Source organism: Leptosomus discolor, chromosome 23, assembly GCF_034619465.1.
Source record: "Leptosomus discolor isolate bLepDis1 chromosome 23, bLepDis1.hap2, whole genome shotgun sequence".
In the NCBI taxonomy this organism is placed as follows: Eukaryota; Metazoa; Chordata; class Aves; order Leptosomiformes; family Leptosomidae; genus Leptosomus; species Leptosomus discolor.
Window position 1 is genome coordinate 7,302,581 of NC_141413.1, and position 138,175 is coordinate 7,440,755.

At 53.9% G+C, this 138,175-nt stretch overlaps 7 protein-coding genes across 9 annotated transcripts; 3 read left to right on the plus strand and 4 right to left on the minus strand.

The window, feature by feature from the left end:
• Positions 1–58,262: 58,262 nt before the first annotated feature.
• Positions 58,263–61,830, plus strand: LZTS1 (leucine zipper tumor suppressor 1). The gene is made up of 3 exons (XM_009953029.2): positions 58,263–58,613; positions 59,047–59,868; positions 61,165–61,830. Exons 1-3 carry the CDS (start codon positions 58,263–58,265, stop codon positions 61,828–61,830), a joined length of 1,839 nt encoding a protein of 612 aa, XP_009951331.2.
• A 7,579-nt stretch (positions 61,831–69,409) lies between these two features.
• On the minus strand, positions 69,410–79,179 carry ATP6V1B2 (ATPase H+ transporting V1 subunit B2). The gene is made up of 14 exons (XM_086477296.1): positions 79,071–79,179; positions 76,302–76,357; positions 75,451–75,549; positions 74,711–74,804; positions 74,537–74,614; positions 73,879–74,018; positions 73,643–73,744; positions 73,162–73,259; positions 72,785–72,908; positions 72,202–72,352; positions 71,735–71,817; positions 71,539–71,643; positions 71,202–71,331; positions 69,410–71,084 (listed from the first exon to the last, which is right to left on the minus strand). The coding sequence occupies exons 1-14, from the start codon at positions 79,177–79,179 to the stop codon at positions 70,942–70,944; spliced, it is 1,512 nt and encodes a 503-aa protein (XP_086333422.1). The 3' UTR covers positions 69,410–70,941.
• Positions 79,180–84,909: 5,730 nt separating this feature from the next.
• Positions 84,910–92,224, plus strand: SLC18A1 (solute carrier family 18 member A1). Its single transcript, XM_009953832.2, has 15 exons — positions 84,910–85,033; positions 85,269–85,632; positions 86,293–86,351; positions 86,618–86,701; positions 86,985–87,077; positions 87,393–87,482; positions 88,439–88,482; positions 88,621–88,681; positions 88,809–88,904; positions 90,709–90,787; positions 90,912–90,963; positions 91,164–91,227; positions 91,331–91,450; positions 91,658–91,791; positions 92,111–92,224. The coding sequence occupies exons 1-15, from the start codon at positions 84,910–84,912 to the stop codon at positions 92,222–92,224; spliced, it is 1,578 nt and encodes a 525-aa protein (XP_009952134.2).
• A 2,620-nt stretch (positions 92,225–94,844) lies between these two features.
• MAK16 (MAK16 homolog) lies at positions 94,845–98,124 on the plus strand. Of its 2 annotated transcripts, XM_086477294.1 has the most exons (10): positions 94,845–94,888; positions 95,151–95,200; positions 95,363–95,472; positions 95,599–95,663; positions 95,800–95,951; positions 96,231–96,285; positions 96,370–96,444; positions 96,807–96,923; positions 97,154–97,210; positions 97,482–98,124. In XM_086477294.1, exons 1-10 carry the CDS (start codon positions 94,874–94,876, stop codon positions 97,668–97,670), a joined length of 885 nt encoding a protein of 294 aa, XP_086333420.1. In that variant the 5' UTR covers positions 94,845–94,873; the 3' UTR covers positions 97,671–98,124. The 2 variants fall into 2 exon arrangements, with proteins under 2 accessions (XP_086333420.1, XP_086333419.1); XM_086477293.1 differs by having other exon boundaries at positions 97,154–97,514.
• Positions 98,083–101,720, minus strand: TTI2 (TELO2 interacting protein 2). Of its 2 annotated transcripts, XM_086477292.1 has the most exons (8): positions 101,677–101,720; positions 101,068–101,577; positions 100,603–100,789; positions 100,031–100,123; positions 99,460–99,644; positions 99,235–99,378; positions 98,507–98,669; positions 98,083–98,220 (listed from the first exon to the last, which is right to left on the minus strand). In XM_086477292.1, the coding sequence occupies exons 1-8, from the start codon at positions 101,718–101,720 to the stop codon at positions 98,140–98,142; spliced, it is 1,407 nt and encodes a 468-aa protein (XP_086333418.1). In that variant the 3' UTR covers positions 98,083–98,139. The 2 variants fall into 2 exon arrangements, with proteins under 2 accessions (XP_086333418.1, XP_009956169.2); XM_009957867.2 differs by having other exon boundaries at positions 101,068–101,720.
• A 1,191-nt stretch (positions 101,721–102,911) lies between these two features.
• RNF122 (ring finger protein 122) lies at positions 102,912–110,578 on the minus strand. The gene is made up of 6 exons (XM_086477231.1): positions 110,554–110,578; positions 105,102–105,258; positions 104,139–104,184; positions 103,519–103,560; positions 103,111–103,193; positions 102,912–103,026 (listed from the first exon to the last, which is right to left on the minus strand). Exons 1-6 carry the CDS (start codon positions 110,576–110,578, stop codon positions 102,912–102,914), a joined length of 468 nt encoding a protein of 155 aa, XP_086333357.1.
• Positions 110,579–113,386: 2,808 nt separating this feature from the next.
• On the minus strand, positions 113,387–118,602 carry DUSP26 (dual specificity phosphatase 26). Its single transcript, XM_086477164.1, has 4 exons — positions 118,583–118,602; positions 114,652–114,924; positions 114,054–114,262; positions 113,387–113,586 (listed from the first exon to the last, which is right to left on the minus strand). The coding sequence occupies exons 2-4, from the start codon at positions 114,828–114,830 to the stop codon at positions 113,387–113,389; spliced, it is 588 nt and encodes a 195-aa protein (XP_086333290.1). The 5' UTR covers positions 114,831–114,924; positions 118,583–118,602.
• Positions 118,603–138,175: the final 19,573 nt, after the last annotated feature.

The window sequence follows — 138,175 nt, forward strand, 5'->3', positions numbered from 1 at the left end:
GCTGATCAGTGTACTCCAAGGCAAGATCCTGCAGGGAAACACGGACACTTGGGAAGGCGAGGGGGCTCTTTCACGAAGCGCTCATCATCTCCCCACAGCACGGGTGGCTGCTTTTGGAGATCTTAAAAGACCTGGAGCAGAATATCTCCGCTCCGCGCCAATTTGGAGGTGCAACTCATGGACCACACGCCAGACCGTGCCACCATCCCTGTGCCACTATCACCCCATCCTTTCCCTGCCTTGATATTGCAACGGGAAGGCGGGCGCTGGTTCGCGCAGCACCCCAGGCTTTATCATCCAAATGCTGTTTGTCCCCGTCCTTCTCCCATCGCATCTGCCTGCTGCCTCTCACGTTTGCTTTGCATTCCCTGCGCCGCCCAGTGAGATAAGCCTCTTAGATATTTATGTGTTTATCACAGATGGCCTTGGTTTCAGAAACTAACCACGCTGCAGTCAGAAGGAATGTATTAATAATTATATAGCACAACATGATAATCGCTGCCAAAGCAGTCTGAAGAAAGTCTTTTGTCTCTCCTCTTCTGGTGAGGCAGTTATGTCACCAGCGACTGGGAAAGTCAACAAGTGTCAAGTATGGTGGTTAATTCCTGAGCCAATAGCATTTATTAAAATTGCTAATGAATCTAATAATTAAAACACATAAATATAAGTTACCTCGGGTATTAAATCTAATTATTGGGCCAGCAAAAAAATCAATTTTTGTGCATATGCATAATAATGCATGGGCAAAGTTAATTAGAAATGTCCAGATCAATATTTGAATAATTCTTAACTAGTGGAACCCCAGTCTGGAGAGCAGGTCTAGACGCTGTGAATAAGTTATATTTCAGAAATGAATGCCTTATCCTAATGGAGTTTATCCTAGTAAATTAATAATACTCCAGTAAATCTGCAAAATAAATGACAAACCTGTTTGCCTGAACATTGCCCTCAGGGAAATCATTAATATCCTTTGTCAGCAACCTCCGAGGTCAGAGCCGAAGCTCCAGCTCGCAGCCAGCTCCCGAGCGGCCTCGCTCCATGGGGAGGCACTCGGACACGAGGCAGAGAGCAGAGATGGAGCACGCAGGGCTCTGCCCCTCGCTCCTGCCCTTCCGCACGGTGGGCAGCTGTCGGGCAGCGCTCCGGCTGAACCCCAACCTTCCCACAAGACCGAGCCCCCACCAGCGCTGCCCCGTCCCCCCGGGCTTCTGCAGCCCGGGTGAAGCTCATCCCACCTCCGGCAGCATCCACCAGCGGCATCGCCCTACTGGTCTTGGAAATAGGACCTCGATGACGGTCCAAGAGCTGTGCTGGGGTAAATCAGTGAAGCGGTGCTGATTGATGCTGTCTCAGCTCCCAGTCCCAACAACGGCATTAAATTCGGCAGCACTGACTCTCACGGAGCTCTCCCAGCCCAAGAAGAAAGCCTCGGCTATTTTTTTTAAAGGTAGCTCCTCTGCTTTGCAAAGAGCGGGAAGGATCCAGAGCCTTGTCCCAATGCTCAGGGAGGGCTTGGGGGGTGGCAGAGCTGGGGGAACATGGCAGCTCTGGGGGGGATTTTATCACCCCCTCTCCCATCCCTGATGGAACACAGCGTCCACCCACGCACCCCCTCCGCTGGCTCCTCTCGCCAGCGCAGAGGTGGTTAAAGAGGAGAAGGGAAAGAGGGAAAAAAGCACAAGTGTTTTGTTTCGCCTGGAGATGATGCTGCACGGCTTGTTTTAACACGGTGCTAACAGGAGCCTCCACCTTTTCCCTCGCCATCGCCCTGGCACGCTCTCCCTTTGATTATTCATCTCAGCTGAAAGGAGATAAAACAGATGTAATATGGCGCAGAACTCCAACACACATCTTAAATCATCTTGTCTCGACGCGGCTCCTTGGCACGCGTGCGAGCTGTGCTCGTCGAGAACCTGGCTGAACTGTTTCGGTGCACATGAGTGATTTGATTGCTGGGTTTCTCCAGCGTGCTTCTGGCACGGGCAGAGATGATGAAGGGAAAGTTATTCAGTCATGGGTGAAATCATGATGGGTAAATCTCTCCTCTGAATTACAGTGGGGTAAATCCATTGAAGGGTAACTCAATTGAGATCAATGGCCTAAATTTTTGCTTTCCTTTACTCCAAAGAAAGGACCGTGTAATATTTTTGAAGTCACAGGTAATACCTCTGATTTTCACAGCTGACAGGCAAATCTGATCCACCCTGTTTCCAATCTTTTACATGATGTTTTTTGTGAAACCAGTACTTCAGCGAGATTATTTTGCGTGAAACTGTCTTCTGCCATCTCCCCTAGCCTCCGCGTTTAAACCAACGCTGCAGCCCAGTGTTGGAGCCCTGGCTCTCCCAAGTGAGCACAAGGCAAACCCGCTGCACGCACGCTGGGTGGTCTGTTGAGGGATCGCACGAGCCCCAGCCGCCACATGAGCACCCCTGTGCTGAAACGCCCAACTGCGATGGCAAAGGGGATCACAGGAGCCCGTCCCCTGCCTCGCAAGGACTTTCTGCCTTACAACCTTGGTGGAAAGGGAGCTGTGGAAAGACTGTCGAAGGAAAAGGTCATCTCTGCCTTCCCCGAGAGACGGCCACCCAGGGCACGGCTTCCGCAGCTATGCAAAAAATCAGCGCCTGGTTCATTTATAAATGATTTATAAAGGCGAAATCACCGCTTCACAGACGTGCCAAGCATGTTGGAGGCACAACGCCCAGCGTGTGTGGCACATAGCTAGGAGGACAGAGGTTGTCACGCCTCAGTCTACAGTGGCAAAGGAAAAAAAGGCCTAGAGACTGCAAAGCAGCAGTTTATTGAGCTGTTGGGCTGTCTAGCAATTAACTGTCCATTTATTAAAACATCTATTCGTCATTTATTTACTCTCCACGTGCTCTTTATAAATCTGGTCTTAGCAAAGTGCAACTAGGTCTTAACAGAGCTGCACCACTGTGGAGAGGATGCAGAGCACATCGCCGTCAGCGATCTGCTCAGGTCCTACAGATCTTTTCTATCTCTTTGTGCGAGTTTCCCTGTCTCTGTTTGTTTCTGTCTCTCTTTAACTCTCCTGGGATAACACCATCTTTCAATCTACTCTGACACATTCGTTTCCTGAGGGCAATTTAAACTGAGAATGATTCCCTGATTGCTCACTTCTCCTCCTCCTCTCTTATTCTGCAGGGGTTTTTTTGAAGGATCATAAAATAACATGTTTAGAAATAATTGCATGATAGGGATGTTTTCTTGCCATGTGAGCATTGCTCATTTCCTCTCCAGACAGTATATTCTCAGCACATTTTCGGGGAAGGTTTTCCCCGATGGCAATAGCAGGCTGGGCAGAGCTTTGGCATGGAGTGCCTGATGGGAGCCCTGTCGGGCCGTCAAGGAGCAATGCGGTTGCTGCTCCATACCCAAAGGAAAGGTCCCACAGCCCAGCCAGGGCAGGATGGGCAGGGATAGAGATTTGGGATCAGATTTGAGCCAGTGTCAGGCCCCAAACATCCCAAACCCAAAGGACTTCCCGGCAGGAGCTGGGATAGGCAGCTCTGCCCGCACTGGGCTCCAGCTCAGATGCCGACGGCGGGTGGCCAGACCCAACATGCTCCCAAATTAAACGGGATTTCTGGAGGTGACGGAGACACCAACCTCTCCCGGGCTGGCAGACCCTGCTCACTTCACCACAACATCAATTCTACTCAAGAGCTCAAGAGTGTTTCTATTTAGTTGGAAATTTATATGTATTAGATTATACATTGCAAGTGCAAATAAATTCCATGTATTACCCAAAAGCCATTTGATTTAGTCCTCAATAACGAGCAGGTGTACTTTAAAGCAATACATACTGCGAGAAACAAGAATTATGAACAGGTCTGTGGTTTTCCCTTTTCCTTTTTTAACCTTTTACAGGCCACCCAGATACCATCATCTCCTAATAAATACGCCCCCTGACACAGCCATCATGTAACTCATTATGGCATCCACAGCGCACGAATTATGTGGATAAGGTTCATGTAACTACAAAGATATTTATGGCAGGCCACGCTGTTTCTTCAGAAAATATTGATTTGTTAACAACTGAATGACTGCGTGGCTATCAACTCAGAGCGGTCGATCGTGCACCCTGGCATTGACAAAAGAAGGGGGTTATTTTTTACATTTCTGCATCTATTTTATTTGGAAACCGCAGAGGCGTGAGTGGAAGGAAGAGCACGTGCAGGCAGAAGTGCTCGGTCGCTCCTGGGGCTGCAAAGCCTGAGCCTGGACCTCTCCGTTGCTTCAACAGCCATGCAGGGACTGATTATTTTTGCTCCTTTAATCTGCCGTAGATCAGGAACAACCGTCCCCAGTCGGGACGGGAACGGTGTTCACTGGGAAAGGTGGAGGCAGTCGCACCATCTCAGTCATTAGAGCATCTCTGATTTACACGGCAGCAGGGCTCATCCTTTCCCTCCCCTTGCTGCAGCCCACACGCAATAACCTTGCAGAGGGCAATGCCATTATCCCGGATTTATGCAGCCATAGCAGAGGGGAGAATCTGTCCCACCTGGGATTTTTTCAGAGGTGGGGAGAGACAAGGGATCGTAGCGCCATCTCAGGGCTTTTTAACCGCTAAAATAGGGTTTGCAGTTCATTATTCTGGTGTTAAGGCCGCAGATAAAAGTGCAGGCAGCCATGGTGGGTTTTTTTTTTCTCTCTCTTTTAAAGAAATACAACTTTCTTCTTTTATTGATTGCTTGCTTTTCATTTTATATCCTTTTCCCTTGCCTGAAATGAGAAAAATGAGTCCCCGCCACAGGCTCTAAACTTTATACTCCCTCACTATCTTCTCCCTTATCTAATGCCAAGCCAGCAAGCAGAGGCGAGAGCATGCAGGGTAGTGCCGAAGATTATGCCATAAAACCTAGAGATAAGGGCAGGGACCAGCCTGGGGGGACGGGGAGGTACCTGCCTCCCTCCTCCGCCTCCCTCCCCTTCAAAGTGAGACTTTCAATCAAACCCTTAGCGCTGTGAATTTCTTTCCTTAAAATTTGATAACAAGGACCATGTTTTCCTTTGGAGATTGGGCTGTAATAACGCCGGGTGGGGGGGAAGCATACCCAGGGTTTGGGAAGAGTAACAGCATCGTGATTGATCCTGGTCCACAGGACTGCGTTGCATGACTGTATTTCTTGGCTGGCCAGCATAATCCAGCCGAGAGATCATAAATGTCTCCAGCAGACATCACAGTCTGCTTATTGATCTCTATTTGTTGTTCTTCTCAAATATAATTGCTTGCCTTGATTAAAGCTTTTCATGCCTAAGTGTGCCAGGAGAGGAAGGCAATCAGCATGCAAAGCGTCGCCTCGCGGCCGCGGGCACTAACACCACCAGGTGCCCCGCTCCCCTGGGAAACACAGGGTTTGGGGCTGGGAGCAGGAGGGAGAGGACGTCCTCAGCGGGAGGACAGCAGAAGGACATCGAGTGGGATTAGCTCAGCCCTGGTATTTACCTCTCGGTACTCGGCATTAGAGATAACAGCTGATGCCTGATGTGCTAAACGCGGGCCTGATCCTGCATGTCCTTTTTCACCCACGTAATCCTTGCTCACAGCTTGATGCTTGCAAAGACGTGGTGGGAACCATGGGCATGGAGGGGACAAGAGGAATTGTCACTGCTGCGGCATCACCAGAGCAGGGCCGGGCTCGCAGGGTGCTGGTGCTGTGTAAATCCAGAGAGTACAGACTGTGTGGATTTAGGTGGATTGGCTTAGGATAACGTTTCTCACGACTCTCTGCCGGTGGGTCACCCCGATGTGTACCTGCACCAGGCTCGATGCCCCGGCTGCGCACCCGAGGCAGCACACCCACGGCCTCGCTGACTTTGAGCCTATCGAGCTAATTAAAACCTTTCATCTCAGCACGGATGCTACTTAAGAAATGTCAAAGGCGGCAGGCCCAGCCCCTAAGAGAGGAGGAAAGCAATTGAAAGGGGAAAGAGCAGTCAGGCTAAACAGCAACAAGACGCAGGAGTTTGAACCACGCAGGAGCGTTTCAACAGCACCGAAACCCAGAGCCAACCACAGGTGACACAGGGAAGGGGAGTCTAAAGAAAAAAACAGCCAAAGCCACGCAAAAAATTAGTGACAAATGTGCCTGGGAGGGGAAAAAAAGGCATTCAGTGTGTCTACTGACCTGCCAGAGAATAAAGCAAGCAGCTGAAAACATATTTCCAATAAGGAGAGAGAAAATATTGGGACTACTGTGTTTCAAGAGGAGAGGAGGGAGAGGGCGATGGCAGCTGCACAGAGCGAGGAACGAGCCGGGCACGGACACGGTGCTTCTCCCTGCCAGCTCCAGCAGCCTCCTGCTAGTGAGGCAGCAAGTGTGCTGCTCTTGAAAGGGGGAAAACAATAAAAGGAGTAGAAGAAAATTCTGCACGGCCCCCTGCTTGTCCCTGACACCCAAGGCTGTCGTCTTTGACGCCAGGAAACTCGTTGCTGGAGGGAAGCGTGGGAGAGCAGAGTTCACCAAGGGATGGCTGTACATATGTATGTGCGTACACACGCATGATCTCGCTATCTGTTGCATCTGAAAAAAAAAAAACGTGTTTCCTTTATTCTTGCAAAGGCTTTGATATATCAAGCCACTCATTACATCAGCTGGAGAAGAAGCTGTCCCCAGGGCGAACCGCTCCGTACCTGCCCTTGGGGTTCCTCACACCTTCCCCCGACCTCACCCACCCGTGCACGGTGCAAGGCCCTGCCAGGGCAAGACACAACCCCGGGGCAGCAGCCGGGGAGCCGAGGCCCCGGCACTTTCCGGAAAGCTGCTGCTGGCTGTGCCGGCGCCGCGGCGCAGTTTAGCATTGCCATCTAGCGGGGTCCCCGCCAGCCCAGCCGCCTCTCCATCCCCCTCATCGCTTATGATTATTTACAGTGATGCCTCAGAAATCCTATACATCATCTCGAACCCACCCTCTGCGCTGTTTCTATCCATCCTCCACAGCCCGAGAAAGGAGCTGTTTGCTGGAAGAGGGACAGATCCAGCAACGCCTGTGCTAAATCCCCTTTCTGGCCGTGCAGCCCCCCTCTAAGCAGCCCTGGGGAGATGCTGTCCCTTGTCACAGCTGTAAACGTTGGAAGCAACGCGTTGGAAGCAATCCCTCAGATGGTTTTTGTTCTTTCCATCCCTACAGTCTCCACAAAGCGTTTTCTACTCAAATATCTCCCTTTCAATTAAGGGGAAGATGGCAAAGGCGAAGCTTTGCCCCGGGCTGGCCAGCCAGCAGCGATGGATCCGCACAGTTTAGCTGCCCTCCGCCGGGCAGAGCAGACAGACACCTTTGGTTTGCACGAAAAAAAAACGTCAGCGCTGAGCTGAACTCCAGGCAGCGAGACACAAACTTCCTTCCCCAGAGCACCGAGGGCTCGTTTCAAAGGGCGTTTGCACTTGGATGACAGTGCCCCTATGCACAAGGGCCAGATCCTGCTACAGACGAGGCGCTGAGGTTCAGAGCAAGGGGAGCGACTTGTCCAAGAGCACTAGAGACGCGAGGCCGCACCTTGCAGCCCCCAGCGCCCCGGCACAAAGCCGCTCGCACCCACCAAACACCCACAGCAGACGCCGCAGCGCAGCCGAGCACCCCTGCGGGGGACAGGGCTGAGACGCCACCTCCTCAAATCCCAGTGCCCGGGTCTGAGTAGATATTATTTCCCCCCACAACCCCCCATAATTCTGTGTAGATAAACAGCATTTCTTCCCAGAGCTGGTAAGAGCCAAGCGCAGCCTGGACAGACACTGGGCACCCAAGGAAACTGCTTGTGATGAGCAATAAATGTTTTAGCAAACAACAAGCTCAGGAAGAAAGGCGGCGCACAGTGCAGGAGAGTTCTCTGCTTGCCATCCAGCTCTCTCTAAATGATTCATGCCCCTCCCTGCCTATTCCAGGAAGACCCAATTACCAACATTTTCTTCTGGCCGTTGAGATTTTTGAAACTTTTTGTTGGGAGGAGGAGAGGAGGAGGCTGCCTTTGCCCGGCACTTAGTGCCTCACGTCCCCGAGGCCAGAGAGAGCTGCAAAGCTCCTGGTTCAGCTTGGAGAGGGCAGAGCTGAGGCTCTGGGGGTACCAGATCCCCCTGGGCCAGGTTTGGGCCAGGGCAAGGGGTGGCAGATCCCTGTCCCAGACCAGCTTTGCCAGAGCCAGACGTAGTGCAGCTGTAATACAACGGCAATGTCAGCAGCATTCGGAATTGAAGTTTTCCAAATGTGTGCTTAATTTGGAATTAATGGGATGATTTCTTTTCCACACTGCATTAATTGAAAGGAAAAAAATGATTATTAAACACAGATTCTCTGGGCTTTGACAACTAGGTACTAAATATCCATCCAGCACATGGCTGCTAATTCCCAATAAATATGTTTCTTTCAATAACCAGCTGGTTTTAATTTAGCAAACAAATAGCTGTCTGGTAAAATTTGAATTAATTCGTGTTTGGAGACCTTAATGGAAAATAGCAGTTGTGTCAGCCCTCACCTCTGGCCTGCACAACCTCCCCAGCCCGGTGCAGCGGGAATGTGGAGCTGGGTGCTGGTAGGGAAAAGCAAAACCATGTGGGTGCCCCCGAGCCCATCCCTCACAGCTACTGGTGTGTGATGACCAGCGCACGGCTGGGAGTAACGGAGCACTTCTTGGGTGCTCCGAAAAACCCAGTTGCTCATGCCATGTCACCTCTTCCCCTCATCCCTGGCTGCTCCGAACGTCAGGCAACACCACTAACAAGTTATCGCTTTGTTTGCGCACCACCTTCCCCGCTCGGGATGCCACGCAACAGCGTTAACTAGAAAGGAACAGAAAAGCAAACCAGACGCAAGTTATATCCCAAACCTGACTTTTCCAGGAGCAGCCTGTGCCGTTTCTGGGGTTATTTGCCAAGAAATACGACCTGGAGAAGTGGACCGAGGGAAACAGCCATCCAGGCAGCCTGTTGCAGCGGGGACAGCAAGGACCACCGCTGCCCTGCCGCCATCCCTCTCCCGGCCCTGGGAAATTTACTTCCAGCCTTAAGAAAAGCAGCAATAAAGTGGCCCCATCAATTGAGCGGCTCTTTAGCGAACGGAGGGAAAGTGGCCCAAATTACCCCCGGCGGGAAGCTCGGCGCTCCAGCCTCCATCCACGGCGCAATCACGCTGCCACCGAACCACGGCCTTCGTCTTCCATTAACGACCCCGCCGCGAGCAGCAGGCGCTGGCGGCTGCCGCGCTGTGCCTCTGGGTTATTGTTTTGAATTCGAGTCATTACCACAAATTACGGCGCTTAGTTCCTTTCGTCCACCCGTCGATGCCTGTGGTCGCTCAGGTGCCTCCCTTCAGGCTTTATATTTGGGGAAAAAAAAAGATGAATGGCACAAGATGCAGCCCTGCCGTGCAGCGCCCATCCCAGCCTGGGGATGCTCTGCAGACCTGCGTGGGAGTGACACCCCTAAAACCTGAGCAGGTGACAGCTCTGGCGACACTGCCTGCATCCAAACAAACCTCCTTCGTCCCTGAGCGCCAGGAGAACCAACGGCACAGTCGGGGTGATTTACACCTTCTCCTTCAAGTCAAGGATCTCTAAGCACTCTCCAAGTAATTCTTTGACTTACCCACAGTTTCTCCAATATGTTTTTCTGACACAGCCAGAACAACAGTTATATCAAGCCCCTATAATGCACTTTTCACACTCCCTGTGCATCAGATCCCTGGAGATGCGGCTGCAAGTCCAAGCCCTGACACGTCAGCAGCTCTCACAGTGCTTAACAGGGCAGGGGGAAATGAAAAAAAAAACACAACCAAAACCACTTCCATGAGCAAGAAACCACCTGGCCCTGAAGTTCAAGCCTAGAGCTACTGTGTGATGCCCTAGGGATTGGGCAGCACCGCCAGCAGAAGCAGCGTGAAGCACGTTTGGCCTCAGAAGATATTCACGCCTCTTTTTAAAAGCAGAAGAGTCCCCCAACTGAAGGGGACGGCAGTAATTCTTTATAGCCCTTTGGCTAATGGTTTGGCTTCATCTCTGGAGCTGAACCAGCAGTGAAATGAAGGGAGGAATGAGGAGTCAGCGGCTGAACACAGCCATCGCCTCCCAGCCTCTCCTCCCCGCTCCAGCACTGCGCAGGATCTGGGGATTAAACGAGCACATGAAAGACCTTGCCAGACACCATGCAAAACTGTTTAATCAGAAAATTGCCTCTTGACCAGTGCGAGACTTTCCAGCTGCCATGGAGATCCCTGTCTTTGTGAAAGGGTTGCAGCAGGGCAGAGTTAAATATCTCTTTATTAAATCCGAGTGTCAGGGATACAGCGCCAGCCTGTTTGCTTATTGCAGAGAACAAGCTGTGACCCCGAAAGGTCCAGAAGCTGCGACACGGAGCCGAGAATGAATTGCAGACACTTCAAAGAGGAGCAGTGATGAGATGTAAGGTCAGCCTGCCTCCCCCACCGCCTCCTCCCCACGGCTGCCGCCCTCTTTCGGCCCTTTCCTCCTGCGCCCTGAACTCCCACGGGTGCAAATGGAAAGGGTCCGAGCCAGGCCACATCGTCGGGGCTGATGCACCCGAACAGCATTGGTCAGCTGCAAAGTCACCAGGGATGCTGCCTCCCCCCCAGCCCGATGCAGACCCTATTCCCCATGCGGAAAAAAAAAAAAAAAAAAAAAAAAAAAAAAAGAAGTCCGGTAACAGCATCGCTCTTAGATCCCAAGAAAAAGCAGAAAAGATTGATGCTGATGTCTCGGGGAAAAAAATAGCATTTCCTCTCCATTTTCTAGGGAAGAACTGATTACATCTGACGATGTACACCAACGCCAGCCAACACACACCTCTCCCCAGGTACGCGCAGACACACGCTCGGCTGCTGGAAGTGCTCCCAGTTGACAGATTGGGCTGTTTGGCCACAATAATTCCTGTATCCACAGCATAGCAAATTTTGAAAACCTGATATCTGGGAGAGGACCCCAGACTTTAATTATATCTTATTTCACAGCTGCAGTCGATTCCTGGTACAGCTTAATAAACAGGTTGCATGAGCCGTAAATGCATTTTGTTAATTTTCCTTGGGAAAATTGAGTTTTTACTACCATTTTGGTAGAAATGGTTATCACAACAATTACAACAAATTGGTGAGAAATTGAAGACATCTGCAGCAAAAAAAAAAAACCACCAACTTTAGGACAGAAGGACGTCAGTCACTCTGGGCAAGTCCAAAATGGGCTTTTCAGCAGAGGTAGATGCCCTGCTGGGTTGTTTTTTTCCTGCCACACTAAACATCGTGGGAAAAAGTCTTTCAGAATGGGAGCATTTGAGAGGAGTTTGACTTAAGTGTATGTACATCAGAACTTTTCTTTCCATTTGGGTGGATTTACAGTCATGCAACCAGGTAATTATTTAGAATAGGAAGGGGGGGAAAAAACCCCTGAAGGGGGTGAAGATGCATCTGTATTAGAAATACTGGATTGAGACAAAAACATGGGTTTAATTCCTACTTATTTGACTCTGGACAGAGCCTTGGCCAAAAAAAATTTAAAAAATATTCAGATACACTCCAAGTTAGGCGCTGACTTATCTTTCTGTAAAACAGATGAGTTTTTCTTGCCTGGAAGATTTAGGGCTCCTGGCGTGCACGTACTGCACGTAAGCTCCACAAGGCCTTCCCAGGAATTAGCCTAAGCTTTATTATAACAAAAGGAATAAAAATAATTGCTTGGCCCCTCTTGAAGCCCTCATTCTGGACCAGCTCAGTAGTTTTATAAATTGTATTTCAACCAGCTTTTCATCAGAATGATGTTTAAAAAAAACCCACTCAATTCTACACCAATACACTTAACTCTTTTTTGTTTTTAACTGAAAAAAAATGTTGTTTCAATACATTGCCCACAGTATCAGGGATTTTCCACAACTCTTGTTTCACCATCTGGTGAGCCCTGTCACTGCCCATATTTACAAGAGCTGGAGGAAGGTCCCATTGGCACCACTTGGGGGCCGCAGGCACTTTGGGGCTCACCATAGCATCCCACACCCCTGCCCGCTCCCCCGGCCAGCACAGCACCTCCTCGCTGCCCCACGAGCCCCTCCTCTCCCCCAGCTCTGGTTCGGCTCATTAGTGGATCCTTATTTCAATGAATTCCCCATGAATGGGATTCAAACAAACTTCAGCAGCGAAGGCTCGGAGTGATCAAAACAAATCAGCCAAGACATGAAAGAAGAAAGGTTGAAGCAGAGGTGTGCTGGTACAGCAGTGATTTTCATGCTTTTATTCTTCTCTTTTCCCCCCCCCCCTCCACTTCCTCTCCATCATTTCTTATGAGATGATTAAGTTCAGTCAGAAGTAACATTGTGATTTTGATGGCTAAGAGATCTGAGGTGTTCGGCTGTCAGGAGACGCTCTGCATTTAGCATCTGCGATAACTCACACACACCGCGACGTGACGCTGCTTTGCATACACCAGCGCCCCCAAAAAACCCCCACCAAACGCTTGTCAAACAAGAGATGCAGGCAGCACGGTGGATAAAGGCAGAAGACTAAGGGTGAACCTTACCCAGAGCAAAAATACACAGGGAGAAGCTGAAGCGTGAATTTGCATCTGTTTAAGTGATACCATGACACCAGGATTTCCTCGGGAAAGAGGCAGAAACAAAGAGAACCAAGGATGAGATGCTGACTCAGAGCCCCACCAGGAGCACTAAGCAGCCGCTGAAGCCCCAGGTGCTGCTGGTCCAGCCCCACACGTGGAGGCTTCTCTGTTCAGCTCCGCTCCTTGCACTGATCCTGCCGCTACCGTGCAAGAGAACAGGAGAACTTGCAGCCCTGGGCACAGGAGATCGTGCACCCGCAGCCACAGGAGACGCGATCCCAAGTTTTCAGAGTTTGTGGGTGAGCAAAATACTCCGTGTGAATATCGTGCAATAACATCCCCAACAAGCAGAGCTGGGAACAGGCTCTGCCGAGCAGCAATTGCCTTCAGAAAATTTACTTTATGGGAAGGAGGCCAATGTGTTGGAGCTACAGGTAAGGAATTGACCTTTCTTGGGTATGAATTTAATGCTGAAAAGAGTCCAGACAGTCCATATAACATTTTTTCTGGCACCCAAACCTTTCACCAACAATTTAAACCCCAGGAAGAGACTCTGAACACATTCCTACCGAGAGGAAAGGCCTTTACTACCACTGCTGCTTTGTTTCCTTGAACAAACCAAGATAGACCCACGGAAGCGTTTTGTGCAAGGAGCTCTGCTGGGATAGAAAAGCGGCTTAAAAGAAGAATTTGCACCCTCTGCCAGCATGAACATCCCCATGTACATCTTAAGCACAGCCCAAGCGTGATGCTCGAATCCTTCCCTCTGCACAACTCAGAAGTCCGAAGGGCCTCTCATCACAGGGGGTGGCGCATCGCAGCTGCAGGAGCGAGTTTTATGGACCCGTCTCCTTCAGATGCCATCCTGTTCATTGCTAAAATGGTCCTCGGCGCTTCGATGAAAGCGGCTTTTGGTCACTTAATGGGGCGGGAGCAGAACAAGCGCCTGCGAAGGCGGAGGACATCTGACACGCTGCCTCTCACACCTGTAATTTAGCATAATTGGCCACGGCCTTCATTGTTCCGCTATGAAAATGAAAACTCATTAACGTGGCCATAAAAAGAGAAGGGGAGGGAGAAAATAAAAGAAAATGAAAAGACTTTTAGCAGAGGATGGCTTAGCGCTTTCAGGGGAGATTGGCACCTCGGCACGCTGCTCCAGTAAGTACTGGGCTAATTTCACCGCGGTACGGAGGGAGTGATGGATGGAGGTAGTTACGAGCACCATGACAGCAATAAGGAAGATGATACATGCCAATGCTCGGAGAGCTCCACCTGCACATCTTGATCCTCCACTGCTGCTCTCCCTCTCCCAGACGTGAGAGATGGGGAAAGCACCGTGGGAAAGCCTCCGCGCCCCCGGCAAACGTCACCCTGCCGGCTTTACTCCACTCTGTGAAGCAGGGTAGGAAACAGGTACCTAAAGGCCTTAATTCCGCCCCTCTTATAAACCACATGATGGTATTAATCTGCTGTGAAGTATCAGCATCTCAGCAGGGTCAAAGCTGGGCAAGCCGCTGCTGGGGTTATTTAACACATCGGCACCACGGAGCTCATCCCGGAGGAGACGCTGGATCCCGGTTGTGGCAGGAGGGCGCACGGGGCCGGCCAGCGGGGCAGCCCGAGGAAAGCGAGGCAGGTTTTGGGGGGGTTTTCTCCCCAGGTTTGGGACGGGGGTGCTGGCCAAGCTCAGCGAGGGCGCAAGGCTCAGCAGAGCGAAGGAAGCTGCAACTGCAGACACAGGCACTGGCAGAGGGATGCGGGGGACAGAGGAATGTTGCTTGCTGTTCTTTGGGTATGAATCTGCTGATCCTACCCTTCGTTTAATCTCCCTCCTCTCCCCAAGATGTGCAATACTCTCAGTCTCTGATCAGGACTAAGAATAAAACAAGCTGAATGTCAAACCACTCCGGACAAAAAATAATAAACAGTAATAATGCTTTGCAGCCTCGCTGCCTTGGCACTGGTTCATCCTTGGTGGCTTTTGAAGAAGACTCAGTCATTTCATCTCTCCATCCAATCTGGCACTAAACATAAACTGCCATTTTCCTACAGGTTCTCAGGTACAAAGCAGCAAGAGTGCTTTGTAATTTGTTTGAAAGAAAGAAGTTATTTTCTTTTTAATCCCCTAAACAGCATTTTTCCCTTCTGCAATGTGCCAAATCTCTGGGATTTTTCTTTTTTTTTTAATTTTAGAAAAGAAATTAATGCACAGAATAAAACACTGCCACACAACAAAGCAGAGAGGGTTTGTTTGTCCTCAGCAAAGGAACTGAGATGACAGACAGACAGTCTTCTACTGCAGGTACAGACCAGATTCGCACTTCTTTGTCTTTTGTCTTTGATGCTTCAAATTAAAATGAGGTGGAAGTCTGTAATTAAAAAAAAAAGCCTGAGAACCACTTGGCTTTTTGCATTCATCTGATACTTCAGCCATCATGCCTCAGGATTTAACCCTTTAAAGGATATCTCCCCAGCAATAGGTGTTGCCTGCAAATATTCATAACTGGAGGGGAAGCGAGATTCATGCTACGTGTCTGACATTTCCCTGCAGGACAAGGATTGTGCTTGAGCTGGGGACCAGAGGGAAAAGGGACCCTACCCTGCAGGGAAACCCAGATCCTTGCAACTTCATGTCAAGAGGAGGTTGGAGCAGAAGACTGAAGGTCGGGTATTTGCCTCCCTCCCCTTCTCCACCCCGTGCACCCCCCCAGCCTCCATGCCCTGCAACTTCTTGCTTCCTAAAATCATTCTTCATCTCATTTTTCACCCAGGGTATAAACACAGCCCTTCTCTTCGCCGGGGAATGTGCCTCGTGCGCAGAGTCAGGGAGGCTGAGGACTCTTTGGGCTCTATTTATGGCTCTGCAAATGATTCACTGAGCGACCTCGAGGACAGTCCTTCCCTCCGGAATGAGTCAAATCCTGTACAGGCTCACAAGTGCATCTGCCATCATCCTGAGTGCACTTATCCTGCGCCCGCGCCGGTGTAAATATGAAGAGAACTTGGTTCTCCTCTTCAATGCCACCCCCTTACCCTGCTATAAAGTGTGACTCATACTGGCAATTCTCCCAGTGGAAGGTTGTAAGGCTAAATTAATGTGTGCAGAGCGCTTTGAGATGCTGAAAATTGTTTTATGAATGCAGGGTATTAATAATATTAGTGTAGTTACCATAGAAGAGGAAGGTGATTTAGTGCTATTTGTGTCTGAGAATTGCCATGCACAAAAATGATGCAATTACTGTAATGAAGGGGGGAGACACACACACTATCCAAGATTTATTCATAGCAAATGGTGGCGAGGTGTCCTCACAAACTACCTCCTCGTGGTCCCCGATGCATACCAGTGTCCCCGACACCACAGCAGTGCCAGGAGACCCCACCAGAGCCCAAAGCCCCACGAGGTCGAGTGCTGCACAGGCACTGGTAAGGGAGAAGCTGCTACACAGAGCTGCTAAAAGGCAGTCGCAGGGGAAGAGTGAGCGCTGTACTGTGTTTCAGCAGCACCCTGCTCCCCATGTCCTTCCCAAGACTATTGAGCCAGGATAAACACAGGCATGATCACTCCCAGCCCCAAGCATCACCTCTGCTCCTGGTCACTGTCCTCGACATCTCTCCAAGAGGTTTCAGAAACGCTCTGGTGAACAGATAGGGGTACAGAAAGCTGCCGATTTGGGTCAATCCCCAGGAAGAATTTCACCAAGAGGTCAAACCACACAGAGACTGCAGGTCTGGTGGGTGCCCGCACCCTGGGGCGATGCGCAGCACTGCTTCAGGAGGGACCCGGGTGCAGGACCAGCTACAGCTCCACAGCTGCTTACAGGGAAAACGCACCAGCAAGGACCCCCAAACCGCACAGCTCCCATTAAAGCACCTCCGGCTTGCAGGAACAACTACTAAAGGCTAATCCTAAAATGAAAAATCAACCCACACTGCAAAAATAGGAAATGGCTTTCCGACCACAAAAACCTCAGCATCTTGCTGGAAGTTGGAGCAAAGCACCGGGATGAATCAGCTGGGGAAGTTTGCCCATCAATAACCGATAGCAAAAGAAAATTAAGCCACAAGATCTGTCTCCTGTTAGCCAGATGCTTCAGCCCATGGCCTGGGGACTGTACAGCAGCGAGAGGAAATGCGAGCACAAATCATATCACAGGGGAGCAGAGAGCCATTATTTATCAAAGCAGAGTGAACAAATACATTTGCATCCATTAATAGCTCCATGATCAATTACTGATAAGAACAAACTGCTCCATTCTTCTTGATCACTGGAAGCTCAGTTCTAATTTGGTCTATGGCATATTTCAGCTAACGAAGCCAACCAAATATGAATCAATCCACCCGGGGAAATAATAATGCCTGAACTTAGAGTGGAAAAGAAATAAGCCTCCTCTTCTCAATATGCTAAATTGATCATCTGTCAGATTCAAGGAGGTCCACTGGAGTTAAGGGGATATGGCAACATCTCCTGATACCTAATGGTAGCAGAGAAACAGCCTCTTTCTTAATTATCTCCTGTGGGAAGACAAAAGAAAACAGTGCTGTGGTAAACACTTAAAAACTGCACGCATTAATTTATGCCGGCTGCTGCCTTTGTATTTTGGAACAAGTTGGACTTTTTTTTTTTTTTTCTAATTGCTTGATGAAATGTCCCATCAATCCTGTCAACACAAATAACGCCACTACATAATGGATGCCCACATGCCACCCAAACAGCGGGACTGCTAATTAGAGACCACAAACAGATGCAAAGGTGCAGGGGGAGAGCGGTGAGCAAGAGGGGACCTCTCCTCCACCCACCCCCGGCTCCCCACGCCGGAAAGGAGACGGGCTGGTGCCAAACCGCGCTTGTCACCGCAGCGTCTGGTGCCGATCAGGCACTTGGCAGCATTTCCTCCAGACCCTCCCCAGCTTCCCCACGGACCCAGTTTTAGACCAACGACGGGACTGGATGTCCTGCCAGAAAGACAGATGTCGGCGCGGTGCTCTCCCGCCCCCTCCCCAGCTCAGCGGGGACGCCGGGCGTGGGACACCCACAAGACTTGTCCCCAGCTGCAACCAGCCATGTCGCAGCTCAGAGCTGAGCTCTGCGCAGCGGAATGTGGCCTGATCCCAGCCACAAACCTCACTGCCCAGTGGGGCTCATGATGACTGAAAAAAAGAGGGGGAAAAAAATGGATGTAAAGAGAAGTAGGATATCATCATGAAACTCAACAAGCTTTCTGGGTATGTTTCAGTTCCGTGCTGCTTTTGAGCACCTCCAACCGAAAGAGGATAATTCATTAACTCGCTGTCTGTATGGTTGGATTATTCCTTATTATTTTGGCTGCATTGCTGCAGCTAATTTTTGGCAGCGAGAACGTACAGGTTTATTGCTTCTTGAAAAAAGCTAGACCAAAGCATTCTCCTTGGAAGCAGCACCAATAATTGATTTGTCATTATTAGGGAGATAATTTACTTAAATGCAATAGCAGGCCCCTGCTGAATATAGGGCCAGCTAATTCCAGCCTCGGATGAGCGCCGCCTGGTAAGATTAGCGTGGACTCATGGGGTGCTCAGGCCCTGGATGTGCTCAGACCAACAGGGACTGCTGGGGAAAGGTGGAAGCCTCAGACCAAAAGGGTGTTGTGTAATAAATGCTGGTACAAAATGTCTTAAAAGTAAGCCTGGAGCGCAGCGGGGCTGGTTCACCCCCTCCTCCCTCTTCATCCCCTGGGGCACGGCTGGAGGGCCCCTTCCTTGCAGCTGAGCACCCGTGCTCCTTCCAACACACTGAACCCCAAACGAGAGCAACCCAAACCCAACGGGTTTTGCGCAGTTTCGCTCGACACCGGTTTTGCCGCCTCCTGGTGCGCCCAGGACCGTGCAGCTGGTGGTGAGCACCCGTATCCACGTGCTCAGAAGGGCAGCGTTTGCCCATCGATGCCCTCATGTACCACAACCATCCAAAGGCAGCCCACGGCGAGGGCCCTGCCTCCGCCCGAGGCGAACTTTCCTCCGTCCGTCTCTTCCGAAAGCCCACTGCAGCCAACCAGACAAATCCTGAACGCAGAAAGGGCTGCGCTGGGAGAAGGCAGCCGGCGATCGGGGTGGCCTGCAGCAAGCTGCGCTCATTAGAAACAGCAGCAGCAGCCGCCGTCCTTACCTGTGCATCATGCTGTCACCCAGAGAGGAGCCCACGGACTCGCACGTGCACGTAACAAAGATGTTGTTTAGCAGCTTGTCAGCAGCTGTAAATTGGCCGAGGAGCGGAGCCGCTCGCGTTCTCCACGGGGCTTGAACTGAGAATTAAACAGTGGCAGCAACTGCTGCTGCTGCCTGATGGAGCAGATCGATTCTCTCCCTCCCTCCTTTTCCCCAACATCTTCCCCAGCCCGGATTCATCACAGAGTTGGCCACGCAGGGCAACATTAGCCAGACAGTCCTTCAGGACCAGCAGGAAAAGACAGCGAGAGATCAGGGCAATTAACCTGAAAGGCCCCCGGAGAACAGAGAAAGAAGATTGGGGTAAAATTCAGGATCTGAGCCCTCCATCTGTCCGCATGCTGCTCTAATTGATCTGGGAGTCAATCAAACCGGCAACAGCTTTTACTCGGCTAGTCTGAACTCTGTGCAAAGCAAACAAATACAGGGCAAAAGGGCAGAAGGGAATCCTCCAGCATCTCTGCCCATCACAGATGAAAGGTCTGACACGGGTAACAAATCAATCGGCAGAAAAGGGAGGCAGGGCAGGACAGCGAGGCATCCCACACCAATCACCGGCTGATTGGGTGGTATGTTGAGACCAGGCTCATAACGATGGAGGAATTCAGACATCTCTGCACCTGACCCAACAAGAAGCATCCAAGTACACAGGCAGTGCCCAGCACTACCTCTCGGTGATTAAACACCTTCATAAGTGACCCAGCAGGTCTGGAGCTGCTGTCTCTGGGATCGGGGCGGGGGGACGGGACACAGACTTGCTGGGCCATGGGTTTTAGTCATCCCCTGACAGCCTCTGTTGTAGCCATACCCCTTCACCCTCTTTCCAGCCAGCTCTGACGGCTATTTCCTGGGCCAAAAAGTAATTAGGAGGAATGGTTTGTAAAGGCGAGCCATCAATAACCCACCTTAAAACAGTGACGCGTGGGAACCAGGCAGTCCATCACAAGGCAGTGACGGATCACCTGGCCAGCAGACCACAGAGAGAGGAGTCCTCTGGCACATTAATCATCCCCAATCCCAGGATAACCCTGGGGACCTTGCCAAACATTAGCAACACTTGCCTTCATCCCTGCCTTTTGCTTCTTCTCCACCCCTTGCTTTTTTTTTCCCCCCTCATCCTTAATTTCCCCTTTCCTCGCCTCCCCCGCACAGCAGCCCGGCGATGTCTCCCCAGCCCCTTTGGTGAGCCGCAGCAACAGCTACAGGTGAGAAGAGCCGGGGATGCTGCCCGCAGCCCCGCGATTTCCACATCCTTCAGGTGCCCCGGCGCTCACCCCAGCAGTTGCTCAGCGCATTATCCGGAGCAATGAACATCGTACACAGCCTCACCCTGACAGCACCGAGCTCAAACCGCACAGATCCACCGCCGCCCTCCCACCCTTCCCCGTCCCACACACGTGCTGTTACAGCCCCGGACTCTGCAAACGCAGCAGGCTGTGCCCCGTCCCACACTCATGCTCTTTCTGCAGGGGCAGTTGCCTGCCAGTGCCCCTCTGCCGGGAGACGCTGCCCTTCCCCAGAGCCCCCCCTCCCAGAGCCAGCAGCCTCACTGCGTACAGAAGCGTAATTAGTTTGGTGTATTTGCCTTTTGCACAGCAATGTCTGTTTTGCATGGGCGAGGGGAAAGGAGGCAAGCAGTAAACATCGTCTTTATTTTAGAAGGAAGAAAAACATTAAAAGCCTCTGCACTGCCCTTTCCAAAGCCCTCTGGCTTTCTGATTTCTCCTCAGAAGACAATTCTGTTATTGCAACCAGCTCCGGGGAGCTGTTTTGTTCTTGTGAGTGGTGCCCATGCAGAGAAATTACGTTTCTCCTGAAGAGCTCTTACGTGCATAGAGATGCTCTGTCAATGCCCAGCCTGGATGATTAAGCCCAGGCTTCGGCTCTCCCATTCAGCCTGAGATGGTCTGCGGAGGTGTCTGCTCTCCCCCTGCTTCAGGGAACAGAAAGCACAAGACGGAGACACTTCCCTCCTTGTTTTCTTCTCCTCTGTATGGAAAGGTCAGCTCCAGCCCTGCCAAAATTGTGCAAGGCTGCCAGGAGACTGCTGAACCCAGCTGCTGACAGGAGACGGGGTTGGAGGAATGAGGCTGCATCCATCTTTCATAAAAGAAGCTGTTTTGCCACCATGCCCTCTCGCTGGGCATGGAAAAAAAAACCCATGCAGCTGGATAATGACCTGCTGATGATGTTTCCCAATTTAAGTGTCTTTCAATGCATCCCCAGGCACCAGCTGGAGTCAGAGGGGGGCGAAAGCTTCAGAATATCCTTGTCTACAAGTACTGTTTGTGCCTGCACATCTCTGGATCAGAGGGGCTGCTTTCTAGGGACAGGGACAGATGTTCAGGCAGAAAGCAGCTGTCTGCACATGCTACCTCTGCCCAGATGTTCACCAGCCCCCTCTGGCAAGGGGCCAGCCCAAAAACCAGGATGCAACCGTGCCTTGCTGCCTGGTGCACCCCCACATCACCACTGCATCCCCCATCCCTGCGGGGAGCCTCCTTTCTTGCCTTACACAGGACTCGGTCTCAAGCCTGGGAACCTCTAATCAGGGACGATCGTTATAATGACCGTGGGTTATTACAAGATGAAAGGTTATGCTAAAAAACCGTAATGGCCATGGCTGTGCCCTCTGTGTATATCCACCACTCCTGTAACCGTAGCAGCACACAGAGCCTCCAACCTCATGGGGAAACATCAGATTTAGAGCTTCTGCTGGGGCTAATTCCTTCCCAGAGGAAACATGTGCCTTGCTGAAAATAAACATCCCCACCAGCAGCAGATATAAGCCTGTATTCTGCAATGCGATTCCTATCAGCTTTAATCTTATCCCTCAGGCTTACCACGTACCCTCCACGTGTGCCTCCTTGTCATCAGAGACGGTGTCTGCAAACGCTGCTGTGCAGCTCTGCCTTGGCTTTTCCGTGGGTACCTCAGCACCAAGAAGGTTTTTGGGGAGGCTGCAAGCCCCAAGTCACGGGCTGGATCAGGTACCAGGTGATGGCTTATGCCCTGGGATAAACCCTGGGACTCTGGAAGAGTTTGAAGTGACGAGAAGTTCACACCGTCTCAGCTGGTGGATGCTCTCTTGCTCTGGGCTGCGCTCCCAACGTGGGCACTGGGAACGTCTTGTTTTACCACCACCGGTTGACAAAGATTAGACAGTATTCAAGGGGATAATTTGGCAGAGCAAGTCTTTGAAGCCCAGATTAGTACCAATGGGTTATCTCCTCTCAGTTCTTAGGGCTGGGATGAGAGGAACAATTAGATCATTAGCGATCCTCTCTAATTGTGCCGTGATGAAAGGAGTAATCAGTGCCTGATGCCTCCTCTGCACCAGCCGCAGGGGACAGGCTGCTCTCTGCTCAGATCTTTGCCTCCCTGGAGCACAGACCAGCTTTGTTGTACGGAGCAACAAACCTCTCTGCAGCAGCTACTCTGCCCCCAGATTTCAGCATGCAGAGGCACAGGCTGGTGCAACTCCTCTGCCTGTTTCCTTCAGCCTAGAGGAGGTAAAGCAACTCTTCATCTCCATCCCAGGAGGAATTTCCAAAGCAAAGAATTTGAGGAAGAAACTGTGTCTTCTGTTGTTGCTACAACATTTGGTACCAATCTTCTCTCTTTCAGGTGCTCCAGAGATTGATTTTGCATCATCTGTCTCTCACTCAGGTTTCTGGCCCGATAATATCACAGCACAGACTACAGAACGGTTACGGCAGCACCGGTGTGTGCTCGATAGGAAACACCATTAGGGAGCGGGATGTGTGACAGCTGCTGCCAGACACCGAGAGCATCTCTAAAAGCAAAGTGGTGGCAAGGTAGAAGCTCTAACAAGGCTTAGGGCAATATAGAACTTCCATGTGCCTCTCACTTAAACGGCTGTTTGGCTGAGCTACAGAGACAGTGCTGTCCGTCTGTGCCACACCAGGAGGGACGGGCACGGGCTGGAAACGCAGCAAAGCACCTCAAGCAGACACTCAGCTCCTCTGGCTCTTTGCTCTCCTCCCTGCTTTGGGAAGCAGGGGCTGAATGGGCAGAATCGTAGAAGTCTAAGCAAGGGTAAGTGTGTCGGGCAGCTAAAGATGACATCTAAACGGAGAATGGGGGCGGGGGGGGGTGTAAAAATCTGTTATTGCAACTCAGTTCTCAGGACCGCCCCGGTGATGCTCCTCAGTGAGGCAGGAGCAGTGGTCCCTGGCCACAGCTGTCAGCAAAGACATCACCCAAAGAAATCACAGACATCTAAACCACCTGACAGTCCCACATCCAAACCGGCACTCTGAGCACGTCTGAAACGGAGCCAAGATTCACCGGGCAAATACAACCCTCGTTCGCAAAGCCTTCCCAAATCCCACCGTCCTCGAGCAGGGCGCTCCTGGATTGAGGGAAGGATGGGAGGCAGAGTCCTAAAGTCTGGCTGGAGAAGGGATTTTCACCGCTTAAGTCCATCCCGGTCCATGCAGCTCTGAGTGAGCTGGCAGATTTCCACCTCAGCGGCTTCAAGTGTATTTTCAGAGGGAGACAGCCCTCATCCTTTTGCATGACTGACTCCTGCCATCTAGTGCTACTCGCGGCCCCGGTTCCCCACAAACCCCGGCTGCGCAGCCTGCGGCGAGGCCGAAGGCCAAGTGCGAAAACTCACCCGGAACCGGGGGAAATGGCTCTTCCCAATGGGTCACGACACGGGTCAGGGCTTTGGGGCAAAAAATCTGAGAAAAGCCCAAAGGAGGTCAGACGGGAGAGCAAAGGTCAGAGGAAGAGGGTCTCAGCGATGCTGTAAGGGGGGGATGGAAACAAGGGCTCTTCTCAGACAGCTGCTCCTCCGTCCCCAGCACAGCTTGAAGGCAGAGGCTACACCGACCTGCGAAACCAGCCTGGGTGACCTCCTGGCAAGCGAGTTTGATGCACACATGCCGAGGAAAGCCAGGCGCCAGCAGCCCCAGGCAGGCTGCCCTGCTGCCCTTGGAATTAAGAGCCCTCACAGGAGGCTGGGGCCAGGGTGGTTGGACTAGATGATCCCCAGAGGTCCCTTCCAGCCCCTGCCATTCCGTGATTCTGCGAAATGCTCCCACCCGGCACCACTGCTGGGTGCCTTTGCAAGCTTAGGCTCGCACGGGCACGGCTCTGGCGTTGCAGGTGGGGGCGCAGACGGGACCAGCCGCAGCCCTTGTCCGGCTCGCGTCTTTGAGCCGCGCAGCTCTGCTTGCCTCTCCCCATTCACCCCCAACCCACACACAACCCCTTTCTGCATAACCGGGCAAATCCATCAGTCATTCAGCTGCCTGTGCGTCACCTGGACCAAGAGGTTTGTGCTGGCGAGCCATGCTTGCAGGGCTGGGGGCGTCTCACACCCCCTGCACCCCACTAACTCCCCAGCTGCGATGCTCCCAGCTCTCAGGGCTGGTCACCTCCATCCCAGCATCCCTCCCCACCACCGACACCCTGGCAGAGCCTTTCTCCAAGTGCTCTCGCTATGATAAGCGGAACTATTAGGCAAATTTGTTATTGACTGTTTCATATTAGACTACTTTTTTTGTACTTTCACGGCAACACAACTAATAAAAATCCATTTTATCTTTCTGGATTTATGGGTTCGTAAAGCTGTTTTCGTGTACCTCAGGGAATCAGGGAATTAGAGCTGTATTAAACATCTCCAGTGAAAATGCCACTCAGGTGAAAAGGGGGAGGGAAAGGGGGGGAATTCAAGGGCAAGGAATGAGTAGAAGCAAACTTGGCAAAAAATATGGTTTTAATATATTATCTAAAGAATAAAAACCTCATAAAAAGTTATCATCAGGCAGGAGGAATTCATAATACCACTGCTTGTGAATTCTGCCTGGAAACTTCCTCCATGATGAGAGTCGTTAAGTAAAAATGAGATACCTATGCACAGCCTACCTGGACCGAGAGGGAAGGAAGGAAGGAAGGAAAAGGCCAGGGGGAAACGGTCATCAACACGAATCACTCCTCCCTCCACCAAGTAACTAACGTATATCAGAAGCAGGAGATATTTCCAGCCACAGCAGGAAATATTTCCCATGCAGCAGGAGGGTGTTTTGGGGATGCAGGTTTGCATTGCTCACAGTGGGGCTGGAAGGACGACAGTGGGAGCAGAGAGGAGGGATGACCTTGCACATCAATGACAGATATCTTTGGGTATCACCAGGTATTACCCATAGCTACGGTTTATTTGAAGTCTGCATGCAGTCTTATCTCTGAAGTCTTGTCTTGTACCTGAGATAATTTTATTGAAGATCATAATCTCATTCCAAATGCTTGAGACTTTTAGTTAAAAATGTCAAAATGAAACACAACCTTTGAGGAAGTTAATTTTGTTACAGAGTCATCCTTTCAATAAGCAATCACTTTAACTGGAAAGTCATCAATACCGAGTTATCTGCACAAAGCCTTTGATCTCAGCCAAACTACTCTTCCACTCCAGTTAAAGCATTTCAAGCCTTGTCACTGCAGCTGGTGATCTAATCACAAATCCAGAGGAGTTAGTCAGGAGTTAGCACAGTATGAGAGCAGAAGCCTCAGTGCTCACTTACAAAGTGCTTTAGGATCCCTTACCAGCAGAGTTAAGCTATTAAGTTCTACTTTTCAATGAGTTTACTCAAAAGGAGTAAATCAGTATTTTTTTCCACCCGCTTATATCCATCATTTCCAGGCCTGAATCTCTCTGGTGACACGGTCCCGCTCTCCCTTATGAGTTGCCCCCACCCTGCCCTGCGGGTCACCCCCGGAGCAGAGATTAGCCCCTGCATTTTGATGCTACGTTTTCTCTTCCCTTTCCTTTGGCAAAGAGCCTTTGGAGAAGTTTGCCCACAATAAACACACACTTGATTTAGAAACGCCCCTCTCGAGACATCTGAAGAGAGGGGTATATATCGCTGTAATTAATCCTCCGAGGGCACTAATGGCCCAGGCAGCGCTGCTGGCGTAAGTCAGTTGCTGCTAAACAGCTTGTGTTATCTAAGGAACAAACACGTTTCACACCCAGTAAACATCCCTGGTGACGAGTGCCGCTAAACAGACCGTAAATCTGCTCCTGCCTCCCCGCGCAGATGTGGACGGGCACACGGGAGCGCTCCCCAGAGCAGCCCTCCTTCCCACAGCCCGCCTCTGGAACCAGACCTGGCATTTTTCCCCAGCGATCCACCCACAGAGGGGGTCATTTTGCTGCCAGCTCCTTAGGGCAGGATCCCACCTCCACGGGCCAGTCTCAGTTGCAGGCTGCTTGGCCCCGACACACTGATAATCGCACATAAAATCCCTGCTCCACGGTCATCTCCACTTCAGCACAGATGTCCCCAGTGGCTGAAGCAGTTTGGTTCCGTACAGCAACATATTTTTTCCCCAAACTCATACCTAGCCAGAAACAAGCATCATTTTACTTCAGCATCCCTGGATTCAGACTCCCTGAGGCTGCAAATGCCTCTGCTTTGGTGCCAGGATATTTTCCCAGCCATCAGCAGTGATTTGAGCCGAGCTCCAGCCCGGGTTTCTCGAACACTGCCTGCCTTTACACATCTGCAGGCACAGCTGGGTGCTTGCAGAGATTTCCAGAGTTGAGCTAAGGCTCAGCAGGCCCTTTACAAACCCCAGCCGGCCGCCTGCCTTTGGCTTCACCTGAGAAAAGCATCATCCCTGCACGACAAAAGCTGTCCCCACGAGCTGCAGGACACAGCGGGATCAGCAGCCCCGCCGTGTGCTGTGATCTCCCTGGGAGCCGCCGCTCCCGAGCCTGGAGAAAACTCCCTCCTCCTGTCTCTTTGAGACAGATCAAAAAAAGACCATATTATACTTAAAACCCATGATATAATAATAACAAGCTCTGTGATGATGAAAAGAGAAAACAATAATATGAAATACCAGGTGAAAAATATTCTGTCTTAGCTTGGTTTATATTACTTATGTTTATGACAGAACTATCATACCAGCCACAATAAGACGAACAGTAGGATAGATCAGTAAATATTATCTTCCTCCTGCAGAAAGAGAGAACACAGGTCCCAGAGGCGTTTAAGCAGTTTGCCAAGCCCCAAAAGTGACAAAATCTAATACAGGCTCTGCGAGAAGAGGTTCCCAGAGCCCCCCACTCTACCCAGCTCCCCCACACCATGCACGGTTACAGCTCTGCCTTTTAGAGCGTAAGAAATACAGGCTCAAGCAGTGGGTTGCAACAGCCATTTACTTCGCTGCTGTCAAGTATTATTGTTATTATTATTATGTATTTTTTTCATTTACCTACTCTCTAACCACAAAGTCTTTGTCTGGCTCACCTGCAAGAACCAGAGGGTGCAAAGCAAGGAGTCTTCCTCCATTGCTTCCAGGGGGGAACATGTGCTTACATACCCTTGTTAAAGCTGATCCCAAGCTCTTTAGGTCAGAAATTGCGTCTTCTTGCGTTAGGCACAGCTTTGCCCCGCTGGATTGTTGCGAGGGCAAATTCAAAGTGGCACGAGGCTCCGTGGTACCGAGTACCGCCCGAGCCCCGAGAGGGATCCCACCTCTCCCTGACGCAGGGAAGAGCCGAGCGCATTTCGGAGACCGCGGGGAGGGGAGCGGCTGTGGCAGCTGCACTGGAGCAACTGCGTTAAGTTAAGGGAGAGTTTGTCAGCTGCTGGAAGCAGGGGTCTTCTTGCACACACAGTGCAGTGTTTTACACCAAGAGCCCAACTCCGGTGTGTCAGTTATACACACGTATAAATGGACAGAAAGCACAGGGGATTAAAAATCCCTCGGGTATTGATTTGCACATTTCAGGCCATAAAAACCATCTGGGATGGTTTCACATGCTGGTGAGAGGCAGACAAATGTCAAATGCAGTGAGAAAGATTGGGCTATGCAAATGGTTTTCGCCAACTATAGGCAATCAGCCACGTCGCTGCTCACGCCACAGTTCTGCTCAACTTCCTAAATAGTTTTCGTGAGTCTCATTTTCTTCCTGCAATTACCTTTTCTTTCTAACAATCAGATACTTGCAGACAATCATCCAGAGGGGAAAAGTTATATTAAATGTGGGAACGTAATAAAAAAAATTTCCTGCCAAAATATTACATTACCTTTCAGATATGTACAATACCACCGAGAAAATTTTGAATTCAGCAATGCACACGTTCCAGGACTATAGAAAAATCACATTTTGCTCTCCAGATTACCAGGGTATCACCAGATAGAAACCCTTAGTGTGTATGTACTAATTTATAGCCCAATTACCTCAGTAATATTTTTCTCTGGACACACACATTTAACAGTTTCAGAAGTCTTAAAGTCATACACAGTTACAATTACATTCAGTAGAGACACGATTCTGCTTAGGGATTTTGGTGGTGACATGCACTTTAAGTACAACTCTTAAATGTTTTCTCACCAGATGGAATTTCTCTGCACTGCCAGGTAGGAGGGTTTTACTGATCGTTACTTTAAGTAACACCAAACCCATCTGAAACAACGGGCTGAATCCCTCGCTCTTGTAAAACACGCTTCAGTTCATGCCCGTCCGTCCCCCTCTGCCTCGGCGACACGACTCAGCTCGCCCCGAGCACGCACCTGAGCCTCGGCTGCCTTCGCTGCAGTGAACGCCCCGACCTACAGCCTCCCCTTGGCCCCACGTTTCCCCTGGCCACCTCTTTTGGGAGATGCTTTCCCTGCCGCCTTCCCTGGGTTTTAATCCTTTCCTAAGCAGGCCAGTGAACGCTTCCGCTATTGACTTTTAATCATGGGCCTTGAAAGCTTTATGTGAGCATTAAACCTCTGTTGGTGCTAATAAAACCACGGAGCTGGAAATATTTGCCATTGGGAGGGTGGCTACAGGGAGGAGGAGAGGGGGACAGCAGGGGAGACCCAAGGGACAGGGCTCTGAAGGGAAGATAAAGACAATGGAAACTTCGCGGGTTGGTTTTCTGCACCTGGCAGGGAACTCGCCTGCAGTTTTCAGGAGATGGAAGGACTTCTGCCCCTGGGAGTTTCCTCTGTCAGATTCACAGGCAGCAGTGGAGGCTCTGCCAGTTGCTCCTGGATTAAAAGCGCCGCTGTTGCCCCCTGGAGATGCTTGAACATCTCTGTTTAGGAACAGTCTCCCTCAATGTCACAACCCCTCCCTTCCTCTGCTTCAAAAGAGAGGGACCAGGTGGCTGATTTTCACCAAACCTGGGCGATTTCTCCCTTTCAGAGGACAGCTGCCCACCGGCATCTCCCACTGACTGCTGGTGCCCTTCCGTTTTCCTACAGAAACTCTTCTCCCTGGTTCAGTTACCTTTCCCAAAACCTGCCAGGCGCCGATGCTCCCTTCCCTCCGTGCTCTTCGGCAGGGTAAGGCTCTCAAACTGCAACTGCAACCTTCACCCCAAGATTTCAGCGTGTCTAACAAGTGAAGGGGATGGCCAGCACTGTGCAGAAAAGCCATCCCAGGGACTACAAAGGCAAAGCCTCCTCCAGCCACCGAGCAGAGCTCCTCCTCGCGCGGCTGTAGTAGCAGCTACCGCCAGACAGGGCTCCCGAGCACAGCCCCAGCAGAAGAACCCGAGCTTCGTTACGACGTGCCGCTCTCCAACTAAGTACTTGCCTGAATGTTGATGGGGATTGGAGAGGGGTAGGAGCACCTGGGCTGCAATATTTAGATATTAATATGAAAAACGCCTTACTGATAACTTTTTCTCATTATTTCCACGTTACTGTAATTTCATGCAAACTTCTCCTTTCCAACACTGCTCCTGACTGCCGCTACAGTTGTTCCGAGCTGGATCTGGCCCCCAGCAATGCTAATAATGGCTTCCGGATCATGTTTATTCATTTTGTGTTTCACTCACAGTACTTCATGTGACTTATGTATCCCCCGAAGCTCATATTTCTATTTGAATTGCAGGGCAAGTAGTGGGTTTTAACATTCTGACTGCACACACACTCTCCTTTCCCTCAAAATGAAAGATCATTTGAGCTTTGAATTGCATTAGCATGACATTTTTCTACTAAATTACCCTGGCTGCACTCAGTCTGAAAAGAAACAAACCCCTCTTAACTTTGTGCAGGTTATGCGGATGTCTAAACACCGGGAGAGGAGGGGAGGGGAGAGGTCTGCAGCACTGCTTGGCATCCTCACCCCAGGAGAGGCAAGGTCCATCTGTGAGTGCTCCGGATCTGAGCCAGGATCTACCTGATCCCTTTCCAGGACAGACTTGGGGCACCGAGGTCTGCACATCCGTCACTGACTCAGCAGCACCAGCTCCGTGCAGCTGGGACGGCTTCGCATCTGCCTCTGCGAGGACAACACACCAACGTCTGCAGCCCACCCGCCCACCCCTGCCCTTGCACACCCCACATCCCTCCTCCCGGCCACTGCAGGACCGCGGATGTAAGAAACACCAACGTTTTGAGACTCTGCTTTCAGTGCCCACCCCACAGTCTGCATCTCTTTGGTGGTAAAAAACATCCCCCCTCCCTGCTTTGGGAGACTTTCATGTTGCAGGACACCAGATCCCACCCAGATGCGGGGGGGGGGGGGGGGGGAGTTAGTCATTTTTTTGGTGTTGTTTTGTTGCTGTTTGAGGTTGTTTGGTTTGGTTTTTTTTTTTAAGACAATCACGTGGTATCAACAGGTGACAAAAGTTTTAGGCCTGGAGAAACATTTCGACTGCCTGTGGCATCACAGCTTCCCCCTCAACTCACAGCCTGGTTTGTCCCCTTCTTCACCCAACCTCATCAGCAGTTTGATTCAAGTGACTCACGCACTTGACCACCACATTTTATGTTACGAGCCACTTTTCCGCGCCCAGACTGGCTCCTCTCAGGATGAATCTCCTGGCTCTGTAGACCTCTGCCTCTCACATTTACAGGCAATGCATTTCCATCTGAAGAGGAATTTAAAAACTATTAGTCAGGGAACACAGCAGATAGTAACTATAGCAATGCATCAATCACAGCATGATAATTACACACCACCGGGTTGCCTGTAAAAGCTGGTCTACCTGGCAGAAAATGGCAGTAATCAGCCTATTGGCAGCAGACAATACAGCATCATTTGTAATTCTTATGGCTGCATGTTCTTCGTTTCACAGGGGCTGGATGCTAATCAATGAGTTGCCATGGTTACCTGACATCCCTGGCCATCAATACACAATGAGATGCAAGGAAATTAGAGGGGCTTTTAGTCACCACTGCTGGGGACGACTAGTTGGGGGACCTGGCTGGCTTTAACCTGCCCTCCACACCATGCCCACAGCTTGGAAGCTCTGAGCTTGAGCAGATGGTTTGAACTCTGCTCTTGGCTTCTCTTCGGTGACCAAAGTGATGCAGCCAGCAGAAACCAACTCTGTTCTGAGCACCACAGCCACCTCCCAGCCCTGTGCACTCAAGAGGTTCCCTAGAAGGGGATGGGGGGTGGCAGAGCTGCCGTGCATCTCCCTGGAAAGATGAGGGGCATCTCCTAACAGGGAGCAAGGCCCAGTCTCTAGCCCGTGAGCCAACCATGCAGACACAGCAAACAAAGACTGAGGCTGGAAAACGGAGGAACAGGTGGTCACACCACATTGCCAAGGTCACACAAGGAACCCGCAGCAGAACACAGCACAGGCTGCCCAGTGAAACAGGCAGAGGCTCCCCACGGTGACCGCCAGCCCGTAGGCTCGGCCAAGGTCAGAGAGCAAAACTTGCCCCAGTGTCAGAGGTGTTTCATCCTTGTCAAACCTGCCTACCCAGGAGTAGCAAGGGTTTTTTTGCTAATAACCTAATTGCTTTAATAAGCATCAGTATTAAAAAAAGAAAATTACATTTGATGTTTGCAAGATTTAAGTCTAGTTATGAATCGATTTCCTAGATTGTTCTTACTGAAGTAATTTAATTCCCTATTGCATGCTGGAATCGTCTGGGAAACCATGAGAGTTTCTCTTCGGGGGTTTCAGGGAGCCATGGCTCTGGGGACCCAGCACACGAGAGGTGCCCAGGGCACTGCTGGCCGTGCAGTGGCAGGGCAAGGAGATCACGGGCCCCAGGCTTCTCAGCAAGCTCCAGGGAACGACCTCCTCTGGTGCAGCAGCTCAACCCTTTCTAATTGAAGGGCCGTATAAGCTTTTTCAAGAAAGCCTCTCAACAGCAGCTAGCCTTTTCTAAAACCATCCAAGGATTATCATCTGCAGCATTGCCTTTGTGTTTCGTTTATAACCACATAAAAGGTAGGCTGAACCTTGAATGCTCATTCTGTTTGTCTCCATTCCCTCTTTGCTTGAATGCACAGGCACATCCACAACGATTTAAAAGATAAACATCCACAGGGATTTAACAGACCAACCACGCCAAGTTTCACGGGTGAAATGAGAGAGCAGGACAGAAAAGGCACCGAGGCGCAGCCCAACTGCTGATTACAGGAGGACACAGGTTTTAGGACCAGCAGTTCCTGGCCCAGCACTGGGAGAGTGCAAAGACCAACGTCCAGAGCAGATTGCAGGAGGAAAAAGATGAAGTATTTTTAATTACACTCTGGTTTTAGGATTGAGCCTCCCCCTTTCTGTGCCATCACTTCTCAGCTAGTGTGGAGGACGAGATCCAAGGAGTTGCTTGCCACCAGTAGGCAGGAGATAACCAGACAGCAAAGCCCAGCACAGGGTGTTGCTGCTTTATAATCATCCAGTCCAAACTATTCACATGCAAAATGCATGAGCTCCATCTATTAGCGGTGCCGTTCTCAGGTGGCTCTCAGCAGGCCCCTTGGCATGGAACGAGGTTTGTTGATGTGAAATAACACACACTGTAAACACATTTTAGTATGCATGAAGAGTAGGACCAAAACCACTCAAGGACAAGGCCAGGACAGGAGGAGGAGGCTGGCCAGGCCTCCCCAGCCAGCAGATACTCAACCAACTCATCTCCATTCCACCTCTTTCCAGGTATCTGCTCGCCCCTTGAGAGGCTGTGGACATCAAGGCCCTCCCTTTCCCCTGGCTTAAACAGAACCACTCAGCTGCCGAGTGGTTCAAAATGGGACCGTTCCCCCCGCTACAGCAGGAACATTCCCGTGGGAACAGAGGTCCCAGATCCTCCAAACCCTACAAAAACCACCGAGCAAAATGGAAAGGTGCCGCCAGCGCAGTCATTCACACAGGATCTCGGCACCAGCCCTGTTCCTCTTCACCCACCGCACAGCCTGCTCCTTCATTCCTTGCCCAGGACCACTTGTGCCCCGTTCCCCCTCAGCTGCCCCCCAGGGAACACCGCTGTGGGGCTGCCCCAGCACCCTTCCCCAGGGTGGACCCCTGTACGTTTGGAAAGAGCCCGATCCCTCACACATTTGGAGGGGGAAACTACTTCTCCCTTGGCCTTCTGGCTTTGTTTAATTGCTGTTCTTTTAGAGTGGGAATTAAAACAAGGGAAAGCGTCAGGGACACTTGCAAACAGCACCAGCAGCCTCTTGTGGGCAAGGCAAGTCCTACAGCTGCGAGCAGGCGAGCCCGGACCCTGGGCTGCAGGTACTTGTGCAAGTTGTCTCATCGCTCGCCCGGGCAGGGAAACACTTGGGTAAGGAGATGCAGCACGATCGAGCCCTCCGCTCTCCCTCTTTCACTCTATAAAAGTAAAGCAAAACGCTTATCCACGGGTAGGATGCTGGCGGTGATGCTCACCTCTGGAATCCTGCCTCAATAAACCCTTTAAGGCCAAACTCACCGCCTGCACGATGCCTCTGCTCAGTGCTCACGTCCAACAGCACTAACCAGGAATCGCATATAAAAGACACTACATTAGAAGGGCTTCACCTGACAAAATTACTTTGTGACTAAGCGATTAAATCAGCTTTTTCTACCTAGTGCACTCTCTGGGCTGAGTGCCGGCTTCAAGTCACACTCTGCATAGATAAGCCAGACCTTATCTTGTCAGCAATCCTGCTTTCTCCCCCAGTGTCTCCCACTCAGGCACGGCACAGGCATGATTTTATCTCACAGTACACAACAAGGACCACTCAGACCAGATGCCACTCAGCTCGCGTCAGGCTAACCTGGGATTTACTTAGAACACTGCCTTTAATCTGCCTCCGCTTAACAAACACAGTATAGATACAGGAGATAGCACACAAGTACGTTGAGGACTTGAACAAGAAAGGGGAAAATAATTTGCCCAAGACCATCCAAACCCAAAGAACTGTGCCAAAGCCAGCAGCATAATCCTCTCAGCTCACAGCAAGCACAAAGTTGCTAAATCCCACTCCTTTCCCAGCAAAATCCTGTCTGTCCCCACCTCTACAACCCTGCATAATCATCTTTTCAGCTTCCTAACACAGCTTTTTAAGTAAGATGGACCCTCACAAGAGGATTCAAATTCCCCCACACCTCCAAAAGGTGGAGAACACCAGGCGACAGGCCGGATTGCAGACTGCAACACGGCTGCTCCACGTCTCCCTTCCCCTTGCTCTGGAGAGCAGCCAGGAAAAGGGTTTGCATCTCTCTTTCTGCTCTATTTTTCCCTCTGGGCTGTTAATCCCTAACTGGAGAACACCACCCACGCGCTCAGGTGGCTCCGTGGCTGGGGACAGCTCTGTCCTGCCACAGGAGGAACAACCGCAAAGCACACGGTCCTGCCCCCGCCTGCTTTAACCCGGCCAGGGAACCACCAGAGCAAAGGCACAGACCGCCCGAGCACATGCACACCTACCTCTGCCTCCGCTCCCCAGCTCCTCGCCTTCCCACCTGCAGCCGAACCCTCTGTGCTCCCCAGGAGCCCTTTTATGAGCTTCATCCCACCCACCTGCACCACCCTCAGGTGCTCCCCAGATGCCAGGCGGTGCCCTCTGCTCCCAATTAACCGTCTCAGTTCTCTTATGGGGTCCCTGCACCCTCATGGCTCTGCTTGTGCGGGCGCTCCCCATCTCCCAAGAAAGCAGCTCTTACACACCTGAGCCTCCTGCCCTGGGTTGAGAGGCCCATTGCTGCTGTGATTGCTGGGGGGGGGGGCTCTTGGGGAGAAAAAAAGGCATTTCCATACAAGCTCTTGGGCCTGGGGGCTGTTACCTGGACACCGTTAACCTCAATAGATGTGCAAATTTGGGGGGGGGTGGGGGGTGGTGGTGTCTGTGTTGGGACTGAGCTGAGACAGGAGCCTGCAGAGCTGCTAACTTGGGTGCTTGGCCCTGAGGATGGGGAAGGTGTCAAGTCTCCTGCCTCCCCTGACCAGGCTTAGCTTAAATCAACTCAAAACCGGTTTAAACTACTCGGGAGAAAAAGGAGAGAAGAATAGCTGCTTCGGGTTCTGCCCTGATTTAGTGAAACCAGTTCGTATCTGTGTTTATGCAGACCCTGCTTCAGTAAATCCCTGGATTACTGCTTGTGTTTGTAAGTGATTTAAGTTGATTTAAGAGATTCGAATTTGCAACAGTGTAGCCAAATCGGTATTTCACACCAGGGCAAAATAAATAAACAAATCGTGGAGAAGAGCTCTCAGACCCCACTAAAACTGATTTCCCACGCGCTGCTTCCCGCTCCTCCCCAAAGGAAACAGGGGAGGCTCTGCACCGAGCTGCGCCGCATCCCCCAAACTGTCCCCCTGGGGCCTTTTAACCCAGTTTAAACATCCTGTATTTGAGTTGGGATAAAACCTCGTTGCCAAATCTCTCCTTTCAGCTCAGCGGCGGATGCTCCCTGTTCCACGGGGCTGTTTTCTATCTGGTTGCAGGGGATACACCACGAGCATTTCATCCCGCACAGAGAACTGCAGTTAACTGATGCCCCAAAAGTGCCATGAGCCCCCCCAGGAGATTTGGCAAAGGCAGGATGTGGGGTCCAGCCGTGGGAGCATTCAAGGGGGTTTTGCGTGCACCAAATTAACAGATCACCGCTTCCACTTGCATGATGACTGCGATTGCCTCGTCTCTGCTCAGGTCTGAGGACTCCTGAACCGTGACTGCGCTGGAGCAGAGACAAGGGCTGAGTCATGATTTTCAAAATAACCCACTTCCCTAAAAATACTTCCTGGCACCCTTTCGCAGCCTCCTGCCCTGAACAAACACCCTGCGGTTCCCTCCAGCGCGCGGTGAAACAACCCACACATCCTCCAGCCCAACCCAAAACTCAGCCTGGGCCTCATCAGAGCATCGTTTTTGGGAAGGGGTCCCCGCAGCAGCTGTGTCCAGCGCCATCCCTCTCCCCATGGCAGTGCAGCTCTCATAGCCCAGCCCAGCGGGGTCCCCCCAGCCCAGAACCCCCCCAAGGCTGCCAGGTGCCCCTGGCTCCATTCATCCTCCCACCAAGACACTGACATCTCCGCAGGGGACGGGTCCACCGAGCCCTGACCGGCCACTCCCGCTGCTCTAATTGCATATCTGCAAGGCGCAGAGCTGCCGTAACCACAGCCCTGGCGCGCTACAAAAGCCCATCAAGAAACCTATGTGATCATTATGCAAAGGACTCGCTCCTTTATGGGGCTTGGATTACAGTTTATAATACACGAAGCTAAACTGCAAAGTGCATTTAGCTTTTATGGGTGCCATAAACATGAGCGGCAGCGTGCCTGGGAAAGAGCGGCCGGGCCAGGCGGCAGCACGAGGGGCATCGTGTCCCTGTGGGGATGCGGAGCAACCACCACCGAGTGAACGCAAAAAAGGCGATCTTACGGCAGCAGCATCCCCCTCCTGCACCCCCAGCTCAGCCCCAGTCCCCAGGGCACCGTGAAAGCAGCTGGCCCACGTGCAGAGGAAAGGAGCAGGAGGAGGAGAAGGAGAGATGCTTCTGTGTCTTTTTTTTTGCGCGGGGATACTCCCTGGCACACGGTTCGTATGTGCCCAGGAGGCTGGGGAACCCCTGAGCTACAGAGGAGGGTGGTGGTGGCCGTCAGACGAGCCAAATGCTCACCCGCTTGGCTGCAAATCTCATCTTTTATTGTGGTAATTGCCAACGCTTCCACCACCGTGAAAATCAAATTACTCTGTGCAGAGATAAGGCCAAGGCCCAGCCCCACACCAGGGAGGAAGGGTTTGGGGGGAAAGGAGCCGTATGGAAGCTTTTTATCACAGGGATGCAGAGGAGAAAGGGATGGGAAATACAAGGAGACCAGCTGGGGATTTAGGTGAACTTTTGCAGCCTGCAGAGCGGGGCATTGCTGGTCGGGAAAAGGAAGAGCGCCTGACCAGTGGAAGGGCATAATCAGGTTTTTTCCTTGCCTTTGCTCAAGCTCTTTCCCCTCCATTTCCTCCAAGAGAAACACTGTCACCCTCAGCCCGGTCTGAACCGCAGGCTGCATTTCTCCCTCCTCCCTGAGCCAGGGCACCTTTGGGGTCTGGAGTGCAGAGTGGGATGGGTTTGGGCTCCAGGACACAAGTTGGGGCTGCATTGGCAGAGTAAGGAAAAGCATCTGTCAGCACCCTGCTTCTTTCTACTGTTTTTAAGTCACAAAAACTTCCAGCTCTCTGGCGGCGCAGCGTCAATCCCCAAAACCACGCGAGCTGGCCCCACCAGCCCCCACCTTGCACTGTTTGTGGAGCTCTGCACACCTCTGGAACTGGCTGCACTTCAGGCCTGGAAGGATTTCATAAATATTTAAGCAAAATGCTTTCAGCATGATGCATGTACACTGTGTGCTACTTACACCGAGCTCCGAAACTGAAATATATAGAGGTAACGGTGTGGGTACCATATCCACAGATGCACTCTGCCACCGGTCTGTCCCCGGCTGGGTTAATGATGGCTCCTTTGCCCTGGCCACCGATGGGGAATTTTTAATTTGACCAGCCCCTTGGAAAAGCAGGCACATATGTCTGCTCATGGAGAAATCAGCTGGCTGCTGACATGAGTTGCTCAATGATTCCCCGTGGGAGAGTCATCTCTGGCGAAAGGGATTTGAAAACACGACCCGGGTGCTCCACATGCGGCTGCTCGACATCCCGACCCCCCGTGGCTGCCCCTTCCCGATGTCCTCCCTCAGCACAACCAGGCTGTCAGCCGTCTCCCTCGCTGCACAGCAGGATCCCAAACATCCAAAGGGAGAAGAGGAGAAGAGTCTCCGCTGTCCCAGCACCGCGTGCAGCCGGTGCACCCTGTGTGGTGCTGTCACCCATGGGTGCACCCCCCCCCACGGCACAGCCCGCTCCCCAGCTCCAGTGAGCGGTGAGCCTGAGAGCAGCCCCTCATGCTGCCCCTCCATTACCCTCTCCTGGGATGTCCTGGCCTGGAACACCTCCACCTTCAGGGACCCATGGCAAAGGGAGACGGGAGGGAGCCCAGCCCTTGGTGGCTGCGTGGGATCCAGCTCCCTTCAAAGCCCTCAGCACGGCAGCTTTTCCCGACAGCCCTGACAGCAGGAGCATCTTGGCCTGATCAGAGGGAAACTTTGCTCTGGAAGGGAGGAGAAGAGCCCCAAAAGCTTTGCTCTGAAGGGTGCTGTAACCACATTTCCCTCCTCAAAGATCCAGGATGAATTATTTAGACCTGTAGTGCAGCAGCTCTGCTGAATTATTTAGGGGGATTTGGATTTGTAAACCAATGAAGCAGAAGCAAACTGAGCTGAGCAGCACATTGAACACTCCCAAGAGAAAGCCGGGCCCTTTTTCCTCTTCTTTTTCCCCTGGTAAGCAGCAGAAAAACAGCCCACACAATACTCGGGGTGAGTCCTGGGAGCGAGGCAGGCAGAGTCAGACAAACTGCTTTTTCCAGCAGAATATTTTTTGCTGCCCAACTGGTTACCAGCGTGTGTGCAGGGCTGGGAGATAAGCATTGCATAATCCGGTGAGTAATGCCGAGGAGGAGGGGAAGAGCAGGAGGAAAAGGCTGCAAGAGGGAAAACCTCTGCTCCTCTCTACGTGGCGAGAAACCCCGCCGGAGCTCTGGGGTCGGGACGGCACAGGGGCTTGGGGTATTTCAGCTTTGCAGTTGATTTCTGTTTCTGCCCCCAGATGTAATGCCCGGCTCCAGCTCCTGCCTGCAGTTTGGGATTACCCGCTCGCTCTCCCCACTGAGATACCATCCATCGGCTCCCTCCGCAAATCATAAGCAGGGTTTGGAGCGCACAATGCTCTAAAAGATAATGTATCTGAGGGTCTGTGTACGTTTGCCTTTTGTCTTGAATGCCCCGAGGAGGCAAATTTTCCAGCTTCTCTTTCTGGCCCTGAGGACTAGAAACTGTGTTTACTATCAGAGCTCCTGTAATGAAATGACGCCAGGCTGATGCTTTAGAAGAATCCCCGGTTGCATGAGACCTGGCCTAGACAAGCAAGACTTTGTGGTGTGACAGGGATGTCCAGCTAACAGATACCCAGATTAGCATCGCAGATCAATACCGAGAACCACGCGGCAACTGTTTGATCGCCGTTTTGCAACTCCGCCGGGCAGAGGAAGCTGCTTTGTTTAACTGCGAAAGCAAACTTTGCTCTGAGGCTCTGGGGACGTAGTCTGGGCTTGTCTCTATTTTAGCGTCAAGCAAAGGAAGAGGCTGAAGAGCTACCAAGGAGCTGAGATGTGCTCTTATCATTAATTTTAATGGGAAAGGAGTGGATGAGTCCCAGAAGCGGGAGAGGAAATTTCAGCCTGCCTTTATAAGCTCGGATGTGGTACGCTTTTCTCATGACCTTTTGGGGCTTTTTGCTGCTCAGCTGGCTGGGATTGAAACCAGGGCTGCCGGCCACTTCTTGGGGCTCCAGGAAAGGGGGCTGAGAGCAAAGCCCAGTCCAAGTAAGCTTGAACTGACCAAGTGGAAGTCTGCTGCCACGTGGAGCTTACTTTTCATTCCAGTTTCGGCTGGCTTTATTTTACCTAAAATCATGTGTGCATGCCACGCTGCTTCGCTTAAAGCCTGTCAGGAAGGGCACGGTCAGAGGGGATTAGCTGAATGGATTCTCCCTTCCACCTCAAACCAAGAAATATCCCCAGCCCTGGCTGGCAATCCCTTTGTGCAGCACAACGAGGACAATATCACGGGCACGTCAGGGATATCAGCTGGTGGCTCGGCCACAGCGGGGCTGAGCTGATTAATATGCATCCCCCCCTGCACGACAGCCTTGCAAAGCTTAGAGGAAAGCCCCCACGACACATAAGCAGCCACCACCAGCGTCGGCCGAGATCCTCCTTGGCCACAGACGTAAACTCCTCTCTCGCTATCTCGCAGATCGCTACCGTAGCATTTACCCACCGACGGGATGGCTAAGCCGGCTCCTTTTCTGCGCTGCCAGCTAGCCCGCGTGAGCGCCCACATGTCCCTGCAGCTCCACCGCAATTATGCTGAGCAGGTTCACAGGCTAATTGTCATTTGTAATCCACCTGCCCAGCCGAAATGATCAAAGACCGAACGCTCCTTCTTCTCTGCTGCATTTCATCTCCAAATCCCCGGGCAGGGCCGAGCACAGCGCTTCCCTGCAGCGGAGCGTGCGCTTAGGATTTGCTAAGGAGCAGGTTTTCGGGAGGGACAGGGGCTGATGCTCCCCAGCACTCGGCAATGCCAAGGGCATACCCCAGCCCTGAAGTCCCAAGTCCCCGCTCTGGCACCTACAGCAAGGCTCAGGCTTTGGGCAGCCCCCCCAGCAGTGCTCTCACATGCGAGCTCAGCCACAGGCGGCTTTACCTGCTGCTGCTTTCTCCCTGCTTGGCAGGGAAATACCTGACCATGTAGTTTTGGGAAGCACAGCAGGGCATATGCAGGCAGAGAACTTCTGTCCCCCACACTGGGCTGGCCGTGACCCCCCTCCTGTGCTGGGGCACAGCCTGGTCGCTTCCCTGCTCCGCCAGCACTTCCCAGCTTGGCTTCACATCCAGTGCCTGTATTGCTATTTAAAATTCACGTGGAAAACCAAAGGTACTATTTATTACACTGGCAACCTCATCCTGTTCCTCCAGGTACCATCTCAGCCCTCCAACCCTCCGGAGCATTTTGTGGGTTCATTTCCTTTTCCCAGGCTTGCCTCACTCTTCCAATATTGCTTCATAGCTCTGTAGGGGAAAAAGTCATTAAATACACCTACTTCTTGCTTTTATCACTGACCTTATTATCTTGAAATACCCTTACAGAGCAGTAAATTAGTATGAAATAAGTTATATCCAATTTCAATGGATTTGTAAATAACGTGTAAGCAAAAAAATTAAAAAGAGGAAAAAATCCTGTCTTTGTCATTTCTGCTTATCCTTTATCCCAAAATATAAGGGAGAAGGGACTCCTATTCAATCTATCCATGCAAATCCACTTAGGGCTGTAGCCAGGATGACTACGCGACGTGATTAAGAAAGACTAGTACCAAGTGGAAGGGATCAGGGACTGACTCACTCACCCACTACCTGCGCTGGTCCTGGCGCTGCCAGCAGCAGCCAGAGGTGCCAGACTCGAGCGAGGCGGGTGAGCATCTCATCCACTCTCTGCCCAAACCTCCCACAGGGAAAGAAGTCACTGGCATTTCATCGCCTCTTTGCAGTGAGGGTGCAAAAAGTGGATTAGCTTCGATTTTTTTTTTCAGTTGGATTTTGCTGGAGGAATTCTTAATCTCTCTGTTAGCGAGGGGCATGTTTGCAGGGAGGTCTTTCACCAGGGCTCAGCTCCCAGCGTCGGGCAAACGCAAGCTCCACGCTGAGCTGGTAGGACAGCCCCCCCGGGATGCAGGTGGGCACCTGCCCGAGCACCCCACAGACAGACTGGGGCTGGGCAACCCCCCCCCCCCCCCCGTGCTCCCCGATAACCCGAATCCCCACGAGGGCCCTTTACTATTACTTTCCAGGGCTCCCTTGCCCTGGGAAAGCTTCCAGGTGACTCGAGGAGGTGAGGCAACACCACGTAGTCAGACTTGTTCGCGGGGGCGAGGACACGGCAGACGGGGCGAGTGCTGACATGAACGGGATGGATGAGCCGGGGAGGATGAGTTTCGGCCTGGGAAGAGCCTCTCCAGCACGAGGCCGATGGGATGGCGATGCGGGCTGGGGGACAGTGGGCCCCCCCCCGGAGCCAAGGGACAGCCAAGGGACAGCCAAGGGCCACAGTGTGTGCCACCCTGTCCCTCCCATGATGGTTGAACTCCTGGCTGCAAAATCTGCCCAAGTCTGGACGATTCCTGAAAAGCTGCAGATACAACCGCTGGCCCATCTGGTACAAATAACTTCTTGGCTTTGCTGCCTTGTTTTGTTATGACTTACTGTAGAAACATGCAGCTCTGCTCGACTGAAAATGAATCATAATTTCTTTTGTGCCTTTTCCCCTTGAGTGAAATCCGGACAAACCATTGCTCTGTGCTCACACGACCACACCTTCTTCTTCTTCCTCTCCTTCTGCTGCTTCTTCTTCTCCTCCTCCTCCTCCTTTTCTCCTCTCCTCCTTCTTCTTCTTTTTCTTCTTTTTCTTCTTCTTCTTCTTCCTCTCTTCAATTTTACATCCTAAAATAGCAAATTCCAGCTGACTGCTTTCAAGGCAACGAGGCACCGCAGGATTGTGGGAGCGTTGCTCAAATCAGCAGAGAAACCAACTAAGCTGCCAGGAAACAATATTAAAAAAAGCAGGGGGGTGGATCTCGTCCGCCGAGCACCAGCTCCATAAATCAAAGCCCTGCGGTTTGTGCAGAGCTAAAACCTCGCTTCTCCCGTGCTCCACCCCAGCGTAACTATTTTTGCCCGGTGTCAAATGCCCTGATAGTGGGAGTCGAGGGCTGGGATCTGGGCACACACCGGCGGAAGGCAGGGCAGCAGCAGACCTCGCTGCTCCGCTTCGCACCGCCTGCCTCTTCGCAGGGCGCCGGCCCGGCTCCCGCAGCGGCAGCAAAGCAAACCCCGGCGCCGAGCCCCAGCCGCTCTCCTCGAGCTGTGCCAAAGGCTGGCAACCGCGGCGTGACCGTCCGCGGGACACGAGCCCGTTCCCAGGGGGGGTCCCACTGGCTGGTGGGTGCGCAGACCAGTTTGAGACTGGTTTAGTCCCTGAGGACCTGCAGACCTCTCGTTCCTGGGAGTCCTGCTGGGCCCACCTGCCTCTCCCTGCGCTGCTGCTGGGGCTCTGTGTGTGCGCCCCAATGCTGTTCCCACGCTGACTTTGGGAATGGCCGCAGCTCCCCTGGCCAGCCACCCGCTGGGATGGGCCAGCTCACACCAGGGCTCCCATCTCCCCTTCCCTGCTCCACCTCGGCACTGAGAATCGCAGGAGCCAACGCGGGGCTTTGGGGAGCCGCCGGCATCTCCCCGGCATGGCACAGGGGTGTGCCGGAGCCGGGGGGGATCCTCCCTCGCTGCATACCTGACCGGGACACAGCCACGCAGCACCGAGCACGGGGCAAGTCCAGATGTGCTGCCAGCCACCCAGCGAATTCCTGCGCGCTGCGTCAGCTGTCGATGGCAAACAGGCCTGCTCAGGGCGCGCAGGCAGGAAACCTGCCTCCGTGTAGGAAGAGATTAACGACTAGGTGAGGAAGAAGGAGGCAAACAGATTCCCCCAGGGGCAGACGTACAGGGAAGGAAGGGATGTGGGAACATAACTGCACCTCCAACCCAGCTCCAGCCTACCAGGGAGCAGCGGGACGCACCGAGCGCTGCTCGGTGCTTGGGAAGTCACAGTGCGTGTGGATACCCGCTCGGCTTCCTCCTGATACCAGAAAAATCACATCTGCACGAGCAGGATGGGCCTTACCTCTGGGCAAGCACAGCCTGCTTGGGCTACAGAAATTGGTACCAGGGCCCCAGCCTGTATTCCTTCAGGAAGGTGATTTGGCAGACATGCTCAGGGGTTTTTCTTTAGAGCATCCCTCCCCACTGTTCAGCACTAAAGGTGAGGCCAGGACGGAGTCAGGAGGCTGGTGACCCCCACGTCTGTACCTTGGCATGGCAATTCCCAGCCCCACAGGTTGTCCTCAGCCCGTGCAGCCCTCAGTCTGCTGCTTTGGGGACGTTTGCGGTCCCTGAAGGTAGGGCTGTGCACAGAGCAAACTCCTGCCAGGCTTGACGGCGCTGGGGCCGGGCTGACAGCAGCCACCACGCACGCACGCTGCTGCGGCTCAGCTCCCCCTTGTCCTGCGTTTGCCTTTCCGCCCGATCAACGTCCGCCACACGGGCGCTTGCAGCCGAGGGGGTGGCTCGTTGGCGAAGCCAAAGCCATTTAACCGAGGAGCACCAGCCCGAGCAAGGCGAGGCTCCTCGGCTGACGCCTGGCAGCGCGGCTGGCTCTGCACCCTTGCGGCAGGAGCAGGGCTGCAGGGACCGTGCCTCAGTTTCCCCAGCTGCACTGAGGACGGCTCTGGCCACGGCCCCACCGATTCGTTTTCCCCGTGGTCAGAGGCCTGGGGAAGGTGTCCTTATTGCTGCCGTGAGGACTAGTTGTGGCATGAGCGAGACACACCCCGGCCCAGCCCGGTGTTCATCCCAAACGCGGGATATTGGAGTCTCCACTTCAAGTCCCTGCTCCGAATCAAGCCAAACAGGAACTTCAGCCCAGACCTTTCCCGGCCGGGCGAGCTCCCTCGCTGCTGGCTCCTTTCCCCGGGCTCTCGGCTCTTTTCCCAAACCGCTTTCCAAGGCGCCAGCCTGAATCCCAGTGCCGGGCGGGAACGGGGTTCCCAAATCCAGCCGCTTTTCACCCAAAGCACCTCTCCCTTCTTCCTCTCCTTTTACCAGCTGCCCCGGAGCGAGCAAAGGACCCCCCCCCACACCCCCCACACCCCCACCCCCCCCTTCCCAACCCAGCGGGCCGGCACACAAAGGCCGGGGGCTGCGCCGGGGCGGGCCGATGCGCGGGCGCGGGGCTCCAGGCTCCTCCTCCGCCGCCGCCGCCGCCGCCGCGCCGGGGATGCTGCTGCCGGGGACGCACCGGGAGCCCCGCGGAGCGCCGCGCCGCCGCGCAGAGCAGGCAGCGGCCACCCGAGGTGGGCGAAGCCCCGCGGTTGGGGACGGGGGGACGGGGGGGGGGAGCACTGCGGGCCAGCGGGGTGCTGCTACTCGGGCAGAAGGGGGTCGGGGGGTGGGAGTGGGGGGGGAGTGGGGCGTAGGGGGTGGGGGGGGGGTGGGGGGGGGGGGTGTTGCGACCGGAGCGCGTCGCTTTGGGGTTGAGCGGCACAGCGGGCACCGGGGATGCCCAGCGCAGCAGCAGCAGCAGCGTTCCCGGCCTGACCTTGCGGGGGGGACAAGGCGCAGGGTTCGGGCACAAAGGGTCTGGGAGCCGCTGCCCGAGCCCGCGGGGTCGGAGCTGCCCAGGAGAGCGGCTTCAACCGAGCGCGTACCCCCCCCCCCCCCCCCGGGCTGCACATCCCTCTGCCAGGTCGGAGCCGCCAGCGGCTCCCGCAGGGCTCAGCTCCGTCTTTTCACTTCCCTCTGAAGTCTGGAAAAGTTATTTTCAAGGCAGCGAGAAAATTCTGCGTGTTCAGCACCTCGGGTCAGGCTGCTTCTGGTTACACAGTCCCCAAACTCTCCGGGAAGAGAAAGAAAGGAGCGGATGCCTTTGGTTTGGTGTCATCGGCGTCGAGCCATCCTCGGGAAAGGGGCTGCCTGCCCAGGGTAGAAATTATCTGCCGGTAGTGGCTGTGTGCGTGTGGTAGGATGGGCAGCGAGCGGGTGGGTGGGAGAGGATTAGCCAGCAGGGAGGCTGTGGCTTGCCTGGGCATCGGGTCCCGAATTGTGTCTGGATGCGGGTATCGTTGGGTGTGAGCGAGCAGCCAGGTATGGCTGGAAGTGTCGTAGCCTCCCCTTGGGTGCAGGGACCAGGCAGGGCCGTCGATGCTTTCCTCGGCGTGGGCGTGCGCTGTGCAGGCTGCAGGATCTGTGCCTGGTTTTGCACACAGGTAAAGGCGTGGGCGGGAGGTCACTGCTGACCGGAGGATGCACAGCCTCTCCGGGGTGCCCGCCCAGGTCCTGGAAAGCCAGGGATTAACCTCTGCCTTTATAAAAGCAATGCTGGAGCGTTGCCGTGGCAGAAGTCAGCTCTGGGCTGTCACTTCTCACCCCGCTGGCATTCAGTGCCAGATCTGCACAGCCCGGCAGCTGCCAGCTCCGGTGGGGATCGAGCGCGGGTCCCAGGCTCAGTGCACAGCGCTCCCTTCTCTGCTCAGCCAGGTGAGGAGTTCGCACCTTGCTGTCTCCAAAGGGGCTGGATGCCTGCTTGGGCTCTGCAGAGAGCACCTTGCTTTTTTCTCGTGGTTCAGGAGTATTTGGCCACGGGTGCTGGTTCCCAGTGGTGTGCCAGGAGGGTCTCACACACAGAAGTTGGCCCAGGATTGTGGGGGAGCCCTGATAGCTCCCACACAGACACCACAGCCCTGATTCCCCCGCATGGCTGTGCCCATTCAGCCCTCAATCCCAGCTGAATCTCTGCTATGAACCCCTTTCTCTCCAAGGAGTTTGCATTTGGTTTCCCACTGTCCCCTTCTGCTGACACCCCCCTGACCCCCGGTGTCAGCCTCTTCCAGCAGTGCCAAGCCCTGGGCACCTCCTCAGCCAAGGGTACCCCCGCAGAGCAGTGCTGAGGGGGTTTCTCTTTCTCTCTCTCTCCTGTGTTCACAAGTGAGCTGAGGCCTGTGAACTCCTTACACATGTGACTCGGTGTGCTCACCGCAGAGGGACCAGCACCTGACCCATTTTCCCGAGCAGGCTTGCATTTCCACCGCAGTTACCGTGGCTGCCCAAATTCCTCCCGAGAGCTTGTTTTCCTCGCTGAAGGCTGCAGCAAGCGGAATACGAGCAGGAAATAGAGTCCTCGCGAGTCTCCACTATCTGTCCTCCCGATAGCATCACTCCAGACACTGATTAACCTCCCTTTGAAATCATTGCCAGGGCACAGCCTGCCCGGCTGCTCCTCGCCTGGCCCCAGCCTCCCACACCAGCCTGCAGTCACGGCCATGCACCGTCGCACACCGTCTCCGCGAGCCCCTCCGTGTTGCGCCGCACCGACCTGCCCAGCTCACACCTACGCCCGCAGCCGCGCTTTTCCGAGGGTCTGCAGAGCCCTCCCTCAGCCATTCTGCCGTATCACCCGTGCAATTAATCACCAGGGCCATTAATCAGTGGGACAAAGAATTGTAAGTGCAAAATCATCGGGGCAATCAGTGGTGGGGGCAATTAATGGCAGCTGCAAAAGTGCACTCAAGAACACAATCGCACGCTACGGGGGATGCTCTCAGCTCCCTGCCAGGCCTTCAGCCGCAGCCTCATGACACACACGCGCGCTCGAGGGTCTGCGCTCGCCGCCGTGGCAGCTCCCTCACCCTCGGAGCCCCCAGCTGTGCTGGTGCCCCTCCTGCTCCCCGGGTGACCCCCTCCTCTTGGCACCGCAGGCTGCTAAATTGGTCTTGAGTCGTTCTTTTCCACCCACCCCTTAGTCACTCTTCCCTGGCAGCGAGCTGTGGGAGGCAAATGAATGTGAAACTCGGGCAGGAAAATGAGATTTCAAGAAAAGCCGTCGCCCCGAAGCGGGCGTAGAGACTTCCAGGGCAGGCTTCCCGTGCCGAGGATGCGTGGGGCAGACCCCCCACCCCAGGCTTGGGCAGAGGGGTCGTGAGAAAGGAGGAAGCCCGGCCCTTGCAGATGCTCCGCTGCAGAGCGGGGCCAGGCAGAGCCAGGGATGCTGCCCCAGCGAGCTGCTGCTGCTGCTCTCCCGTCCCGCGCCTCCCGCAGCCCTTGCTGTGACGATCTCCTCAGCCCTAAATCAGTATTTTTCCCCTCTTTGAAAGCCTCTATTTTGCTGCGGGCAGGTACAGTCACGCTCAGCACACGCTGGGGTGAGGCATCCGCGGCATGCAGAGAGGTGGGCAGCCGCGGAGCAGCCGCTCTCAGTGCAACAGGGAGCAAAACCCAGTCGAGGGCTGGGGCGCGTTACCTGCTTTCCTTGAGACCGTTCAAAAACCCGTCCCCGTCTCCGACAGCGAGAGCTGAGCTCCAGCCTCGCTCCCCGGGACACTCGGTCACCCACAGTCATCATCCCGGCACAGCTCGGAGCCCGTGGTGCAAGGTGCTGCGTGGACAAGTGTGAAAAGATAGTATCACTGCAGCCATTCCAGGAAACTGGTGCTATAATTGCTCCTCAAAGCGGCACAGATTGGCAGAGACAGGATCGTGGCCCCGTGCTGCTCGATAACGGAGCCATGCGGGCTGCCCATGCCCTGCACCCCGAGGCGTGGGACCTTGATCCCCCAGCGCTTAGAAAAAGCTCAGCACTGATGGGAAACGTGGAGGCATTATTTTTTTTCCCTAGTCCCCCCAAAACCACTGACTTGAGTGTGTGTTTATAAATGTTTCTTTCTCATGGGAGGTCTTAAAAATCGGCCCCCCCTTCCCCCTAATTTATTTGATGTTTGGTTTACCAGCTGCCCTTGGGTTTGCTGGCGTGGTTTTTTCGAGGAGGTCTAAGGCTGCGCAGAAAGCTGCTCCGTGGAAGGGGCAGGATGCAGGGAGGCGGCACGGAGCAGCCGGGTCGGGGAGAGCAGCGGTGAAGGCGTGCGGCTGGGAGTGGGCAGGACCTAAGTGGACCGTTGCCATTAGGGATTAGTTAAAAATAGCAGGGAATGTACAAAGATTCGCCACGTGGGTCACGAAGCCTTTCGTGCACAGATCGTTCGCTACTAGCGGGGTTTTGGGCTTGCTCCCTCCGTTAAGAAAAGCCCCCCCTTGGGCAGGAGGGCTAGAACAAACTGGTTTTGGGAAGCCCTGAATGCGCACACACGTGGCCGTTACCTGGTTTTGGACAGCAAACTCTGGGGGAAGGGGGACGCGCCGTTGCACAAGCGGTGCTGGGATTCCTCCAGAGCTGCGGGAGCTTTGGGGTTGCTTTGCAACTGGGTCCTCTGGACAGCAGCGTTCCGGTTCAGACCTTCCTCTTCCTCACACACAGGAGTTTTCCTCCAGAGCTAAAAGGAGGCCTCCATTTACCAGGCCCCTGTGAAAGGCAGCTCCTTCCAGCAGAGGGTAGCAATGCATGTTCGCGCTCTCCTCCTTCGAGTGGGAGGATTTTCAATCACTTGTTAAAGAGCCTCATCTCCTGAGCCTCTGGCTTTTGGGGAGCCCAGCATCTCTCCCCCGTAGGGTGCTGGCAGTGCTCAGGTCTGAGAGCCGGAGAGGCTGCAGCTGGGTGCCTGCCTCCCTCTTGTTGGAAGCGAAGAAGCCTCCAAAAGGTCCATCTTAACTCGCCACGGGGCCATTTGCCATCAGTGGCGTTTTCGCAGAGAAGTTGGTCGAGGTTTCCCAGCTGCAGCAGGGGATGCAGTTGGCCACTTGCCTTATCGCCTAAGCAAAGGCAACGATGTCAGAGGTTCTAGCTCAGAATACGAGCTGGAAGGAACATTTAGGTATCTAATTGCCTTTTAGCAATTAAATCAGAACTGTCTCAACAGACATGCTCCTCTGAAAAGCAAGTGCCTGTGTTTATTTTTTTTAAACAATTAAATGACATCTCTATAAGCCAGTTATGGATGATCTCCTTTAAAGGTTAATTGAATATTCCTTGCAACTTTGATGTACATTTCTCTTTTGAGAGAATTGCTCTGTTTGGCAGCCAGGCATTAAAGGGGTGGTTTTCACAACGGGCCAAGTTTGGGGGAAAAAAAAAAAAAAGAGGAGGAGGAAAATAGGAAGCAAGAGCTGAATTTGCCTTTTCTTTTTTTTTTTCTTTTTCTTCTGCGGCTGCTGCACTGAAGCCTGGTTGAGCAGAGGAGGGACAGGGACATGTAACACTCTGGCAAGCAAGTGAGGAAGTTAAAGGATGAGAAGACAGTGGCAGTGTAGCAGATGCTTTTCGCAGCAAGGACTGAGGTTGGCTGTTCATCAACGTGCAGAAGTTGCCTTTTCTCAGCTCCAACTTGGCTGCGCATCACGCAGGGTACAAAAATACCCAACATTTAGACAAACCACAGCATAACTGGTACCACAAACAAGGAAGGACAGCGCAGAAATAATGTACAGCTTCATTTTGGAGCTTAGGTGTTGTGAAGTCAAGCATAGACTTGACATGGAGAAGTTTAGTTTGCTGGAAGTTCTTTAGGTCCTACCTCAGAGAAATTCTTCCTCTGACACTGCTTAGGACAGAGCTTGAGAGTTTTCAGCCGCTGCCAGGGTCAGTTATTTCCCCTCCTGTTTCTTAGGGAAGCAGCCGAAGCTTCCCACTGCAGCAGGCAGTTCCCAGCCTGTGGCTTCAGGAGTGTGTCCCAAGAGAACCAGCCCTGTCTCAGCCTCTGGCTGCTCGTGTCCTCAGCTACCTGGGCATCACCAGTGAGAAAAGAGCACGGGAGAGCAGACAGTGGGTCTGTGCACCCCGACAGTGCTCATGTGGCATGTGAACCCAACGAGGCTGAGAGAGAAGCAGCACAGATTTGCTTCATGATCCCCAGATACACCAAGGAGGTGCCAGAAGGCTAGAAGAGGTGAAGGACCAGAGAGGAGCCTCCTAAGGGCTTACATGGCAGCCAGGGAAGGTGGGCTGGGCAGCAGGAGCATGGGAGGCAAGGCCGGCCGTGCTCCTGGCTGCTTTTCAACCGCTTGGGAGAGGAGGAGGGACAATGAAAGGCAAGAAGACTGCAAACAGAGCCCTGTCTCCATGGCAGCCTGCAGCTCCACTTCTAAATTTTCCCTGTACATGAAGAGGATGCTTCTCCCCTATATGCTCTTGGGGGAGTTTTGCAGCACAACGAGCCTTGGTCCAGGTATTTCCTGGTGGCTGGTGAGGGACCGGCTTGTGGAAGAAACCCTTGGTGTTACCACCTTGTCAGAACCCGGGGGAAGTGGGCTCGCTGTCCCGCGTTACTGCTTTATCCGTAATTAGGGGGACAGAGAAAGGCACGTGCAAAGCTGTGGAAGCGGAAAGCTGGGAGGAAAAGTATTTAGGGCTCATCTCAAGTTACACGAAGTTCTTGCTATTTTTAGCTGGACAGGCAAGCCTTTTCCATCAATTAGACCCCAGAGAAAGCGCGTGGGAGACGTGTAGGACACCCAACCTCACCGGCCCGGCTGCTGGCAGGGGCTGCGGCTCTGCCGATGGGCGCCGGGCACAGACCTCACTGCGTCGGTGCTGCCCAGGCAGGAATTGAAGGACAGCATCTCTGCGACTTCCCGACCAGGCTCGGAGGCACCTGCAAGAGGCACGGAGATGCTGAGCTGCCTAGCACAAGCCAGCCCCTTGCAACCAGTGTTTTTGGAGGCCCTCCCCTCCCCCCTGCTCCCCCCCCCCTGCTCGCACCCTGGCAGATTGTGTTTTACAGGGTCGGAAATAGATGCGCGAGAAGGGGCCTCGCAGATCCCAAGTGAAAGCCGTGCTCAGCTGTCACCCACCCCGGCACCAGCTGCCAGCCCCAGACGGTTCCCAAAATAACTAACCCGTGGCGGGGATGCTGGGCCCCCTCGCCCTCCTCCGAGGGAAGGAGCGGTCGTTTTGCCCCTGCCAGCCTCGCGGGGACAAGCCGCCTCGGGTGGTACCTTCTGCGAGGTCCTCCCTGGGAGCGGGAGCCCCCTCTCCCCGAGAGCGTCCCCGGGTTGCAAAAACCCCTCACCGAAACTTGCCCCGTTATCAGAGGGGTCCTGCGAGAAGCCGGCGGAGACTGAGCGGGTGCCGTGGCACGGCAGGGTCTCGGCACTGACCCGGCTGTTGCCCACGGTGCCCGTCGTGGAGGGGCGTGAATTCACCAGTCTGGAGGTGGTGGCTGTTCCCCAGCGCTGGCGTTGGCGCTCAGGTGTCCCCAGACCTGCGAAAGACAAAAGCAGGGACCGGAGCGTTTCTGAGTTTCCAATTAGCAGGGCTTTAATTGCAGTATTAGTTGCTCATTAATGGGAAAAGCCAGATGCTGTTAGGAATCAAGTAAGCTGAAAAGATCTTTCTCTCCACCCCAGGAATATTTAACTATGTCTCATACAAACATTTCCTTTGTACCGGGAACATGACTGATACGACTCGTGTGGGTGCCGTGCTCGGCTGTTGAATCACTGATGAGCTCCGAAATCCGTGTGATGTGAGGCTGCTGGCAGGAGCGGGGATGAAGCTGTGAGGAGGTCTGGGTATTCCTGGGTGGCGCAGGTGGGGTTTCTTCACACATGGTCGAGCGAAGGGTGGGAGCCGGAGGGTCCTGGAGTTGCATTTAACCTAAAACAGAGTGAGAAAGCATTTGGGCTGTGGTGCGAGCGGGGAGCTGGGGCTGTCACGGGTTGGACTGAGGGTTACTTGCAGAAATATACAGCATCAGGAGCATAAAGAACAGCTGTAGACCAAGCCACGGTGGTAATAACATGGAGGATCAGGCTCCCAGAGCAGGGCAGGGATATTCCCACAATGCTCTGCTGTTGCTGTGCTTGCATCCAGCAAGGACAGGGCATCGTATGGGGCCAGCTCCTCTTGGGAACAAGCCCTCCCCGAGGTCAGACAGCGTACAGGGACAGCAGGAGGGAGGCTGGGACCGTCTCAAGCCCAGCTCATGATAAAGCTGTTTGGATTTACTCACATAGGAAACTGTTTAATACAAACTGCAGCTGCGCGGGGGAGAGCCGGGGCGTTTCGGCACCAGCAATCCCTTGTCGCCCTGTGCCCAGAACCCGCGGGCTGGCTCGGCAAACAGCCCCGGCTCCCCCCGGCTGGGCACGAGCAGCCTCACAGGCTGGCCAGGGAGCATCAGCTTCCCGGCACAGCCGCCTTCTAACGGCCCCAGTCCTCTCCCAACAGCTCGCTTTGCTCATCTCCTGGCTTTCCTGGGGGCTGTAACTCCCCACAGGCTGCCAGGGCAAACGCCAGCTTTTCCTGGGAATAAACGGCTGCTGGCTAAGGCTGCAGCCTTTCAGCCACCAGCAACAAGGTTTGTCTCGCTTCTAAGTCCCTCCTGGGCTAGGGAGACAGAAAGAATAATACATCACTTTTTCTAGCCCACGTATTTGCTGGTGCCGTTAGTTTGTGCTCAGGCTAACTGTCCAGTAAGCATTTGCTGGAGAGAAAGCACGGGGCTCTGCAGAAACGCAGACGTTGAAAGTCACAGGGCTTTGCTGACTTACACCAATTTTCTGTGGGTTGAGCAATCGTCCCCGGGCAGGGACAGGAGCCTCTCCCCGCTCAGCCAGGGCTCCCGCACTGGGAAGCGCTGCCATCTCCCCACGGAGGGAGGGACCAGACGGTATGGAAGCAGGCACAGCACAGCGGGTGTTGAGCCGATATCCTGTAGAGCTCGCTCTGCCAATATGATTCATTGTTAACTTGAGAAATTCCACTTACTCTAGCTCTGGCTTCCCTAAACATAGCTCAAGCCAGTCGCCTCGGTGCTGCCTACATCATCGCATGGATGATTTGGCCCAGCTCTCCCATTACAGCCACTTGTTGACTCGTCCCCAGTCAGGATTGGTGCCTTGGTTGCTCAATGGGTGAAAAAGAGAGGTGTACCCAGCTCCTTCAAGCCCTCTCCAAAGCTGACGCTGAATTCAGTGTTGATTTTTGGCTTTTCCAGCAGGGCTGGCAGGAGGAAGGGTGGTGTAAGTGACCTTGACCCGAGCTGCCCTCCCACAGGACCTGGGTGCAAGGCGGCAGCGCGCTCGGGGCTGCCGATGGGCTTCCAAACGGATGCAGCTTGCCTTTTGTCACCCTTTTTCCCCGTTGAGCCGTTGCACCTTCACCTCCCGGGCCTGCGGCGGGATCGCCGGTCGTGGCGTAAGAGCCCAGCTGCCGGGGGACACCGGCAGAGACGCGGCACGGTCTGCGACTGCTGCGCTGGCATGAAGCCCACCCGAATCCTTGCCAAACCCACTGCTGGCTCCTCTAACAAGCGCCAGCCAGTGGGTGTGAATTCTCTTAGTGTTCATTGAAATAACATTAAGTGTGATGGACTCCTGGGCTATTAGAGTGGATGTAACATGTAATTGAGGCTGGTTATTCTTCATCTGGAGTGTCCCCCTTCACTAATGGCAAATCAGGGCAGAACACATGGTGCGCGCTTTGTGAATCCCGGACTCAATTCACTCCCTGCCTCCGATCAGAATGATCCCAATGAATGTCAATGAATGAGCGGGGGACAATGAATTAGAGTGAATGAAAGCCTTGTAATGGGGCCCTTCGCCGGCACCGAGCCACAATTGAACACCACAAGGACGGCGTCTGCCTGGGCGGTGTTTGAATTCATCCCCATTAGCACCATTAGGGTGAAGATTACAGGGTGGGGGCAAGGTCGGCTCTGCTGATGGGGCTCTCCAAGCCCTACTGCTGCCATTTCTTTGGAGACCAAAATGAGCAGGTTTCGGCAAGCCTGGCTCCAGCTGGACACGGGGAGAGCGGGCTGAGCTCGTATGTCTGAGCAGAGACAGGCAGATGCTCAGGCAACCCGAGGTGGGTCCGTCTCTCCAACCTGGTGTTTCTTAGTATGTAGGGTTGGGGGTCCAGAAATCAGAACCTGATTTTGATTGCAGATCCCAAATCCAGCTCAGTGGGATTGTTGCACTCCAAGTTTTGGTATAATCCATTCTCTTCATTAAAACAGAAGTCAGATGCTCCAGGTAGCACTGGCATGGCTTTTCGCCATGGAAATGCCCACATTTTCCCCTGGGGCCACATTCCTGGTGCCTCGAAGACCCAAATCACCAAGTAAAACAGGGGCACATCACCTGGCAGCGCTTGAGAGAAAGAGGAAGGAGGCTGCTCCTGGATCCAGGCTCTTGGCAGCTGCTGCTGCTGCTGCTGCTTCTGTATTATCTGTGCATCTCCCAACAAACACCCAAATGTGTGGGTGCATCTGCACAGGAATGATGAATAATAATTCAAGAGGGAAAAAGAGTAGGCGAGAGAGTGCAGGGGAGAAGGAAGCTTTGGCATACCGAGGGGAGAAGAACAGGATCAGCAGGGAAGGAGTAACACTGTGAAGCCTGGAAGGAAACGAAGGCTCTTCCCGAGCTGACCTGTCTGGGGAAGGCAGCGAGAAAGCAACTGCCTGTGAAAACTCTGCAGGGAAGAGGGAAAGGCTTCAAAGAAACTGTGCTGCAAGGAGATAAGATTAAATTCCTGCAGCCCATTCAGAAAGGAGGCAATGGGGAGAGAGTCAGTCTCCCACGTGCGATTGCAGGGTAGGCATGACTGACACGAATGTGAGATGCCATTCATTTTTTCCCCTCTGCTTCTGCAAAAGCAAGAGTGGGCGCATCCACGTGTTCAGCCCCTGATCCCAGTGGGTTTAGCTCACGCTGCCCAGGTGTTTACTGGGGGTCCGTCCCACGGGCGACCGCCACCAGGCCCCCCACGCCTCCCAGCTCACTGCTCCACCTCAATGGGTTTTGTTAACAGCCCCTCGAAGGGTCGCAGAGCGCAGCGTCGCCCCAGGAGCCCGCCCGACGCGGGGCTCGTGCCGTCGCCCCGGCCCCCTCCCCGCCACAGCGCCGACAAAAGAGCTTTGAAGGGCTCATTTGCTGGAGGCGGCAGAGCGAGAGGGAAAGGCTTGTGTCTTTTCTGGCTTTCTGTCCTCGTTAATTGGTGAGTGACGGCGCAAATCACGCTTCAAAGCAATCACATGGAGCACTGAGAGCCTGGCGAGGCCGGGAGCTGAGCCGGGGAGGGCTGCAGCGGTCGGCTTCAGGGCCAGAGACGGGCTGGTGCGGTGGCATCGCCTTTGCACGCTGGCAGGCCCCCACGGACACCGTGCACCCCACAAACATCCAGCCCCGATACACCCACGAGCTTCTCCAGGCTGCCTGCGCCGCTCGCCACGGTGTGAGCTCCCCGCTTGTGCCTGCAGCCGCGGTTCCGCACAGCCCATCACCAGCCGCCCTCCCCGCGCCTGCACGGACTGGGGCACCCACCGTTGCCAGGGCACTTTCAGACCCCGCACTCTCAATATCACTTACGTTTTTCTTTGTTTTTTTTTTCCCCCCACCTCCCCTTTTACGCTTTGCAATATGCACAACCCAACTGAACTGCGGCTGTCACCAAGCATGCAAAACCCCTTAAAATATACATATATACGTGCATCTAAATATATATGTATGCACATAACGACTAGTTTTTGTTTGGCTCAGCAAACCGATCTGGCTCCCTGTAGAGCCGCACGGTCACGAGATTTGACGCAGGAGAAGGCGTAAGCGTGTGCCATGGAACAAGGAAATCTGGTCCCCCCTTTTGGAGGTGCCCCAAAGCTGGAGCAGAAGCCTGTGCCCTCTGCTCGCTGGATGCGCTCCCAGCTGCGCCGTCTCCAGAGCCTTTCTCTTTCTGCTAACGCCGTGCCTGAACGCCAACTCCTCCACGGCTTTCAAAGTGTTCATTTTTAAACCGAAAGAGGGAAGAATAAGAAAAAGGCATGCCCAGCCCTCTCAGGCATGTGTAGGAGGCCTGGGATTGATTGAAACACCTCCTGCCAAGAGGCTGGAAAGTCCCGGCTCTCCCTCCCCCCCATTTCTCCTGTCTTCTGCAGGCACCCAAAAAACCAAGGGCTCCTCTGTCCACGGGGCCTGGTGCTCTGGCCACGGCAACAGCGAGCCTGGCACCCCCCGAGCAGCAGGTCCATGCACCCCGTGCTGCTCCAGGTTTTAAGCTCCCCGACACCTCTGCCATAGATGTGTGTAAATACACCGGCTGCTTTCCCCTCCCCGCTCGCTCTCACGTGTTGAGCGCTGTCTCCAGGCGGCTCTTGCGATAGTTGGCAGCTTTGCTGCTGTGACATTCCCTTTTCTCTTCTGCGGGCACAGACACACCAGCGCGGTGTCGGGAACACACGCTGGCAGAGCAGCCTCCTGTGCCAATTATCCCGTTCCCTGCAGCGATTCCTCCCCCTCCGCGCACATTATGCCTCTTACCCTGTAAAAATGAATGAAGGCGCTGTCATCGGTGACTTTCAGTATATCAGCATCCAGGCAGCAGTTCAGACCTTGGTTCTTACTTACTTCTCTTAATCTCCCAAAAATGGATTTAGGGATTAAAGCGGATATTCTGTCTTTCTGGGACTTTTCTTTGACACTTAATCAATCTGGGTCCTCAGGGCACAGAGAAAAAGGAAACAAATAAAGCTGAGGGATGAGCGCAGCTTCGTGTTCCCCTGTTGAGGGTGCAGGGGAGCCTGCACCGGAGCAGGCGTAAGGCAGGACATAGCAAAGAACGGGAAAAACACAGGAGCAATTCTCTAGACGTTGAGGATGAGACAGTGAGGATGCCCTGGCACACGGTGCCTGCACCCCCTCCACCACCCAACCCTCTCACGCTGCCAGGGGACGTTTTACCCCCGGGACGCCTGCTGGGGCGGTGGGAGCCTGGCATGTGGCAGCTCCAGAGAAGAGCCAGATCGCCCAGCGCCGGCATGACCGAGAGCGGGAGCTTTGAGCTGTTCTGCATGCAGCAGAGAGCAGAAACGTTTCCTCTCTCATCATCCCGTGCAAACAGCACTTAGCTCATTTTGATTATGCACTAACTTCTGCCTACGAGCAGCTCTTCCCCTTTCTCCCCACCTCACCCTTTAATTATCTAGATGGAAGGTGCATCTCCATTATAGCCCTGATGTTGGGAGCCAAGCGTCGCAAAGGCCACCAGGAGCCAGGATTTTATTTCATATTTCCCCCCCTGCCGTAGCAAAGACAACTAATGCACAGCTCCGCATACCGCTGAACCGTAATCACAACACTCAGCGCACACAAAACACCTCTTGTCTTCTGAAGTGCAGCGCAGACATTAGGCATAATTAAGCCTCCCAGCATCCCTTTTCAGGTAGGTTAAGAGGAGCACTGAAAATTGGAGAGAAATCAGGCAGCGACAGGCTGATGCGGGAAAGGTTGCGACTGCAGCTCGCAGCGCCGAGCGCGGCTGTCAGGAGGCGGGATCCATCCGGCACGGAACAAGCGGGAGGTGCAGGCGCTTGTTGAAATTAGTGCCTATTAGGCACCTAAAAATCACTACAAATTGCTTTTCCTCTTTATTTTTAGAGACTCCATGTCTCGTAACCCTCCTGGCCTCATCCAGGTGCACCGTACCCAGCAGCTCCCGCTGAGCGCGGGGCAGGATGCGCCTGACCAGGCGGGAGCTGTGCCACGGTGGGTGCCAGCCAGCCTGGGGGACACAGGCAGCTCGTGGGAGGCTCCTGGAGCCATCCCCAGGTGCGGGGAAAAGCCCTGCTCTCCCCTGCCTTCCTCCTCTGCCACCCTCCTTCACGTGGGGCTTCTGCAGAGGGATGGGAAGAGCAGCCCTGGGCATCCCTCTGCCAGCATCCCTCTGCCTTTGCACGCACCCAGGGACTGCCTGGCTCATCTGCACACACCCCCCCCAGCCCAACACGTGCTGACCCAGCCCCAGACACACACGTGGGGAAACGTGCAACACGCGTGCACGTTGCAAAAGCCCTTTCACGCGCTGACGCCAGCTGGTGCCCAAACGTGCAGGGCAAGGCGTGTGCTTACACACCCCCATCGCCAGAAACCGCCCCGCTCCTACCGATGCCCAGACCACGGGCGCAGCGTCGCACCCGCAACCCCGAGCCGCTTTTCCTCACCCTGCTCTCTGCTCTCTCTGCTCCCCCTCCCCAGGCTCGCAGCTCCCAGGCGCAGCGAGGTCTTTGCTATGATTGCGGCAGCAGCCGTCTCTTCCCGCTGCCCGGACCCCTCGCCACACGGTTCAGCTGGGCTCCGCTCCCCCCGCTGCATGCCCCCCGCCCGGGAGCAGCATGGGCAGCGTCAGTAGCCTCATCTCCGGCCACAGCTTCCACAGCAAGCACTGCCGAGCCTCCCAGTACAAGCTCCGCAAGTCGTCCCACCTGAAAAAGCTCAACAGGTACTCGGACGGGCTGCTCCGCTTCGGCTTCTCCCAGGACTCCGGTCACAAGTCTGGCTCCAAAAGCAGCAAGAATGAGGACTTCTTTTACATCAAGGTCAGCCAGAAATCGCATGGCCCCCACCGACCGGACTATACCTCGCTTGCCGGCGGGGAGCTGGGCAGCCAAGCCGGGACGAGCGCCATGGACTTCGGGACGCCCACGCCGCAGAAGCTGATGCCCTTTCCCAGTCAGCTGGAAGTGGTTAGTAGGGGAGACGGTGGCTCCAGAAGTGTGTGTGTGTGGGGGGGGTGTCCCATTGGACCCCGTCTGCCCTCGAAGCGGGCACAGGTCCCACTGCAGGGTTGGTCCTGGTCCTGGTCCAGGAGAATGCCCAGAGAAAATAGTTTGTGCCAAGGAATTGGGGGGAGAGGGGCAGCAGGGAGGTGCTGAGGGCACCCTGCCACCCTCTGCTGTGAGGGATTGGGATCAGCAACGCGATCCGCATCCTTTCATTTCCAAACATGCCGTTTGCCTCCCAAGAGCGGCTCTTTTAGCCACCAGCATCCTCCCAAGCTTTTGATGGAGACCCGAGCTATCCCCACCATGGGGGTCTCATCTTTGGGGGCAGAAGGGGTGGGGGAGAAGTGACGACACGGTGTCGGTCTGTGCTGACGGGCTCTGCTCTTCTCCCCAGGGCGCGGAGAAGCCGGCCGCACGACCGACTGCCTTCAAGCCGGTGCTGCCCCGGTCCGGCACCATCCTCCACTCCTCCCCAGAGAACGGGGGTCACCTCTCCCAGCAGCTGCACCCCCCAGACAAAGCCAAGGAGCAGGAGCTGAAGCCGGTGCTGTGCTCGGGGGGTCTGTCCGACTCCGGCAGGAACTCCATGTCCAGCCTCCCCACGCACAGCACCAGCAGCAGCTACCAGCTCGACCCCCTCGTCACGCCCATGGGACCCATCAGCCGCTTCGGGGGCTCGGCCCACAACATCTTGCAGTGTGCCATCATCCAGGACAGCAACATGATGAGCCTCAAGGCCATGTCCTTCTCCGATGGGGGCAACAAGATCCTCAACCCTGGCAAAGTCCCCCACCACCATGCCGCCGAGAAGACCACTTGCATCCGTTCACCCATCTCCACAGATGAGTCCACCATTCAGGAGCTGGAGCAGAAGCTGCTCGAGAGGGAAGGAGAGCTGCAGGAGCTTCAGTTGAGCTTCGAGGAGAAGGAGGTCAGCTCCTGCCAGGTTTACGAAGAGAAGCAGCGGCGCTGCAAGGAAGAGCTGGAGGGCCTCAAGCAGAAATGCAACAGCAAGCTCAAGCAAACCTCGCAGAAAACCCAGCGGACGCAGCAGGTCCTTCATCTCCAGGTGTTTCAGCTGCAGCAGGAGAAGAAGCAGCTCCGGGAGGAGCTGGAGAACCTCATGAAAGAGCAAAACTTGCTGGAGACCAAGCTGAGGTCCTACGAGAAGGAGAAGACCAGCTTCGCCCCAGCGCTGGAAGAGACCCAGTGGGAGGTAAGTGGCGCTGGAGCACCGAGAGAGATCTCGGGCTGCCAATGCCGAAAGCAAAGCGTGTGCGTGGAAGGCAACAGCTCCAGCACCAGCAATAAACCACGCAGGGCTTCTCCCTTTCCATACCTGCATCCAGCAGCACCACGGAGGGTCTGAGCAGAGCAGGTGGTGCACAGGCTAAGCCCAGGCTGTAGGAGATGGATATTAAACCTGAGGAGAGCCCTGGTCTGTCGCACGGAGGCTCTGCACGTTATAATTGAGGGACTCACTGCCCCTCTTAAACCCTCAGCACTTCACATCATAGAAGGAAACAACTACTGCATAAAACCCCAGTCATTAAAATAACTTCATGCTTCCAACCTCCAGCGCAGGGTTTTTCAGGCTGCCTGCCCCAAAGGAGCAGTAAAGCTGCCTTCCCACGCGTAAATAGGAACTACTTACACTTGCCACGGTCATTTATTAGGGAGTAATAAAACCTTCCACTCTCTCCTTAAGCTTAATTTTCTCACTGATTGGGTATCGCTGAACAAGGACCATTAAACTGCTGAAAATTCAGAAGCGAGCCTGCTCACCCGCCTGAAAAACATCCACGGCTGTCATTCCGCTGCGGCCGTACAGGGAGAGGCACAGCTGTGGCCCCGTGTCCTTCAAGGAGCGTGGTGTTCACCTCCGCTCCCTCGCATGCAAGGATTTCTCAGGCCGCTTTCAGTATCTTTATTTTATTTGCACTGTTGAGCCACCTCTCCGAACCGGCAGCCGCAGGGTCCCACCAAGCGCCGACCCCCCAAGGGCTGTCTCTGGGAGAGGCCGTGCCAGCCCTGCTTTAGGCTCCAGCGGGATGCTCCAGTGGGATTTACAGGCTTTGCTCCCCGCTGCAGTTCTGCGGGGTGCAGGTGGGTGCCTGCCTGCGGAACAAGCTCAGCGAGTTTAACTGACCGCGTGAGCCGGCGGCAGTGGGTTCAGCGAACGTGTTGGACAGGGTATGGAGACTTGAGCGCTTCCCTGACACCCTCCGTTTCCACACCTCAGCTGAGGGGCGTCAGCTCCTTAAATCCTCCCGTCTGTTCGCTAGCAGCCCTCCGTGTCGTGCATGGAGAGCGTGGGGGCCCCTCCAGACCCCCTGAGAGCGTGGGGCATTGCTCCCTGTGCTGGAGCATCGCCCTGCATGGGATTTCATGGCTGGGGTCTCCATGTGCCAAACCCCAGCTGTGCCCAGCACGGCTTGCACGGGGTACCGCGGGTGCTGTGGGCCTTCTCCGAGGCGCCACGCTAACTCAGGTGCTGCGTCCCTCCGCACAGGTATGCCAGAAGTCAGGGGAGATCTCCCTCCTGAAGCAGCAGTTGAAGGAGTCTCAGACGGAGCTCAACACCAAGACCACCGAGATCCTCAGCCTGAAGGCTCAGCTGAAGGAAGTGAGGCTGAAGATGGAAGGGCTGGAGATGAAGACCCAGGACCTGGAGGGCTCCCTGCGCACCAAAGCCATGGAGCTGGAGGTGTGCGAGAACGAGCTCCAGCGCAAGAAGAACGAGTCCGAGCTGCTGAGGGAGAAGGTGAACCTGCTGGAGCAGGAGATCGTGGACCTGCGGACAGAGCTCGCCATCCTCAAGGAGCAGCTGAGCGAAGCCCGGGAGGTGGCCAGACCCTGCGCCGTGGTGGATGATGCTCAAGCCCTGCAGGGAGAGGTAGAGAGGCTGCGGGCAGAGCTGAAGGCTGAGCGGGACAACAACGAGCAGATGACCTCCGGCTTCCAGCACGAGCGGCAGACATGGAGGGAGGAGAAGGAGAAGGTGATTCACTACCAGAAGCAGCTGCAGCAGAGCTACCTGCACATGTACAAGAGGAACCAGAACCTGGAGAAGATGCTTCAGCAGCTCGCCGCAGGGGAAGATGGCAAGGAGCCCATCGAGCTGGACATACCCGGCGCTGACGTCCCCTACGAGGACATCATCGCCACCGAGATCTGAGCCAGGTTTGCCTTCTCCTCCTCGCAGCTCGGGGGCGGGCACCTCTTCCAGGCGAGAAGCGCTGCCCCGCAGCTCGGCCCGCGCCTTGTACAGTTCAGATGAGCCATGTATTTATTAGCGGAGCTGGTGGCCTGGCCAGCTCGCCAGCCCTTCTCCCCTCGTGCCCCACCGCAGCCGTGCCCTCCGCCGCCTGTCGTGTTACAGAGGTGAACAAGCAACTCGTGCCAATGGTGATGTGCCAGCAGCTCCCCCTCACCCCCGCTGCCGCCTCGGCAGCATCCCTTCTGCCCCGCTGTAGGACTGGGAAGCCGGCGATGGGGGCAACCAGGGAACAGGACTTCAAAAAATCTTCTGTCGGATAGTGAGATGATGCGAAACTCCCAGGGGATGCTCTGCTCCAGGCTCGGAGGGATCCCACGACCGCGCAGCTCTGGGGCCGGGGGCACCACAGCCCTTCCAGCCGTCTTCAAGAGGAATCGGCCACAGCACGTTGCCAGCCCGCGGCCTGGAGGAAGCACCGCGCTGCTCTCACACCTCCTTAACCTTCCTCCAGGACCAAGGAGCTGCCTCCGGCGCGGGCTGCGCATCCCCTTCTCCCACTTCGGCTGCCGTAGTGCCTCAGGAAGGACCCTGCCCACACGCACATGCCCCCCACCTCGTTGCAGCCAGCACCCCCACCAAAATCTCCTTTCACTAACGAGCACAGCCCACCCGCACCCGTCCCTTGACCACAGCTGCACCGGCACATCCCTCCTCCCCGGACCTGCGCAGCCGTGGCGAGCCCAGCGTTCCCCGCTGGGATGGGCAAGGACTCGGTGTCCCTCTTCTCCAGCTGCCAGGCAGGCAACTGGATTTAAGAATTAACAGAAATTTCCAAGCCACAGTCTGACACAAGGAATCCAGGGGGAAATAGGTTGTGTTTGCCCCACAACCCCACGTGCTCTCACTTGCTCGCTGCGACCATCCCTCCCGGGACCCCTGGCTGCCTTATATCCTCCCGTGCCCTTATGTCAATGGGATCCCATCAACAGGAGCTGGTTAAAAAAACCCTAAACCAACAACTTTCATTTTGTTTTCTACCCCAGCTCTTAAAATTTCCTCCTGCCGCCAGTGAGCGGGTAACAAGGTTCCGCTACTGTCCTCCCGCAGCTCGGCACGGGCCGGGAGGGAGTCAGCCAGCATCCAGCTTGCCAGAGTGGAGGTCCCCAGCCGGGACCACTTTTTGCTAGTGCAATGGTGGTTTTTCTGCAATACGGTTGCTGACCCACTAGCGAGCTGGGCGCCAGCCCAGGAAGCCCCATCCCAGGGTTGCAGGGGGGTCTTGCACGATCCCAGGCCGCGAATTCGGCCAAGGGCTCAAAGCTGCAAAGCACAAGCAGCAAAATTGAGCACCCCTCACCCCTCTCCAGCCAGCCTGCAAAGGTGACACACGGAAACCAGTCTGTGCCTTCTGCACCTGCCCCCGAGCACCCCCCAACACGCCGCCCCGGCGCATCCCGGCCGGTCCCGGTGCTGCCACACAGCACAAGCCAATCCTTTGCCGTGGTCCGCTGGAGAAAAGCCAACCTCAAATCCCAGTTCCAGCCCCGTGGCTGTAGGTCAGGGCCACGTCCCGTCAGCCAGCCTTTGCCCAGACCTGCTGAAGGATGTTTGGGAGAGCTGAAAGACCAGGGACGAAGGATGGCACCTGGCACCGCCCTGGCTCGCGAGACCAGAAGGGATTTTCTGCATCATCCAAGCCACAGCCCTGCACCAAGGGCTCTGCACCCCCTCCGCACCCCGCGTTGGAGCCAGAGCACGGCGACCGGGAGCTTCCCACTGCCGAACACGCGGGGTGCCGAGGGGAGCCGAGCCCTCCCCGGCTACCCCGTCCCGCAGCCCCCAGCGAGGCGATGCCCAGCCCCGTCCCTGCTGCCCCATCCCTCGTCCCCGTCGCCCCAGCCCCGTGTCCTCCCCAGCCAGCGCTGTATGATGTGATCGCCCGGAGGCATCGACGTGCTGCCTTTGCACAACGCTGTGTGTGACCGTCCGCATCGCAGGTGTGTCGCTCCCGGTGTGCCACGGCCGCCCTGCCCCGCTCTGCGGCTGGCCGGGCTCGGCCTGTACATATAATTATTTTTCTGCAGGTTTTTTGGATGTTATTTCTGGTGACCGATGTAAACTACTGGTAATTTTATGTTTTTATTTATAAATAAATTTTTTAAAACTTATTTAGCCTCTCCGAGTGCCTGGCTTGGCAGCGTGCGGAGGATTTTCACCAGGGCAGCGCTTTGCCGTGTGCCTCTCCGGGGCACATCACCCCCCCCCCCTCAAGCCACAACCCATTTATCGCAGCACACCGAGGTCCCCTTTGGGGACATCCTTCCACCTGGCCCTGTTTGTTCCCAGCCCCGCCAGCGAGCAGCGTTATCTCCGCTGTGCAGCTGGGATAACCCATGCATGGAAAAGCGGCAACTTGCCTGCGGCGAACGCGGGGCGGGGGGGAGGGGGGCCCGGAGAGGAGATAATCTGCCCGGCCCTGCTCCCAGCCCGTGCCCCCACGGGCTTTGCCCTCCTGCTCTGCCCCAGAGACCGATTTTCATCCCGACCCCACGCAGCCCAAACCCCCAGCCCCCAGGGGTGGGCAGGTCCATCTCCTGGGGAGAGCCAGAGAAGACCATTACAGAGGGAGAGCGACAGTGGAAAGGCCTTAATGAAGCCAAGGACGTGTTTTGACTATTTAAGGTGTTTTCCTCCAAAACCCCATCAACTCGGAGCCTATTTCCACTGCACGGACCTGGTGGTTTTGCTGGTCTAAATAGCATGGGGGGGGGAGGTAAAGGGGGAGGTTGGGGGCCACAAAATAGGGGGAACCACTCAAATTGTGGAAACACTATTCACCCTGACTCATCCAGCTGTTTCCAAGGGGCACTCTCCCCACCGCAGTGCAGGGCATGGGGGGCCCAAGCCCCAAACAAGCTGCTCTGTGCCCCTCGAAAGGGCACCCGGCTCCCGCCGACGCTTTCCAGGGAAACCTTGGCTTCGCTCACGCTGCCTGAGGCGTGAGGGAAGTTTATTTTTAGAGCCTTTGAAAACTGCTGAGGAGGAAGGAGATAGAAAACCACGCGTGAGGACTCTCTTTCTCCCGAGCGGCACCTTCTGTTACAAATCGCCTCCGACCATCACCTGCCCCGGCTGCGGGGTGCTGCTGGCTCAGCCGAGCCCTTCCCAGGTCTGTCCACGTCTCCATGTCAGGGGAGCAGGGAGGAGGAGAGCCCTGAGCCGGCTCCCAAGTTACCCCTGTCCTGCAGAAGTCGCAACCAAATCGCAGATGCTGCAGTGCAGCAAAGCAGAGACTTACCAGGGCTCAGCAGCAGCAGTCAGGGCAGGTCTGGAGACAAGTGCAGCACCTCCGAGGGCACACACAGAGTAAGGACAGCTTCTTGGTAGTGCCCAGGACACCGGGAAGCCAAAACCCCAGCTCTGAACACCCTGGGCTGCTCCTTCCATTAAACCAGGTGAGGGTCCCACCCCTCTTCCAGCAAACCCTTCATGAAGCTGCTGACTAGTAAAAGCTGTGTCCTCCCCACGGGTAGGGCCCAGAGCATCCTCTCCCTCAGGCAGCAGCAGGAATCAGGTGGTGGGACCCCCCCCCGGCCCTTGTAGGGCCATTACACCAGCAGAGGCAGCTCCTGTGTTAGGGTGCTGTGAGCATCAAAAGGATGCACTGGTCTGGTGAAAGGTGTCCCTGCCCACGGCAGCGGGGCTGGGACTAGGGGAGCTTTATGGTCCCTTCCAACGCAAACCATTCTAGGACTCTGCAAAAGGTGAGCAGGGGAGGACAGCCACGGCCCGGGCAGCCCAGCACCTGCTGCAACTCCACTGCTTCATGCCCAAGAGCGGACACGTTCAGGAAGGATCAGAACACGGGGGTAAAGCCATTCCCTCGTGATACCCCGTGCTTCCTCTGTGGCAGGTTGAACATGAATGGGACGGCATGGGTGCGTGCCGGGGCTCCTGGGCTGAGGAAAGGTCTGAGCACGAGGGGCACGGTTAGCTCAGGTTTTGGGGGGCAAAACACAGGGAGCAGCAGCATCAGCTTGTGCATCTCCCCCCCCCCAGTCACTGGGGTTCCCTGCTTCCCCTGTGCTCCAGCTGCCTGAGCACCAACCGTCCTCCAACAGAAGGAGTTTGAATTAGTTGTTGAACTAATCAGCAGATGCAAATAAGCTTCAAGATGGAGAAAAGCTGATTTGCATCTCCTTTTAACACCCTGGTGCCACTGCACCAGTTTCTGGCTATGGGGGGCAGAGTCAGACCTAAAATCTCAGCAGAGACAAGACCAGGGCTGCCTTTGAAAGAGCAATTAAATCGAGCCACCTCGTGCTCACAGGGTGATAGAGGGTCGGAGGCAAAGCTGCTTTTGATGTGCAAATAACCTGCAGCAGCTCTCCCCACCAGCCTGCTCCCCTGCCTTACATCTGCCAGTCCCAACCGAAAACCCAAGGGGCAGGGTGGGGGAAACGTGCCCAATGTTTGCTCTCCTCCCCTCCTAAATGAGCCGACAGCTGGCGTGTGCTTCTCAGAGGGACCTGACTGGCTGACATCGGTTGGCAAAGGGGGATAAGACCCCCAGGCAGTCCTCATTAGTCATTACCCAAAAAAAAAGAAAAAAGAAAACAGCATGTAAATGCACTAAGGCAGCAGCTGGGAGATCAGCACGTCCCATTTAGCATGGTACCTGCTGTCTCCACGCCATGAAATATTGGGCTGTTTGTTTAGCATCCAGCTAAGGGCCATGTCAGGAGCTGCTCGCTCCCGGCTGGGCAGCGACACAGAGCCCAGGGATGGCTCAGAGCCCAGCCCGACGCCACGCAGAGGGGCACCCCTCCCTCCCAGCCCCGAGCGCCCCTTCCCTTCCCCACCCCATTTCCCCAGCGAAGGGCTGTGGTCTCGGCTCGGTGCTGGAAGAGCTGTGCTGCAAGCCCCAGCCTGCTCCCAGGGAGCTAAAGCTGTTGCTGTCATTCCCCCCCGTGGAACGGGAGCTTCTGTCTGCAGGACGGAGCCTGCTGTAACCCGGGAACCTGCCTGCGTGCGCGGGGCGACAGCGATGCTGAGCCTGCGCTGGCAGATGGATTGTCTCCTGGAGCCGGGAGGAGATTTCTGCCCTGCTTTGAGGCTCTGGAGCCGGAGGACAGCGGGCTCAGGCGTGCCCGGCGATGCTGGCAGGAGTCACCGCCAGCGCGGAGCAGCGTGGCGCTGCCAGCGCCCCCATTGCAGCCCGGCCGCTGGCGTGCACCAGGCCAGGGAGCAGAAGGGGCAGGTCAGAGCTGGGTGCCATCCCCAAAGCTCTGCCAGACATACAACCCTCATTAAACCAGAGGTCCTACAGGTTTAAGCAACAAGTGAGCCCAATTTAACTCTGCCAAGTAAGGGCTGAAGAGCCTCAGGGGGCTGGTTTTGTGCCTACAAGCACAGCCTTCTCCCTTGACCTTACAAAGCCAAGGGAACCAAAGCCAGCCCTACCCCTGGTCCCCCCCAGCACCGCCCAAAAGCTCAGCACATTTACAGCGTCATCCAGGCAAGGGAAGCAGCATCACCGCCTGCACTGCTGCTTCCAGCGCTTCTGATCATTTCTGAGGCAGTTTCTTGCACTGCTGGCTAAATATTTAATGGAAAAATAATCTCATTTCCAGGCGATACAGGATCTGAAACATCCTCGTCCTTCCGGATGGATTCAGGAGCTGACACGCCGCAGCAGCTCACTCCATCCCCTCTCCGGGCGCGCAGTGCCGCTGCGTGGCTGCCGCGCTCCATCCCGCACGCTGCTCCCCGCAGCCCAGCCGGGCTCTGCCCGCCGGGCAGGCTGAGCCGGCAGCTCCCCTGGGCTCCACACAACCACTAGTTCATCCCCAGCCCAAAGCCACCCTCGCTACTTATGTTCATCCCAAACCTTTGTCTGGCCCGGAGGAGCCACGCTATCATGGACGGCTTGCCTGGGCGCCGGAGCCGCTCACTAGCCTGCTCCGAGCCACAGAACCCATCTCCTTCCTTCCCCTTCCCTCCCCTCGGCTGCAAATTAGTCGAGCTTAATTGCCGTGAATATTCTTCTAATTGCAGAACTCCTTTTGCCTTCCTCTGGCACGCACATTTGAGGAGCCACGTTACTCCCACGCGGACGCTCGCAGGTACCTCGTGAGAGGCAGCTGCCGCCTCCGCAGCACCCGCCCGCCCTCGGGAATGCTTGGTCAACCTTTGTCCCCCACCAAACCTGTCACCTGCTGAAGGATTTCAGGAATTCACTGGACTTTGGAATGCCTTCTCATAGCTTCCAAACCCTGCATCACTGAGTGCTGACGGCTGCCGTCTGTTCGGGAGGTTGTTCCCCTGCCCTAAGCACTGCCTCTCCCTCAAGACACAGTGACTGTAACTGGGGGTAAATGGGTAGAAAAAAGAACAGTTGGGGTGATCACTTTTAAGCCATCAGACATGTTGTCAGCACACCAGATCCTCCACGTTAAATGAACAGCCTTTCAATCCCTGTGGGACAATCCGAGCCATTATTAATACTGAGGATAAGGGATTTGTAACTCGGTGCCTCTCAGTGAAAAAACATACCGCGGGAGCCAGCTTGGACATTTAAATGAGTTTTTTAAAAAATGAGCTAATTTCTTTACCACCTCAAGGACTTGTACTCCGGTACGAGAACCAGCTCAAATTACAGCTCAATACAACATTGAGTAGGAGAAGACCGGAGACAGCCTCGGGCTTTTATCAGTCAGAACAAACCCTGTTTACGGAGACAGTGTCAGGCGCAGCTCAGCACACCAGGGCACAGCTCAACACTGAGGATGAACAGCAAAACCAGCAGAAAGGAAAGCTGCTTTCTTCCTCATTAAGGGCCTGGTTCTGATGCAGCAGAGGCCAGGGGTGTTGGGGTTTACCTCCCCCTCCCAGGAGCACGCCAGGAAGAATCCCGGATCTCCCCATTTCACGCTGTTCCCGGCCTCTCGCCTCCACCAGCCACGCTGCATCCCCGAAGCAGGGCAACTTCTACAAGGGTTAATTCACTTAATTCACGGAGAGGGATGACAGGACACTGGGAATTCAAGCAGAGTCACGCCCCAGGCTGTCTGCACAGAACAAACCCACCCCGGCCCCCCTCGCCCCCAGCAGTGCTGTTCATACGGAAAATTTAAAGTCAACATACGCCCAAGCTCCTTCTCAAGAAGCCTTTTAAGGTTTCCGAGCCTCCTCTAGTGCAAACGACCCGCTGAGAGCCTGTGGAAACAGGGGGATCGGTTACCCTCAGCATTCCTCAGAGCCTTCACCCATGACTGCACCACCACCACCCACTCCAGCGGCGCAAAGCGCTCCCTCCTGGCACCAAAGGACAAATCCTGATCGACAACAGCGACCAGCTCCGGTAATAACGTGGGGGTGGCTCAAGTGGCCCTCGCTGCGCACCCAGAAATGCAAGTGAAAAGTGTTTTCAGCACATTATGAAGGAGTTTTATTGACCCCCCCGTGGCAAAGGGCACCTTAGCCCCCGCTGAAAGACCTGAAGCTGCTTCCGACCACAGAATCACAAAAGCTTCCGTTTTGTTCGACACCTTCCATATTTAATTTATTGAGATATTCTCTACATTAAAGTATTCTCATGCCAACACTTCCAACCTCCCATCCCTACCTCAAGAAAAATAGACTCGACACAGCTTTAGGGTGGAATGCACTGGAATAAAGCTGCTATTGCGTCCAAGTTACAGAGAACACTGAACAAACTATAGAGAGAACCGCACACAGGAGACGTCAGGGAAAGCTGGAATTAGCACAGGATCGTTCAAGTCACGTTAGCACCTTCCCAGACAAGCACCGAAGGCGTTTAGAGAGGTGCAACATGCTTTGGTTAGCTAGACCAGAGCTTAGACTACATTAAGCCTGGAAAAAAAAGCAAGCAAGCCTGCCAGCACTGGGCTCGGAGCCTCATCTGAACCGATTTGAAGACGACAACACTGAATTGGCTAGCCAAGTTCGCAGTGTTTGGGAATGCTGAGCTCTCCTGGCTAGCCAAATCCGTGCCGGGAGTGCAAACCACAACAGTTTCAAACACGACTCGGGACCCAGTGCCACCTAGAGCATGCTCGGGAACAGAGCTCAGAACACCCATCCACACGTACAGTCGCTTTCTCCCGCGGCATCGTTTCGCACAAGACACGCTTCAAAAGCCAACCTCCCGCCCGCGCAGCCGCGCCAGGGGCAGGAGGGTTTGTCACATCTCGTGTGATCCCCTCGGGTAGCAGCACACAGCCCCGAGTTACCTCGGGTTTGCCCACTGGGACGCTACTCATCTCGGAATGCTTTCCCGCCGTTTTGTTCTCTGGCATTTCCGGAATCCAAAGGAAAAACAAAGGGTAAGTAGGAAACTTACTCTGCAAACTCCAATTTAAAACTAATTCAGTACTTAAGCCTTATCATGCTGCCCTCAGAGAGCAACCCACTGGCCTGTGACCTCTGAAAAGGCCCTTTGCTAGCAGAAAAGCACCCAGCGTGCCCACTAGTGTCCTCAGTTCATACACACCTTTCAGAATCTTAAGCCACGGTTAAAAACGAGTGACTTGCATTTTTCAGGCAGGTATGTGGCCACGCACCACGCCTTCCACGTATCAGCCTGGTCCTCAGGCACACCAGCAGGACAGCGGAGGGCCATCTGCTCTGCCAGCAGCACGGCAACTGCGTACGGTCGGACTGAGCAGATGCTTTGGACAAAGGAAGTCACATTTGCTCTTTCGGGTTTTCTAAACCACGTGCTCCTGGTTCGAAAGTAAAGATTTGCAATTTCTGGTCATCCTCAGACATTCCCTTGAAATGGCTACAAACGCTCCAGTTCAAAAAAAAAACCAAACCAAGCTTCGTGAGAGCTATTGCACATTGGTAAGAGCTGGCCTAAATATCCAGAAGATACTTGTGGAAGAAGGGATATTTTAAAAACTGGTATCAGTGTACATTGGAACACTGGCACAAACGTCACCTACTCGTGGTTTTAATTGTAAGGGCGACCAGTAAACACCAACACATGAAAAAAAGAAAACAAACAGCATTTCACAGAGCAAGGAGTTGGAGATGAAGCTGTGGCTAGTGTTTTGCAGTGGAATCTCGAGGATAGAATTCAGCCAGCGTTGTCTGAGGAATTCTCTTCAACATCTCCTTGGGGAAGATTCGCAAAAGCTGCCACCCGATGTCCAAGGTCTCGTAAACAGTGCGATTCTCGTAAGGACCTGCAGAAAGCAACCACAGGCTGAAACAGGGGGCAGGGAAGTGCCTCAGCACCAGGCAGACCCAAGAACCTTCTAGGTGTCACTGCCTACGGTGGGGGGCTTGGAACAGACGCTTACCCTGAGCAATGAAGTTCTTCTCAAACTTCTGCAGAAACTCCAGGTACAGAAGATCATCTGAGGTAAGAGCTTCCTCGCCAACTACAGCCTTCATCGCCTGCACGTCCTTCCCGATGGCGTAGCAGGCGTACTAGAAGGGACAGAACAGACGGGCAGTTACCCTCATCACCCACCTAACGGTTTCTGCACAGAGGGTTTCGCTGAACACGCGGTCAGCGCGTTCAAGCAGCCTCAGGAGCGTTCCGCATCCCAACTGCCCGGCGTGCCCTTCCCAGGGCGTTTAGCAAAAGGTGTATTTGAAACGTGCCCCTGCTTCCCTGGAGGGGTTGGTCCCTACCAGCTGGTTGGACACGTCTGCGTGATCCTTCCTGGTCATACCCTCCCCAATGGCTGACTTCATCAGTCGAGACAAGGAGGGCAAGACGTTAATAGGCGGGTAAACCTGGAGGAGAGAGACATCCAAGAATTTCAACATTAATACTTCAAAAAGCACAGGGCAATCTGAAGTACGTTCTAACCGGTGTGATACACACCTGTCTGTTATGCAGCTGCCTATCCACATAGATTTGTCCCTCCGTGATGTATCCAGTCAAGTCAGGAATAGGATGAGTAATGTCTGTGGAAAAAAGACGGTTTGACAGTTTTCAGGCCTTTTATCTCTATTCTAGCACTGATGCAGCAGCTTCTTGTAGTTAAGTGACTTCTGAAGTAAAATGCCACCAGTCAGTACCCCCATCTATCAGTAAGTGCTCTTGTGCAAGGATTAGAGCTGCAAGCACGCCTGGCGGAGGGCTGGAGAACAGTCCTGAAGCCTGAAATGGGCAAAGCATTTCTATTAGCAAGAGAGAAGAGAAGAGAAGGCAGCCAAGAGCTGCAATATTCAGACAGAAACCTAAAGGCCACAGGACTTCCTGTCTTGCTGTGTGTCCAAAATACAGCAGGTGGCTCTAAAGGAGTCCTTTAAAGCACTATTTAGTAGAAACACTTAAAAATAACTCACCATCATTGGGCATGGTAAGAATAGGAATCTGAGTAATGGAACCATTTCTGCCTTCCACACGCCCGGCACGCTCATATATAGTAGCCAAGTCAGTGTACATGTAGCCTGGGAAGCCACGACGGCCGGGCACTTCCTCTCTAGCTGCTGAAACCTGAGGCAATCCAGAAGAAGGTTTCCAAGAAGTCAGGTCACTCGCACAGTCCTGCTGTCTCCCCTAAGCTACACAAGCCCCTCTTCCTGCAGGTGACACCAACACACAGCCACACAAACCCCCGCTAAGAGAAGGTGTCGCCACAACCACGTCTGACGAGCCAAGGTGACAAGGTGACAAGGCAAATCCAACACTGTCATGTCCAAGTGCTGAATGCTGCCAGTCAGGGAAGTTCAGCTATCACAGAGGCAACAGCTGTCTGACTGCTGGGCATAACCCTAGACAATCGGTGAGTAACCAAAAGCCTCACTGGCTGTTTAACAACATCGTAATGAATACTAATTACAACAGCTTGAGCAGAAGTTTACGTTCTCACTTCACACTGCAAACCCCTCCCGCCAACACCCAGCACGCGAGTGAACGCACACGTACCTCCCGCAGAGCTTCGGCATAGGAGCTCATATCGGTCAGAATGACCAGCACGTGCTTCTCACACTGATATGCCAAGAACTCCGCCGTCGTCAGAGCTAGACGGGGCGTGATAATGCGCTCAATGCTGAAACAGAACAGCGTGGCGTTATTTGTGACAAGTGCTTTAAGGCCGCCAGGTAACAGTTTGAAGCTAGAAATGCTTCAAAACCCTCTGAAGATCCGCGACATGCACCAGCTGGAGCACCAGCATTTCACATTCAACTTCGCTGCAAAATGTCAACGTTAAGTGACACCTGGCAGGACACCAGTGAGGCTTCAGCTTCCAGTTTACTTGTTCTTCTCAGCCTTTTCCCAACCAACATAGTGTAGCTACTTACGTCGGATCATTGGCCAAATTCAGGAACAGACACACATTGTCCATGGACCCATTTTCCTCAAAGTCTGATTTGAAGAACCGAGCAGTTTCCATGTTCACCTAAATCGCAGTATCAAGGCATCAGTTCCAGGCCAGATTTCAGCGAACTACATTTTGCATCACATTAAGGTCTAAACACCTCATTTCTAATCCACCAGCAAAGCTCTCTGTATCATGAAGGCTCCCCTACATTCCCAACAAAATGAGTTACTTGTCGAATTCCAACCTAAGAGATTTTAAGTTTAAGATACTTTTTCCTGATCAGACACACCTTGTTACACAACTTCTGGCCCTTTGGGATGTTCAGCCGGTCAGCCAGCCAACAGGTCAGTTACACACCTAAGAGCTACTTAGAACACCCTCCAAAAAGTAACATTCAGCTACTCTCAGCATTGGCTTATTCATTACTCAAGCATCGTTTTCCTCCAATAACACCGACTTACACCCATAGCAGCAAACACGATGGCAAAGTTTTCTTCACTGTAGTCCATCACATCTTTGGATTTCTTCACCAAGCCAGCTTGGCGACAAATCTGAGCTGCAATCTAGGGGAAAAAAATGTTTCAGTCCGTCTGTGTATTCCACGCGATTACACAGACCGGAGTTTAACTTAGTTCAGTTTCTAACCCCAGGGAAATGCAAGGCACCAACTGTTCAGAGACCAGCTCTGGGCACTCACCTCATTGTGGGGCAAGCCAGCAGCTGAGAATATGGGGATTTTCTGCCCCCTGGCAATACTGTTCATACCATCTATGGCAGAAATGCCAGTCTGAATCATTTCTTCTGGATAGATACGACACTGGGGATTGATTGGCTGACCTGGTACATTTATTAAGAGAACACGTGTTATCCCATGTACATGTTTGCAGCTTGATCAAACTACCACTGACCCGGAGCACTGATCTAAGGCTCAGGTCCAAAGGTGCAAAACCCACTGTTAAGCCTAAAAATCTTTAGATGCTCCTGGTCAAACCTGAGCCTTTTGTAGACCCCAAGACGGGCATTCTGTGGTCATGAAAATGGTAAGAGTGCTTTCAAGAAAAGCCTGTCAGGTTATCCACTTTTTATCTTTGGAGGCTGTATGATTAACATAGTCTACAAATACTTCCAAGACCAGCTTCCAAGCATTACAGAAAACAGTTATTTTCTGCCACCTCATCTTCCAGCACTTGTGTAAATTTGATTTGAGTTTGATGCCACACACATACTTCAAAAGAAAATTAAACACCTCCTAACACTTAGATCCCATGTTCAAAACCAAATCTGTTGTAATGTTCAGAAATCGGAAACACCAGATTTGTCTTTAACCCCATACCAGAAATGGATTAAGAACATACCCATTATGTCAAGGAAATCTTCAGCCAAAACAATGGGGCCTCTGTCTATAGGTTTTCCTGACCCATTAAATACTCTGCCTACAAGAAACAGCAAGAAAATAAAAATGTAAACTTCTGGGAAAATAAGTTCGCATGTGGGGTGTTCATTCTTCAAAGCAACATGCAAGCTCTTACCAAGCATATCCTCAGAGACGGGGGTTCGAAGAATATCCCCGGTAAACTCACACGAAGTTTTCTTAGCATCAATACCTGAAGTTCCTTCAAATACCTGTAAATACACCAGAAGAAAAAACAAAAAAACCCCAAGAAGGAGTAAGCATTGTGCTTTACAAAATAACACACTAGAACGCTGCTTCACAGCTTGAGAACTGCATCAGCCGCAGGGCAGAAAAGCAAGGCAGCCCTCCGCAAGCAGAGGACTTCAAGAGCAGCTTGCGAGAACAAAACATCACGTAAAAACCTACTTTAAGCAAAATTCATGAAGTGTGTCAGCAGCAACCAACAAACCTGGTGCCATTCCTTTGATCTCAAGTATTTCCCTTCGCCAACAGGGTAAAGTTCTTCAGATAAGAATTAATATTAACAAGAAGCAGCTGCTTGGCAGGAACACCTGCATCCACATCACACAGGAGCTGATCTTGGATCTAACTGTACAATTACAGCGCGATTCCTTTAATCTAGCAGCAAAGAAATCTAGGGGGGACGCAAATAAAAATGTCACTGTACTCCAGCGTTCAATCTTGCAAATATATTCATGCCACTGGCACCTGGAATAAGTAGGTGATTTTTTTCTTTTTTAATTTACAGAGCCAAAAAGACCACACCACAAGATAGATTTGACACGGATCAGACAGACGCTGATCAAGAAAATATTCTTCTGTTGCAACACGAGACACTCCTGTCCCTTGTCGTACCTGAACCACAGCTTTGGAGCCACTGACTTCCAGCACCTGCCCACTTCTTCTTGTGCCATCAGGGAGAGTCAAGTGGACAATCTCTGCGTACCGAGGGAACTGAAGGTGAGCGAGAAAGATGGTGCAAAGCATTAGAATCCAGAACAGTCATGAAACAAAACTCATCAGTTTCAAGCAAGCTTAAGCTTAGCGACTACTCCATTATTTTTAAAAGTAACGTTATCATCAGAACAAAACTCATTCCAAGGCAACCAAAATCCACCAGGCTAACGCCGGTTTTACAGGGACTACCCCACATCTGCTCAGAGTTGCAGGCTGCAGAAAGACCTGGCAGAACCCGGTCTGAAAGCCCTGGTAGGCCTGAAACACTAATGGAAAGCCACGATGCGGCATCTGACGAGAAGAAAAAGCCGCCTTTTGCCTGCCCAGGACATCAGTGGCTTGCCTTCAACTGTGACGTGGCAGCAATTTGAAAACAGGCCCAAACCATCTGCAGTTCCCTTTTACAAAGCGCTCGTGCCCTGGTAGCAAAGAGGTCAAGGACAGAGCGAACAGGTATGCGTCTGCATTCAAGTTCAGACCACCTCTTGGTAAGACTGAAACGCTGTTTCCTTCCTTTCCCCCAACAGTCTCAACAACTCTCCCTTTCCTCCAGGACACGGACAACTCTCCTTAGCTTTACAGCAATGTGCGTAGTCTCATTTCTCTCAGGAGTCAGAAATATATCCTGTATTAAATAAAATTGCTCAGCGGACCCATGAATTTCACGACAGTCTGGATTTATCCTGTCACAGCTTTTCTTGTAAACTCTCCCTCAAACAGCTTCATTCATTAAGAACCTGAATCTTTACCTTAACTTGATCCAAGATAACCAGGGGACCATTCACACCCGATACGGTTCTATAAGCTGAAAGAAAGCAAGCCACAGGTCAGGTACCTCCTCAGACCATCAGAAACGTCCTATGTAAAGTTTTCCAGGTTTCATTCCTATCACCAGCCTCAGGTTTGCAGATTTTGGGCTCAGCTCTGTTCCGCTTTAGGTTGATTATGAACTCCACAAGCAGGATCAGGAACCCAATTGTGTGGCCAGTGTTTTTCGCCACCACTTACAAGGCACCCGAGGTAACGTTAAGACAGGCAATATTGCCATTTTCTGGTCTGTCACCGAAGTGCACTGATGCAAGCCTATACCTGGGGATCATTTAAATGCTACCAGAAACCGCAATACAACGTCAAGTTGGCATTTTAAACTAAGAAAAACACCCAATTGCAAGATCTTTAAAAAGCAGGGATGACAATATCCATAATTTGTAATAAAGAAGTAATCACGGGTGTCATTGCTATTTATGTCCAACAAATGGTGAGAAGACCTTAATGTCGAGACTCAAGGCATTATATATTTTTTTTTTAAACCACAGAGGTGACACTGAAACAGCCCACCTGAAAGCCTGGACTTAGCAAAGCCAGCAGCTCTTGCACTCAAAAGCTTATCAGCAGAGCTTCTACATTACATTGTGGGTTTTGGCAGTCATGAGAGGAAACCTTATACCACCTTTCCTGTCCCTCAAGGAAGGCCAATGCACTATAAAGGCTGAATTTCACCTGAACTCCTCCTACATGGGTTATCCTGGTTTCACTTAAGGATTGACACCTGACAGAAGGCCACGGCTAGCTGCTCATCAGAAGGCTCGTGTCTTAAACCTCAGCAGCTCGAGCACTAGCACTACACACAACTTCTGAGGTGCCACGTGCCCAGAATTCATCGCTCTGCTATCAGCACAGCGGAGAAAGCTGTGAAAATGCAGCAAACCGCGCTCCCGCGTTGCTCCAAGGCCACAGCGGCACCCAGCTAGCGCCCAGCATCACTTGATCCACAGATGAAAGCAACATTGAGTCAAAGCTTCATCAGGGTCACACGGCGCAGTGACCAAGAGAGGGACTGTTAATCACTTATCCCTGGGAGGGAAAAATGAGCAAGTGGAGCCATTTGCAGAACAGGAGAGACACCAGCACCAGGTCTCGGTCACGCTGCAAGGCAGAGGGAACAGGCACTCGTGGCACCAGGGAAGATCACAAATTCCACCAGCACCAGGCCACGGGGAATCACCTGGCTTCGCCACTTCAGCCTGCCCAGGTTTGGCGTGCTCACCGTGCGCTGTCTAGACCGCCAACAATGCGGTATTTACACTTAAAACAAACCACTTCAACTGTTGCAATGTAATCTCTTAATCAGCGATAACCAAAACGGCATTAGATAAGGTTTGAGGGTCACTGGGTGTACAAGATGGTCAAAGGCTAGAACTCCTACTCTCAATTCTCAAATCCTGCTAAACACCCCAAGACACATGTCTCTGACCCTGAATTAATCTTAACCAAAAGCACCAGCTGGCCTGCCCCTTTCACCCCAGCCAGGAGCATTACACTATGCCATGAAGAGGACTCTGCTCAGACTGCAAGTGTTGGCAGCCCCGCTGTCCACAAGAAATGGAAAACATCATCTTGAGCAAAGCGTTCCATCTCATGACTGCCTCATGAGCACTTCCCCCCCGAGTCAGCGGGCAAGGGCTTACACTCCTCGCTTTGTCCACAAGAAAATACTTCCTTGACATCAACCAGCATCAATTCCCCTTGAAAGCAGCTCGCCACCGACTCAAAATTCCTCTTTCCAATACCATCAACCAGTTCTATGACAAACCAAAAGCAACTGAAATGTTTTTCATATCCAGCTTGTGAGCGATGTCGGTCTGGACAAAAGCCAAAATCTCTGCAGAAAAGCACAAACCGGCTATGGAGTCATCTGGGCTCCAACCTTGACAGAAGCCTCCACTCCACAGTAAAGCAGAGCAGAAGAGTCAGGGGAGCAGAAATGGTAATGACCGATTTGGGCTTTCAAACCAGACTGATGTTTTCAAAGAAACCTTCGCAGAGAAGCTCCCTGGCTACCACCTGGTGAGCGCTCACACTATTTAGGTGGGCAGGCAGAGCCGCTCATGTAATTACCACCTAGACCAAAAAAAGGTCAGAAAAAAACCACCTTCAAATAACTTTGACTTTCCCCCTGCTACGCTGCAATAAAGGGTTTTCTACACAGCTACTGTATTTCCCCTTTTTCATCAGATTTCTCAACTTCATTTTAAAGGAGGGAAGTCCACCCCACACCCCACAACTTACAGTAATTTTTAGTTCCTGCTGAAAACGTACGTTTTTCAGGAAGGACACCGGAATGGCCTACGTTACCCAGTGGGCAACTGGTTCCAGCGTGTGACTAATCCAGGTGTGCAGACAGGCCAAGCCGTGAAAAGCACCACCGCAGCTCCCGGGGCCGCTGGAAGCCCAGCTCAGGCGGGACACCGGCCTGCAGCCCCCCAGAACCCCCCGCACCCCCCCAGGCCAGCCCGGCACCTGTACCCCAAGGAGCGCCCGGGCTCGGCCGGCTCTGCCGCAAGAAGCGGGCCCGGGCTGCCGGCCTCGCTCGCCCGCCGCCGGAGCTGCGGCCCGCCCGGCTCCGGGGCAGCCCGGCCTGCCTGCGGCCCAGCGGGCGCCCACCCCCGAGCCGGGCCCACCCCCCCGCAGGGGCTCCCGGCGAGCCCGCCCGCCGCCTCCCCGGGCCCCGCACTCACTGAGGCGCGGCTGGGAGAGGTAGTCGCGGGTGATGGCCGCCACCTGCTCCCGCGGCCCGCCGGGCCCGGCGCCGTTCACCAGCCCCCGCACCGCCCGCACCGCCGCCATCTTCTCCGCCGTCCCGGCCCCGCGCGCCGCCGCGCATGCGCTGATATAGCACCGCCCGCGCCGGGCCCCGCCCACCGGGAGCGCCCCGAGACGGGGCGGGGGAACGGCGGGAGCTGGCCGGGGTGCTGGGGGGGGCACCGGGGTGCTGGGGGGGGGCACCGGGGGGGGACACCGGGGTGCTGGGGGGGGCACAGAGAGGCTCGGGGGGGGGGGGGGGCATCAGGGTGCGGGGGGGGGGGGGGGGGGGGGGCACCGGGGGGCTCAGGGAGGGGGCACTGGGGTGCTGGGGAGAAAGGAGGAAGGGAAAAAAAGGAAAAGAAATGGAAAGGAAAAGGAAAAAAAAAAAAAAAAAAGAAAGGAAAAAGGAGAGGAAAAAGGGAAAAAAAGGAAAAAAGAAAGAGGAAAAAAGGAAAATTAAGAGGAAAAAGAAAAGGCTAAAGAAAAGGAAAAAAGGAAAAGAAAAAGGAAAAGAGGAAAAGGGGAAAGGGGGAAAAGGAAAGAGAAGTAAAAGAAAAGGAAAAAGAAAAAGATAAAAAGAGAAACAAAAGGAGAAAGAAACAGAAAAAAAAAGAAAAAAGAGGAAAAGAGAAAAAAAGGAAAAGGAAGAAAAGGGGGGGGGAGAGAAAGAAAGGAAGGAAGGAAAGGAAAAAAGGAAGGAAGCAAGCTAATGAATGAATGACTTGACAGAAGGGTCAAATGGCTGAGAAGACAAGAGGAGTAATTCTGCCGTAAGAGGGAAGCAGAGCCCTGGCCTCCTGCCCAGCCCCGGGCCAGGAGTGCGAGGGGGATTTGGGGCCCTCTCTGCCCCTCTGCCTCGGCCCAGCAGTGCTCCAGCGGTGGGGTTCGGCGTCCCCCAAGCTCCAAGTGTGTCCCTACCCCTCAGCCGTGTTCTTATGGATGTGCTTCCTCTGAAGGCAGCGCTTTGATCTGCGAGTGTAACGGTCGCTGCTCGGGGGAGACGGGAGATCAGAAATAAAGCACGAACTGGCACCGAGACAGGGCTGTCGGTGGAAGCACCCCACTCGCGCTGACGTCGCACACTCAAACGTCAAGGGCTGACTGGTACAGTTGTTGAAAGGAGAGAACGAGAGCTGCCTCATCCCCTAAACCTTTAATTCAATACAAAAAAGATAGCGGGTTCTTTGTAAACACCTTTTTCCAGAAAACCATTAGTCTGTCAACCTCCTGTTTCCTTATGGGTTATGTATCTCTTCGTACATGTTAAATGTTAATATTTGCTGTTTGTTCTCCTCCCTGCTTAGCAGTGAGACAGAATTATTTGATGTTACAAAACAACATTCTATCTTCTTCTTCTATGTTAAAACTCGAAATATTTCAAGTGACTATGTTTTCAAAGAGATACTGGCAATTCTGTGCTTGGTTGGAGGGGCAACAAAGTACCAGGGACTGGTGAGACCGATGGAAAACCCCTAAACAATCGCACAAGGCACTGTTTGGCTAAGGAGGGAGCAAACACAATAAATAATCCCCAGACAAAGGGACAACGCTGTCGAGTGGATTGAACACAAAACTGGAAGGCTTTGGCCAGGTTTCAGCTCTCCTTCTAATGCAACGTGACCTTGAGCAAATAACTGAGCTCTCCTGTTTGTTAAGAGTCAAAAGGACTCAACAAAACCCAAACCAGCAGGACTCGCTTCACAGCAGCAGCCTCAAGGGTTACTTCAACCGGCACCGCTTTGCAAACCGCTTCCACCCGCAGTCAAAGCCAGGCTAAAAGGTGGCCCAGGCGATGCAAACCCCGAAATTGCTCAAAACAGACCACTTTGTGTTCTAAATATTTTTATCCAGTTCTTAAGTCTTGCTGCCAAGGCAGCGGTTCCTGTGCTGGGCAGGAGAAACCCCCCGCTGAAGGGGATATTTGCAGAGAGCGACTTTAGAGCGCGGCTTTACGGGGGCCTGTCCCAACCCACGCTTACGCCGTCGTGTTCACCCGACCCCGGGCGGGCAGAGTCACATTGATAATGACACCGTTGGGCTCACGCTGGTTTGTGAAGTGCTGGTGTGTGCTGGTGGCAGGAGCCCTGGCCGCACAGCCGACGCGTTCCACTGCACCTCTGGGGCGAGGCAGCAGCAGCAGCGAGCGATCTCATCTGCCGTCGGCTGAAGTCCCCACAGTTGCCGTCAGCCTGCGGCGCCGGTGTGAGGTCTGCTGCCGGCGGTTCTTCAGGCCCACGTCCTCTGCCGGGCCTCGAGACAGCCCATAAATTCTCTTCTACTTTTCATTACACAAGAAATGTTCACTGTGCTTTACTACCTCAGTCTGGCCAGGAAGAAAATTGTCGCCTTTTTTTTTTTTTTCCATAGGGTTATTGAAAGAAAAATTAAAGGCAACCATTTGTAATGGTTATTAAAAATACATCCCGAAGGGAACTGCCTGGAAAAATCTGACGGACACATGGAAACGCTTCCAAAGCACATCTGAGTCAGCTTTCCCATCACCTCTGCAGAACAAGTGCCGGGACACTGCAGTCTCCTTCATCTGCTGCGGGCTGCCAAATGAGACGGTGTCCTGAGCTTGGGGCCTGCAAAAGAAAAGAAGAATAATAGCTGTCTCCACATGCGCCTCCTCACCTGGAGGAGAATCTGAATTATCTCTACCCAGAGCCCAAGACAGAGCTGAGCAATTCTGAGCTCTCTCAGCAGATGGTAGTGCTGCACCGCTCATCCTCTGCCTGCTCTGCAGATATTTAGAAAGTAATTTCCAGGCCCAGACATTCAATTCTCAGCTCATGAAATATATTTAGAGGCTTCAACTTCTGCTCTAATGCACGCCCAGGGAATTCCTTGGTAGGATGTACTCATCTCACGTTATTGGCAATAGTTTTTGGCCATGCAGAAGCCAGATAAATGGCCTCAGTGGCAGATTTATTCGCCAGCAGAGAAAAGGTGAATATGTTTAGGATTTATTTTCTTTCTCTGCGGTAAATCTCTGTATCCTGAATGAATGATGGTACCAGTTTTGGCTTAAAAAAGAAATCACGGAGCAAAGTGTCAGAAGTTTAATAAAACAGAAATGATGGAAGAAAAGAGATCACACTGTAGATGGCATTTGCAGTACCTCATCCATGCATGGATATCATTTTCCATCCAGTTTTGCTTATGAGAGACCAGCCTTGTTAGTCCGAGAAATATCTCCTTGTCCCTGGAGATGAAGCTGACAGCACGACAGCATAGGGAAAGGCTGTGGACAGGCACCCCACTGCCGGCATCCTTCTGTGGGGAGGAGGCAAGGGCAGACCTCAGATGTGGAGGGACCACAACCTGCGGACACCTAAGGGAGAGGCGACATTCCCCCATACCTCTCAGAAATCATTGGCCAGGTAAGTGCATTCTGGCCTTAAAAATATTTCCATCCATCACGAAGGTGTACCATCACACGCATAATTTTGGAAATCCTGAAAAGTTCGTCTACAAAAGCAGCAGCAGCTTGTCAGCATCCTATGGACCAGCCCACAGCGTGAGACTCGGTGACCGAAATATTTCTCTTTTCCTTTTGAGGAAGAGCTCTCTCTCGGTTTATTTTCCTTCTAATGCCAAAACCATTCAGCACACAAAACAAAAACCTGCCTGAGAAGGGATGCTTTGGAGGGAACTCCTTGTAACACATCCCACGGGAGGAGCAGCGACCCTGGTACCGCCTGCTGTGGGGGTGGGTGGACACGCAGCTCCCCTCCCTCCCTCTGCAGGCTGCAGAGCCGCGCAGATCTCCCTGCAGAGCCTCCACACAGACCCTTCAGCAAACCCCCCGCTGCCGCCTTGTCGGCTGCGTGTCCTGCAGCAGCCTCTCCCACCCACGCAGCGGGTCCTTCCCTAAAGGCCGGCTGACGCCTCTCCCTCACCACGTGCCCGGCGCGCACGGCGGCAGCGACACGCGCCCAGCCCACGCACCGGCACCCGCTGCCAACGTCCGTGGGCTCGGCCCAGCAAACACACACGTACGGCCCACGGTGACGCGCAAACACATGCAGAGGGAGTGGGGAAAAGCGACTGCTGCAGCATCCCTCTCTCATCAAATTGTGCTCCCTGAGTTTTGGAGTGAACCCAAAATCCCTGGGGTGCTGCAGTCCCCGTCGACGAAATCTGCCTGGGTTTGCTCCAGGATGTGTAACACGGAGTCGCAGCCGGAACGAGGTGCCAAGGACAAGCGGCGTTAGGGAGCAAGAGGGCGGCCATCAGTCACGGGGAGCAGTCCAACACCTAGACTACTCTGTATGTTATAAACGCATTTCCCAGGGCCATTTCACGATGCCAGCCTTGCCTCCCGGTGACGAATCTGTTCGCTGCCCCTCGTACCCCCCTGCCAAGGGGGCAGAGCAGGCTCCCCCCGCGGAGGGGAGGGCTGTGCATTTGGCGTGCTTAGACCCAGGCAAGAGTTAAGGTGCTCGGAGAGAGATAAGCGTTGATGAAAGCCTGGAGAGCAGGTGCCTCTGCTGCAGATAAACACTCCTGCCTCTCTCCTCCCAGTCCCCCTCAGCCCACCCCACCGTCCTGCTCTGACGCAGAAGGAGCTGCAGGGCTGAATGAAACTTGTTTGAGGTTCCAATTAAATCTCCATGGAAGAGGGACACTCATATCCTCTTCTGATAAAAGGTAATCATAAATCCTGCGGGAGCAGCGGCTGCAGACCACACCGCCTCCCGCAGCGGCAGCTGGCTCCTCGCACCAAGATGGGCTCCAGGGTAAGAGGTTGTTTTCCTCTGCTCCACGCAACAGGTTTGCATTGAGAAGGGTTTGTGGCTTGAGATATAAGGGCTACATTAGTCTACATGTCTTTATGCTTCCTTACTTTCTTTCTCTCTCTCTATTAATTTATATATATATATATCTTCTCTTGCACTAATTCTATTATTTGGTATTTGCTAGTACTTGGAGGTACGGTGAGAAATCATCCCTGCTTCCTAACGTACTGACTTGTGTGGCACTCTGATGATAGAAGGTTTGGAGCGTTTGCTTTTTTTAATTAAAAATTGATAAATATCACTGCCTGGGACTTCAGGAAACCACAGGATTATTGGAAAGAGTGATAGTTCAGACTCAGCTCCATTCATTTTGCCACTTAGTCTCTGAAGTGCCTAAGAGCTATAGGAACGTAAATGGCTAATTGGTTGGTTTAGTGCAAATTTCTGATTGATATTTTCAGTGTGACCAAGTGAGCAATCTTCTCTCAGCCCCTCTGAAGCCCTGATCTTAATCACATATGTTAGGCTTTTAAGTCCTGTATCTTGCCATGACATTTCAATTAGGTCAAATGAAAAGACATGTAAAGTAAATGAATTTCCTTTGAGACTGAATCTAATCTCCAAAGAACAAACATGGAATAAAAGATGTAGAGATTACCACAGATAAGCTACCGGCTTGATCTGTGCTTTGAGTCTTTGGAAGAAGACTTAAATGATGCCTTGGAGCAGGTACAAGATGTCTCAGGAGAGTGGAAACGGGTTAGAGCGCGCTCCATCTGCAACTTTAAATGAAAGCTTGATAAAACCACGGTCTTTGATAGCAAAGCTGGTGGTCCCAGCTCGTAGGGAACAGCACCCAGCTCTTGGAGGACGCAGACGCCAGGTGACCTCAGGAGTTGCTTTCTCAAGGGAGAAGCCACGAGCTGTGGGAGGTTGTAACCCGGAACGTTTTCTTTAAAGGTTATAGGAGACCTTCAGCGCTGAAGAGCAGGAGCCAGCAGGACCCAGGCTGAGCTCCAGGCTCCCGGCCATGCCGCCGGCTGCCGAACGCCCGCCCTGGCGCTGGCTGGCAGCAGGCAGGGCGTCGCGGAGGCTGGTGCTGGTGGTGGTGTTCGTGGCGCTGCTGCTGGACAACATGCTGCTGACCGTCGTGGGTATGGCGCGCGGCCCTCGCGGGGCTCTTCGGGTGCCGCCGCGGGGATTTGGCTCCTCAGCCGGTCCCCGGTTGATGCCGGCAGGGTCCCTGCGCAGGGAGAGCTGTGGGGAGGGCTGGGTGCTGGGAGCTTCCCGCACGCCGACATCTGGGCAGCACCAGGCAGTTCAGCCGTGTGCCAAGCCAGAAAACGGAGTGAAATCACTAACTAATCCCTTCCCTGGCTTTTCTTCCAGTACCGATCGTCCCCACCTTCCTTTACACAACAGAGTATGAAGGCGCCAACAGCTCTGTTGCCCCAACCCAGACCGAGCCAGCTCCTCCGGCCTTGAAGGCTCCTCCTCCCTTCTCCTCCACGTTCTCCTATTTGGACAACGCCACGGTGACTGTCTCAGGCTCCACGAGCGCCGTGGACTTGGCGAATGGGACGGAGAGCGGCCGCCCGCTGCAGCCCCCCGCCAGCAGCCCGCCAGTGCCGAGCAGCTGCTTGGAGGGCGAGGACTTCCTCGCCAAGGAGAACGTCCGCGTGGGGCTGCTGTTTGCCTCTAAGGCTCTCGTACAGCTGGTGGTCAACCCGTCCGTGGGTCTCCTGACTAACAGGTAGGTCAGAGACCTGGGTTTGTACCGGGGTGTAGCCCTTCAGGGACAGGCAGCTCCTCCTGCTAATGAAATCACTGTTAGCTGGGCAGTAGAGGTCTGTGCTGCACGCGGGCAGCCACTGCAATCACGGAATTACAGGAACCAGCGGGTAGAATAGCAAGGGGAGAATATAAGCACCAAAATCAGCATGAATTTCACCTTTTCTAGAAGCCTACAAATGGCTCACAAGTTTACATTAGGACGTAAGCCTCACTAATGCTCTCCTCAGGTGAGGACAGATGCTATTTAATACCAGTGACCACAAAATAAACAAAGATTCCCACCCCACTATGGATATAACGTTGTTTTCAGATTTTCTGCCCCTGTGTTTTTCTTTGCTGGTGCCTCTAGCAGACATGTATGAGGGGTGCTGGGCTCATCTCCACATGGCCTGGGCGGGCAGGTGAGCTGGCAGAACAGAGTCGTGTCTCTGGATGTGCTTTACAGTATTATCTGGGGGCACTTAGACACTGGATGCCTCCTTGAACAGCACTCGTGGGCACATCCACCTGTTCAAGAGATGCTTACCAGCCCACAGAGACACGTGTGTTAAGGTTGGGCAGCAAGACCAGATCTCAAGCTGGAATGAGGAATCCTCCCCGATTTTTCTTCCCTTTCCAGGATAGGATACCACATCCCCATGTTCATCGGATTCGTCATCATGTTCCTCTCCACAGTCAGTGAGTACTGCCCTTCCGCCTGCCCTTCACACGCAGCGGCACAGGAGAAAACACTTTGGTCTGTGCCTGCACCGTGTCCCCGTGCAGGAGAAAAGGAGTGAGAGCAGAGGAACGGGTCTCCAAAATCGGTGACAAGAAAGGACGAGTGGCTCCCTTCCCCCTCCAGCACCCAAACTGGTGCCAGCTGAAGCCGCTCATGCCCCCCACAGGGTTTCAACGCTCAGTCCGCAGTTCTGCCTGACGCTGTCTCTCTCCTTCCTCCGCAGTGTTTGCCTTCTCAGGCACCTACACCCTGCTGTTCATCGCCCGAGCCCTCCAAGGCATTGGGTCATCCTTCTCATCAGTCGCAGGTACATGTTGTAGCTACACCTTAGTCTCTGCGTTAGTTCCCCTGGTCTGGGCTCAGTTATCGTCTCAGGGATGATCAGCACCACAGACACACCGAGTGCCTTCCTCGGCGTCAAACCCCTCCTCCTCGCCGCGCCTGCCCGGCTGGTGCAGATGGTGCACCCACACAGCCCAGCTGGCAAACAGACAGATCCCCCCCAAAGCCCAGGCTGCTTTCAGGGAGGAGCACCAACCACCAGGGCACCAGCCAGCCTCACGTGGCCTCTGCTTTCTCTCTGCTCCCAGGCTTGGGCATGCTGGCCAGTGTGTACACGGACGACTTCGAGAGGGGCAACGCAATGGGAATCGCTCTCGGAGGCTTGGCCTTGGGTGTGCTGAGTAAGGAAACCTTGCTCTCAACGGGGTTTACATCAGCAGCATCTCCAGAGCTTTGCTGGCCATCGCCTACGCCTTCTACCTGCCTGGCTGTGCCCCTTCCCCGGCGGCATCCCAGGGCACGCCTGGCCTGGCCTCCTCTCTCCCTCTGCTCGCTCTCCACAGCCACTGCCTGTGGGACCTGACACCTTCCCAGCACCCTCACCAAACGCCTGCCGGGGGATTCAGAGACAACCACGATGGCAGGAGCCGAGCGCTGCCGCCCGGGCGCTGGGGACGGTGGCATTGCTGCTGTGTGACGCAGCCTTTCCCTTGCAGTCGGGGCCCCCTTTGGGAGCGTGATGTACGAATTCGTGGGGAAATCGTCTCCTTTCCTGGTCCTGGCGTTCCTCGCCCTCTTGGATGGAGGTGAGAAGCCAAATGGTTTAATTCTACCCAAAAAAAACCCATGTGAAAAGATTTAAATGTGGATGTTTCATGGAGAATCTCACAGGGCTTGTGTGAAAGAAGAGACAGGTTAATACAACACGGGTGATATCATCAGCCCTGGTTATTCTGTTACTGCTAAATCATATGTTTTCTACCACCAGATGCATGACATCTAGCAGTATAGTAAGAATTGGTCCCTCATTACTTAATAAATCCGCTGATTGCTTTAATGGCTTGAATACCACATTCAGAAAAGCTCTCTGAACTGCAAATTCTTTGTGAAAGGCACACTTGTCTGCAGCCTCTTCACCATGCCAGGAAGGAATTAAGACTTCTCCAGCATAAATGGTGATCCTTGTTCTTTCTGCGATAGCTGTATTACAGATGCGGGCCACGAGAGCCTTCGGAGTGTAACGGCAGAGTTACAGATAGCAGAAATGTGCATTTTTAGTGGGAAGTATTAAGCTAATTAAATTATAGGCACAGTTACCATCTTTGCCTGGATGTAATGCAAGACATCTTTAATGAAGCATGTAAGAGCTTTTGGAAAATGAAATGTAGGTCCCATACACAGGAAACTTTCTCTTTTAATCCTATTCTTTCCCACATCTAATTTCTGTCATGCTCTAGTTGTGGCTCCCCAGCAGGCAGCTGGCAGCCTGACGGAGAGCATTAGCATATTTGACTGCTTCATGGGTTGACAAAACACTTCTAACACCATCCACTTCAGGGAGTTTTACTGCTCCCTCCCACGGGGGCAGAGCTGGGAGCCACCTCTCCCCCTGCCTGCTTGAACAGCGTCCCCAAACACAGCTACTGCATCCCCGAGGGCTCTGCTGATGAGGGGGGTCGGGCTGAAGGAAAAGCCAGAGGGAGATGTAGATTGAAGTGATGCCGTCTCCAGAACTAAGCTAACATCAGCCTTTTCTTCCCAGCATTGCAGCTCTGCATCCTGCAGCCCTCCAAGATCTCCCCGGAGGTGAGTACGGACGCGTGGGCACACGTGAGCCGGTGCCGGGCGGCGGGAACGAAGCGGGCGCCCGCTCCCCGGGGAGGAGGGCTGTGCAGGCCCCCAGCCGAGGACGGGTGCGAGTAACCCCCCTGTGCCACCCCGCAGAGCACCAAGGGCACGCCGCTGTCCACCCTGCTGCGAGACCCCTACATCCTGGTGGCTGCAGGTAAAGGCGGACGCCAGCACGCACCGCGCTCCCCTTTGTGCCCCGGCGGCTCCCGACTGAAGAGACTCCGTGAAACAGCAGCAAAAGGCGGCTAAAACAGAGCATTTCTCCCTTTTCTCCCCGGCAGGAGCCCTCTGCTTCTCCAACATGGGGGTGGCCATGCTCGAGCCCACCCTGCCCATCTGGATGATGCAAACCATGTGCTCCCCGAAATGGCAGCTAGGTAGGTGCGCTTTGCAGCCTCCACTCCTGAACAGCTGCTTGACATTGTTTAGCTAGAACCTGTCCTGCTTTGGCACTGCGAGATGGATTGAATAATCTCTTCTATCGTTCTAAAAAAAAAAAGCAGAAAACATATGCCCTCCCCCGCGCAGAGCCAGTGATCCCAGGCTGCGTGTTGCTCCAATTTCAGCTGGAAATGTCCTTAGTGGTAGCTATACAATGTGCTTTTCTCTATCATTGAAAAAATTGTATAGAATCAGACTCCCCACAAGAGCAATAACGGTGGAAGGAAGGCTGTTTCGTGCACGGGAAGCCTGTCGAATCCCGTCTTCTGCAGGGCAGATAATGGTATCGTGCTGGGCTGAAATGGTGGCAGCCAGATGGGTTTTACAGAGGCAGCTCTGAGTAAAACAAGGCCATTTAGAGAGTCCCAGGCAGGACAGGATGCTACGTGCTAATTACCAGCTGCCTAGAAAATGTAATATGGAGATAACATTGTCTGTTTGCTACAAAAATCAAAACTAATTGTTATAAAACCTAATTGGCTGAGGAATGACCCAGGGGGTGCCCCAGGCTACACTTAGATCCCAAACTGAATTACAGCCTGGGAGCAGGAGGGCTAAGAGAGCTCCTAATCCAGTTATCCTCTGGTCAGGCAGGAGCATCCACCCCAGTAAGAGCCTACGATGCTTCTCATCAGCAAGCGATTGAGCGAGGATGGAGGAGGGTAAAGCAGCGTCCCAAGGATTCTGGCAGTGGGGAGAAGGGACAGCGTAGCTGCCTGATGACCCCAAACGTCACAGGCTGAGAAAAGCACTCAGGGCTGCCCCCGTCATCACCAACTTGAAGAGAATCTTTGAGGTGACTTAGCAGCAGTCGTCAAAGAAAAATCCCAAGTATATTCCCTAGATTTTCAGGTACCTGAGATTTGAGAGCAGTCTGGATTTAGACACAGTTCAACTGCAAGTCGCCCATCTCACAAGCCATCATGGACTCAAGCGGCTTCTTCATTTGGATGCTTCAATTTGCCCACTCCCATCATTCTGGAAAAAAAAAAAAAAAAACAACAGAACAGCTTGGACTAAACCTGCAGGATTAACCGTGCTCTGTAGCTGTCGAAGCCAGGACAGAAAACCAAACACAAATCAGTGTGTTTCAATAAGGAAGTTGTCTTAGTGAAATGGAGCTGATCAGTTTTATTTATAGTCGGCGGGACAGTATATTAAAAATAAACAACTGGTAAATCAGCAAACAGTGCAAATATTTAATTTTGACTACACAATGATCCCCAAGCTTTTTACTTAAGCAGTTATTTTACTCTTCTTTATTTAGTATGTGAAAAGCAGAAGGCAAGGGGAGAAAGGTGGAAGAGGAAGAAACTGACAGGAGAGAAGGAACGCGCTTATTAAAGCAGTAGGGACAAAACAATTGTGCATTTAGCTCCTGGTTGTCTCCCGGGTCTTGTGGGTGAATCCCTGCACGTCTGCGTGCCTCACTTCCCTCCCCATCCAAAGCAAACGCATTTTCTGTGCCTCCCTCTGTCTTCACAGAGGGGCCCCCACCTTTCCCCAGGGCACAGAGCGATGGGGTGGCCAAGGGCAGCCGTGACACGGAGCAACGGCAGCGGAGGACACGGAGAAGCACCGCTGCACGGACAGGCACCCCAGAGCGGGCGCTGGACCTTAGCTCGCCTCGCCTGGCTCACGATATTCTCTGGATGAGAGAGGCAGCTCGGGAACATTTTCACAAATCCCCTGTATTTGCTTGGGGATGACATGCTCTCTTTTGTTGTTTTTCTCTCTCAGGGATGGCGTTCCTCCCTGCCAGTATATCCTACCTCATCGGCACCAATCTCTTCGGGATTCTGGCTAACAAAATGGGCCGGTAAGTGGAACATAAGGGACTTCAGCTCAGCCCAGCCCAGTCCTGGGCTTTCAGCCCAAATTACGCTCGTGGCGAGGTGCACCCTGAGCACGTCTGCCCCCTCCTAACTGCGGCCTCGTTGCAGGTGGCTGTGCTCCCTGCTCGGCATGGCTGTGGTGGGAATTAGTCTCCTGTGTGTAAGTAGCGCAAGACAATCTCGAGACCTTGCTGTATCGGAGGCACAAGGGCAGGGCGGGCCACCCGACTGAAACGGGGTTACGTGCCCGGCAGTCAGCAGACCTTCAGTGGCTGCACGGGTGCACCAGCTTCACAGTCCTATCACACCTCACACAGCTCTTCTGGCCTCACTCATATCCCTCTCTCTGTCCTCTCAAAGGTACCTCTGGCCAAAAATATTTACGGGCTGATCGGCCCCAACGGCGGGCTTGGCTTTGCCATAGGTAAGCTGTCGGTGGTCAGGCTGGGCCACGCAGCCCAAACACAGCTCTCACCGCTGCCCTTGGGGAAGGCGATGACTGACCAGGGCCTTCTTGCTTCGGGCAGGAATGGTCGACTCCTCAATGATGCCCATCATGGGGTACCTGGTGGACCTTCGCCACACCTCCGTCTACGGCAACGTCTACGCCATAGCTGACGTCGCCTTCTGCATGGGCTTTGCGATTGGTACGGAGGAACTTTTACCCGTGGGCTGACGTACTCGGCGCGTATCTCACTCGCTTTGTCGCTCCCTCTCCTCTACCCAGTGCTCACCGCAAGCAACCGGCACTGAAGCTGCAACCCGGTCGCCGTAGATTCACGGGCCCCCTCCAGACTGGAAAGGCGCCTTCCGCTCTCTGTCGTCTCAGCCTTTTTTAATGTCTAAATTTGCAGGTCCAGCCACAGGCGGGGCGATTGTACGAGCGATCGGGTTTCCCTGGCTGATGATCATCATTGGAGTGACCAACATCGCCTACGCTCCTCTCTGTTGGTACCTGCGCAACCCTCCCGCGAAAGAGGAGAAGATTGTGCGTTTAACTACACTTTATTCCTTTAAGGCACAGGGGATTGATAATCCAGAGGTTTGGAGGGGGGCAAGAATAAATCTGCCAGGGATTGGGTCTTCTCTTTTGGGTTCTACTCTGCCCTCAACAAAGGGACAGAAAACTCAGACAATAAAACCAGAAAAGTTTAGAGCTATGGTCCTCTCCCCAAGTCACAGCCTGCATTCCCTGGGCAGAACTTGCTGGCTGCTTTGGCTTTCTCTACAAGTGGCGATGTTCTCATTAACTATTCAAACTCATCACCGTTCTCACTAAAGCATGATTTCTTCTCTCCTTTACCCAGGCAATCTTAAGCCAGGAATGCCCCATGCAAACCCAAAGCTACACCACTCGGAAAACCCTGCGCGACTTCCCTCTCACAGACGACAGCGATGTGGAGGCAGAAAACGCGGAATAGCGAGTGTAAGGCCGCGTGCCCTGCTGCGGAGCTCGTTACGTGTTTACAGAACGTGCTGGACGCAGGATGGACACAGGCTGTTATCGCTGACCTGCTCTCTCAGCCCTGCAATCCACAGCAGGGAGCAGAGACCCACAATTCGGAGGTTCTATCCGTTTAGTTAAGCCACTCATTCACTGTCTGACTTCTAGGCAAGTTACCCAAAGTCACTACAGCTCATCCGTAAAAAAAAAAAAAGTTAGGAAGATGAGGAGAATCGTGTCAACCTGTCCTGCAGAACAGTATTGTCTTGGGCACAGCCTCAACACGCAGTAGGGGATAATATCAACATCTCTCCCAGATGACTCCAGTGGCATTTGTTAACGTCTTTAAAGCGCTTACTGTTCCTGAAAGCAAAGCACTGGAGAAAACAAAAATGAAATCAGCGGCATCAGCTTTGGGAGATTTCTTCCTCCAGAATTCTGCTGTAATCCCCAGCACGAAACCTTTCTGTGAGAACAGGGCTCTATCCATCTCTGTCACTGCCTGTCCGTCAATAAAGATGTCACCGTGCTGCTAACATGCTCCGTGCTCCCCTGAAGGCAGTTGAAAAGGAAACGCTCCTTGCTGCCTCAGTACAGCTCTGCGTGTGCTGCTGTTTATGTGCTACTTACGGCCGCTTCTCTGCCTCTTCCACCACCCACTAAATTATGTATTTGCAAAACTCTTAAGAAATTCAGGGAGAAATAAGGCTGAAGGCAGTTTGAGACTTTAGACACAGACTCGGCCAACCAAGCCGGTTAGATCCCTTGTGATTAGAAGCAACTAACAGAGCGTTTTTAAAACCCCCTGCCCCTCAGCCGAGCTGGGGTTACGGGCTGAGTTTGTGACCCGAACCCACCGCAACGAGAAGTACAATAGACTGATTCAATTGCCCTTTTGCAATTTCCTGGCCACAAGTTTAGAAAGAGAGCAGCTGCACTGTTAACAATGATTATCGAGTATAATGGTCTGTAAAAGCGTGTTACAGTTAAGTGAGTGAAGTAATAGAGGCACCAAATTAATTTTGGAAGTATCAGAGAAATTCCTGTGATCTCATTTTTTCCTGTGAAACCTCAAACTTACAATTTCTCTGGTTCCACTGTTGGCAGTTTATATAAACCCATTTCTGTCTTGAATGAGCAGCTGTGTAAGGCACAGCCACCTCACTTGCCAGAAAGAACAGATGATTCACTGCTCTGGAGCCCGAGCAGCACAACGCAGATGCGCTTGCCAGCAGGGAAACAGGAGGATAATAACAATTCATTAAGACTTAGTACCTTATGACTCATTACCAAAGGTCATAAATGGCTATTGTCACGCAACCCCACATCCACAGTGGGCCCATCGCCCCTCGCTTTGCACACACAAGATGAAATTGTATTTCTTAGGCCGACTGGAAATGACTAATGCTAAGCCTGTTCGCAAAAACGGGTTATTTTTATCTTCCACCTGTTTCCCTGCTTCGCCAAGAATAAAGGGAAAAATGTGTTTGCTTTCTGTGATGGAAGGAAACAAAGTAAGCCGTTCTATTTGGGGATTATTCACACCTCTCAGTTAAATATTACCCCTAAGCCCGTCTGCCTGGGGGGCGGCTGGTCGCTCTGGACAACCCCCCCCGCCAGCACCACCGGGGCAGACTCTGATGCTGGGTGGGCTCCTGGCCAGCCAGCCTCCCCCGGGGACCTCACCCTGCAGCACTGTGCCCCTCCGCCACGCAGGTGACACCTTCCTCTGGCACTGGCAGCTCTTGAGTTTTTCATTAATAAATCAGCTGCAGCGCCAGTGACGCTGTCAGAGTTTCTTGGCTCAGAGTGGAGAGTTAGGTTGTAATCTTTGCATCAAATGATACGATTCTTTTACCCACCCTGCTGAATAAAAACGATCTAATTGTTGAGGGCACTACAGCGATGCTGCTGACGAGGGAAAACCTCACCCTGAGGGCGGCAGAGCGCTGAACAGGCCGCCCAGGGAGGCTGTGGGGTCTCCTGCCCTGGAGATATTCAAAACCCGCCTGGACGCGTTCCTGCGTGACCTGCTCTAGGCTGACCTGCTTTGGCGGGGGGTTGGACTAGGTGATCTCCAGAGGTCCCTTCCGTGACTCCAGGACGACGGAGGCACCGCTGGCTCCGCAGCTGGGGGAGCAGGGGGAGGCCGGCGGGCCTCGGCAGCCGCGGAGGGAACAGTTTTTCCCCCTTTGGGGGGCAGAACCCGCAGACGAACGCTTCCCTCGCAGCTTCTGCGGTGTAAAATTACCGCAGGGCGGGCCTGCACGGGGACCTGCCGCGATCGCTCGTCCCCTCCCGTCACCGAGGCCTCTCCCTGCCCACAAAAGCGCCGCGGCGCCATGACAGCGCGGCCCCTGCCCCGAGGCCCGACCTCTACGGCTCAGGCAAGACGGGGGCCTCGCACAGCACCCGGGGCCGCCCAGCGCCACCGGGCCTGACGGGGCTCCCTCAGCGCCCGCGCCCTCCCCTCAGGGGCCGCAGGCTTCTCCCCGCCGCCGCCATGACACCCCCGCCGCCACCCCTCCCCTCACGGCGCCTGCGCTCTCGCGAGAACCCGCCCGCGGAATCTCCGCCCCTTCCGGTAATGGCGGCGCGCTAGGCCGCGCGGCGCCAGGACCCCGCCATGCACTCGGACGACGTGAGTCCATCCCGATCCGTGCGCCCCCCCGCCCCAAAAAACCCCCACCACGTGGCGGGGGTGGGGGGTGTCTCCTGTCCCCAGACCGGTGCGGGGGTGGGGGGGTTGGGGCAGCAGCTGGTGCGCGGTCGCTGCGCCCCACACCCCCCCCCGGCAGTGGGGTGCAGGGAGGGGACTCCAGTCTCCATGGGGTGCCCCCCCCCCGCCCCCGTTAGGGCCTCACCGGGGGGTGCTGGGCGTGACCCGCTGTTTGTCCTGGCAGGTGGTGTGGGACACGCTGGGGAACAGGCAGTTCTGCTCCTACAAGATAACGTGAGTTTTTTTTCGGGGGGGTGGGGGGGGTTGGGGAGGGGGCGCTTCAGCTGGGAGAGAAGCGAGAGGGAGGAATTCGGGTGTCCCTTGGGCCCTGCGGCATCCCCCCTGAGGGTGGCCAGGGGGGCACTCCCACCTTTCTCTCTCCTCTCTTCTTTCCAGGACGAAAACCCAGAACTTCTGCCGCAATGAGTACAACCTGACCGGCCTGTGCAACCGCTCCTCCTGCCCGCTGGCCAACAGCCAGTATGCCACCGTCCGGGAGGAGAAAGGTGGGAGCCTGGCAGCGGCAACGGAGAGCCCCTTGGGTGGGGAGGGGGTGAACACCGCCGGCCCCAGGGCGCTCCGAGCACATGCTGGGTCTCTCTCCTGGGCTCACCCGTTCCTCTCTCCTTCAGGTCGGTGCTACCTGTACATGAAGACGATAGAGCGGGCGCCTTTCCCCCGGCGGCTCTGGGAGCGGGTGAGTTGACGGGAGCAGAGGGCTCTGGCGTAACGCTGCGGGGGGGCAGGGGGCGATGGGGCTCCTCCCCAGGGCAGATCTGCCCCCGCTTTGTCGCCGCGCTGTAGCTCAACTCCGTCCCTCTCCCCCACCCCAGGTCCTGCTAAGCAAGAACTACGAGAAGGCGCTCGAAGAGATAGACGAGAACCTCATCTACTGGCCGCGGTTCATCCGGCACAAGTGCAAGCAGCGGTTCACCAAGATCACCCAGTACCTGATCCGCATCCGCAAGCTGACACTCAAGCGACAGTAAGTGCCACGACGACGAGCGATCGCGGTGGTTCGGCTCATCGAGCTGCTGCCTGGCCACGGGGCCACCGTCACGGGCTGTGACAGAGCCCTGGGGCACCTCGCCGTGCTCCTGAGGCTTTGGCAGGCTTGTAAGGCTGGCTGAAAGGGATCTCACTGCCCTTAAAGGCAGCTGCAGTCACGTTTCTCACGATGTAACTGCTGGGTGTTGCCCTGAACAATCTCATCTGCTGCCCAAGAGGCTGGGATGCACTAACCAGCGCCTGTTGTTCCCCGTAGGAGGAAGCTCGTTCCTTTACGCAGAAAGATTGAGAGGCGAGAGAAGAGAAGAGAGGTAATGCCGCTCTCAGGTCATCTCCCGCCTGTGGCTGCCGTCCCACGTGTCTCAGGCACTGACAGCTCCTCTTTGCTCCCTTAGGAGAAAGCCCTGGTCGCCGCTCAGCTGGACAACGCCATCGAGAAAGAATTACTGGAAAGACTGAAACAGGACACGGTAAGGATGGCTGCCCTCGGAGCACGGCAGGGGAGCTGCTCCTGCTGCCCTCTGCCCTGCTGGCTCTCCAGGGAGGGACGTGGGCGCTGCTGAGCAAGAGCAGCGCCGCCCACGCAGGAGGCGTAGGGGCTGACTGCGCGCTCCCCTTCTCGAGGGGCTTTAGAACAGGCGGGAGGACTTGCTTCTCCGAAACGTAGAGCCCCTCGACAGCAGCGCCTACTTCGGAATTAGGGCAGGGGCTGAGCCCCAGGTTGAGCCTGGTTCGGTACGGCCCCCGCGCAGGCCACGGGCTTCAGGTGACCCTGCCACCACCCGCTGCCTTCCTCCTGTGACTTAGGGAAAATCCACCTTTTCCTTTCCAGTATGGAGACATCTACAACTTCCCCATCCACGCCTTTGACAAAGCTCTGCAACAGCAAGATGCAGAAAGCGAGAGCGAGTCCGAGGCAGAGAGGGAAGAAGAGGAGGAGGAGGAGGAGGTAAGGCTCTCAGCCACGGCACCGCAGAGAATCCTTCCCTGACCTGGTGCAGCACCCGCACGGTGGGCGTTGCGGTGGGACCCTCGGGGTGAGAAGGGGAGATGAGGAGAGGTGAACTCCGAAGCAGCACGTGCGTGCAAGTGGTGGCCTTGATGCCTCTTCTGTCGCGGGTCACGACACTGTGTTGTGCTCAGGGTGCCTGTACCAGCTTCTGACTTTATTTCTTGCAGGATACGGATGAAAGAGAGTTTGTGGAAGCAGATGACAGCGAGCTCAGTGACTTTGAGGTAGGGGAAGCATCAGGTACAAACTGTCAGGCTAAGCTGTTTGAAAGGAACTTCCACCCTCTCGGTGTGGGGATCAGAGCCAGCAAAATCAGATTTCTGGGACATAAGGTACAGTCGGGCTGCGCTGTATCCACTGCACCCCAGCCCCTCTGGCTGGAGAGCTGGGAACCAGGGATTGTAAAATGGAATTGGATACACGAGCGAGTTCTGTAGAAAGAGGGGGTTTAGTTACACGGCGTGCTTTGACGTCACTCTTGTCTGTCCTCCTCAGGACATGGATAAGTTGGAGACAAGTAGTGAAGAGGAGCGGGAAGAGGAAGAAGAAGTAGAGAAGAAGGCCTCTCACTCCAAATCTAAAGGGAAAACGCCCCTGAAAGGACCAGCCAGAAGAAAACGCCCCTACATCGAGATAGAGTATGAAGAAGAAACGGAGCCAACCACCAAAACAAAAGCAACCTGACTCCTCCCTGAACCCACGTTTTGTACTGAATGACAGGACTCCAGACCTGTCACCAGAACAGCTGGTGCCACTCTGTGCAGGACCCTCCAAAGTTACTCCTTTTGCAATATTCTCATTAATAATTTTCTTTAAGAAGAGAATGGTTTCTGTCCCAACCCCAGGCAATTGCAGCAAGTTTGTACAACTCCTGCGTGAAGTGCAGCTGGAAGGAAGACGACTCCCCGCCTTCTGTACCCCCACACAAGGCTCAGCTCGGGCTGTGCTCCGGGAAGGGACCTGGACTGGGGGGGCACTGCTGCTTCGTTCTACAGCTGGAGAAGCCCACACGTGGCTAGGCGAGAGCACCAGTGTGTCCTGTTTGGGGGAGGTATGGGGCTAACAGGGGTGGGAGGAGAAAGACAGTGACTTTAAATAAATAAAAAACCTTTTTACTATACAAAAAGCAGGGTGAGCTTTGATCGGCCGCGCCTCACGTGTTCTCTTGCACTTCTCTGATGCATTCCCGTACGCGGTGCTCCTCACAGCTGCTGTACACGCCTTCCAGCAAGACCTGAACGAGAAAAGCCATTTCCAGTGCCTTGGCACGCTCAGGTTTACAGTGTTAACCCTCCCCCAGGTATCTGTTGGAAGAGAATTACACAGAGCATCTACAGATACCTGTCGATCTGCATCAGATCACTCATCAATCAGCTGCTAACGCTGAGGTGAGTCGAAACATGCTTTCAAAACACTGTTGGACTGAGGAAGCAGGCAGGCCCTCGCATCCACCATGCTGTCCCTTCCTTCTATAAGGGGGAAGGGACCCGAGATGAAGCCGTGCTGGGTCCCTGGCTCACCTTCACTTGCCCTTCGGAGCAGCGATCCAGCAGGATGAGGCATTCAGTGGCCCCTCGCAGCAAGGCGGCGGTTACGGGCTCTGGCGTTGAACCCCGGTCGGTGTGGACGTCCCAGATCAACCTCAGCAGGGCCGGGAGGAGCACGGGGAGCCGGCAGGGCATCCTGCAAAGGGGAACGGCCACCGCGCCTCGTGCCGGCTCCTCGTCGCAGGGCGGGGGGAAGCACAGCCTGGCTCAGCAGCTCCGGGACGCCTCAGGCAGGAGCTGCTCGTAGCCATTGACGTGTGGAGCCGGGCTGGAGCTGGCTTAAGACGAGCAACTGCTTCAGTGAGGAGGCTGAAGAAGCTGCCTCATCCAGCGTGCCCAGCCAGAGGCAGGACACAGGCCCCGACCGCAGCAGTAACCTTGGGAGGGTACCAGCAACGCCTAATTCACAGCACGGGGCTTACCCCACAGTTCTGCCATGCAGAGAACATCAACTTAGATTTTTAGCCAAGTTGATGCTTCTAGAACAGGCAGAAGTCAGCTCAAAATGAGGACCCAGCTTAATTTCTCGGCCATTTTTTTTCAGCAAAGCAGGAATGCCAATGGTTCCTCCGTGTGACTGACTCTCCCTCAAGATTTCAGGGACTTCCCCTCAAGCAACAGTAACTTTGGCTCTGGAAGACGGACAGCATTCAGGATATGCTTCCTACAGCGTCCGTCACCCCCAGCAGACAGACAGGTACCTGGGCCAAGCGTGCTCTATGGTGCGTTGTAGCGTCTCCAGTATTCCCAGTCGGGCTTCTTCCGCAGGGCCATCACAGACTTCCAGGTACCCCAGGATCACTCGCTCCAGTCTCTTCAGGTGCCGCACTATCAGGATGCCAAGTCTGCTGACGCACAGCAACACGCGCTGAGAAGGGAGGTCAACACCGGGGAAGCCCCTGCAGGGCTGCGGGCGCCGCTCTCACCTCTGCACAAAGGCAGGCAGGGCCCTGGCGTACACCCGCCGCAGCGCGAGGCGATGCTCGGCCTCCATGTGGGTCAGAACCAGCTGCAGCACCTCGTCGCAGGGGCCGGTTGGTCTGGCCTGTTTCTGCTGCCGCTGGGCTCTCTCCAGGATCGGCAGCAAGTCCAGCAGGCACAGCAGTACTGCCTGGGTGGGTGAGAGAGGGAAAATCTGGGCGATTCCCCCTGATGTTCTCTCCAAAACACCCGTGACTTCCAACCCCACTGACCACTCACAGCTGCTGCACTTCACCTGACAGACCCGGCTGCTTGTACTGCCCGTTACCAGCCCTCTGCGGCAAGGCTGCCGCCTGGAAGGGGACAGGAGGCAAGAGATCTTCCCTCCACTTCGATATTTTCCTGAAATCTACTGAGTTACTTTGTCTCTTGGCTACAGGCATCGGCTGGTAACAGCCCAGCTGGACTGTCTGTGAGGGAACAGGTTCTGCCTCCTCATGCCTCAAGTTGGCTGTCCCTCGCGGGGCTGACAGGCAATACTGCAAGGCGGATTAAAATGGATTCCTGGTGTCCTACCTGGATGAGAGGGGCCTCTCGTGAATAGAGATGGTTGTAAAGGGCATGGTAGACAACCTGAGCCCTGTTGAACTGGCACAGATCAGCAGCTGGCTGCAACAGCAGAGAACAGAACGTTATTCCCACCTAACTTAATAAAAGGGAACAGCCTTCACAAGCCCAGGTCTTATGGAAACAGCCCTGCACACACTGCAGGTCAGGAACACTGCTCGCAAGAAAGCGGGAGCAGGTGCTGCAACAAACGCGGGTTAACCCTGCCCGGCCCAGGAGCTGCCGCTTCCCTTTGCCTCCCGCCCTGCTCGGTCACAGTTCTGCTGACAACACCTCGCCCTGTTGTCAGGCCGACACGTTCATCAGCTGAGTTTAAAAGGTGGCAAAGGAATTCTTTGCTTAGTGCTAACAGAGGCGAGAACGACACGCACCTGAACGCAGCGGGACAGTGTAGGAGAGGGAGCAGAATGGCTGGGTTAACGGCAGAGCCGGGATCACAAGCCAGGAATCCTAACGGGCGCCCAACCCACCCTTCCTGCAAGCAGCACCCAGAAAGCCATCTCGTTTCTCAAATCCCTTACCACGTTGAGAACGATATGATGCAGGCAGCGCACCCCCAGGATTTTGTTCTCCTCCTGGTAGTCGTCCGAGATGAGCAGCGACGGCGGGAGGACACGCTCCAGGTAACGGCTAAGCCAGGGCCGGGTGACGTGAGGCAGCGTCCAGGAGAACACGAACTTTGTGGCAGGGTTACGCTTCCAAGTGTCCCTGGAAATACAAACATAAGCTCTGGGAACGCTGGAACTCACAAATGCTCATTTCCTACGTATCTGGGCCTCTCAGCTGACAATAAGCTCTGATTGATTCCTCCCACCCCACTCCCTTCCATTACTGAGGTAACTGTAAAGCTCTTGGCCCCATATTTATCGTGGCGTGTCTTGTAACGCCTGAGCTCATGTTGCTTCCTGAAAGTTTCCAGTATGTCCTACACAGGGACCAGCCAAACACACCACACTCTCCACTGCCACCCTCTGCTTCCCACTCACTTGGTCAACTCCTGTTTCAGGAGCCCCATCACGGCTGCAAATCCTCCTTCCTCATCTTCGTTCCTCCCTCGAAGGAATTCAGCCACCGACCCACAGCCTGCGGCCCGAACCAGCACCACCAGCAGCTCCTGTGCCACTGACTGAGACCTCGCGTTTGTCCAGGGCCTCTCCACAGCGTGAGTCGCAGCAAAGACGTAGATGGGTCCCGCCACACGGCGTAGGATTGGATCCACCACAGGGACACCCAGATCCTCCTGGGTCTTGGCAGCTTCCAGCTTGGTGAGGAGGTGCAGGAACACGGAGCCAACCCCTGCCGCTCGCTCGGCCGTGGCGGCGTACGCGCCGGCCTTACTGGGGAGATCCAGCGCCTCTGGCTCCTGCTCTGGGGGGGCTGCGTAGCCCTTCAGCGCACCCACCAGCTCGCCCAGCGCTGCGGGGCTCACGCCCCCGAACAGCCACCGGCAGCCCGCAGCCTCGACGAGGGCACCCAGCTCTCGGACCGCGTCGGCTCTGGGGGCACCCCCGGCCCCCTCGGCGAAGAGCAGCCCCACCTGGGAGAGGACTTGCTCGGCCGGCGGGGCAGCGGGGGGCGGCTGCGCCCCGGCCCGCGTCCCCTCCAGCCTCAGGGCCCGCACTAGGCCGCTGAGCTCCATAGCCCGACCGGCACCAGGCCCGACCCGCACCCCGGGGCCGCCTCCCACCCCCTCGGCCCTAAACCGCCCTTAACCCCCCCTTCGGGCACGGCCCGGCACCGGCCGAGGAAAGACACCCCCCACCGCAGCCGCCAACAAGCGCCGCAAACCGCGCCGCTGTCGCAAAACCCCCTCCTTGCCGTAAAGGCGGCGGAGAGAGGGGCGTGGCGACGCGCGAATAAATTAGCATGGGTAATGAGCCGCCGAAATGCAGGAACGAGGGGCTGCGCGGCCCCGGGGGAGGGCAGGGGGGGCTGCGAGCGCGCGCACGGCTGATGCAGGGAGGTCTGCGCCGGCGGGGGGAGGGGGCGCCGCGGGGGACCCGCCGTCGCCCTGACCTGGGGGTGAGGGGCGCGGCGGTGGGGCCGGGCGCGGCGGGAGAGCGCGCTCGATCCTTCCGGTTCATGGCCAATGATGAATGGGAGCGGCACGCGGCTGCGTGACGTGTGCGCCCTGCGTTACGACGTGGCACAGTCCCTTCTGAGCGCCCGGGGGGTCCGTGTGACGTCAGTGGTGGCGTCATTTTACCAATGGGTTTGTTAAAAATCAGGGGGAACGGCGGGGGGGGGAGGGCGGTTTGACGGTATTTCGCGCGCTTTCGGGCAACTTCCAGCGGAAGAGGCGGGTGCCACGCGCTGAGGCGCCTCCCCGGCGGTGTCCCTGCCCCGGGGCTGGGGGTCTCTCGGCCACCCCCCCACCCCCCCCCCGGCTCCTGCACCGCCAGGGCCCCCCCGAGACGCGTCCGCCCGCGTGAGAAACGCCCGTTTAATCGCGGTTTCGCACCAAACCGTCACATCCCCCCGCGGGGCGCCGGGTGCCCTGAGCCGCGAAGGGGGCGGGGGGGAGCGGCGCAGCCCCCGCCCCGGCTCCCCACGGGCGCCCCCAGCTCCACGCGACCCCCGCGGAGCACGACGGGGCGAGGTGAAAAACCAAACCACCCCCCACCCTCCCCCCCCCCCCCCAAAAAAAAATCCCCAACCCCAAAGCAACGTCCTGCGAATTAAAAATCCCAACGCGGGAATCCCGAATCCTTCGGGACCGACTGGTGGATGGATCCCCCCCCGGGGGACACGCGGGGGCCCGGTGCGTGGGGAGCCCCCGGGGGTCCCACGACGGCCCCGGCAGGATTTGGGCGGCGAGGAGCGGGGCTGCTCACACCAGCTCGTCCAGGAGGGTGCCGATGCCGGCGCGGGGCTGTGCCGGGCCCGCCATGGGTTTGTTGCACATGGGGCAGACGCAGCGAACCTCCAGCCACTTCACCAGGCACCTGCGGGGCACAGACACGGGAGGATGCGGGGCCCCACCGGGGGAACCCCCGCTCCCCTCCGCCGGCCGCCGCGGCCGTACTCACTTTCTGTGGAAGGCGTGCTGGCACGGCAGCACCCCCAGCTCCTCCTTCACCTTAAAATCTTCGAGGCAGACGGCGCAGGTCTGCTGCGGGAGGGGAGAGCGAGGGTGAGGGAGGCTGCGAACAAGTGGGATGCCCACGCGTGGCCCTGCTCCCCTCCCAAAAGGCCGTGGCTGGGGAAATCCTGCCGCCGTTGTGCCTCTTGCCGGGTGTTTCCAGCGGGGAGTTCAGCCCAGTCCCCAAACCACCCCCAGGGAGGGGATTTCCCTCGTGATCCCCAGCCACGCGGTGCCGGCACGGCCACAGCCTCGCTCGCCCTGTGAGCCACCTTCGACCTCACGGAGCAGAGGGGATGAGCTCCAGAGCATCGTCCCCCCGACTCCATCCCGCCCCAGAGGCGGTACCGCTCACCCCGTGCACGTTCAGCCGCCGGGCATCGCCTTTCAAAACCACCTGAGAGGGAAAAGGAGGCAGAGGATCCGCATCAGGAGGAATCGGGATGTTCCAGGGTTTAAAGGGTGGCTACAAAGAAGACAGAGACTCCCTTTTTTTACAAGGAGCCCCATGGAAAAGACGAGGGGTGATGGGTGCAAGTTACTCCCAGGGAGATTCCAATTGGACACAAGAGGAAAATTTTGCACCATGAGAACAATCAGCCATTGGAATAACCTCCCCAGGGAAGCGGTGGATTCCCCAGCACTGGACGCTTCTAAGATTCAGCTGGGCAGGGTGCTGGGCCATCGCACCCAGCCCGTGCTTTTGCCAGGAAAGGTTGGACCAGACGATCCCTGAGGTCCCTCCCAACCCGGTGTTCTGTGATTTCACCAGGAGCCCCAGTGGAGCCGAACCAAGCCAGGCAGGGGCAGGTCGAGCCTGGGCGCAGCGGGCTGTGCGTCCCATCACGCTGCTTCTGAGTGCGCCCAGCTGGGACCAGCAGCATTGGTCCCCGCTGTGTCCCCACCCGCCTGTGCCCACCTCCCCTCGTCCCCGAATCGCCGTGGGTACGTGCAGAAAACAACCATCGACTTTACCTCCTTGTACCCAAACCGCTCGCTCTGGGCCTGGTGCCGCAGTTTGCTGGAGAGGGGGAGAAAAAGGCACTGTGAGTTCTACAGCATCCTCCAGGGTCACGTCTGAAACAGCCAAAAATATTCAGGAGCCACCTGAAACCAGGGAAACGCACCCTTCCCCACCAGGATTTGGGGACAAACAGCTCTGAGCGGCGTGGCCGCGGGCAGGACCAGCCCGTGCCCCGGGCAGAGCTGGGGGGCAGCACCGTGGGGCCTTGTGCCACCTCCAGCCCCGGCAGGAATCGGCGGCGGGGGAGCGATAAGAGCCGGCAGCCCCGATTGTTTGCCTTCGGAAGTCGTTCGTGGCGCAGGAAGCGCCCTATTTCCAGCGCTCGCCCGCCGGCAGCTCCCAGCCCCGCTGTGACCTTGGCCGGGGCGAGGGCGCCGGGGAAAACTGCCTGGCAGAGGAACCCGGCGAGACGCGGGGAGAAGGGGACCACCCGCAGCCTTCGCTTCTCCAACTGAGATACCGAGATGTGCTTCCGCGGTCCCCGAAATGGCCGAGAGGTGCGGGGGGCTATTGGCGGAGCCGGGGCAGCCGGCGGGCAAGGACTGAGCCGCCCGAGCCCTGCAGAAACGCCAGCTGCTGCCTCGGCTTCGGGTTTAAAAATAGCCCTCCCTGAACAGGGAGTGTAACGTAAAGACACATCCTCTCCCGTGCGGCACTGCTCCTTCCCTGCCCGACACAATGCCTCCCTCCGCGTGCTCCCCTGAAAAACAAGAGCCCCTTCCTGCGTTTCCTGCCCTGCTCCGGCCGCAGGGGACTGCGGGGACCACGATCACGCCTGCCCCGCTCCTGGGGGACGGATCCTTATGGCGAGCGGCTCCCGAGCTATGGGACAAAGCCACGGGGTGCTGGGAAGGGCTGGGGATGCCCCGGGGATGCCGACCCCACCGCTGCAGCCCCCCCCCCCCCCGGCTCACCTGATGAAGTAGCAGCAGAAGATGAGGCTGAGCACGAAGACAAAGATGCCGGTGCCAAAAATGACCATGTAGATGTTCAGTGGCAGGTCCTGGAACGTGATGGGAGGCATCGTGCAGGGTTTACTGGTATAAATCAGCCCCAGACTGCAGGAGCACCCTTTGAGGGGGTGGGGAGGGAGAGAAAAGTCAGCGTTTAGGATGGAAGAAGGGAAAAAAGAGGTGAAGAAGATGTGCTGTGAGAGCGGAGAGAGCCTGAGCTGGCTCTGTCCCCTCCGGAGTTTGCAAAGTGGGCAGAAACCAACACCGGGACATCGTCTTGTGGCCTGTGAATTGGAGATCTCCCCGGGAAGGGCAGCAGCCCCTTAGAGCAGCTCAGTGCGGCGCAGACACCGCTGCATTTCTACAGTCACAAAACCCTTCTCCAGCAGCAGCACAAACGTACCCCAGGCAGAATCCAGGCATCTGGGAGAAAAGGAGGCCCCGTGCTTTCATCTCCAGAGAAATACAGGGAGGCTGGAAGGGGATTTAGGGAAGGACAGAGCAAAAAAAGAGCTTGAAAAACAAGAACAGTTGGTGCCTGTCATTGCTCCGTGGGAGCCAGAAAGAGCAAGTGGCTGGTTCGTCCTCGGTGCTGGGAGAAGCGCCGGGGCTGAGCAGGAGCACGTTCCGCACCGCAGTGACCGAATCCCCTTTCCAAGCTAAAACGTGGGTGCTGGCACAGCCCGGCCACGCACCGCTGCCTGGGCCACCACGTCTCCCTGGCACCACGGCGGCAACGTGGAGGAGGGTGTCACGCAGAGCCGGCGGCAGCGCGGCCGCCCCAGGAGGGTCCCCAGCTCACCGGAGGGGGAAAGGCACGGAAATACCAAACCCACTGCACCGCCTCTGCTGGGAGCTGATGCAAAGTCAGGCTCTGGCACTAAATCAGCACCGTTTTTTTACGTCTCGAGATCACGCTGACCCCACAAGAGCTGGAGCTTTGATTTCCCATCAGATCTCACTCAGACAGGACTTTAAAGGAGAGCAGCCCCCAGCCCCATCTGTGCTCCAGGCAGCATCTCCCCCCCGCCCCTCCCGCTCAGCACCCTCCCTCCCCGCGCTGCACAATGTCATCAAAAAGCTCCTACAGAAACAACTCTGGGTTTCATTACAGCCCGCTGAAATCCTCCGCCTGTTTCCCATGAGGGGATGAAACTTGCTCTCCGCCACGGAGAGCGGAGACAGGAAGAGAGCGGGCGGCAGAAACCTCTGCACAAGCAGCGAGATCCCAGGTTGGGTTTGTTCTGGGTTCCTCCCCGCTGCGATGGGGAGAGAAGGCAGCAGCGTGGGCTCCCTCACAGCCGCTCCAGAGGGGCCCAGGACATCGGCACAGCACGGGGAGCCCGAGCAGGATGGGCAGGCGGGTGAGATCCTGCCCCGGGACACTCAATGCCCAGCTACTCCCCGGTACCTGCTGTGTGGCGCGCTCTGGATCTGTGTGCCCCATTGAGGCGGTGGCCAAAGCTGCCGTGGCCAGCGAGGCACCGGGGACCACGGTTTGCCGCTGTGCCAGCAGAGCAGGCACCAGGGAGAGTCTGGGCCGTAGGAAATGGGATTTTCCTCTACAGAGGGCAGAGCCGCTCGCCGATCTTTGCCTCTTGTCATCGCCGGAGACAATTCATCAACCACCTCATCTACAGGGCGAGAAAGGGAGGATTTCTTTGTCAGGTCCTCCTCTCCCAGCCTTCTGCTTTTGAGACCACCAGGTGCAGGAAAACAATAGGAAAAATAGGAAAGGTTTTGTTTTTTTTTTTTTTCCATTTCCCTGCTGGAGATGATTGAGAAGTGCTCAAAAAAAAAAAAAAAAAAAAAGAAAAGGTGTATCAGCTCTGAAAAAACCCACTGAGCAACGAAATGAGGTAATGCTGGCACACGTGGTGGTGGGGTCCAGGCTGCAGAGAAGCTGTTGATGGATGGAGGAAGCCTCGTTTGAAGCTGGCCAAACAGAGAGCGGTGGGCTGTGGTAACAAGAACGGGTCACAAGTGAAACAATAAAGCTTCCTACGGGTGTTTCTAACTGAGCGCTATTCCAAGAATCTGCTGAAAAGCACCAGCCGTGCCCCTCCGTGCCACGAGAGCTGTGGCGACAGAAACAGCCCAAACCCGAGTTGCAGCCTCCTGAGAGGCGAGGGGAGAGGGGCCCGAAGGGCTGCTGCTGCCCACAGCGAGCGCTTGCTCTGCTCCAGCCGCAGCTCGCCGCCAGGCAGCGAGGGGAGGCCCGGACCTGCTCCCTGGGCAGCTGCGTGGCCACCCACGATGAGACGGGAAAGGCCTTGTCCGGGGCTGGCAGGAGGAGAATCAGCTCCGCAGAGCGCAGGGAAAGGCTGGGATGGGTGTCCCAGAGGTCTTCCAGGAGAAGCACCGGGCGGGCTGGGAAGGAGAGCCCCGAGGGTGACAAACCCTGCCATTCCCACGGTAACCTCCCCCGCGCATCCCTCTGCGCTCCTCTGAAGGGGCTCAAACCCAGCGCACAAACCCCTGGACCCAGACATTGCTCCTTTGCAGGGCGTTGTCCCTGTGGTCCCCGTGCTCTGCCTGCCTGTGCCCCATCCCGGGGGGCAGGAATCATACTCCCTGACCCCACGAGCTGCTGACTGAGCACTGCTCCACCTCAGACCTTGCCCAAATTCCCCACGGGTGGCAACAGCTGTGTGTACAACCGCACGGGTGCCAAGAGCAGGGCAGTCAAACCAGCAGCATCAGGAGGGAAAAAACCTGAGGTGGAACACAAGAGGCTGTAACTTGCAGCCCCGTACCGAAGGAAGCAGAGAGGAGCCAGTCTAACGCGTCCCTGCCAGCTGCAACACAGCTGGCAAGGCTAAATTTAGACTCACCAGCTTAGCAAGGCTCATTCCTGTTCAATAGGCTTTCAAGAATTCATGAGCTCCAGGCTGCGGTGCCGAAAAGCGAGCGCGGCTCCAGGGAGGTGCCCTTTCCTGGTGGGGGAGCAGCCATCGGCTCGGCCGAGATGAGAAGGTCCTGCCAGGACAAGCCCTCGAGCAGCGGGTCTCAGCGAGGCAATGCAGCTGCTGAGCCCGGCCTCCCCGAAAAGCCAGGTCCTCCCAACCCTGGCCAGCCCCTTCCCCTCCCGCTCCTCCCCACGAGAGCTCATCGCCGTGGTGGGCGCGCTGGCCAAGCGATGGTTCTGATTAGCCCTTCGCCTGACAAAGGCGTTCGTATTTTTAGTTCAAGGGGAGCGGAGCAAGTCTGGTTTTAACCAACATGAAATGAAGACCTGATGGGCACCAAACCCAAACTGAAACAACCCATTTCACCAGCTTCAGTCCACCAGTTTTGTACCTGAAACCAGAATCCCTGAAGGCGGCGTGCTGGACCAATTTCTTAGTTGAAAAATGAGAAAAGAGGGATCATTAGACATCAGACACGCGCTGATGTTCTGGACCCTTCTCACCACAGGAAGGATGCTCAGGAACGTGGTTCATTTCACCGGCAAAGTGTTTTTCACGTGAACTGCAAAACCTCCCCTTTCTAAGCAGAAGCAGCAAAGACACAGTTTGACCCGTCCGGGCTGTGGGTCGCACCTCCTCCCGCTCCGACCCACACCGCTCCCGGGCAGGTCTAAGCGCTGAGCTGGCCTAAACGCCCAGCAAGCTGCGCCGAGGACAGGCGGTGCCTCCGGTGGAGTTGGCTAACGGGGTGACCCCGGCCCTGCTCCCCCCACACCAAACCCTACAACGTGACTTCGACCGTCACGACCCCACGGAACAGCCTGGCCGACACCTCTGCAAACACAGACCCTCGTGCTCTGCCGCCGCCGCCGCCCGGTTTGGCCCTCCGGACACAGCAGTTGGCAGCATTTTGCGGTGTTCCAAGTCCGGACGGACCCAAGTTTCTGCCCGTACTGCGCAGGCACGGGGTTTTTGCTGAACAGAGCTTCTCCCTCACCCCAATTCTTGTTCAATAAAACAAATGGAAAACTCAGCAGGTCATTAAATAAAACCATTCTTTCTACTCCCACACAAAAGCTGTGGGCTTTGCATCAGAAAATTGAATGCAGCTTCCATATAATTTTTGCTGTGATGCTGGAATAGGCTTCCTGCAAAAGTTGCCCCGAAGCCAAGCAGTTCTCCCGGGGGGGAAAACCAGCTCCCCTCCAAATAAAGTTACCTGGCTCGTGCCCGGCGACTACAAAGTCCCCTGAACTACAGCTGAGCCACAGGAGGAAAAACGGTGATGCAAAAGAGAGGCTGAAATGCCAAGGCAGCCCAGTACACGCCGTCTGCTGGGACACTTTGAATACTACTTATGTTGAAAATGTGATTTCTTTACTGGGTCTCGGACTTATTTACACCAGTGCCTCCAGTTCTGCCAAGGTCCTTAACAGCACAGATAAGCGATTTTGCTGGACTCTGCTGATTTGAATATTTGTGAGCTCGGAGCTTAAAGCCAAAACGTACAAGTCAGATGCCCACGGCTGGTCTCCTAAACCCACGTCTTGGCCCTTGAACAAGGGTGGGCTCTGTTCTCCGTGTTTCCCAAAGCCTGTGCCTTGGGAAGCTGGCGAGAGCTGTGGCTGCTCAGAGCCTCTAAAAGCAAAGTCTCTCTTATTTAGGATGTTTCTTTAACATCCAAGTTTGCATTTTCTGCTGCGGAGCGTTTACTCGCACCCCGTTTAATGGAAAGCCAGGCACTCGCCACATGTCCAGGGCTAACTGCTGGCGGGACCCGTGCCTTCTTATCCCCCAAGTTGCACAAGACCACACAAGGTATGCATTACAGGAGAGGAAGCCACTGGTTGCATTATATTTAGCTTCAAAGGCTGTAACCCTTTCATAAATTAAAATAACCCAGCCTTTGTTGCTCAGGCAGGGCTTTGATGGTAGAATTCCCAGCGCAGCTTCTCAACTACTTAGTCATAAAAATAAACCACTTCTCATTTAAACCAAAATCTCCTCACATGTGCAAGCTCAGTTTCACGTTCCTGAGAATTTCTCACACTGAACATGAGAGTGAGGAGCCGGGGCCTTGTCTGGGGTCCGTTTAAAATAAGTTTATTCCACTTCTGCGGACACGTGAAAGAGGGTTGGATTTTTTTTTTTTTTTTTTTTTTTTTCACGGCAAGCAGCTCGCGAAGCGAAAGCATGGCAAATTCATGGAGAAATTGGCGTTATTCCTGGGGACTGAGCAGGACTCGCTGCTGTGGAAGTTAAAACTGCTTCCCCGGCTCATCCCCGCCCCGCACAGCCCCGGGGCGGCGGGACCGGGGCTCCCGGGGACCCCGCACCGCCCCGCAGGGACCGGCCGGGGGGCGAAACTCCCCCGAGCCGCGCGGAGGGGCTGGGGGGAGAGGGATGCCCGCTCCTCCCAAACTCACCCCCCGCAGCCTCCTCCCGCTCCCCGGGGGGGGCAGCGGCACCCCCCCCCCCCCCCCCGCCCGCCCGCCCGCTCTCACCGTTGCACCACTGGAACGGGGGCATCCGGGAGCGGCTCCGCGGGGCCGGGGGGGGCTCCGCCGTGCGCGGCGCCGGGCCATGGCCGGGAGCGGGGCTGGGCTGCGCTGGGCTGGGCGACCGGGAGCGGCCCTGCCCGCAAACCCCGCCCCGGCCGCCCCGGTCCCCCCCCGGAGCCGCCTCCGCGGCGGGCGCAGCGTGGAGCATCCCGGTGGGTCCCGGAGCTGGGGCGGGGGGGGGGGGGGGCGGCTCCGGGCGCGCCGGGCCGTGGGCGGTGGGAAGCGCGGCGGCCGGGCTGCCCCCGGGCTGCGAGCTCCTCCCGCGCACGTTGTGGTGACCCCCGCTCCCGCCACGCACAGCCCCGGGGTCCCTGCGCCCACGGTGCATCCCCGCGGTACAGACACAGGCCGCGGGCTCTGCTCGAACACGGCCCCGACGTCCCGCAGAAACGCCGGGCCCACGTCCCCGGTTTGGATTCCCTGCCTCCCACGGCACCCGGCTGGAGCCCAGCCCGTCCTGGCGTGTGCACCAGCCCTTTGGGGGAACCTCCCGGCAGGCTCCGAGCTGCTGGTGGTTCTCCATCGTGTGCAGGGGATGGTGTGGGACAGGATCAGCATCTCCAAAACTGGGGACCCTGCAGGTGACTGGTGCCCACGAGGGCAGCGGGACTGGCCGCCCGGGGCTGTGAAATGGCTCCGTGTGCCCCCACACGCCCCGTGTCAGGGATGGCAGCATCGTGGGCGTCTCGCGTCCTTCTCCACCAACAGCTCCAAGGGTCAGGCAGGTGCCTGCTGCTGGCGGCTGGGGCCGGGCTGGCAGCCCTCCTGAAATCCGGGTGCTTTCCCGGGCTGCGCTTGGGTCTCCCAACGCAGGTGCCCGGCCACTGCAGGCACACAGGAAGGTACAGCACACCACGGGCTCTGTCAGTGATTTCTCTCTCTGGATTAGTCTCCTGATCCTCCAAACACAATCTCCCCTCGTGCTCAGAGCCTCCCTGATCCCAGCTTTGTCAAACCACGGCCACGCTCTGCATTCGGGGGCCGTTTAGCAGCAGGCTGCACAAAGGGAGCTTCGCAGCAGCAAGGAGCACAAAGCAGAGTTGCAAAATCAGACAGGAGGTGTTTTATCCCCCCCCCGGACCTTGCCAAGCTGCAATCCCCCCGCCGTTGAAGCTTCTGGCATGTCCAACAGTCCTAAAAGCACCCAGCGTTGCTGCAGAGCGCCACCCCCCCCCACGGATTGCCCAATGCCTCAGTGTCTGCAGCCCTTGCTCGGAGTAACCTTGGCCCCGCTGCCAGCAGTCGATCTGTTCTCTCTGCCAGTGCCTTTCTGGGACGGCGCCGTGCCCTGAGCACCCTGGGGCACCTCAGGGGCCTGTAAGAGCACAGTCGCCACCCCAGGAGCTGTGCAACACGCAGAGAGGACACCGCAGCTCCTGCAATCTGAGGTTTGCTCTCCCTGTTGCGCTTGAGCTAAAGGCGGGCACTCCCCGGAGCAGCAGAGTTGCTCGGGGCCGCCGGTTAGCAGTGACGGGGTGCTGCAGCACGGGCCGCGTGTGCCCCGAGCCAAGCGGCTCACCCTGCCCGGCCGTCGGGCTCCTCTCGCTGCGTGTTGACGTGATCTCAGCCCACACAGAGCCGGAGCCGAGCGGTGCCTCGTGCGCGCTCAGGAAGCGGAGGAAGAATGGGGCTATAATAGGAGCGGGTGGACAATGAGTGCTGGCAGCGTGTAGGGGCAGCCCAGCACCCCTGGGGCCACCCAGCGCCCGTGTAGCTGGTGCCACCACGGACACTTGCTCCTGGCCCTGTCCACCCTCCTGGGGCTCTGCTCGCCCTTCCCCTCTGCAAGTGGCGAGGGTGTTTTTCGCAGGCCCCGGGGGATCGACGGCCCTGCTGCCAGCCTGGCGGGGTGGTATATGCCTGCCTGCCTGCCTGCCTTTGGTGCCTGCCTGCCGTTGGGAGACCGACATCGCCACCTCGTGATGGATGGCGACCCTAGTGACTGCCAGCCGGGCTCTGCTTTCCACCAGGAGCCCCCCTTTCTGTCCCCACTGCTGGAAAAGAAAGAGTGGGGAGTCCCAGCACAGGCACTGGCCACCGCTGGGGTCTGACAGGTTCAGCCCCTGGACTGGGGATCTGGGGGGACTCAGGTCCGTCTCAACCCAGAGCACTCAGGGTGATGCTCTCCCACCGACTCCTGTGATGGATCCCAGCCTGAACACATAAAATCTGTCCCAAAGCACACCAGGGGTGGCCAAACGTTTTCCTTAGCACTGTCTTTATTTTTACAGGTTAACACTAGGCACGGAGGACACCCAAACACTACGAGAAAAGGCCGGTTTGCCTGAGCTCACACGCCAGACCTAACGCACATTGCTACACAGACCACGAACGAATGGGAAACGAGACACAGAACACACAGAGCTTCAGTCTCCTGGGAGGGAGGGACGGGACTGGCTCGGCAAATGCATCTGCCACGTGGGAGAACGAAGCCTTGAAGGCTTCCCGGAGCCAACAGGGATAGAGTAACCTGAAATGTGGGGCTGAGTCCCTCCGGAGGCATCTTGGAGCGAGCAGGCTGGGAAGGAGGCTATACGTTAGGCCTCCCTAGGTGGCAAGATTGCAGGTTGAGGGCCTATGCTTTACCACTAGGAATAGCTCACAGGTCTGGGGACCCCCGCAGCTGAGGGGGAGGCCCAGGGGCCAGTTGCGTGTAACCCATTAGCTGCCAAGCGTCTGCACCGTGAGGAAAGCCCTGTCTCTGCCACTCAGCAGGCGTCGGGGTCAGGCGAGCACCGCACACACAGCGCTCCCACCGCACAACCCCCCTCGTCCTTCACGCGCTCCTCTTCAGCCTCAGGGCATTGTCCAGGGCGACCAGCTGGCGCAAGAAACCCCGGTTGGGGATGATACCGCGGTGGTCCTTGACCGTCTTTATGGCTTCTACAAGGGGCATGTGGTGGCGGATCATGAGGTAGGCGAGGACCAAGGTGGCCGACCTGCTCACCCCGACAGCACAGTGCACAAGGATCCTTCCTGGGGGTGAAACACAGGGGCTGTGTCACAGCAGACCAAATATCTCAGTTAAAAAAAACCCACTGAGGACCCAACTGTTTGCCATGGTGCGTCCTGGAGCTGTGGCTCAGGTGTGCAGCCTCCAGGGTCGGATGTAGGGCCCCAGTTACAGTACGACTGTGATGTGCTGAGGTCCCCCTCTCGGCAAAGGGATCAGTGTTTCATGATCTTCTAAAACAGACCAGGTAGGACCAGCCACAGCTCAGGACGCAGGTTGGGGTTGTGACCTGGGGGGCTAGTGCTCTCCTCTTGCCCGTCCCCTCTTTGGAGGAGGTGATCCAGTGCAGGAGACACCATCCCAGGCTAGAAATACCTTTGTTTTCTAGGATGCTTTGCAATAGGATGTCAATCTAGCTTCCCACCTGTCCGGGGCAGTTTCTTCCCACCCCTGTTCCCCCACTCCTCTCCCAGAAATCTTTACCACCGACCTTCGTTCAGCGCTTGGTGGATGAAGTCAGCTGCAGGATAAAAGTAGGGGCTCATGTCGAAGGAAGGCGAGTCGTGGGCCTCGATGCCCAGGTAGCGGATGCCCGTGCCCTCGTAGTACTCGGCTCCCCCCCTCCACTTGCTGTGCGAGGCGTTGAGGATGTGGGTGATGCGCAGGTGAGCCAGCTCGCGCCGGTTGGCCGCTATATCTCTGCGGAGAATAAGAAACAGTGCAGGGATGCGTAAGTTTAGGCTAGCTACAAGTTTCCAAGGACGCTGTAAGGACTGTCCCAGACAAACATTTACATCTGAGCAAGCCGGATGCAAAGGAAAAATGCCAGACTTCAGATTCTTGAATTTTAAGTCAATCTCACAGTTCCTGACTCAACGGACACTCTACCTCTGCCTACCCCTCCACAGCAGTGCTCTGGACTCCCTGCGCAGCCGTGCTTATGTCCTTCCTCCTCCTTTGTCCCAGTGTACCGCACCCATCATGTCCTCCTCTCCCTCACATTTCCCAACCTTCCCCTCCCAGGTTTCCCCGTTTCACAGAAGTAGCCCCCAAACCCCCCCAGGTTCTTGTCCCCTTCTGATACATACTGATCGCCCAGGTAGAGTCCTGGCCAGACCTCATCAGCATGATTACAGGCTGTCTTTCCCGTGTACAACAACCTTTCAAGCTCGAAGACGCTGAGGATGGGGTGGTTGTTGCGCTCTTCCCGTGAGCCCCGGCTCGGTGACCTGGTGCCATTCCTGGAGAACCTGGACAGGAAAGCCATTGGAGCTGCCGAGACCCACAAGGCATACCTGTGGGTTCGTGAAGGCCGGAGAGTGGCCTGGAGGTCACTTCTGCTGCTGCTGCCACCCACGGTCCTGTCATGAAAGCAGTGGAGACGTCATTAGAAGAACTGAGGACCTCTCACTCCATCCCTTTTGTAGAAATACTGGCTCAAAGCAGCCGCTTCTCACCTTCCTGATGAGAGGGCTGTGTCAAGTCAGCTACCCAGTGGTTCCCAGTGTGAGACAGAGTATCACCTACACTCCCTTCCAAGAAGCAATACTGCTGGGGAGAAGTTTATGATGCCAGGGCTGGTGAGGGAAGCCAGAGAGGCAGCCAGATTGCTGAGTCTCCACAGGATGAGGTTTTGCTCCAGCCCCACGACTTTGGGTTGAGGCCACGTTGGCAAGAGATGTTCTACATAGGACCACCTTCCTTCTGAGCTGGCTCCGGGGCTTTGCCTGCCAGCGGGACAGTGCCAGCTCGAGAACTGATGCTGCCAACCTGCGATCAGAAGCAATGAAAGGCAGCCAGGTCTGGGCAAGCCACCAGGACTGGGGAAGAAAAACCCCCAAACAGGTGGAGGATTCCATATGGCATCACGCAGAGTCTGGCCAGGACCCAGACTCCTACAGACCAGGCATAAAAGCCTGTGGGGAGGGAGAGGCAAGATTAACCCCTCCCCGTACAGCAGTCCTGCCACTGCATTTGAACATCTAGGACTGGCTTGGGGTAGGAAGAGTTAATTTCAGGGGAGGAGAAAGCTCATTTTACAGAGCGGATCCTCTAGGATGAAGCTCTGCTCTCAAACCTTTAGATCATGCAGATACTTGTCACACATCTGCAAGAAACCTCCCTGGACAGCCTTACCCACGCGGAGCAGTTAACAGTCTCTGCAGCCAGATGTTTGCCAGAGATGCCTTATTTTGCTTGTTGGCTGCTGCCCCACTGACAGAACCCTCCCACAGGAGAACACAATTCTCTTTCCCACCATCACTGCTGCTGCCCTGAGCTGCCCGGGAAGGTGTCCAAAGAGCATCCCATCACAGCCCCCCCAGCAGCAGCTCAGCACTGGCCAGTTGTCTCTGGGACTTGAGGGAGGAAACACAATGACCTTGGGCTGGCCAGGCTGGATCAGAGCATGTCCCTCTGCTTTGACGTTTTGCCTAAGGCGCCGTCCAGCAACCAACGGAGCAGAAGGAAGAAGCCTCCAGCCATTTCTTGGCAATGTGCAGAGGAGGGAAACATTGCAAGGGCATGGGGGAGCTCAGAGGGAGTCCAGAGAGACTCAGGGATGTCTCACTCCCTGTTCCAGAGTGGCAATTCAGACCCTGCCTGGCATCCTGGGGTGCTGCACAGGAGAGGTCAGCCCTGCCCGCGCCGCTCATCCCTGGCACCGAGCACACCACACTCCCCCAGCACGGGGTACGGGCCAGATCTCACCCTGACACATCTCCCCTGCCCTGATGAATTTTGGAAGACTCCATGCTGGGAATTCAGACTTGGCAAACCCCACTTGGAAAAGGCATCCAGCGCGGCCGTGTGCCGGGGCCCTTAAACCTTGTGTGACCTTGGCTGCAGCACGGCCACACGCCACCAGCCCCAGGCAGCATTAAGAAACAAACAGCAGAAGGGTCTGAAAAAAGCAACTAAATCGTCAGTACAAGGCTGTAACTAGCCAAACAGCAGACCCTCTTATTGCTACAGCTGGCTGGGAAAAAAGCAATCCACACCTATCAGCTCCAGAAACCTCAGGCCCAAAGCTGGCTTCCAGCATCCCACCCCCAACATACCACCCCTGCAAAGTGCTGGAGGGGAAGAGAAACTGCCCCACATCCAAGACCTCAGAACAGACCCCAAAGCGCTCCTGTCAGCCAAAACCCTCACAGGCATCGGCTGTACCCCCCCCTTCGGGCAGCGGAGCCCGGGGGCTCAGACCCCGCTCCCCCGAGCACGCTCATGGCTGCCTCCGGAGCCCCTCTGCCAGCCGTGCCACGCTCGGAGGGAGGGGGGAACCAGCCGGAGCCTGCCTTGATGCACAGAGCGAGCTCTGAAGAGGCACCACTGAACGAGCGCAGGCTGCTCAGCCCCGCACACTCCGCAGAGACAGACAGACAGACACGCAGGAGGGAGGAGACGCCCACCCCGTTACTCTACCTTTGCGAGGGCTGAGATTTCTCGGCTTGAAGTGAGTGGTGTAGTCAGATCCAGTCGGCCATGTCTTCCTGCTGCTGCCGCCGCCGCTGTAGAAAGGCTGATGTATGAACATCTATTTTAAGCCATGACATGTCCAGAGGCAGGTTTGTTTATATCATGCTGTGCATGGATGGATAAGGGAGGAACGAGGGAGACGGCCACAAATGCAGAGCTCGCATGCAAGCATGCAGAGACGCACACATAAGGGCCCATTACTACGCAGACAAAAACAACAGCAACAATAACATATCAAAATGCTCCTGCCAGCTTTTCTCTCACTCCTCCTCCAGCAAACCAAAAGCCACAGGCACGCAGAGGAGAGAAGAAAAAGCTGACAAAGTGGTGCCGATGACATGATTACCTATATCATGAATCTGTAGCTGACTCTAGAGGATGCTCCTTCATGGGTGGTTTTTTTTTTACAGTTGACCTTGTCCTCCCCCCTTACCAGGGTCTCTTTGGCAGAGGCAGGGCTTGCTGACATTTTCTTCATTTGCTAAGAAAATAAGCCCCGGCCGGGGGGGGGGGGGGGGATGATGATGATGATCTATGTGTTGAGATGAGAAAGTATTTACAAATTCATGTCAAAGTCAGGGAATATTTTTTTCGGGGGAGGGGGGGGGGGGGGAGGAGAGAAAAAAAGAGGAAACTCAAAAAATCGAAGCTTTTTGTTTTGACATTTTCTAAATAACACCATTCATTTCAGAAGTGCTGCAATATTTCAGTTAAACATTTTCCAGGCAGAATATTCTCCTTTTCCCTTTGAAGTGCTGGCTTTCAATTTAAAAGTTTGACTCAAATCAGAAAGTCGTGTGGGAAAAACAACCTGAGGGAGAATCGAAACACACTGTTCCGGGCCAAACGACACATGCCAAGAAGATTTATGGCATTCCCTCCCTACTCCTATTTGATTAAAAACCAGGAAAATTTCCTGTTTTGTTTTCAGCTGAACTTGTGTTTATCCCAGGATACAATCTCAGAAGCTTCAAGGATGAACTCGGCACCACCAGATACCCATCCTCTCCCACCTGCACCGCACTGTGTACCCGTGGTGAGTTTAGCTGGGCTTTTGCAGCACCATCACGGACAGCCCGGGTCCCAGGCGCGCAGCACACACCGTTCAGCGTGTCACAGGCCTGTTCCCCCCCGCCCCATCGTGCATAGCTCAATGACAGGGTTGTCGGGAGCTGTACTGGAGGCTAACAGCACACATGGGTTCAAAAAGACTTTGGACACACCTGGATTGCAGATCTCTCAGCCTTCCCCACGAAGTTCCGGATACAGCTTCAGCCTTGGAAGTTCATAACGCCCCGGAAGCTGGAGGATACGCTCAGGAAGGCATTTGGGATGTGTCCTGCTCTTAACTGCTCTCCCCACGCAGCAACGGCTGGCCGCTGCAGGAGCTGAGCACCAGGGATGATGGACCTTGTCTGTTCCAGCCTGCACCTGCAGAAATACTCACCCAGTGCTAACAAGTCCCAGGAGGGACCCACGTGCAAGACTAACCAAGCTCTCAGAGCCGCAGATCCAGTGGGTCCCCGTAAGCCCTCCTGCCACCCGATCCTCAGGGAACAGAGGCTCCATCCCAGCCCAGCCCTGACTGGCTCCGTGTCCACCGGCCACGCTGGGGCAGCAGATGTGACACTCAGGTAGCTACATTGCCAACAGCTCCAGGCACAGAGAGGCAGAGCTACAAGGTACAGCCCCGCGGGCTGGCCGGGAGCAGCCTCCCCCTCTCCTGGCACGGCCTCCAAAAGCTCCTGCCCGCAAGAAGTGCTGCCCCGCTGCCAGCTGCCTCCGCTCCCAGGCAACAGGCAGCAAGGAGCAGTCGCTGGTCCCACCCTTCGGCTCCTGTGCAACACGCGGGAGGCAGCACCCAGAGACCTGGTTTATCCCCTTCCCCCATGGTTCGCCCCAGCTCCTCCACACCCAGACTCCCAGGGACACACAGACGACAGCCAGGGACAGACCCCAGGAGGTCCGGGGCGAGGGCTGGCTTCTCTCCTCACTGAGCTAACAGTATTTCACTGCTGTGTGATGCTGGAGCTTGGGAAAAGCCTGTCCTGTACTGTGAACAAGTGGTTTCATTCCACTTACCTGCAGAAAGGTTGAGCTTTTCATTTCTGCCTGGCAGCACTCCTCCAAAAAACAGGGGTTGAGTGACGTAAAAGGAAATTTGCACTTTCACAGCCCTGCGAAGACATGGACAAGCAGAGGTCCTCGCCCTCCTCTGCACCACGGAATTACCTTCCCAGTAGTCTGTGAAATGTTCTTCTAAACAGAAGGATACAATCACCATCACAAGAGGTTAAATCTGAATTTAAAAAAACTACATGAAATAAAATTAGGTGGATAAATGTTTTGGCAGAGCATTGCCTGCAGGGAACATACTGGTCATTTAAACAGAGGATTAGTAGTTGTTATGTTTTTATTCCAAGAATAATACTGGAATTGCTTTGTAAAGCAGCCAGAAGTCCCCAGCAAAGCCAGTGACTGTGTCTTAGATAATGAAAGCTCAGATGCTTTGAAATGCCTGGGCAGCTGCATCAAGGAAAAGTGTCAGCAATCTATCTTTTTATAAGGGAGGTTTCTTAGACACAAACCAGACCCCTTTGCCTCACCTCCTCTCCTTGTTTTCCATAAACATCAGGGCTGTAGCAGAGACTGAGCTCTCCTCGCTCCCCGGTAGGATTTATCAGCTCAGTACATTGCTTCTGAAGCTCCTGTCCTTGAAGACAAGAGGCCACTCAGAGCACTGGAACTGGTCTGCAGGCTCGACAGGGGCACAAACACCGTTTGGGCTCTGTTGTGACTTTCACGTATGTCTTGCTTAGTTTCCCCACCTCCTTCTAATCACCCCCAGGTCAGAGTCCTGTCTCTCACCTGTTTTGCCCTGAAAAGCCTCGAGAAGCAAAAACCACTCTGAGAACTACTCACCAAGGGAGAGTATTTAAAAGACAAATTCAAAAACTCTCTCCTCCTGGCAGCGACTCTCTCAAAGCTGTTCCCTCTGGGAAGCATCCAGCTGCAGGACAGGACACAAAGGTGTCCTGCAACCTCACTTCCCTGCGAGCTTTATCCCTCCGTGATGCCTGAGCCCACTAACTGAGAAGGATCATCTGGTCCTTGGCAGATACAGAGCATGTGGGAGCACAGCTACGGAGACACGGAGAGGTAGGGTCTGGCTTCCCTCAGTGACGGGCACCACTGCAGACAGAACCTACGGGGCTGGGCTGTTTAAGGATAGCGCTGGCACAGATCTCCCACATCCCCTGACAGGCAGACTTGCCTGCTGGGGGAGTGCTGCTGTTACAACAGGGGTGGGATGCTGGCACAGGCAGCTATGCTCTCCCTCTCTCTCAGCTATTGTCAAAAACTGCTGTGCACAGCAGGCCTGCGGCAGCGAGGATGGAGCAGCTGTTTTCAGCTCAATTAGGGATGAAATGGGCTCCCAGCAGAATAAGCAGGGCACCCGCTGCTCCCAGCTCACCCCCCCTTCTTCTAGGCTGAGCTGGGAGCAGGGAGGAATCAGGGTTGGGGTCTGCAAAACCCACAAGCGAGCTAAGATAAAGGGCTGCTTGGAAAAGTTCACAGATTCAACCACTGGAGGCTGCTCTGGTTATACATAAATCACCACGGTGTGCATCGTCAGACGTGGAAAACTCAACACAAGGAAATAAAGGGCAGGGGTTAGAGAGTTTCAGAGCTGCTATTTCCTGGCTTTTATACTCCGCACGCATGCAAATTCACCGTGGTCTTCACAGCTCTGCTTTAAATATCAGAGATCCATCACTTCACGCACTAAATGCTGCATGTCCAAAAGCCACCTGGAAGGTGCAGGAGCCAGACTTCACTACACTCAATCATAAACAGAAAGAATATATATATTTTATCCAACATGTGCTATTTGATAGACCCACTGCAGAGGCAGGTGGCAGATGGAGGGAGTGCAGAGGGCACAGATAGCTGCTGCATAACAAGGTAAAATTAATCCTACTAGAAGTTAACAGTCAGGGTAAGAAGGCGGCATTGTTGGAAAGGGTAGTGCAGGATGGCAGAGCACTACAGCCACGTACTGAAAGGGGTTTGAACAAATGTGATTTACTGGGCGCTGCAACTGCCCAGGAGGAGCTGTGCGCTCGGCTGAGGGGGCAGTAACCACCAGCGGGGGGAGGTAAATCCACCACTCCCACCGTGGCACAGGCTCTTCTCTGACTGCCCCACGGACAAAGCATTGTAGAGGTGGGGTCCACTGCAGGCTGCCTCAGAATATACCAGAAAGTTTGCCTGAAAAGGCTCAGGTCATGCGGCCAGTCAATCCAGGGTAGGATCAATGAAGTAATAAAGAGGGATCTTCACTCTCTACTTGCCTACATTTAGGTCAGGGATAAAGATTTCTTTTGGGGCTCCATATATGCTCTAGCAGTCTGGAAGGAAATTGCAAAGCTCCAAGTGACCGCCTTCCTGGGAGCTCTCCCCAAGTCCAGCCCACCCTCCTCACCCTCAGCACCTCTGGGACAGAAGCTGTGTGCTGTTAAATCCTCTCCTAGCCCCCAAATACATATCTGCTTCCCTGTAAGAAATGTGATCGAAGGTAATAAACCCTTGGAAGAGAGGATGTGCAAGAAACACAACCCCCCTGTGCCCATTCTAGTCGCGTCAGCCAGAAAGTTAAAGCCTCGTCACTTGGCTGTATTGATCCACTACTGGAGGGGGCCACTTGAGTTCTGGCAATGCTGAGTTATTTTCCATTAAAAGAGAGAAAAAGGCAAAAAAAAGAAAAAAAAAAAAAAAAGGAGGAAATAACAGGCACCAGACTCATCGTCCAACAGCTGTAAAACCTGCAGAGCCTCAATTTGTGAGGAAGTGGTCCTTGTCCAGAGGGAGAAAGACAGCTGCTTGCTTTGTTGCAAACTTGCAGCGTTTATGATTACTTAGCGGGGAGATTCTGAATCGCTCGTGGACGCACTTTGCCTGTCATCCACTGTCTTGTTAATGTCAGCAGCAGCCTGGGATACATTTGCGCTGCTACAGCGCAAGGAGGAAAAAAACATCAAAGAACAAAACAGCTGAAAAAACAGTAAGTTGCTGGCAAAATATGCTGTGAAATCCTGATGCTTTCTGTCTAACTGTTCACTTCAGCTTGTCACATCTTGTTAGCAGAGCAGGCTGGGGCACGGTCCAAACCTTGAAGCTGGTGAGAGGTTTGCTGTTGACCTGATACTCATTGTCTTTCAATGCTCGGGAAGATGTCAAATGGAAGAGAACTCCCCACACCTCCCCGGAAGGGAGCACAGCCGAGACATTCATGATCCCCATTAGCAAGGAGTCTGAGCTACTCGTGCTTTTTAAAGGCTAAGATGAAGGTCACATCTATCTTGCATAGCAAAGTGATCTTCAAGACAGAGCCAATAAACACTAGAAACCAGCACCCCAAAGGCAGAGGGCTGGGAGCACGGTGTAGGCCCATTTGGAGGGCTCTGCTCTGTAGCTAACCTCCGTGTGGCTCAAATCCGGGTGTGCAAAGCCACACGCTCTCAGAGCTGAGTGCTGATCAGTCTGCGTGACACCTCTGACTCTAGAAGCTCAAATTTTACTCTTGCAAATCCAAAATCCTTAGGGAAATCTGCTCTGGAGAAAAAAGGAATTATATCTGCATCAGGGTGGAAATTGGAGCCAGGTCCCTAGCAAATTCACACTGACTTCAGGGAGGCTGGGACCTGTCTGTGATTATTTCACTTCTTGAGTGTTCTTGGACCAAGAAGTAATCGTGGTGGACATGGACACACAGCAGCAGTGTCTTTTGGAGGCCTGTGGCTGCTGTTAACACGATGCATTTCTATTCACTGTGTCTATGGTACTAAGAACCTCAGCAGCCCAGCTATAATTTCTAAAGCAGCAAGAACAGCTTAGGAGCTTAAATACAAAGTCAGTGAGAGTTGGGTGCCTAACTCCTTTCAATCTTCTTTCTAATTCCTAGCCTTAGGGCTTTGAGGAAGTGGCTGGTTTGATTTGATGAAGAAAAAAGCTGCTCCATTAGCAGGTCTGATGTTGGAGAGGTTTCTATTAGCCTGTGATGAATCCCAGCACCCTCCATCAGGCCACACTTGCTGCTAGATCCTATTTTCCCTTCAGTGACATTATGTCTTAAACAGGCTTTCACTGTAATAACATTTGCAGTAATGAAATCACCCGGCTGTACGGTCTTCTTTTAACAGCAAAAATATCTGAGCTGGCTACAAAGGGAGATTTAAATGTCACAGAGAATGTGCTGTATGTGTCCATCAGAAGATAAGGTTTCTCTTTGTTGATGAACTGAGACACAACGGTGACTGCCGGGCGTTCAGAGCACAAAGGCTCACCGAGGCTCCTTGAATAGAGAATGAGCAGGCTCGGGGGGAGCGGGGAATGGGACAAGGGAGAGACAGCTAATACAGAGAGCTTTTAAAATCCCATACTGGCTATAGGGCTCCTAAAGATGTAACAACGGCAAGGTACTACATTTGCAAGTGAAATGAATTAAAATCAGCTCCTCTCTCTCCTTCTGAGTTCAGGGTTTGCTCTCTAACAGCAGCTGGCTGTACAGGATCGGGAAGTGAGGGAGGAAAGATCTCTGACCTGGGCGAGAATGATCCCCGCAATGACGCTCTAGAAAGCTTGATGCTCGAGGCCTCGGTGAGTCAACAGTTGAGGGATATTTACCGTAACATCCAAAGATCCAGGAGAGCGGCACAGCTCAAGTTCGCACTCAGCCGTTCCAGCACTCCCCAACCCAGAGGGGCAGCTGCCTTGTACAGCTGTGGCGAGGGAGATGTGCCTCTAGTGCTCATTTGGAGCAAAGCAGTCTGGGTCTCCAGCACGATACCTCAACCACCCTCCTGCCTTGGCTACATGAGAACCATCCAGCTATGACCTTCGCAGTGCCCATGCAAGTTAGCCAGCAAGATGCCCCCGACGTCAGTGTCTCAGCACCAGCATGAAACCAGCGTGAGACCAGAACCCACATGGGAATAGTTCATAGCTGCACAGGTCACTATGAAATGAAAAATGACAGCACGGGGAGGGGGGAGAAATTACTCTGGGTCAACCCAAAATGAGCAATTTGATTTAACAAACTACAACAAAATGTTCTGCCATTTCTAAATTGTTCATTTTCTTAGACCAAATGCAGGCACACTGGCTCTCCCCAGTAGACAGAAATGCTGATTTTCATTGCATGCACTCAAGATTATGTGGGCCTGATTTGCTTCAGCTGATTAGACCCCAAACTGATGTTTCAAATTAGACTGTCAGGAACAGTCCTCCTTTTGAAAATTTGGCTGCTTGATTTCATAGTGTGGGAATTTTCTTGCGTATCCCCAGGAAAGCTCTCGATTGATTGATATATTCCAATAAAAAGCAAAAAATTCCCAGTTCCATCAAAGCCAGTTGTAAAACTCTCAAAATCTTAAAGACAGGATTTTACCAGTACACTCAGCAGTGCCTCAGGGTGGTTGGGGTTTTTTTTCACTTTTTTGAGAAACAGCTCTGTCAATGACTTGAAGGGTTACATTAGAAACCATTACATTTCGCTGCTGGCTCTTAATGGTAACATGACTTGTACCTCCAGCTTGGCTTTCCATCTGCTACCAGCAGAGACAGTAATATTACAGTCAACATGGAAAGTACTCATGTTCCAAGGAGAGGATAGGAATAATGAAAGGAGGAAAACATATTAAAGCTGATGATGTAGCCTGAGAAAGGGCAGATCATATCATCCCATATGCCCTATATCACAGCTATGAGAGGAATAACCTTTCCTCTGCAGGAACGTTTGGTGCAATAGGAAGAGGGACCAATTTTCCACCTCTGTTTTTTGCAAGAATGTTAATTTTAGCAAAAGAAGTAAAGGTCATGAAGGACAAAAGATTGGGAGGTGGTAGAAAACAAACCTTCTCCTCCCTCCCCAAAGATCTGACAGTCTGAGCTGCTTTGCCTAATAGAAACAGGCAGCAAAGAACATTTTGGCTTTAATAATTCTAATTATTTCACAGTATTGTGAAATAAATTAGAAATCCAAATGAAATCAGTGTCCCATGGCACTAGGAAACACACAGTCACAGAATGCAGGTATCTAAATCTATCCTGAGTTCTGTCTTGCATAGACAAGACAGAAAATAATAGAAAATATGCTTAGAAACAGGAGAGAAAATTAAAGCACATTCTTCTGCACAGTGACTGCTGCAACATCATGCAAGGAGCTGAAGCAAAACCCACCATGAACCTAAGCCTCCTGCACAGCACTCCCATGCCGTAGGTTTCCTTTTCCTAACTTTTCTGTAACTGATGAGGTCGCTTCCCTGTTTCTCCCTCTGCCCTTCTCCTGAGGGATGCGCAGCTGTGATTCCTTGACCTGGAAGTTACAGCAGCTATCAGTCTCTCGGGAACGGAGCGCCTTCGGAACTGGGAAATGCCAAGGGATTGGACACTTAACAGGCTGTGAAATCCACAGGGATTTGATACAGCCTCAGGGGTGTCTGTGGGGCTTCCTTGGAGACACTGCCCCACAGGAAGGATCTGACTTTAAGCAGGGAAGAAACTCACTTATATTTACAGTAAGGGAGCAGAAAATCCCCAGCCCTTCCCATAAGGCTCAGCTTTAACTGGGGGCACAGCATTCAAAGACCCAGAAGTCTTTAACAGTTGTCCATGAAGCAGGTGAGCAGGAAGACAATTCATACAGGCACACGCAAGAGATAAGGACCAAAAATAGACTTTCTCACAGAGGCAGCTATTTATCAGTATCCTCATCCATCATGCTGAAGGATGAAAGGCCAAATAAATGACCCTGCTACTGGCCGCTATTATTCCAGCGCTGCAGAGAGGAAGGCGAATACCTTGAAAGAACCTGGCTGAGCCGGGGAGGCCAGAGCCTGCCTTGCATAAAGCACTGGGACTAACAGGCTGTGACAGCAGGTAAACAAGCGTGTCCAGATGAGGCCATCCTGGTGAGGGGAGTCACTCCTGTGCAGTGGCTCTTGGCTGATTTATGCTGCCCAGAGGCAGAAGGTGGAATGAAGCTCCCCTTCCAATCCACAACACGTTTCTCACCAACAACAGTGCTAACCTGGCCTCAGTGGGGTGTTATCTCACCACGCAGACCTGGGAGAGCTGGTGCTCGAGCAAAAGCCATTCCTTTCTATTTTTCTCGGTGGAATAACAATGCAGAATTAGTGGCACCCGTTTGACCGTGGTCATCCCTGTTGTGCCAAGGGGTCCTTTTACCTACTACCGCCGTCCAGCCCTCCTTTCACAGCCACTCCTGGAGCTATGGCAGAAATCCAAAGAGCAGCCATCAGTGCAGGACCTGCCTTTATCTCCTCCATGCACCCGGCAGGCATTCATGGCAATATTCTCACATCTGAGGTTGACGGTGCTTTAGCAAGGGAGGATGAGCCACCTGCAGCAGGTGCTCAAACGAACGCCCATGGGGAAGAAGGATAACAGCAAGTGCTGCCAGCCCCATCATTAAAATACAGAGAGCGTGACACAGACACATGGAAGGAAAAATCCACAAAGATCATTTGCAAGGTCCCAAGTCTTACCAGCTGACTCACAAAGGAAAACTATCTCACTCCTGAGTCACTGCCCGAAGGACCCCCCGCTCTGTTAAACTGCCTTTCCTGCATATGCACAAACAGCTGCCCAGAGCCGTGTTGATTGCACTCTGTTAGTCCCCGGGTGCTTCGGGCAGTTACCAGTCAAGCACTGCAAAGTCCATCTATCTTCATGTTTCTCGCTTTCAGTGATTTACAATGTCACATGGAAGCTCGAGGCAGAGCAGGAAATTAAAGCAGATTTCCCAGTGTGACCCCCTGCTTCGAACCCCTACTCACCTCACCAGTGGGCTTATGCAAACTTACAGGGATAAAGCTCAGTCTGCGTGGCACTGCTTGTACGGCACTGCGTGCCCAAATGCAGGAGAACCAGAGCAGTACCAAAAGGCTTGGCTGTATTTGTATGATCTTGTATTTGCAGGATCACATTCTTGAGCTACGTGAGGCACACGTACAGGGGGAGATAGTGCCTGCCCCAACGAGTCTGCATGTAAGCAGCTAAGGGAGAATAGAAAGGAAACATTTCTGTTTTACAGGTAGGGAACTGAGGCTGGAAGAGATTAGCTGATTTGCACCGTTTGCGTGAGAAATTTGACTCAATTCAGGAAGAAAGCAAGCTCTCCTAAGCCAAAGTGCTTACCTACCATGACATCCTTGTCAGTCACCTGGACACCGGACTGCAAGCATCTGCCACGGCAGCACAGGCCAGCATTTCAGTGGCATCTTCTGCTCTCCCTCACGCAGGGCTGAAGATCTGCAGCTCTGCATCTTGCAGCCCCTTTCTTGGCTTTACTGCCACCGTACGCTGACACATCCTTTATGAGCCTGGGGACCCGACTCCTTCTGTTCACTTCAAAATCACTTTGCTGAGCAAACGGAGGCAAGGGGTGAGCAGAGCTGGTGCATCTCCCAGGCAAGGCTGGGCTCTTTGGGGTGGAATCTTTTGTTCTTTTCCCTCACTGCTTCTGCTAGCTTTGGTGATCTTTCTTCATAAGTTTCCCAAAAGTGACAAGGGCAATTTATTATGTGTGCACAAGGCCTTGGGAAGCTCCTGGAGACATATCATTCCTGCTATTATCCTCCTCACATGAGGAGCCGTTGTTCTTGTCAAGCTCACTCGCTTCCTCCCTTGCAAAGAGAAGAAAGGATGCTGGGGATTTTTCATTAATCATTTTTACGCCGAGAGCTGCAGCTCCCGTCTGCATTCTGATCACTTCTGATCTCTGCCACCATTTTTCATGGTAGCACTTATGAGGATTGTTTTATGCTGCTGGTTCGAGGTGCGTTAATGACCAACCATTCAGTGTCCAGAGCAAAGCCTTAAATTTAATGTACACTCCAGTGGGGAAAATCTATTACAGCTATACATCTTCTTTCTTGCTATTCTTCTTCAAGAAAGGTGCCAGTTGCAAAGAGTAGGGGGAGTGAGGGGGAAAGGCTGGCAGGAGGAGTTTGGTTGCTGGTGAAAAGGAGGGAGAAGCAAGCAGAAGTTTCTGCACGTGAGCCAGGGCTTGGAGCCGTCATGGTTGAAAATTGGAAGATGCAGTCAAGGAATGGCCAAGTGGGAAGGGAGAATATTGCCAAAACATAATGATTTCAACTGATGGCAGCTCAGCATGTCCTAATTTCTGATCCGTGAGGTGAAGCTGCTCCTGACAGTGTGCCAGGGTCTCTGAGGCTTATCTCTGACAGACTGCTTTCCTTGTGCGTTGGGACAGTACCAAGAGCAGAGCACTTCCATCACAGTCACGGCCTCTTCACGCAGCTCTCAGTTTAACAGAGACAGTCTGCAAGGTTACACAAGGCTGAGGCTGAATTAGCTTGGTCCTGTTCAGGCTTTGATTTCTTCACCTCCCTGGGCATTCCCAGTTTCTAAAAAAACTGCACTTACACGAGTCCAATAGGTGGTTATTAATAATGACAAAAACACCTGACTTCTGTCACCTGAGCTCCGAGTCCTTTAGAAAGGCAGCAGGACCGAGCAGCATTCTCCCATTTCCTCTCCAGAGGATGGTGAAAATGTGCTGTATCTAAAAATAACGCTAGAGCTGGACCTTGAATAAGTCCCTTCCTTTCGCTGTGCCTCTGGCCTCCTCCCAGCTACTGTCTATCTTGTGTGCTAATTTTGTGCTGGCTGTCTCTGCAGCAGAACATCAGAGCCTGATCCTGGCATCTGGGATCAATGCCCCTTCCTTAATGCGCACATACTGGCACCTCTGTCCGTGCAGAATTAATCTCAAATGTAATCTTGTCTTTTTACACAAGGGTCAGGAACTGGCTCCTACTCTGTGTGTGCATGACTGAATACACACTGCACTGTAATTCAGACTCTTTGACATCTCATTTTAATACAAAAAGCATAAAACATAGGAACATGAGATTGGAAAAGACCTTCTGGACCATGAAGTTCAGCTCTTTGAGATAAAAATCTCATTCATATCCTACCAAATTTTCTCTCAAAACTGTTAGGCTTCCTCTCCTGCTGCCCTCAGTCCAGGATCAGTCTTTCCAATATGTAGAAATCTCTCTAATGTCCAGCGTAAGTTCACTCACAGTGAGGTTGCTCTTACACTAACAGTGTCCTTTAGCTTAAATAGCAACTTCAATCCTAACATTAACAATAATAATAGTTAATTATGAGCCTAGAGGGACTGTTGCTGGGATCAAAACCGACCCTGGTAAGCTCAATGTATTCAAGCTGTAGGACAGTAATAAATAACGTCTCAGGTTTATCAGCAATAAAATGGCTCGTCCCAGTCAGAGGGTCCGGGAGGGAGGGGAGGTGCTGCAATGAGTGGGAAGTGGTGAGGCAGGCTCCTAGGGCACTGCTCAACGTGGGTGTGGTTGGACAAAGAAAAACGCAAGGAGGAAAGAAAAGAAACCTTATTCCCCTGCATGGAGCAATTTACAGACAGCTGCTTGGACCCCTGGGACCAGGCGGGGAGGGGGAGAGAGAAAGACGTTCCTGCTGCCTTTCAGGCTGGACCTACATCAAACTCGTTAATGTCAATAGGAGGGAAATTGAACTGAGCTTTGTTGTAACCCTAATGAATCCTTTGCTGGTTACAGTAAATTTATTCTTTTGATTTCCCTTTCTCCCCCCATCTTGTTTCATGTGGGCTTTTTTTTTTTTCTTCCTTTTATTTAATGTTTCTTTTCTGGCAGCTTCTTCTTTTTATTTCTCTCCAATTTAAAACACAGTTAAAAAGCTGTGGTTGATTCCAATTAAATACCCCCTTTGGGATTACTAAAACACACACACTCACACACACACAAAGACCCCCTCTTTGATTGTTTCCACGGCAACATATTTGAATATCTCATTCACAGTGTCCAAGTGAAGAGCTGAAGGATTTGGAGAAGCTCTTTCTTTTTCTGCTCCCTCACCTCCCTCCTCACCCAAATTATTCATGCTATAGCTGTAACTGATGTGATACACATATTGCACCTGCCAAGCTTTGGCTAGAATGCAGAATATGTCTGGAATATGTCTACATACGCCTTGAATTCCAGAGAAGGAGGAGAATTAAGCCGATACTGTATGTTTTACAATAACGCAGAGCTGTTGTAATTACTTGGGAATGGTGGGAATGACAGGAAAGTTTCGTGTCAGCAACAAGACAGGTCAAACTCCGCCATTCACTAGAACAGTGTATCTATAAAGTGACTCTGCTGGGAATCGTAGGGCTGTGTTGGCACAGAGGTGGTTAAGAAAGAAGGGGAAAGGGGCTGATCTCAGATGATGCAGTTAACAAGAAACAATGGTGAACTACAGGTGAAGAAACGGATCTTTTGAGATCTGCCTTTCCCCATCGCAGATGCAGGACCCAGTTTACCAGTTACTCCTCTTGCATTGTAACACAGATCCACACGTGAGCCTTCTGTGGGGTTATTTCTGAGACATTCTGGTGGGTCCAAGCAGCTTCCCCAGTGAAAAGGAGGTCGCAGTTTGGCAAGTTGTAGTCAAGATCCCTTTCCGAAAGGCGGGGTAAGGAACACAGCCTGCCTCTTCCCTCGTCGGTGGGCAAAGCAAGTTCCAAGTCCTGATTTTGCCCTCACTTCCATTCTGTGATTTTGCGTGTACCGGATTCCCCCTAAAACCAGTGAGAATCTAAAAGAGACAACTGGGCCTTCAAATGTAGATTTGGGGAGATAAAGGAAGTTTCTCCCTCTTTTTCAGCAGAGAGGTCTTAGAGTTGAAGGCAGACCCTTACTGAGAACAGTAACCCAGTCACTGGAAAGGCTCAGTCTGTGAAATTGCTGTGCTGAGTTTTCCAGAGCAGTCTCAGCAATCGCTGGAAGAGCTGATTCAGACATGTCCATGAGTGCCAGAAGTTCACTCTTTCTCTGCCCACAAAGTTCTTACAGAACACAGAACTACAGTGACTTTTCTGCCTGAAATTCATCCAGTGTCTTGTCACATATTTCTGTAGGAAGTGCTTGCATTTTCCTTTCCTCTGTTGGCTCAGCGATCTGCTCTGCGTGCGCAGGCGGCTTGCTCCGTCCTCCTCCAGCGCAAACATCCCAAGGACTGCAATGTGTACACAGGGCGAAGCCAGGATCTCAGTGTTCATTCCCCACGAAGAAGTTGTGAGTGTTCTCTGTCAGCTGCTTTCGCAAGGGCTGGACAGACTGTAGCTGTTACAGTTTCAGCTCTTCGCAGCTCTCAGCTTCTTCAGGATGGGAAGGAAAGCTCAGACCTCTCTGCGGCTGTGAGCAGAGCCACGTACTCCTGAGGTGGCTGCCGTCACGTGTGAGTTTGTGCCGTGGCATATTGGTGTGTGTAATAACGCGTGTCTGTGTAGTACGTGTAGCTGGTGGCACTTATGTATGCAGAGGGCCATGGGGACACATCAGCTCCAGCACTGCCAGGTGAAAAAAGAGGGAACACCATACCTTACAGGCAGCCAAGTGTGTTCATAGCCGTGACTTGCACATGTCACAGATCCACGCAGTGTGTAGTGCTGGATCTGCAGCGTGTAGGGGCACGAGCAGTCTATAAACCCACCTTAATCACCGACGTGGGCAGGCTGGGAGGAAACTGCAGCGCCTGCTGTGCCCTTGACATTTCCCCCTTCCCTCTCCGCTGAAGAAGCTGACTCCAGTGTGAACTGGTTGCTTTGCAGCTGTTAAATATTAGTTCTGCTTTAATAAAGGTGGTATTTTATCATTAAGTGTTCCTTCTCCAAGGAGGCGAAAAGCCCAAAACCAAAAGTGCACAAGTCAAATCATCATTGCAGTAATGAGTGGAGGACTCCTACAAGGCATTCGTTTTACCTGCTGTTCTTTTCCCTTTCTGTTGCTTTGTGTTCACTCACTTCTTCACTACAAGAAACACAGCTTCTGGCTGAGCTTTACACACACACGCACAATTGGCCAAATTTAAGGTATGAAAATTTGTAACGCAGAGAGGCCGGTTTATGTGCGGCCGCTACGATTCCTGCTGGCTTGCGAGTGTTTCACATAGAAGACGCGGCCCGTGTCTGTCACTTCTAAACTGCTTTTCTTTTGGAAAAAAATGACAGATGTAAACCTGTAGTTTTCTTTTCAGAGGGAAAATATCTGACCCCTTTGGTCACGCAGACTGGCATTCATTGCAGCTCCAGGCCTGCGTTTCTTAATCTGCGAGGTTACAAAACAGCGTAGGCTCTCGGGCTGTCTCCAAAGAGCAGGGAAGGGAATAATGAATTTAGCAGATGTGTGGTTTGCTTGTTAAAGAGCTCAGTATCCAACATGAGCTCTTGGGTGACCTGGTCTCATGCTTTCGTTCCTTAATGGATGCAAAATAGCTCTGGAGCTCTTTCCCTCCTGGGCTCCTTCCAAATCCCGCTGAAGTCAGTGCATCAGAGCCCAGGACTTGAGGCAAGAACAACTTTCAAACAAATCTGGAAAGACTCCCTGGAGATTAGGGCTTTGCAAACCTCCTGATTAATTTGGAGGGCAGTGTAGTAATGTTGCCTGGTTTTGCTGTTTTATCATGGGTCTCAGCTCTGATTTTTTCTTACAATTTTAGCAGCTGAATCATGGCAAGAACATCACAATTTCCATTTTTCTTAAAAAAAGGAAAGGGGGAATGACAAAAGCTTGAAAACATGAAGCAAGAACAACTTGCAGAATCAGGAATTAGAAGATGAAGCTGCCACATCTATTACAGCGTTGTTAAACTTCTGACATTTTAAAAAGAGATCAAAATATTTCTGGATGATACTCATAATTTCCCAATGCTTGGTAGAGACCATAGAGACTTGTGAAATAGTTCATATTTGTAAATATTTTGTTCGTATGACTAAAACCCATGTGATTCAAGCACACGTTGCTCCATGTTGTGGTACAAGGACTGAATAATAAATGACCACGTTGGAAACTACCTGGCCAGAAAACAGAACAAAACAACTTCAGTGTGCACTACCTGACAATGAGAAGTGAGATGCTGGTAGGAGAGAGAGGGAAGACTGGTGGTTCATCACAGGTCTACTCAGGGAACTCTGCAAAGACAGGCATTTCATGCAACTTTCCCTTCAGCCTGTTTTGTTCCATTGCTGGGCTGTCACTTCAGCAACATCTTTAACAAACGAAAACCCTCTGTGGAGTCAATAGTAATTATAGGAATTTATCACAATTGCCAATCAAGGTGTGTTGGAAAGGCTCATCTTTCTTGTCTAAATTAGCTTTCACTGCACACAGACCACAAGTTGTCTTTAGGAAATCAGTTGCAGGAAAATTGCAGCTTTTGTGGTGTGACATGACCTCACCAGCCATCTTGCGGCTTAATCCCTCTCCTCAGATACTTGGGCGGCCTCATACGGCTGTTTTCTGGAGCAGAAGGGGACTACAGCCCTCAGCACAAAGCCTGATATAATTCCCTGTTTGGGAATGCAATGAGAGTATCAAACACAACGCAGGCTCACCTTGGCCAGTTTTGTAAATGAACGTGAGAAGAGAAGGCCCTGTCCACGTTGCACTTCGGCCTGGCAGGAATTCTGCCTTTGGCTGTGCGGATACAGCCACCATTTTAAATGAAGCTGACACACCTCAAGGCAAAACTCAACTATGCGTGTAGATGCAAATGTTTCCTCCTATACGATTAATGCATATTTCTAAGTACTTTATTCTCTGCTGATAATGCTGCCACTAGGAAGACCCTCAGCTGATACATATCAGGTGGAGATCTGACTCTAGGAAAGCAAAGGTAAGCAACTCGAACTCATAAAGCTTGATGATTTCATTCTGCTGATAAGAGTCTATATTTCTGTCTCATCCAGAGTTACTCTGCCACCCACATATTCCTATTCCTAGGTTCTGGCCAAGTAAACATGTCAGGGACTATATGAACTACAGACTGATACACTTGAGAAATTAAATTAGAACATAAAACTGCCCAGGGATTGCTGAATCCTTGCCTTGACCTAGCTGTGCATTTGGAAACAATTTCTTGCTTGAGTTTTACATCTGAACATGCCTCTTTATCTGCAGAACAACCCTGGCTTGTGCAGATGTGCGGTGACACTGGGACCACCTGTAGGGTAACATTAGAAGAAACCAACAGGGCCACATTCCCTGATTCTGTCTTACACTTCCATCTCACATGAATATCTGTTGCCATCAGCGGGAATCTTTCCACTGACTTCACTGGCTTTCAGTAAGATCTGCTGTATTTAAATGATTTTAAGTATCTAACTGCCATCGATTCCAATGGCTGTTAGGCACCGAAACGAATTTTAAAATTCTAGGCTTCAGTGATTTTTACGTTGGTGTAGCCTGTTAACTTTCAGTAGGACTCTTTCTGTTACACATTGCTGTGGGTAAGCTAAGGAGAGTCGTTACAGTTTACCTGTAAGGCCTTGGTCAGCTCTGGGGCAGCTTATCCTGTGGTCTAACACACCAGCGGGGGTGATGCCATCATCCCATGGCATGGCTCCTTCTTCGCCTTGTCCCGTTTGCTGCTGCTGCTGCCGGCACCGCTCCGGCACGATACCCGTGCTCCCATGTTTATGGATTGGCTCTTTTCTGATTCTGACACCTGTCCTGGAAAAGGAGTGATTAATTAATAGGGCTCATCATTTTACAGGAGCTACATAAGCAAATACCTTTCCCCACATCTTTGAGTTTTCACAGCGCAGTTTATCCTTCCAAGGCACCTAAGTGACAGCTGCTTAAAAATCGTATGGATGCCTGGCAGCTCACACAGGAGACTGCACTGTGTCAACTATCGTGTTAACAGAAGTAAAGGCACTGAACAATTTACCTTTCCCTGGCACAATATGGAGCCCGTCATTTGTGGGGGAGTGGTGGAGCTGCGAACACACTGGAGTGTTATGAAAAAAATAACTTGGGCTGCTGACAAGAGTTGCTCAAGGGAAAAAAAAAATAAAAAAAAGGAAAGCAGTTGATATTTAATGGCTTAAGGACCAGGGAAGACGTAGGGTGAAAAATAAAATGGAGTTTATGGAATAATTGCTCCTGTGCATGCTTGTCTGTTCCAGAGGATGAGCCACATCAGCTCTCATAAACTGTCACAACTGATGGAGTGATTTAAAATTGCAGTGGAGCAATACAAAAGGAATAAAGAGCTGTGAATAATTACTGTGGTGGGTGGCTGCGGGCTGTGCAAGCAGTGACTTGCAGATGAGACAAGCTCTGCACTGCTGCTAGCACTGTAGCTACCAGCGAGGTTTCTATTCTCCCATCTGGAAGGGCGACTGCAGACAGTGACAGTCCTGAAGAAAATCTTAACAGGGACTGCATGCTGCACACACAGAAATAATGTTCCTTTTATTTACTCCCACGCAAACTGGGAGTCACTCCACCAAGCCAGTGCATTTGTGCTTGTGTATAAATCTGGCATCACTTTTGCATGGATGTGGTGATACTATGGGTAAAAAAAGAGATGTTGGAGGCCTTTGTGTGGTTCCTGGCTCTACACCCAAAATGCTAAATGAGGCATTGCGAGGTAGACCATCAGCTATGATGCCCAAGTTCAAGACAGCAGTGAGGGATGCACATCACATACTATTTAGGGGTGTAATAGCAAGTAGTAACGTTGTCTCCTAGAGATGATTTATGCAAGAATTGCAACTACTTCCCTCCATTGATTGTAGGGGCAGTTCCATTAGCAGTCTCTGTCTCAAACCTTTATATAATCCTGATGCTGACCCAAGCACAAATACAGGCTGGGTGGAGAATGGACTGAGAGCAGCCCTGAGGAAAAGGACTTGGGGGAGCTGGTTGAAGAAAAATTCAACATGACCCAGCAACGTGCGCTCGCAGCCCCGAAGGCCAACAGTATCCTGGGCTGCATCAAAAGCAGCGTGGCAGCAGGTCAAGGGAGGTGATTCTCCCCCTCTGCTCTGGTGAGACCCCACCTGCAGTGCTATATTCAGCTTTGGGGCCCTCAGCTTAAGAAGGACATGGACCTGTTGGAGCGAGCCCAGAGGAGGCCACGGAGATGCTCGGGGGGCTAGAGGACCTCCCCTGCGAGGACAGGCTGAGAGAGTTGGGGTCGTTCAGCCTGGAGAAGAGAAGGCTCCGGGGAGACCTTAGAGTGGCCTTTAAGTGCTTAACGGGGGACTGGAGGAAAGGTGGGGAGGGACTCTTTGTCAGGGAGGGCAGTGATGGGATGAGGTTTAGGTTAGATGCAAGGAAGAAATTCTTTGCTGTAAGGGTGGTGAGGCCCTGGCACTTGCCCAGAGGGGCTGTGGCTGCCCCCTCCCTGGCAGTGCTCAAGGCCAGGCTGGATGGGAGCAACCTGGTCTGGTGGAAGGTGTCCCTGCCCATGGCTGGGGGCTTGGACCTAGATAATCTTTATGGTCCTTTCCAACCCAAACTATTCCATGATTCTGTGATTAAATCCTAGTACATACTGAAGTCTTGGTAAGATACTGAATTTCAGAAGCACAGCTCCATTCAGTTCTACTCTGATGGTTGAGGGCAGTCACCATGCATTGCCCCATTAGCAGGGTGTCAAGCCTGACCCATTCTCCAGAACTGTTCTCCTCTGCAATCCTGCAGCCTGTTTGCCCCTCAACTTTCAAGCCCATTAGCTCGCACCGCACACATTTTTCACTATGTACATATGAGACCTCGTACTGTAGGTCTTGTTCTTGGCTGGGGCCTGTAAACACAGTCATACTATAAACATGACCACAAATGTTCATGGTTTCTTCAAAGCCATATAAATACAGAGCATCCAAAGTCAGGAGCACATGGGCTCTGTTGGGTGATTTCTTTCTCAGTTAACGAGGTAAAAGCAAGCAGGTACTTTAAAACGAGTCTGATCATTAAGGGGCTTCACAGCAGCAAACATCTGGAGGAACACTGTGACCTTTGATTATCTGCAGTGTTTCCTTGAGCTCAGTTTGGTCCACAAACCAACGCCTCAAGCCCCACCTCCTCCCAAAGTCTGCACTCCCTGCCTGCAACCTGTAAGCTGGTATCTTCTCCTAATTAAAGTCAGCAGACCTGTAATGTCCATTTTGTAAACAATTTCCAGTTCAGCAGTGTGGAGGTGGGGAAGACACATAATATATCACTGGAGATGAAGAGGATTCCACTTTTCAAAGTGGGGAGGGGAATATCCAAGGGATATGAAATTAAAAAGCCAGAACAGAAGAGGCTATCATTTAAATTTTTCAATTTAAATTTTGCGAGGTGCTTCTTAGATGCTGCTAAATATGCTGAGAGGGGCTGAGAGATAAATGGGTCAAGCTTAGCCTTTGTCAGCACTCCTGCATCTCTAAATCTCCAGGATCTTTCCATTGCTGTAATTGTTTACTGGGTTCACAGACTTAGGGAGGCACTTCCTGCATAAAAAACAGTACCTCTCTTCTTCCTCCAGTCTCTTTCTTTGGTCAATAGCCACCGAGGAAGAAAGTTTTCCCTGCAGGTAGATTACATTTCCTCACCCTAAAATACCTACAAAAGAATAGAAAGAGGGAGGGTACAAGAGGATGCTTTATGGAGGCTGACGGGCACACCATGGTCTGATCCTCTCCAGCTCTCAGCCCACGCTGAGGAAAGGCACCGCAGAGAAGAGACGCAGCGACAGATCGGGTCTTGTCCTCAGCAGCTGCAAGACCTGGTCCACGCTCAGCCTCTGCTCAGCCGAGCAGCGGGCACCGGGCGCTGAGGTAGCCCCAGGGCCTTACGCAGCGTGCAGGCAGAGAGCATTTGCGGTGAAATATTCAAGTGGTTTTGGCACTTGCCAAAGCCCTGTGGTGAGGTGGTGCAGAACGGGGGAGGGACCACCGCGCTCACTAGTCTCTTCAGCTCTAGCAAATCTGACGCCAGGCCAGGGCGAAGGCGCAGGAGCCACTGCCCTCCCTGTGAAACAGGCTCTGGGGCCGCATACAGGAGCTGTCTGGCCGCGGCTGCTGCATTTGTGCCTACGGTCTGTGCGCTGGGTCGTTGGAGTTACTTTGAAAGAGTCATCAGCTGCCTACGGCTGATCCAGCGTATGAGAAGTTACGGGTTACGTATCACCGCCTGCCGTCTCGCCGAAGATTGCTGATTACTCTGATACGACACACGTAGGCTCTGGCTATGCGGCTGCCATGAC

What these genes read in the sequence shown, in the direction of transcription:
- MAK16 (XM_086477293.1), top strand. An exon ending in CACCGTCCGGGAGGAGAAAG is followed by an intron (nt 95,473 to 95,598) that starts GTGGGAGCCTGG and finishes TCTCTCCTTCAG; the next exon opens with GTCGGTGCTACCTGTACATG. An exon ending in AAGAGGAGGAGGAGGAGGAG is followed by an intron (nt 96,924 to 97,153) that starts GTAAGGCTCTCA and finishes TATTTCTTGCAG; the next exon opens with GATACGGATGAAAGAGAGTT.
- DUSP26 (XM_086477164.1), bottom strand. Translation starts at nt 114,830, where the DNA reads ATGGCTTTCCTGTCCAGGTTCTCCAGGAATGGCACCAGGTCACCGAGC. An exon ending in GGACTCTACCTGGGCGATCA is followed by an intron (nt 114,263 to 114,651) that starts GTATGTATCAGA and finishes TATTCTCCGCAG; the next exon opens with AGATATAGCGGCCAACCGGC. An exon ending in CCACCAAGCGCTGAACGAAG is followed by an intron (nt 113,587 to 114,053) that starts GTCGGTGGTAAA and finishes TTTCACCCCCAG; the next exon opens with GAAGGATCCTTGTGCACTGT.
- LZTS1 (XM_009953029.2), top strand. Translation starts at nt 58,263, where the DNA reads ATGGGCAGCGTCAGTAGCCTCATCTCCGGCCACAGCTTCCACAGCAAG. An exon ending in TTCCCAGTCAGCTGGAAGTG is followed by an intron (nt 58,614 to 59,046) that starts GTTAGTAGGGGA and finishes TCTTCTCCCCAG; the next exon opens with GGCGCGGAGAAGCCGGCCGC. An exon ending in TGGAAGAGACCCAGTGGGAG is followed by an intron (nt 59,869 to 61,164) that starts GTAAGTGGCGCT and finishes CCCTCCGCACAG; the next exon opens with GTATGCCAGAAGTCAGGGGA.
- RNF122 (XM_086477231.1), bottom strand. Translation starts at nt 110,578, where the DNA reads ATGCCCCCGTTCCAGTGGTGCAACG. An exon ending in CCCGTTCCAGTGGTGCAACG is followed by an intron (nt 105,259 to 110,553) that starts GTGAGAGCGGGC and finishes ACCCCCTCAAAG; the next exon opens with GGTGCTCCTGCAGTCTGGGG. An exon ending in TTCTGCTGCTACTTCATCAG is followed by an intron (nt 104,185 to 105,101) that starts GTGAGCCGGGGG and finishes CCCCCTCTCCAG; the next exon opens with CAAACTGCGGCACCAGGCCC.
- ATP6V1B2 (XM_086477296.1), bottom strand. Translation starts at nt 79,179, where the DNA reads ATGGCGGCGGTGCGGGCGGTGCGGGGGCTGGTGAACGGCGCCGGGCCC. An exon ending in AGATTTCCTTGACATAATGG is followed by an intron (nt 74,019 to 74,536) that starts GTATGTTCTTAA and finishes TAAATGTACCAG; the next exon opens with GTCAGCCAATCAATCCCCAG. An exon ending in GGCAGCTGCATAACAGACAG is followed by an intron (nt 71,644 to 71,734) that starts GTGTGTATCACA and finishes TCTCTCCTCCAG; the next exon opens with GTTTACCCGCCTATTAACGT.
- SLC18A1 (XM_009953832.2), top strand. Translation starts at nt 84,910, where the DNA reads ATGCCGCCGGCTGCCGAACGCCCGCCCTGGCGCTGGCTGGCAGCAGGC. An exon ending in CTACATCCTGGTGGCTGCAG is followed by an intron (nt 88,682 to 88,808) that starts GTAAAGGCGGAC and finishes TCTCCCCGGCAG; the next exon opens with GAGCCCTCTGCTTCTCCAAC. An exon ending in CTGGCTAACAAAATGGGCCG is followed by an intron (nt 90,788 to 90,911) that starts GTAAGTGGAACA and finishes GCCTCGTTGCAG; the next exon opens with GTGGCTGTGCTCCCTGCTCG.
- TTI2 (XM_009957867.2), bottom strand. Translation starts at nt 101,720, where the DNA reads ATGGAGCTCAGCGGCCTAGTGCGGGCCCTGAGGCTGGAGGGGACGCGG. An exon ending in CTGAAACAGGAGTTGACCAA is followed by an intron (nt 100,790 to 101,067) that starts GTGAGTGGGAAG and finishes TTGTATTTCCAG; the next exon opens with GGACACTTGGAAGCGTAACC. An exon ending in GCTCCGAAGGGCAAGTGAAG is followed by an intron (nt 98,221 to 98,506) that starts GTGAGCCAGGGA and finishes TTTCTCGTTCAG; the next exon opens with GTCTTGCTGGAAGGCGTGTA.